Source organism: Chelmon rostratus, chromosome 11, assembly GCF_017976325.1.
Source record: "Chelmon rostratus isolate fCheRos1 chromosome 11, fCheRos1.pri, whole genome shotgun sequence".
NCBI classification, from domain to species: Eukaryota; Metazoa; Chordata; class Actinopteri; order Chaetodontiformes; family Chaetodontidae; genus Chelmon; species Chelmon rostratus.
The window spans coordinates 12,644,533-12,786,821 of record NC_055668.1 but is presented as its reverse complement, the minus strand read 5'-3'; the positions used below and the strand labels follow the sequence as shown (position 1 = coordinate 12,786,821).

At 43.3% G+C, this 142,289-nt stretch overlaps 6 protein-coding genes across 10 annotated transcripts; 2 read left to right on the top strand and 4 right to left on the bottom strand.

Moving 5' to 3' along the window:
• Positions 1–29,463: 29,463 nt before the first annotated feature.
• Positions 29,464–49,762, bottom strand: ptpn20 (protein tyrosine phosphatase non-receptor type 20). The gene is made up of 46 exons (XM_041947485.1): positions 49,639–49,762; positions 49,269–49,432; positions 48,553–48,618; positions 48,275–48,454; positions 47,979–48,054; positions 47,255–47,335; positions 47,015–47,090; positions 46,626–46,779; positions 46,304–46,375; positions 45,913–46,087; positions 45,632–45,767; positions 45,405–45,543; positions 45,149–45,301; positions 44,739–44,924; positions 44,465–44,627; positions 44,101–44,368; positions 43,925–44,004; positions 43,333–43,410; positions 43,107–43,214; positions 42,848–42,964; positions 42,530–42,738; positions 42,153–42,254; positions 41,358–41,451; positions 40,818–40,903; positions 40,331–40,502; positions 39,650–39,861; positions 38,998–39,096; positions 38,362–38,894; positions 37,000–37,642; positions 36,375–36,545; positions 36,103–36,277; positions 35,797–36,007; positions 35,670–35,707; positions 35,299–35,385; positions 34,430–34,491; positions 33,935–34,096; positions 33,608–33,857; positions 33,182–33,291; positions 32,922–33,004; positions 32,367–32,503; positions 32,111–32,259; positions 31,785–31,875; positions 30,187–30,521; positions 29,846–30,061; positions 29,672–29,734; positions 29,464–29,574 (listed from the first exon to the last, which is right to left on the bottom strand). Exons 1-46 carry the CDS (start codon positions 49,760–49,762, stop codon positions 29,464–29,466), a joined length of 7,197 nt encoding a protein of 2,398 aa, XP_041803419.1.
• A 4,595-nt stretch (positions 49,763–54,357) lies between these two features.
• Positions 54,358–64,716, top strand: mapk8a (mitogen-activated protein kinase 8a). Of its 3 annotated transcripts, none has more exons than XM_041947573.1 (12): positions 54,358–54,513; positions 56,703–56,869; positions 57,164–57,293; positions 57,398–57,456; positions 57,587–57,725; positions 58,809–58,974; positions 59,731–59,802; positions 60,226–60,408; positions 60,520–60,644; positions 60,779–60,842; positions 61,760–61,837; positions 62,660–64,716. In XM_041947573.1, exons 2-12 carry the CDS (start codon positions 56,748–56,750, stop codon positions 62,833–62,835), a joined length of 1,314 nt encoding a protein of 437 aa, XP_041803507.1. In that variant the 5' UTR covers positions 54,358–54,513; positions 56,703–56,747; the 3' UTR covers positions 62,836–64,716. The 3 variants fall into 3 exon arrangements, with proteins under 3 accessions (XP_041803507.1, XP_041803508.1, XP_041803509.1); XM_041947574.1 differs by having other exon boundaries at positions 62,655–62,803; XM_041947575.1 differs by lacking the exons at positions 59,731–59,802; positions 60,520–60,644; positions 60,779–60,842; positions 61,760–61,837; positions 62,660–64,716 and having other exon boundaries at positions 58,809–58,995; positions 60,226–60,318.
• arhgap22 (Rho GTPase activating protein 22) lies at positions 64,023–77,239 on the bottom strand. Its single transcript, XM_041947572.1, has 11 exons — positions 77,087–77,239; positions 76,712–76,811; positions 71,219–71,415; positions 70,348–70,435; positions 67,824–67,952; positions 67,458–67,668; positions 67,234–67,366; positions 67,072–67,145; positions 66,532–66,653; positions 65,410–66,427; positions 64,023–65,327 (listed from the first exon to the last, which is right to left on the bottom strand). Exons 1-11 carry the CDS (start codon positions 77,087–77,089, stop codon positions 65,108–65,110), a joined length of 2,295 nt encoding a protein of 764 aa, XP_041803506.1. The 5' UTR covers positions 77,090–77,239; the 3' UTR covers positions 64,023–65,107.
• Positions 77,240–78,837: 1,598 nt separating this feature from the next.
• si:ch211-223a10.1 (putative ZDHHC-type palmitoyltransferase 6) lies at positions 78,838–84,253 on the bottom strand. The gene is made up of 10 exons (XM_041947990.1): positions 83,998–84,253; positions 83,205–83,340; positions 82,947–83,057; positions 82,695–82,827; positions 81,915–82,093; positions 81,662–81,735; positions 81,370–81,532; positions 81,193–81,275; positions 80,424–80,614; positions 78,838–79,539 (listed from the first exon to the last, which is right to left on the bottom strand). The coding sequence occupies exons 1-10, from the start codon at positions 84,116–84,118 to the stop codon at positions 79,051–79,053; spliced, it is 1,680 nt and encodes a 559-aa protein (XP_041803924.1). The 5' UTR covers positions 84,119–84,253; the 3' UTR covers positions 78,838–79,050.
• A 1,620-nt stretch (positions 84,254–85,873) lies between these two features.
• On the top strand, positions 85,874–125,745 carry wdfy4 (WDFY family member 4). 3 transcript variants are annotated; one of them, XM_041947141.1, is made up of 64 exons: positions 85,874–86,096; positions 87,230–87,487; positions 88,422–88,533; positions 89,319–89,446; positions 89,757–89,885; positions 90,013–90,202; positions 90,845–91,034; positions 91,523–91,683; positions 92,826–93,058; positions 93,155–93,294; positions 93,563–93,681; positions 93,940–94,041; positions 94,191–94,381; positions 95,366–96,105; positions 96,272–96,362; positions 96,444–96,658; positions 96,778–96,881; positions 97,044–97,272; positions 97,981–98,057; positions 98,145–98,363; positions 98,573–98,751; positions 98,854–99,085; positions 99,598–99,749; positions 99,824–99,935; positions 100,044–100,234; positions 100,356–100,508; positions 100,666–100,739; positions 101,102–101,260; positions 101,389–101,474; positions 101,585–101,681; positions 101,814–102,016; positions 102,387–102,553; positions 102,629–102,748; positions 102,836–103,015; positions 103,096–103,254; positions 103,679–103,805; positions 103,910–104,061; positions 104,357–104,595; positions 104,676–104,797; positions 104,904–105,095; positions 105,193–105,302; positions 107,717–107,794; positions 107,915–108,106; positions 108,211–108,286; positions 108,387–108,601; positions 110,204–110,352; positions 110,478–110,592; positions 110,909–110,994; positions 111,079–111,141; positions 114,357–114,399; positions 115,137–115,256; positions 115,358–115,481; positions 115,566–115,675; positions 116,623–116,773; positions 117,879–117,970; positions 119,189–119,398; positions 119,505–119,625; positions 121,083–121,240; positions 121,894–122,052; positions 122,151–122,330; positions 122,592–122,774; positions 123,297–123,384; positions 124,048–124,174; positions 124,423–125,745. In XM_041947141.1, the coding sequence occupies exons 1-64, from the start codon at positions 86,076–86,078 to the stop codon at positions 124,484–124,486; spliced, it is 9,759 nt and encodes a 3,252-aa protein (XP_041803075.1). In that variant the 5' UTR covers positions 85,874–86,075; the 3' UTR covers positions 124,487–125,745. The 3 variants fall into 3 exon arrangements, with proteins under 3 accessions (XP_041803075.1, XP_041803076.1, XP_041803073.1); XM_041947142.1 differs by having other exon boundaries at positions 101,389–101,483; positions 104,931–105,095; XM_041947139.1 differs by having other exon boundaries at positions 101,389–101,483.
• A 1,688-nt stretch (positions 125,746–127,433) lies between these two features.
• vstm4a (V-set and transmembrane domain containing 4a) lies at positions 127,434–135,424 on the bottom strand. Its single transcript, XM_041947919.1, has 8 exons — positions 135,236–135,424; positions 133,519–133,971; positions 130,409–130,462; positions 130,195–130,302; positions 130,072–130,105; positions 129,683–129,831; positions 128,804–128,871; positions 127,434–128,032 (listed from the first exon to the last, which is right to left on the bottom strand). The coding sequence occupies exons 1-8, from the start codon at positions 135,282–135,284 to the stop codon at positions 127,880–127,882; spliced, it is 1,068 nt and encodes a 355-aa protein (XP_041803853.1). The 5' UTR covers positions 135,285–135,424; the 3' UTR covers positions 127,434–127,879.
• Positions 135,425–142,289: the final 6,865 nt, after the last annotated feature.

The window sequence follows — 142,289 nt, the reverse complement described above, 5'->3', positions numbered from 1 at the left end:
ATGAAATGGCTTTGACTTCTAACCCTGACTATGTAGGGCAGTGTGAGATTAATGTTGGGCATTATCCACAATAATGTTCCTCTCTCCATCGTGACTGTGAGGACAGCAGCATCGCTATGACTAGATCAAACAAGATTAAAAAAAACAGCAGGAAAGAGGCTGGTAAAGGCTCTCCTCAAGAGATCTCATCCAGGCTGATAATCATAAGCTATGGTTACACGTGTCACTTCAGTACGACTTTAATGTTTCAGTCTGAAGCACGGCCGTATTAAGTGACAGGCCCTAGCGAACAAAAAGCCGGATTTTTGCTTATGTTGCTATTGGATCTTCAAAGGCACATGTGGAAGCAGTCAGGCTCACACTGAGATCAGAATCCCACACATTTTGATTTTGATAAATACAGCCACATCAGATGCATAGCAGACACTTTCAAGCCAAGTGTGGACATGCAGCAATGTGATCTTTAGAATCAGAAATCAAACTAAAAGGACAGCTCAAACTGCAGCCACCGTGATACACAGCGTGCGTCAGTGCACCACAGAGCTGAAAGAGACACGAAACAGAAATGACCAGATGGATGCAATGTAGGCTGTTGCACAACTGATATATTAGTACATGCACTGACTCAAGGCTTGTAGGACAGAATGTGATTTGGCGTTGCACGGTTTGAATGACAGCGCTACAATCCAGGTCTTGTGAGTTGCTACTGCCCACTGATCTCTGCAGCAGCTCCGCACTGCGAAGCCGGTCGTGTCTGACCAGTCGGGCTGTGTTACAGGGACGCGGTGTGTTACAGTTTGTTCAACACGGAGGTCCCCTCGTAGGGCCATCCAAAGCAAACAGGAGCTGTGCTCTGCTCTCTGTGGGGGTAGGAAGGAGCGTGAGGAATTAACATGCCCGCTTGTGTGTGTGTGTCTGTGTGTGGTGCAAGGACTGATGGTTGGTTCTGGAAATGCTCCTAGTTTAACACCTTTGCATGGTATTGGGTAAGACTTTCTGTTTCCAGAGCTCAGCAGCGGGGGGTCTGATAGATGTTTGTGTGTGGGCACACAGGATTTGGTATGGATCGACTATTGGCCAGTCATCCTCCGGCGACTGATGTTGCCATGGTTTATCCAAAAAGAACAGCGCTGTGCACGTATGGGGGACGGACTAACTGGCAATGTCTTGTGCTCATAAAAATAAAGAGGGGGTTGTTTGAGCCAAATGTTCTCATGTTGTGTATCCTCCAGGATGTTTACAGCTGCTATAAGTGACTTTCCTGTGTACCCCAGGAATATTTTACGGGTGGACAAAATAACAGGTCACACTGTCACGTACCAGAGGTCACTCGGAAATGTAGGGACCTTAGCGGAAAACGCCAAAGTCAGTTTAAGGGCTGTTTTAAGACTTCTGGGATCCTGTTGAGCAGACACAAACATCCAGCTGAAAACTGCTGCCACATCTAAATCACTGCATTGTTTTAGGAATTATCTGTCTCGCTTTCTTGGCTGCACTTCATTAAAGGGTCATGTCACCGTAATTCTGAAAAAAAGGATTATGGGAAATATTCACTCACTTTCATGGTGAGAGTTAGATAAGAAGATTGATGCCACTCTCATGCTTAATATAAGGCTGAGGCCAGCATGGCAATTATCTTAGCTTAGCATAAAAACTGGAAGCAGGGGGGACAGCTGCCCAAACAAAGACATTTTTGCCTAAATTCTGTAAAAAGAAGTTGCAGTTTTAATTGTGTGCTGTAACTATTTCTGTTTGCAGTGGCTTCCTGGTGTCTTGTCGTCAACATGAGGTCTCACAACCTGAGGAGAATCCGAGAGTCGCTGATGAGGCCAAGAAGTAGTCCAGCACATGGCCCCCCGTTCAGTGTTCGAATTACACTGTGGCTTTCAGGGGAGCCCTATTTTTCTACGGATGGCCTTAGTGGGAATAGACAGCATTGTGTACATTAGTCACAAATGATTGGAAATTGTTATGCATTGTTATGAAGAAATATGCACATTGACAGGTGCGTTACTATTATCACCTCCCCTTAATTTTCTCAAATGAGGATTTCTCATGTCTCTTTCAGGGGAGCCAAGTTCCCTGTAGCTCATCTCACCTGTATTTCCAACCCTGCCCCCGTTAAAACCAAAATGTTGTTTTTACGCTTTATGCTAAGCTAAGCTAACCGTCTGCTGACATCTTTGTCATGCGCATGTGCATTTTTCTATTTGTTGGGGCTTTTAAGACAGAGATATCTCAAAATCTCATAACTTTGAGATTTGTGCTTCATGCTCGGTACAGCTGAGGTCAACGGCATCGTTCTTGTGGTGCTAAAATTAGATTTAAAAAAAAAAAATCAACATCTCCTTCCAGAAACAGTATTCAGATTTCTCTAGATAATGACCACAGCATGCCGTCCGTGAGTTTATTTCAGTGTTGAATCTTTGAAATGTAATGTTTGAATGCTATAATCACCACAAACACAATTCCATTGGACTGGTGGAAGAAATGTTAGAAACAGCGAATAAAACCAGAACTATTTGCATGGCTAAATACAACTAAGTGAGGAAATATGTTTTTGGGAGGAATTGGGTAAACTAATCCTTTAATGCTTAGTTGTGGTAAATAATGTCCTGCTTCAGCCAAAGTCTGATACCAGGACACATGATACAAGTGTCTAGTAAACACAGACTGCCCACAACTGGAGATTCATGGTTTTTGGCCAGATTCAGGCAGTGTGACTTAACAAGGAGACACAGGTTGGAGGGTTATGAAAGACCAGGAATCCCACCGTGTGAATGTCATCCACTCCTGGTAGGTAGGTGTGTGAGTGTGAGAAAGAGCAGGGGTGTGTTTTTGTGTGTGTGACTATGGAGACTATAGTTATGCTAGGGGGTGTAACTCTGTGACCCATTCACATGGTTAATAAAACATTCATAGAAGCAGAGGAATGTTATGGTTTTTGTGTGAGTGTGCATGCATGTGCAGGCAAACGTGTGTGTGTGTGTGTGTGTGTGTGTGTGTGTGTATATGTGCGTGCATGCATGCGTGTGAGAGAGGGAGAATGTGTGTGTGCTTGCGTCTGTGATGTTGGGCCTCCTGCAGTGACCCCACGGAGTGCACCATTCTGTCCGCAAACAAAGGGCCGGCTGTTCCCCCCCACTTCAACCATGGACTGCTCCAACACCGCCGACCGTTCGCCGCCGAGCTAACCAAATATTTCCCTTCCTGCTCTGAATTTGTCTCAATAAATAGTTTTGTGTTTTGGGGTTTTCTTTCTCCTCTGGCTCGTCGCCTTTGATAGAAGACTCCTGAACACACAGGTGGCCGTGCGATTTCAGAAGGCAGCGGTGGACGTCTTCTTGTAAACCAAGGTTCAAAATTTGAGGACAGAACCTGATTTCTCACATGCTCCTCACGCGACATCCTGACATTTGAATGGAAAACTCATCCCACAGTACAACGAGTGTATTATTTCATCTGGAATTGACATCTGACTGGTTCAGATTAATTTTCGGCTCATTTCTGTCTTCACAGCCCATGGCGAGGTATAGAGAGACACATTGTGCTTAAGATCTCAGTGACTGACTGAGTATTTTCTCTGAGCGGGGCTCAAACCACTTGACAGGCGGGCCGATCGGTGATTAAGGAAAATAAATGGAATATGTGTGTGTGCATGTGTGTGTGTGTGTGTGTGTGTGTGTGTCAAACACTTGCAGGATTGATGTCCTTTCCCGGGTCTGACATACAGCCTTTGTTTCATGTCTCTCCATCTCTCAATGACCGTGTTATTCACAGAAACATCAATGTCGTGCTATGTGCCTCCGCTAACGGCTAATAGCTTATTATTTATTGTGGTTCACGTTCATGTTGTTGTGTTTCTGTGCAAAAACCAACTGCGGCGCCAACTTTAACTGCCTCCACCGAAGCCTTATTTCCAATACCATAAAAACGCCGGTCAGTTATTGCTTATCCATTCATACAACATCGTCTCCATTGAGACTTATTTTACAGACAGTGGAAAGCAAGCGGCTCTGCGCTCAGACACTGAAGTAACTGAGTGCGCAGTGTTAACTGGGAATGCAGAATATTCTAGAGAGAGTGTGATTTGAGCTGTGACTGCTGGTGTTGTGTTTACTCTGACGCCCATGATATTCATTACAGGCTGCACTGTGTGCTGCTACTTCCTGAACACGTCCCATAGGCCCGTGACCTTCACCTCCACAGGCTGCCCTTAAACCCCATTGGGCTGGAGCCAGGATGGAGGAAATTGCACTGGGAGATTGATTGGCTAAATCCCTTAATTATTCGGATTTCACAATGGGGCCTGGCTGACTGTGCCTTTGGTAGATGACTGTGTCAAACAAAGATGGGAATGTTGGACTGTACTGTGTTTTTTTAATTTTATCCTAAAATTCAAGTGAAATTTGAGGTTTTATTTGTGGAGTGGGAATTGCAGCAGGTTTCATAATATTGACAGAAGACAGACGAAACACTTGGGAATGAGCAGGAGTATTTTAACTGTAAAACAAATCAAAGGGCACTTATTTGTCACTTCCTCCTCACTTCATGTTTTGTGTGTTTTTAACTCGAGTCCTGAGATGGGAAGAATAGCCGGAGTGTATTTCTTCAGTGAGATGTGTTAATTTCGTGCACGCATGCATGAGTGTTTAACCAGAATGTGATATGCCCACACACATTCAGTACAATATCCTGCTGAGATTTACATGGGGTTTGTTTCTGTTGGGCTGACTTTTGCCCAATGGCCTCAAGGTTCCTTAAAAGAAAAGCCTGTTATCCCAGCGCTCTGGCTCTCTAAAGAAAGCAGATATGTAATACGTGTTGGGAATATAATGGCAGGGTCTTTTCATAACTTGATGCATGTCAGATTGACCCTTGCTCTAATTTGCCTCTGTCTCCATCATTTAGTGAGGCGGTGTGTGATATTTCCCAATAAATTTACCCTCCTTGCAGAGTAATAACTGTGATATCTATTTCCCATTAGTGGGGGTTCAGGCCTCCTGTCGCTGTCCGGGCTCTAATTAGACGTGACCATTACCCCAGTGATGTCATGTTAGTGGGTTTCAGGAAGAGAAAAGCCCGGTAGTGGTAAGTGACTGATTAATGAAAGTCAAGGAAGCAGAGATTGAAAAGAAACATGCTGTTGTATTTTAAAGTCATGTTGAATCAGTTTGATATTTCATGATTCTGGCAATCGTTGACACAAGAGCAAACATTTCAACCATTGAGTCTAATAGGATCTATTGTCTCTGGTGGAGTTACAGGCAGGTCAGCCCGCAGTATAAATATACAGTATGAGAGAGTGAGACCCATGTATGTTGTCAGCCCTAGAAAGCCTGCTGTAAGGTCAAGGCCAGAGCAGCGGTGGCCAATCTCACAGGAACGCAGATTCAATTAATATGAAGGCCCTGTGTTGATGACTTCCTGGTTTTAAACAAAGTGAACCTTCAGGTTTCACCACGTTATTGCTTCCATTCTGGCATAAGACTAGAAGACAGGGGGGGACCTTGTGTTTTAATTAACACAAGGGAGCAGCAGCACAATGTAACCGGAAGAAGCCGTTTTAGAAAAAGTGTGCATGGTGAGTTATGCTGTTTAATAAAATGAATGATTATGAAAAAAATCAATATTGCACAATGTAATAACATGGGAAAGCACATATTAATTCTTTACTTTCAGTGTCATCAAGCAGGTAATTACATAAAATAAGAAAATAAAGAAATAAATCAAGAATCTGTGCTTTGTTTTAACCTTAATAAAATCTGTACTTTGCCAGGTGCTGGGTGCTTATTCTTCTCCTCTTTGACAGCCTAAGGTCCCTTTCTTTCACTGTTTCAGGATATAGGCATTGTGAACACTTTGCAGTTGTACAGTGTTATTAAGACTTATTTGAATAAGCTTACTTGCTGAATTAGTAATAGTCTAATGTTGTTTTCTTGTCCACCCTGCATGTTTGATTATTACTTACTTTGACTGTCAGCTTTTTGTCTTTCTTCCTTTACCTTTCATACCCACTTCTCTTTGCAGGTGGCTCCATTTGATATTTTCTCTGCAGCTTTCCCCCCATTTTGACTCTACTGTGTGTGTGCATGTGCATGTGAGTGTGTGTCTATACAAAAACATAAATGTCAATGATAGATTGCCTCTGGACGAAGCTCAACTTTTGGCGTGTGAACAGGAAATGCTAAAAGGGTTGTGATAACTGATATGTCTGCTAGTTGTGCGACTGCTACTGAGTGGTAGGGAGCCACCAGATGGAATGCAGCAGATTGTGCAGAATAAGTCATTAGCTGCTAAAGTTTCAGACGTCTGACGACTGTGTGGTTAAAGTGAACAATGTCGAATTTCATGTTACCTTACATTTACGGGTCAATGGAGCCTACATCGCTTCATGATCGATGGTCCCGGCCCACCTTATCATAGCCTTTTGCATGTAAAATAGAAATATTATTTATGAATGGTTTCGGATGTTGCGGACACAAGCTGTTAACGTTCAGTCTCCGTGTAAACTGAGACCTCGGTCTTTCTGATTCACAAGGCATTTTTCTGAAATGAATGGGCTTCCCCTCCTGACACGGTGGGAGCAGCGGGGAAGCGGTGTCAGATGTTACAGCGTGTGTGTGCGCGCGCCGAGTGTGTGCACATGCGGGTGTGTCTGTGCGTGCTTGTGTTGCACTCGTGACTGCTCCCAAGGCCGCGGCCATGGACCATGAGGTCTTCACATTATGTCCGTTGTTTAACCTCTCATACCACCACAGACTGACTTCACAATCCTCCCATTCAACGTAAAAGCATCCAAACCATGGGAGTCGAGGGAAAAGTTCCAGTGACCTTGAGGCTCTGCTAGGAAAACGTGTATGTCTGAACACTCACACAAATGCACACTCCTCCTTCAGTGCTCCCCTCTACGTGATCTACCTCAGACGTGAGGTAGAGGCAGATGATAGATTTGAACAGGAGACATCTGATGTCATGCTTGGCAGCTAAATAAGCCTGGAGCAAGAACAATATTCTGTCCAACAAGTCGTTAGCATGGTTATTCTAATGGAATGGGAAATAAGCTAATTTGTTGGAATAGAAACACTGAATCTGTATGTCTTCTGGATGCAATGAGTATAACTTGATGCCCTCACTATTTTTAGGAGTTCTTCCCTGGAAAACTCATTAAATATCAATTAAATCATCGTGAAATGAGCATGTGTAAGTGTCAGTAGTAGCTATGATCTCACCAACACATCCTTTTTAATAGAGTTGTGGGGCCTTATTAGGGAGATAAAGCTGTAAGGGGAGCACAGATTGGGTCATGACAGTGTCAGGGGTGAGACATGTGGCACACACCAGAGTATGTCTGCTAACACCCAGACGTCTGCTGTGCCACACAGAGCTGATTGTTCCACAGCCATGGGCCCTTCCATTCAGGATCCAGCCCTTCTCCGGTCCATCCCGGGCCCAGGGAGGACTCCCCGCTCCTGGGGTGACTAATGCTGAATGACAGGCAGACACTGATCAAAGCTGATCCTGGAAGCCCTCCTGTCACAGTTTGGAGGGGGCAGAGAGGAGACGATAAGTGGAGAGACAAGAGCAGTATGCCCGCTCTGGACCTGGGCCAAATATCAAGGATCAGACAGCATGGCTGTACTTTATTAGCTTCATCACAGACAATACACTCTCCGCAGTGGACCTCCACCATTGCCAGATTATCTCATCTCTCTTATAGCCCTGTGGCCCAGAGCCACACCACACTGGAGTTCTGGAGCCATGAGGTGAAGAGATGCCTGGTTAATAGATGCTGAATCTGGCATTTACACTTTTATCTGCCATCATCCTTGTACTTTTTGCTTGTACAGAAAAAAGGCCCATGCCTTGCGGTATTTGTTATAGCTGTCATGCCAAAAGGGTCTCATCCAGCCAACGATACTTTATGCTCTATAAAATATCAGTTTTATAGGGCATAAAACCACAGATTCAACTTGAAATGCAGTTCTCAGATTCACATGGACGTTGTTATGTCAGTTTGATGTGCCTTTAAGGCAGCAGGCATGAAAAAGCTTTCAGGAAACATGAAACGTGATTGAGTGAAAGTGTTCGGCAGTCAGAGAAAAAAAAACGTGTGTGTGTGTGTGCACATGTATGCATCTAAGTCATTTAAATATCCCCCCTGCACGCCTTTCAAGAGAAAGCCAGCCTTTGAGCAACAGATGAAGTAAACTCCAGTTTGATTTTGCCTTTAAAACATGTTTATGTTTGCAATATAAAGGAAAGTACAACATGTCATGGCATATCGTGGGATAGTGTACTTTCCCCCCAAGTTACCCATTCTGACTGGAGCCAAAGAAAACACTTTGCCTGGCCTGGACTGTGACTCAGAGCTACCCTCTACCTTTCCCTATCAGTGCAAAGCGGAACTTCACAGCAAGAAAAGTGCGTAACGTCTTCTTTACTACACAGGAGACGTACCGCTAACCTTCCACTGATCTGCTGGGCAACGATTTCTGGTCAAATACCTTTGTAAGATAGTCTGTTTGAAAAGATGAAGTGGGATTTTTCCATAAACTCTATAAATCTCTTGCTGAACTACTCCTCACCTCTGCTGAGGACACAGGAAATCTCTCCGCTGTATGAATGAAATCAAACCTTCTGTGCAATCAGTGGCTGCGTGGGCCACACTATGCGGAGAAAACTGCTCTTGTTGGTTTATTAAAGTTTTATCTTGATTTGACACCGCCTCAATGCCTGTCTGCTGCTTCTACTACCAGGGTGAGGTATAGGAAGTGCTTTGTGACCTCTGTGGTCTGCGCCTCAAGGCAGCCTTTACACTGAGCAGCACCCAGCGCTGGAGCTCAGTGGCATTAATTGCTTGTAGGAGCTCTGCGTTCAGAAAGCCCTTGATGTGATGGATGAATGAAGGCCACAGAGCTGCACTCTCGGCCCGATTGTGTTTCTCTTCAGTCACCACATTGCCAGTACAAACCTGGACAGGCAAATACAAACAGGAGAAAGGCCAATAAGTCACTCTCCCTGTAGTTATAGCATGATAACCTGTGGAGGGACTCGCTCCATTCAACAAACTAATAAATATTTTTTTCCTTATGGGCCCAACACATCAATATTGTTAATGTACTACTCAGTGACTAACACCATTAGTAAATGTCAGTGGCAGTCGTAAATGTGGCCATTTAGCTTTCCTCAAAGCAATCACATTTGCAGCAGTTAGGGTCATGGGCCAAAGTGGATCCATTTAGTGTATAAACAGGGAATAAAACCATCCTTCATGCACTTGCACGTGTGAAGTTGTGGCTGTAAATGCCCTTGACCTCCTGGCCCTCCTCCTGGTTGGCTTCATGCATCAAAAGTAAAAAATCCAGTGCCCTGCTTTGCGTCCCTCACCATATCTCCATATATCATTAGGATTGTTTATGTTTACATAATTATTTCCTTTTTTTTACGGAGCCGGGGAAATAGTTCAGCGTTCTAATATCGCATTTGATCTGGAGATCTTCAAACGTGTTCCCATAAATCCTGAAATGCAAATCATAGACCCGGAGGATTGCTGTGGTGCCTTGAGGTCTGAGTGCAGTTTTGATGGGGTGAAATTCAAAAGAATAATCATGGTTTTGGGGAATGAAAACTGAAACCGTAGCCAAGCAGGATCCTCTCTGAAGTGCTTCCGTATGCCTCCTGAGTCAAAAGGCCTATGATTTCATTGTTCATCCAGTACAGTATGTGTTCTGAATTCATATCGTTCCTATTATTATCCACCCAAATCCACCTCATTAAGTCAGCCTCTCCTTGTTTCACTGAAATTGTTTCAGCGAAGCTCAAAAGTGGCTTGTTTAATTTCAAGCTCCATCCACGACAATAAAACACTGTTATTGTGGCCCCCGGGCCTGCTCCTGAAATAGCACTGTAAGTGTCTGCTTTAATAGCTGAGATCAGCGCGAGCGTCTTTGAAGATAGATCTCGTCCATTTCTCTGCAGTTTGGGCAACCACAACAACCAGCTTTGACAGAATGTGGGGGCTGATCCATGTGGTACCAAAATGCGTTCAGGACATTCATGCTGCTTGACTCCAAATGTCTGTCTGGTTATGATATATTTGCAAAGACAAGGCAAAAAGAAAGAGGAATATTCCCAGCATACACTCTCAGGTAGTTTTGTTTTTTGATGATTTATCAGTCACTGCAGCCTTGTCTGCTAAACATTATACTACATAATGGATTTATTTTTCTTTTTGTAGGGCTCATAGCATGATAGCATGTTATTATCCAAACCAATGGGGACTCTGGATCTGAAATGGCATTTTGCTGTTGAATATTTTAAATTCACTCTCATGTATTCTGGATGGGAACATTTTGGATTGATGTTTGCGTAGTTTGAAAGTGACGATAGAGCTTTGAAATACTCAGAAGTTGTCTTGTAATTAACCTGTCAAATGAAAATTAGATATGCATATACCTGAAAATACAGAATACAAGGACTGATTTGAGAATGAATGAAAAGTTGGATGAGAATATTCTCTTTATTAAGAGAAGATCAGTCAGTTATGAATGTGTGTGAGTAAAAAACGACTAACAGAGAATGTGGAGGGGAAGAAAGCAACAAATGAGGAGGGTCACACTGTGTTGCAGCAGAGTTTGGTGATGGGCCAGCGGACTGGGATCCACTCCCTCTCATGTCCTTTACTGCATAAACCCTCATGGCACATGACCAGCCGTTTTGACAGCCCAGAAAGAAGTCCTCTGATCGTTTTTGGACACTGTCGCGTCAGTAAATGTGTCTTTTCCAGTCAATCTGGCCGCAGCCACGTCTCAAGCAGCTCTCAGCCTCAGCAGCATTCCAGCGCTATTGTAAATAATCATAGGAGTGTGTGATGAGCACCAGAATGTCTTTCTTCTGAAACCTGGCTGCTGCACGATGCCTGTGAGGAAGGAAGTAGACTCTTTTTTTTGCACTGTGAGACTTTAAGGAAGATGACAGCTGACAGATGCATCGCTCTTGGTGGCCACTAGTGCTGTTGGAGGACTTGGACTGGATCAGAGGATGACGCTCATCAACCACTTGTCATTTGTCTCCTTCACAGAGCACAGCTGAGCGAGGTCCGGAGGGTTTGCGGAGTGTTACATGGCCTCAAGAAAAGGAGAAACTGTGTCCTTCACTTTCACACTCCCACGTCTTTTATCTTGTTCTGCTCTTCTGCTTGAGAACTTTTGATAAAGGCCTCCACGGTGGGCGGGTCGTCAGGACCATGGGAATGGTTGATCTGCCCACTGCTCCCTAAAGGTGATGTAGTCCAGCCGTTTCATTTTCTTGCAAGGCTCTGGCATTACATGACCCACAGTTAATTTGGATTCCTGAAACCCCAAAGCCAGCACTTTCTTCTTTCTTTGTGTTTTATGTTCTTTTTTCTTCTCTGTAGCTGCTACTGAGTGGAGGAGCTTTATCAGCCTTGCTTGCCTGCTGTGGAGATAAAAAACCTGCAGCGCCGGGTCTAATGAGTCCAGCTTGTTGATTTATTCCACCTCGAGATCCAAGTCCTGCATGTCTCTCTCCAAGTCTGTTTCTTTCATTCTCTTGCTCTCTGGTTAGGTCAGCAGCGCAGGGAGGAGCAGATAAAGTCGTTTTTTAGCACAGACGTTTTCTGTTTCTCTCAAACACACATACACACTTACACTGGACACTCTCACCAGCTGGCAGCCTCGGACTGTGGAAGAAGAGGGCTTTGTGATTGAGGGCGGCCTGCTGGGCATGCTCTAAACACACCCACAGTGCTTCAGGGGAGAGGAGCTGGGAAAGGAGAGGCCTGAGAGAACACAGAGACCTCAAAACAGCAGCCAGTGACCCGGCCCGCTGCTAACACTTTACATTATCGCTCCGACACCATTACAATACACAAGGGAGGGAAAGATCCCACTCACAGGCTTGGGCACTCCTAAGTAGGACCTACTGTAAGAAATAAGTGTTATAAATGCTAAAGTCGGGGGCGCGGGGCCTGCTGCACAAAGTCAACCGAAGAAAGTTCTGTAAATTGTCATTATTGAGAAGGGAGGGAGAAAAAGAAAGAGAGCAGGGGCGCTGGTGCCAAATGTACCACTGCATTTCAAAAAAGGCTTCATGCATTATTCAAAGATAAAAGAGCACATAACATGTCAGAAGAGAAAGAATAACAAACTCCCTGCAGGAGGACGCCTGAGTGCAGCAGAGAAAGGCTTGTCAGCTGGCTTGAGTGTGTGTATGAGTCTGTGTGTGTGTGTGTGTTTGCTCAAAGGCAGCAGAAGATTGATGATGCTGTCGTCTTTGGTGGTATCGTGGTATCATGGTAACAGCGTAATAGTGTAATGGAGTGGAGATTTGAACTGGGAGGTAATGGCTGTCAGATGTGGAGCTGGCAACATCCAACAGGTGTGGTTTGCCTATCGACACCTTTCTTTTCAAATTCATTCTAAGTTTAGACCTTTTGTTTATGCAGAGCCAGTATGGACCATTTCAGAAAAACTGGGCATTGAGAAAGTGGTTTTACTCAACAGCTGCATGGATAGCAGTCAGCAAAACCTGGAGTGACACCTGCCTCACAGTGAACCTTGGTCGAACCTGAGGCTGTGTGGCTTCTTGGGCATGTTATCAGTCCAGTCAGTTGTCAGTTGTAGCTTCTCTGTGCTGTGTGACGTGGAAACTGGGAAAAGCATTTATCATTCCATTCACCTTCATGTCATGGTTAAACAGGCCTAAAAACCAAGCTTGAACAGTAACAAAGCCGCTGGTGCCGGTATATAAAAAACAAGCCCTGTGTCATGCTTCCTACCCAGGGAGCCCAGAAGCAACTTATAAAGACAACTGACAATATTGGAGCTTCTTTTAGTCTGCTTTAATTGATTTTGACCACTTGGGGGCAGCACAACAAGCTATAAACACAACACTGATATATTAAAATGTTAATATATAATTAGCAAACACTTGTCTTTTTACGCAAACATGCACCAACATCAACATTCATTTGAGGTTGTGCTTCTGGACAAAAGGACAATATAAGTCCAATATTTACTCTCTTTTTTCCTCTGGTTTGGTCACCACCAACTCCTGAGAAAAGTATTCAGTGATTTAGCTGCTAAATGCGCCCCAGCTACTAGCTAATGTTGTCTGGCTGCTGTGGGTGCTGAGCAGGTTGTGCATACCAGGTTTATTAGATCTTTTTTTTTTTTTTTTTTTTTTTTGCTGCAAACAGCTGCCTTCTGCAGCCAAAAACAAGACTGTGAACTAAAACAGCACAGCTGTGGGCTGTCGCGCTACAATCAACACCTTTCACATTACACACATTTTGTATGTGGTTTTATATAAAACTAGAGATGAGTGCAGCTTTAAGATTCAACTAAAGTTCAACGTTGCTATAAGCCGTCTGCAACTGCAGTGGCCAGTGGGAGGTTTTGTGTTCCATGGAAAGCAGCCCTTGTAATTTGGTGGAATTGCTGGCATAAAAATCTAATTTAAAGACAGTATATATGAGAGCAAAATACCAGTTACTGGCAGATTCAGTCCAAAAGTGTCAGTTGTGCCTCCTGAGGGCTGTAATCAGCCAGTCCTGGGTGATGAGACAGAACCTCTTTCTTACATGCATCCAAATCACAGGTGAGAAAAATGTTGCTTTTGTCTAGTTTCCCACGACCTCAACTGCCAAATGATCCATGATATTCCATGACACAGTTCATCCTGCCGGCCCAGATCAGCAGCATAGCTGTCTGGATGTGTGACTTTATGGAAACTCTTAGTGCTGAGATGTTGCACTTCAGCTTCAATATATTGCAGTCCAGATTTTGTCCGTTATGAGCGGTGGGTGCCAGTCTTTCTGTTGATCTAAAATCCCATGTTCGGAATGAAAATCGCCCTCATCGTTGTCTCCAAGGTCAGATGCAGTTGTGCTCCACTGCCTCTGGTGGTTTCCATACTCTCTTTAAGGCCAACTTTTTTTTTTTTGCCATGATGCGAAATCAAATTGCAAAGGCCTTTTCCTACTCTCTCGTTAAACAGGCTTCCTCATTTAAGTTTCCAGCCTGTGTTCTCTCTGGGGTCTTTACCTGGTAAACAGGAGAAACACCTAAATCAGTGGAAAATGTGCCTCACAGTGCTGCTCCCCTTTGCCCGGCAATTCTGCGAAGGTATAAAACATTACAACTGCATCAGCTGGAGACCACGGCACGACAGCAATGAAATGAGGAGCAAAATATGGATCTAATGAGAGGGAGGATTAATAGTGGTGAGCCAGGGAGACTTTTATGAAGTATTTAATGTACACACAGTGATTCACCGCTGCACTTGGACAAGCTTCAGTACAAGCAGACTGAATCACACTCAGGTGTCTGTTGTGCTCTGACGGATGAAACACAGTCGCAGTGAAGCTCTGTGCAGCCGCACTCCTGCGCTCCAGCTATTTCACGTCTTAATAACGCAGATGAATCAGAAGCAACCTGCCCACTTCCTGCACGGTTTTATCTTTGTCCAAGAGAAGCAGAAATTAGCACGCCTCACTCTCTCTGTATGTATGCACATCATCGTCCATTAGTGTGCGCGAGCACGGGCGCCCGTGCGGGTAGAGAAAAAGGGTGTTGAGGAAAGCCCTGGTGAGGTGTTTTCTCGTGGAATCCCCCTCCGAATGCTGCTCGCTAGTTAGAGTTTCCAGCCACTTAAGAGAAACTCTGTTATTTTAACACACGCACACACACACACATTCCTCCTCAGTCACATAACAGCCGACAGGAATCCAAATGTGCCAAACCATACACGACCTTTCTGATGAAAACAAGGTATTAATGTTGTCTAATGTTCTCAATTTTGTCTTGGCTTGCAGTCGTTTTCTGGCTCAACGTAGACCAGAAGAGTGTCTCCACAGACCAGACTGTTAAATTGTTTGCTCTCTGAAAGCAAAAGCAATGTGATAGGAGAATGCTGTAAAACTCAGAAAAAAGTGAATAAAAGCCTCCTTATGTGTTTTACAGCCCCTGTTATAAGGTCACACGCACAGAGTGGTCACAGCTCAGTAATAGTTGCATGGCCACGGTTGATTTCAGGTGCCTGATTGATGCTCTCCAATAATGATCTCTATGTCCCATGCTGTGAGGTTCACTAATTGTTAAATAGACTGAAATATGGGTTTGTACTTTAGCAGCAGCATGACGGGCTTTTGACCAGGACCATCTGTTAGTTTCAGCCAAAAAAATGCAAGACTTTCCTTGTTTTGCTGGCATCAAAGGATTTGTTCAATTTGTATGTCTGCACATACATGAATGCGTAAGAATTTGAAGTCTAATTTAAAGTTTCCCGCCAAAATGGGCCTTTCTGAAGGCCCCTGCTAGTCCTTTAACAATAAGAAACCCTCAAGTGGCTGTAAAAAGACATTTGATTGATCACATAGAAAGGGAAAGATGATGAATTCATCAAAGTGTTTTTGGCTGTCAGCTCACTGCTTCCTTGATATGTGTGGGAAAATGTCAGAAAGTTAAGGTAAGGTCAACCTCATGCACCCACTCACACACACACACACACACACACACACACATAAATGCACAAAAACATGCATAAAAATACACTCATTTTTGTACACAAGATTTTTACTCAACATACAGTGATTAATGACCTTTCATACAGTCTTTATATAACTCTGATAAATTATGCTTTAAATAGGAATTAATGATCTCTGCTGTTCTTGCACACATGCACCTAAATGGCAATTTGCATCCGTAATGCCTCATGTGAGAATGAAGATATTTAGCTGTCAACAAATCCCCTGGGGATCGGGGACGCTTTTGTCTTTCCCTGCTTGTGGTCTCACTTCACAGCAACAGAAATAAAAAGAAAAATGCCACTCTCCTGCACACGTTTGAATCCACACACAGCTACAACATAACATGTTTTTTGAGTTGTTTTTGAGTTGTGTTCGACTCCATTCACACATCCCGCTGGACTTTTACTCAACAGAATGGCTTGCATGTGCACGCAGTCATGAAGCAGACCGAGGAACAACACACACTCATTACAATAGCAACCTGTGCTTGCAGATATACACATCTCTATCTTCACCAGCCTCTGGCACGGTCCTGCTGCCCTCTCTTTGTGCTCTAAACAACATCTTCCCGTCCTTAAAGAATGCCTCTGAAGGGCCTCTTTGACATGCATTGTTTGTGCAGGAGAATTTAGACCCTCAGCCCCTGGCCTTGGCCCTCATCTGCAATCCAACCATAGGCAGGGCTGCCACTGTGACTAATGTCTTATAGGCCTAAGTGTGTGTGTGTGCGTGTGTGTGTGTGTGTGTGTGCATACGTGTGTGTGTGCCAGAGAATAAGAGAAAGTGTGACTAATGCTTACAGAATGGTATTTATACATTAGGGGGCCATTAGTAGTTTAGGCTCCTGGGTGGAACAGCAGGATAGGAGACAGGCATTGTCGTGGCCCCCGTCACCCCTATCGCAGCCAGCCACCGCCATTCCTACATCACACACAGCCATTATGAGGAGGGCAGAGAAACAAACAGCAGCTGCCTGTGCTCTGGAACATGCTAAAAGAGCACGCTACTATGCATTAAAATCAGTAGCTAGCTTTGGTGGGGGGGTGATTTTAGGTCAGGTTGTTTAATCGCTCATGCTGCCACAAGGATGACTGTGATGGTTCACCCTTAAAGTTTCATATTAATTTCATGTTTATATTTCCCAGAAACAGTCAAGATGAAACATCAAATTTGGGCAAATTTTGACATAATTTGCACCATGATCGTAGTCGTGGGTTGATATTAAACCTCTGCTCTGAGCTGATTGTACTGCCAATACACTTTGTTTACATTTACTATAATAGCAATCTTACATGATTGTATGAATATGTGTATATGAGTGAGAAAACGTATGCATGTTACACACTTAATACGATGTGATGTGTGTCAAACTGTAATTTACCAGGAAACAGATATGCACAAGTATATGGGTAGATATTTTTTGTTTGATTTTACTTTTGCGTATCTTTTTGTGTGTAGGTTTCTCTTGTTGCTGTATCTTGGTTTGCTACAACTACATTTTCAAATCAGTTGGGATGCTGTGTAAAACGTGAATAGAAACAGAATGTGATGATTTGTCAAACATCAAAACCACATATTTAATTGAAACTAGCACAAAGACAACAAATCAAATGCTGAAACTGAGAAATGTCTTTGTTTGTGAAAATTATATCCTTTTTCAGAATTTGATGCCAGCAACATGTTGGGCAACAACATGATGGAAGAGTTGTGAAATGCTAAAAGAAAACAGCTGGTGGAGCATCTCACTATGAATTAGTTTAACTGGCAACAGGTGAGTAACGTGATTGGGTATAAAAAAGCCTCCAGAGAGGCTGGGTCTTTCTGAAGTAAAGCTGGGGAGGGGTTTACCACTCTGTTACAGACTGCACTGGCAAATACCGCAACAATTTAAGAATAATGTTTCTCAATATGAAATTGCAAAGAATTTGGGGATTTCACCGTCTACAGTGCATAATGTCATTAAAAGATTCAGACAATCTGAAGAAATCTCTGTACGCGAGGGACAAGGCTGAAACCCAGTCCTGCCTGGCCGTGATCGTCAGACCCTCAGACGGCGCTGCAATGAAAGCAGACATGACTCTGTAGAGGATGTCACTGAATGGAAAGAAGAGGTGATGCAGCAGAGCCGTAAACATGACCCTGTCCCAACTTTTCTGAAACGTGTTGCTGGCATTAAATTCTAAAAACCAATGAAATTCCTCAGTTTCAACATTTGATATGTTGTCTTTGTGCTATTTTCAATTAAATATGGGGTTTCTGTTTTTCGCAAATCATCACATTCTGTTTCTATTTACATTTTACACAGTGTCCCAACTTTTTTGAAAATGCAGTTATATGTGTCATAAAGGTCTTAAGTTGATTGAATAACTCGTCCACAGTTTGCCACAAGAGTGATCCAATTATCTGTCCTCCAACAAAAATCACATTCCCTCTGCCATGCTGATTTAGGTCCGACATGCTTTTATACAGTCATCATCTTAATCCTTCAGTTAACACAGAATGCTGTTGCTTTGCTTGTAACAAGTTAACAGATAAATCACATAAAAATAAAGTATTGTGATCATTATTATTTTAACAGCACACAGTGTTTTGGACATCTGTCAGTCGGTGATCGACGCTGACTCTGAGATGCACATGTGGAATGACGACACCAGGCTTTGGGGAGGCCAGTGTTTCAGGGCTTCCAGTGCAGCCAGCAGATATAACAGATAACAGATACCCGGGCCGAGACTTCCTCTTCTGTGCGGCAATCATTGTTCACAGCCCAATCAGCAACTTGACTTTCAAACCTGACATTTCAGCTAATGTCTTTATACAGATATCTGCATATGAATGCAGATAAATTAAAAAAGGCAATAAAAATTAATTAGATGACAGTCAAATGCTGCCTCTCAGCCTGTGCCTTCCACCCTCTTTTTCTCTGTACGTGGACTGTTTATCTGCATGCAGCCACTGTTGCAGTCTGCCCTTTTCCTCGTGTCTCTGTTTCCTTTTTCCCTGTGCGTGTTGTCTGTCTCTACCTGTCTGTGTGTGCGTGTGTCACGCAGGCACCAACTGGATTGGCTGCACCTGTCCACACCTCCCTCTCCTCACCTGAGCACACCTGAGACTCACCTGCCAATCGCCCACCTGCTCTCCTGTATTTAGGGTATTTATTCAGTGTTGTGAGCAGTGGCAACAGTCGACTCCACTTTCTTGTAGCCTGCTTGTACAGTTGCCTGTTTGCCTTCCTGACTCTCTTGTTTCTCACCTGCCTCGGGTTGATTCCCAGTTTTGGGTGAATTCTTCAGCTGTGAACAGTGTCAGGAAACACAAACCTTTCCCTGCTCCAGTTAGCAGCACAGCTGAGACTGGGCAGCTGGACCTGTCTCCTGTCACACAGATGGCAATACCTGTGTGTTTATCAGTTTATCAGCCAGTGAGCCTGAAAGTGACTGAACAGGATGAAACAAATGTTTTATTTAACAAAGATGCACTGAATGTAGTTGGTGTCACTTATGTAAAATACTATGAACACAATCTTAAAGACCTGGATCAAGACTGGAATTTGCTTATGAAGACTTTAGACTTGGCAGAGACTCATCTTTCAGGATTCACCCTGATAGACTTAAAACCTGGCCCAGGCAGTACAAGCCTGAGTTCACCCCGGACTGGGGAGTTAATGATAACTAAATCCTCTAAATAATTTCTGATTCATTTTGAGCATGATTACACAACAGTAAAAACAGCTGTATTTCTCTTTGTCAACAGTGTGTCTGTCCCAGACGCTCCTGCTGCCAACAAGAAGGACGGAAGGAGGGATCCTTAAACTTGTTTGGTCTCAAGCTTTTGGGACACACACACGCAAACACATGCAAACACACACACACGAAAAGTGGTTCCTGTGAGCAGCTGCATTTCTCGAGGAATCTTTGAGGGAGTCAGCCAGCTATAGTCTTCACACACCTTGCAGACGACTAAAAGGATTTAAAAAATATATTTTTATCCTTATAATATCACCATGATTCTGTCCAGAAGGCAAGTACCATGAGCTGTCGTCTCTTTCATAATATTCTCCAATCTTGATTAGCCCAGGGAAGGAAAACATTTTACAGTGAAGGAAAGGCCATCTATTTACACAATATAAACTCTCTGCCAGCAGTGCATCCAGATAAGATGTTTATGTAACGCAGACGAAATCAGAAAGTCCCCAACTGAGCTCACTGATTGTACAAGCAGAGAAAAGCTACAAGCAACAGATGAGAAACACCAAATTTGGAACAAAAGCATGAAATAAGAAAACGAGTAGAAAACAAAAATCATGTAAGAAAACATAAATTCACAACAGTATGAAGTCAAGGACAATCCAAATAAAAAGAACCACAAAGGCTGAAAGTGTCATGACCTGAAACAGTTTCAGGTCGTGTCACCCGTCAGTTGCTACTGACTCTGATCTTGACATTTCTTTTGGTTAAACTTTGCAAAGACGTAAAAGGATGTCTCAGAGCGCAAATGTTCAAGTGCTTTGGTGTTTTTGTGTTATGTCCAGTGAGGTAGCGCACCAAGGCCAGGGTTTGCCCTTCACTGGATGGGCAGTGTTGGAAGACTGAGTGTGTGTGTGTGTGAGACAGAGAGAGAGAGAGAGAGAGAGAGAGAGAGAGTTAGAGAGAGAAGGAGCAGTAATGAAAGGTGTAAAAATACCGTAGTTCTCCAAGATAAACCCTCTCTCCCAAGGTCTGACATTTACAGAGGGCTGGAGCGTGGGAGTATGTAATGGGGTTGCCCTGTGAGTGTGTTACCGTACACACTGTGTGTATGTGTGTGTATGAGGTTTCCCTCCACCTAGGAGAAAAGCTCCATTGATGTAAGCTCGTGCTCCTGTCCCCATGTCAAGTGTGGACCAGGGTCAAAAGGAACTCTGGGATTTTCCACAGGTATAGACTTGTGTGTGTGTGTGTGCATGTGTGTGTGTTTGCATGTTTCCCATGTTTGCGTAGAAGTGTATGACGTTTTAAAGTGTGTGATTCATGCGTAATTGAGAGGGGAAATCTGTTTTCATGCCGCTGAGCTTTAGGAGGGGCCCCTTTCTCTGCCCCGTGTTGGAGGAGGATACCTCAGACTAATAATGAATCACAGTGAGTTGTTGCATGCATAGACTGACCTGAGACCTCTTAAAGGTCCAGCGTGTAGGATTTCAGGGATCTATTGGCAGAAATTGAATATAATATTCATAATTATGCTGCAAGGCCGTGTTTCTACAGTGGCCCAACCACTGGCTCTAGAGGCTTTTAGTGGCCACTGCAAGTGAGGGTGGGTTGAGGATTAATCCCTGCTGGATGCCACTAAATCCTGCACACTGGTCCTTTAACACACAGCTTTTTAAGGATTTATTGAAAAACTTAGAATATCATCACAGCCTCTTAAGGCTTCTCAAACCAGTGTGAAAAATCTGATTGAATACTGCTAACAGCTGGTGAAGCATTATTTTTTTCCTCAAACAAAGGTCTCAGGGGAGTCTGGAAAAAGATGAAGTGATGTAATGACTGTCATCTGCTACAAAATAATCATACAGCCAAGAATGGCTATAATTATATGAAGCATGTAAAGTAGCATTCTTGGTGCGAGAGAGAGATTTATCCAGGAATATGAAATATTGGCTTTGTTTGATAACCACTCAATTGTTTACTATATAGTGAGGAACTGAATGGCTCATCATTAGTGACAGGTGTTGCACAACTGCAATTCACATATATAAAAGGCAATGCATTTTGTGATTGTTAGCAGAAAATTGTTTGCATGTCATGGATTTTTTTTTTGCTACAATTTTACCAGATAGCTCCTACATTTTATACTCAAAACTAAAGTGGACAGTAAATATAGTGTGCTATATGGTAAGTAGGGAATGATTTTAACCATGCACAACGCAAAGTGTAATTCCCACAAGTTTAAATACCTGCACCATCGCTTCAGATGGGAACTCAACCTTTGCTCATGTAGGAACTTTGCACGTGACTTGAGTTCATAAAAAAAGCAAGAGAGAAAAAAAAGCTCTGAAAAATCAAAGCTGTTCTTTCCTCCAAACTGCCATGTTTGACATTTTCATGTCCAACACAAACAGCCCTTAACCATCAGCCTTTGCTCCAGCCTTGTCACCCTTTCCAGCAGGCCCCCGCCAGAGACCTGTCAGGTCAATAAAATATGACCTTTGGCAGTGTACATCTGATAAAGTTCCTCACTTTACGTGGTGACAGCCTGTATTGGAGTAATTTACCGGGCTTCAATAAAGGAGCACTCAGCTCCTTTACCTCCTCTGGCTCAGTGGTTTGTGACAGGCGGGCAAGTGGAGGAGCGGCCCAGTCAGTGACCCGCCATGGTTGATGTTCATCACAATGACACTGACCTACTTAGCTGCCACCTCCTCTTGGATGTCAAAGAAATCACTGCCTGACATTTGGAGAAAAGCTTGGTCAATATTAGTCAGGCATGACAAATAATAATCTGCACTCCCCTTGATAACAGCGACTACTGGCTAAATAAATGAGAAAAGAGAAGAATGAGTCTTTACTGGGTGACGCCCGTGTCTTATCCTGCATCTGATTGGTGTTGTCGTTCAGACGGTAGGTTCATTTGCTTACTAAGTGCGCTCCGAGCGCACACAAGCCTAAGTAGGAGGCCATCACAGCTAACGTCTCAACTTGAATCAGACACAGATTGATGGTGGTGAGGCAAAGAAGGCTTTTCCGCCGCGTATTTACTAAGAGGCAAATGTGGGAGGCAGTGACCCGGAGCAAAGGTCTCATCAGCGCCTGTCCCTGTCTGAGGCCCCTCTGCCTGTCAAAGTCACATTTTAATCGCAAACATAATTTGAATTTACACTAATGAATACAAATGACTCCCAGGACTCCACAAGCTGAGAGTAATAAATTATTATCGCCACTAACAATCACATTTCTGAAGCCCTTTTTCAATTAGCCGCCCCTGTGGAGATGATCATGGAGGGCCCGCTCAAATGAAGATAAACGACGCCCCGCGCAATGCCGTGCGTCTGCTCCTCTGATTTAATAGCTTTCTAATTCAGCAACATCTTCGACGTGACGAGGCGTGAGGCCTTTTTTTTCTGTCTCCAACCAGAGCTTGATGAGAAAGTCATTTAATTGAAAGCAGGTGTTAATCAACCTTGCTCTGATGTGGCGCGTGATTTAGGAGGGAGTTTGACAAAGAGAAGATCGTCCTTGCCACTCAGTGACACAGACCATTCAGTTCACAAAGTGGGTCTTCTGCTGCACTCTGCAATATTTGTAGTATTGTCCATTTTCCATTGTTTCAAATATCCCCATCACTGTCCTTATTTTGTCAAATTGCACCAACATCTGCAGGAGAAGAAGAATTAAAATAAGCACACATGAGCACACATTAATCCTACATTTAGCAGATTTTGGATGTATTTATTTGCCCTTGGTTACCACAGTAGTCTTCTTGTGTCAAATACTGTTGTCCTGTATGGACCATCAACAAAACCAGAGTTTATACCCATTGACAGGTGCTCATTTTCTCTGGCTGCTTGGAGAAGTCACACGATAATTAAAATGAATTGTGGTCATGGAAAAAGACTTTTCCTGAGCTCTGAGCTTGATGGCCCTGTTGCTCCAGAGTGCACAAGCCAAACAGCTAAAATACAATATTCTCCTCCAGCCGTTGAGAGGGATAGATGAATAACTCTGTTGCTATTTGCTTCTGCTGTAGCTGTGTGATCAAAATAATTTGATGGCTGACTGGTGTCTTATTTTAGACAAAATGCGCCACAATGTTCAGCAAACTAAAATTATCAGCGCATGGAGTTTACACCACAGTCGGCTCAAACTTTTACAAACAGATCACAGTTCACATAAAACGAGATCCTTATTTATACAGAAAGATAATAATGCATCTGACAATTAGGTCTTATTTTGTTTATAATGATGCAACCATTGCAGCTAAATTCTAACTGTAATTTTCTGAACATGCATCTTACCTTATGGATCAGTTCCCTGAAAGTAAGTCTTATACTTATTAAGTATCAGTGTTGGCAGTAAATAGGACCGTTTCCCAAAAATAATGCAAGACCGCATTCTGGGCATGTGAACACTCTTCTTCAAATAAATCTTTCTGTTATTACCATCATAACATGCATCTGATTAATGGATTTAACAGAGGATTTTAAAAATAGATGCTTAATATTTGGTGGTAATGCAAATATATTCAAAAGTAATCTAATAATAATGCATTTCACCTCATAAATCATAACACACCCTGACATTTTGGTAGCTGCTCTTGAAATAGTAAGTATTGGTATTAGTACCGTTATCATCGTATCATCAGCCCCACGTTTCTTTGAAACACTGTTTTTATGCTGCTTTCTTGATCACGTCTCTCTTAACAATGAGATTTTAATCTTAATACGACTCATCTGGTGAAGTAATCTACAGAAATCTGCAAATAAACTTGATTCTTTGAGTGATCAAATCTAGCAATGTGTCCGTGTAGCCTGTTAGAAATTTCCTGCTGGATTAAGTGGTTCGAGCCACGATGGATGTATGTATTTTTAAAACACTTACAGACCAAACTGTAAAGCATGTTGATGTGGTGCGTACTTTGTCTTGTGCTGTATGTTTTAGCGCTTTCAGATTTAACAGGCACAATAGAAGAGAATGGGAAATGACCCAAATTCACTGGACAACTAACACTCTCTGAATTAATTCCTTTTCACAAAGCACCGCTGGATGTAATTCTAGACCCCACTTGCAGCTCACCACAGAAAACCCAATGGCGAGCCCATCTCACCCTTTACATAACCAACTTAAGATAATTACAAGTGAACATACAAGAGGAGGCCATAATCATAATCGGCTTCATTTGACAAGTCTGTGGTTTTTTGAAAGTTTGGAAAGCCACAAAAGTGACATTCTGCTCAGAGAGGGGATGAATGGCTCTCTGTGTCTCTGTCAGCGGGCTGTCAACACAGAGGAGCCTATGGGGTCGACTTACAAAGGGCACGGTCAACAACAACTCAGAAAAACACATTAATGCTCATTCATTTCGCTGCTTGAAAATCAATCAAATACCACATTTTGGAACATAGAGACAGCTCAGTTCCTAGAACAGTAGTAGTATCCATAGTGTTAAACAACTGGTATCTGTAGCATGGGAAAAGTTTAAGAAGTGTTCAGGCTCTCTCACTGTGTTGATGACAGTGAGGTATTTGCTGACTTCCACTCCATGTAACTCACAGGTAGATCAACATCACTTTTCCTTCCATCGTCTGCTCAACATGTGGCTACTTCCACAGAGACAACCACACAGTTTTACTGAGGAAAAGTCAGCTTGACAGAGCTGCAAGAAAACACTGTACGCCACCTAACCAGCAGAGAGACAGCGACTCTGGTGAACGCAGTCCGTCGTTTAGCAGCGAAAGAGTCGTATATTTCCCTCAGGAGTTGGCGGAGACCAAAAATAGAGATAAAAGGAGAGTGAATCCTGGACTTGCATTCTTAAGGCAGGACTGGAAATGAATGATAATGCTGTCCTGTGTCTGCTGGATGTGTAAATAAGCAGCTGTTTGTTCCTCATGTCAAAGGTGATACTGTGTGTGGGGGGCATGTGTGTGTTCACAACTCGTTTCCACTGCCCCCAAATAGCCAAAAAAAGTGTTTTATTTTCCATTTAAACCCCACTCAAATGAAGTTCCGCAAAGCTGAAAACAAAGGTGGTTTTCTTTGCTTATGGAAAGTCCATGTTTTGGAGATACAGGGTTTTCACAGCACAGCACCAGTATTTCACATGAGAAATCCAAAGATCACACATGTTTATGTGAATTTACCACATGTGAAATACTGTTTCACATGCGCAGCTTTACCTATTACATTCAAAATTGCACACAAAAAAGTTTTACATGTGGCTTCTTACAAATGGGAACAATCTGAAAAACCCGTTTGCCTTGTATTTATGAAATTCTATGATTAACATGTGAAATTTGTTTCACATGAACATCTGCTTTTTAGTAAGGCTAGGTTAAGTTGGTATTTTCTTAACTGTGAGGCCCCAGTGCCAATCCCTGCTTTGGCAAACTTTATCTTGCAGCTTCCATGACCGCTCTCTGATCTCTGATAGCTCTGCCCTATCAGCTCGAGTTTAATCTTACCGGTTGATCAGAAAACACGAGCTGGAATTCATCCCTCTGTTTTTCTGAGAATCCCAATGGTCTATGACGGGACCTATTTTGCAAGCGGGGTAATAACTCTCAGCCATCTTGAGCTTAGCTGCAGTGAGAGGGCCGTTCTTAACCTCTTCAGACCTAAAATACCTTTTTTGGGAAATGGGACAAATGCATGGTGTGCCATGATCCCAAAGTGTCTTTCAGGAAATACAGGAAAATGTGCATTAAGCACTGCAAGCGGCTAGCTAGAATTCTCTATTTAATGTTTCTGCCATAAAATGTTTGGATTTGAAAAATTCACTCTGGGTAAACAGGCCGCAGCTTCAGTGAGACCTTGAAACAGCAGATGCTGAAATGTGTGTGTGTGTGTGTGTCTGTGTCTGCATGTGTGTGTGTGTGTGTGTGTGTGTGTGTGTGTGTGTGTGTGTGAGAGAGAGAGAGAGAGAGAGAGAGAGAGTTGTACTGTGAGAAAAATACATCGCATTTAACACTGAATCGAATGAATTTCAGGACTGAAATAAAACAAAACACTGAGGTTCAAGTGGTGACCTGGTCCAAACATTTGAAATATCCTGGGCGGAGCTGCGTCAGTCACATAAAAAGGTTGCACATATTTTTTTTTAACTCTTGCAGTTGCATGTTAGAAATTCAAGGTGAACTCTGACAGGAGGAGGCAGGGAAGCAGAGAAGGAGGATGAGACCAACATCAGCAGAGTGGTGGAGGTGTGTGTGTGTGTGTGTGTGTGGAGGCAGTTTGCAGCAGCACATAATTTGTGAGCTATTTTTAATCAGTACACAGAGAAAAAGAAAACAGGCGTATGTCTGTGTTAGACTGTTAGCAGCCCAGCAGAGAGCGTGAGGATTTACTGAGAGCTCATGAGCTCATTTCTACACGTTTCTCAGGCCTTTAAATCACACTCCCACTGAACGGCCTTCTGTTAATGACTTTACCACCGACTTTGTTCCCATCACTCTACACCCTTCTGACTGCTGTATAGTCAGAACCGGCCAACATGCTTTACAAAAGATGTAGCAGATTCTGACTTTGAGGCTCACCAGATTTTCACCCTCCCTTCTTTTCAATATCACCAATGAGTCACTGAGCCAGTCAGTAATTCTTCTCTTGTCTTGTGGTTTGAAATTCAAAGGACAACTGTTTAATAAAAAGATACAACCATAAATGTGAATGGGCCTTGAAAAGCCGAGTTGCTGTCATCCCTGCCATAACTTACAGCAATAACAAGGTCTGAGCTAGGGAGCAAGGAGAAAGAGGAGGGAGGAGGGTGGGTGACTGGAGGTTTGTGTATGTGTGTGTGTGTGAGTGGGGTGGTTGTGGAGATAGTGCCCAAGGGCAGAAAGAGAGGGAGCAGAGGGAAGGTGAGGGAGTAAATCTGCTCCGCGGCTTCCCCCAGCGTCAGGTTTATATGTGTGCGAAGCGTGCAGTGTGTTTCCAGGGGTTTCCATGCTGTCACAAAGACCCCTGTGAGACCAGCTTATTTACCCTGCAGTAAAACCCGAGAGGGAGTATACCCTGCAGTAAAAGTGGAGAGGGGGCTCAGTGGAATTAGATTTAGGGCCGCCTCCGGCTCTCTGTTCGGTGTGTGCCGTCAGGGAAAAGCCACTCCGCTGCTCTTGTTCCGTTGTTCAAATTGAGTTATGTCGTGTTCAGAGTCAAGGGGGTAAAATGTGTCGTATAACATGCAAACAAGTTTCAGAATAGTTTTTAATTAAAGAGAGAGGTATTACACTGTCTTCAGTTATTGGTTACATAGTGGCTTGTACAGTGACAGGATATTAATTTAGCATAAATAAGCAGTTGTGCAATTAAGGGTTATTACATTTCACAATGCTATTGCATAAGCACTTGCTTGACTGTACAGGATGCATTTTCACAGATGAATGCAAAATGTGCTTTTGCTCGTTCTTTCAAGAATGATCATTTTCCAAGATCCGAGGGAGAAAACATATCAACCGGATCTCGAACAGAACTCGAACTTGCACATAACAGAGGGTTACCTAACACTGGAAACCAGCCGACCAGCAGTGAATGAGAAGATGTTGCATACACAGTACAGAGGCTGATGGCTCTGCAAAGCCATCCACATGGCAAAGGTACAGTACCGCGTATGTCTCACCAACACGCTCCAAACAGTTTGGAGGATGCTATCGACAAGAGGTGGACATTCTGATCTCCTCTCCTCGTGGAGAGTATTGCTTCGTTACATTCCACATTTTGATCATGTTCAAGTCATTCAGTTAAACTCCAAGCTCAGACTTGTGTACTTTAAGAGTCTGCATGCAATAAGAGAGCTGGTGTGTGTGTGTGTGCGTGTGTGTGATAGCAGCTAAAAGAACAAATCTTACAAGCAGTTAGTACATCCAAAGGTTGAGGTTCAAACCAGCAGCTATAAATCATCTTTGATCTGGGGATGCAGCTCTGTTGCTTTGTACATCATATACACCTAAAGTGGCAAAATGGAAAGTTTGTAAACCTCATTATATTTTTTGCATTTTTGGCTGAGTTTGTATTAAAATAGCTATGGAATACAGATAAAGGATGTTGCCACATAACAAATTACACTGAAATTAAGCAAGCAATTAATTATTTAAATTATATTTAAGTCGGTTTTGTACATTTTACAAAAGAATCAAAATATTTAACGTTTGTGCCTCATCCAGATTTCAGTAAAAGAGTTAATTGAAAATTTATGAGTTCATCCAAACATTTGTTATGTTCAGTCATTCTTTATCTATACTAGGATGTGCAAGGTGTGATTAGGTGTAGTAAGACTTTCATTGTGAGAGGGTTTTGTATAAAATGGGCCCACAAACAAAAAAGATTGACAGGCGGTGTGCAAACTTCACATTGTTTCTATGACAGAATTTAACTAAAGGTGAGATGTAATCCTCCTCCGGTGTGGATCAACCAAACACCCACCTCAGACCGCAAACAGACAGAAAGCTGCACATTCAATCTAACCACCGCCGGCTGCTCTAAAATCAGTTTGTTGCTCTTCATCCCCGACCTCTTGTGAAAAGCGGCTCAGGGTCAATGTGGAGCAAGCGGTGTGAGTCATTCCAAGGCACTTGATTCTTTTCTTTTCCTTAGATGATGAACAGAAAAATCAATAGTGTTCTTTTGCTAATGCCCTTTTCTCCAGGGTACAAATGCACTTAATGAAATGATAATGCTTAGTCAAATGATACTGTACTCATCAAGGCTACATACAGATACTCCCTTTGGTTTGATGGTCTTACTGTACACTTGTGCACTTTGATGACATTAGTGACATTACTGCCAGATGAATATTACCAGATTTTAAATTCCATGCAAGGTGACTTAAAACGAATGCAATTTGAGAATTAAATGACATAGAGAAAAATAAGTGAGACACATTCAAATTGTGACACAAAATTAAAAAAAATATATATGCTAGAGACAGAAGGCAAATCACTAAGCCTGAAAAGGCAAAACAACCTCAGTGATCTAAATTAAATTGACATATAATCACAGCACCAAGAGCACATACAAGAACAAAAAAAAAAGTTGAAGTCATTGTAACTAAACAAGAGGCCTCAACACAAAGTATCAAAACAGGAAGAAGTAGAGGTTTCATAGCTAACTAAACTAACTTCAGCCAAAGAAAACGGTATCAGCAGTCAGTGCTGTGATCGACTCCACATGGTTACTCAAACACCGTCTGTGCTTTGCAGGTAGATGAACTGGAGGTGGAAACATTCAGACTACTTTGTGGTCTCGGGGACTTTCTGGTTGCCATTGGTTGCCGTGAAGCTGTAAAATGCCCTGTAAAACCTCCAACCAGACTTTGTAGCAGAAGAGATACTGTTCCTGAAACGAGAGAGAGACAAAGGGCACGTCTAGCTTTTGGGAACTGTCTTTTTTTAAAGCTTGGACTTTGACCTTTAACCCCTCTGTTGGCACTGACCTTGGTTTGAATCATCCCATGCCGCTGAAGTCTCATCTCTTTTACAGTGTTGCTCACATTAATCTGAAGGCAGAGACAGACGGATGTTAGGCACAACTACATCATGTGATCTAGTCTATGATAGAATTAAGACATTAAGACATTAGTAAAGCTAACAAAATGGCTTCCACTCACAGGCAAATCGCTCTCAATGAGGCTGAGGATAACGTCAGTGCAGATGAGAACTCCTGTGCGCCCGACGCCGGCGCTGCAGTGCACGGTGACTGGTCCCTTTTGGTGCAGCGCCCTCAGGTAGCGGATGAAGCGAACCAGCTGCTCGGAGCTGTGTGGCACGCCGTGGTCAGGCCAGTGGGTGAACTTCAGGTGGCGGACAAAATGGGTCTCGCCAGTCTGGAATAACAATTTGAGTTAAGAGTTTAAGAATTGCTCCCCTTCAAGCTGAATCTTCAAGTTGAGAGTAAACCATAATATTAACACTAACATTAGACAGGTGGGTATCCTCACAAACCACCCACCTCTGTCTCCACCATGCGGATGACCTTGATGTGGAAGTACTCCAGGTACTGCTGGTTGTCCAGGTGAAGCTGGTACCTGCCGGTGTCCAGAGGCACGCCCAGCCTCTCTGGCCAGTACTTGTGACATTTCACCCTTCCCCGTTCTACTTCCTGGGTCATCATGGCAATGACGTCAGATTTGCTCTCCCAGATCATCTGCCAGAAAGCCGGCACTGTGGAAGGCAGAGGGCCCTGGCAGGAGATGTAGAAGAACTCTTCATCGCCAACTTGCATGCGGATGTAGCTGGCGTTGATGTAGTCCTGGCTGTCTCCAATGGCAACACGGGTTTTGTCATCTATGCAGGGAAGGACAGTGGAAAAAAAACACCCTTAACTGCATGAATTCATAATTGAAATACACATATTACACGTCTGGCGTCATCCAGCCACAAACAGAACGACAGACATTCTTCAAGTTTTTTGATGTTTGATAAATCTATTCATCTCTTGATCCCAGACAACAAACACTGCTTACCTTGTTGTTTTGCCAAAAGCTCAAAATCTACACGTACAGTAAATAAAGCCAAGCAAACAGCTCTGAGGTCTGGAGTCGTGCTCGACAAACCAGTGCTGTGAAGATGTTTGTTGGTGATGAGAGGGGTGTTAGACTGAAGGCAATTAGGAATGTTTTCTGGGTTGGTCCCCCACCCTGTTTGTGAGGTCAAAAAAGCCACAGCCTGGAAATCGGGCTTTCTAAATAAAACAGTTAAAGGCAATGGATCGGATCGGTAAATAACATGCTCTGTTTTGCACAAACAGCAGCCGTAACAGGCTGCAGGCAACAAAGCATTTGGTGAGGTGCGGTGGTATTCCACTGGGGGTCACTGTCCTTTTCATCACACTCACATTCACCTCGGCTTTGACCCTTTTCACCCCAACACACTGTGGGCTGGAGAAGTGAACGCTTCTGTGTGAGTGTTTGCGTGTGTGTGTTTTTTTCCAGCTTAGGTTAAGGTTATCCGGCCAGGTTTACATTAAGAACATTCCCGGTACAAAAAAAAAAATGTTTGAGATATAAACTAACCACAACTCAAGCATTGCACACTGGGGTGCAGGCTCACACACACTGTCTCTGTTTACCCCCTGCTGTTCCTATTAATAATACAGCTTGCAATATTCTGTTCTCCTGATGTGGCTTCATTTATTAAAAATATAAATCCAAGATAATTACAAGGTTGGTAACAAATGACATCTTCTTCATCATTACATACTTGGCTGACTCCAAGAAAATTACAAGTGCAGCCCCAGTGAATTATTGATATTAATGCAGGAAATTATTTGTTGCGCAGACATTACTTAAGTGTTGTAAACAAATTTGTTTCCTCCTTTCAGCATAGAATTTAAGGTCAGCTTAAACTGAGCACCAAAGAAAGGAGCTAACAAACAGGCCCTCCTATAAATGCCAAGTGTGTGAGTATCCAGCCTTTACAAGCTTCAGCTCGCCAATAAAAAACTCCAATAGGGGAACATAAATGAAGCGAAGGGGCTTGTACGCATGAAGAGAGTGCATGTTCAGGTTCTGAAAGTAAAAGTAAACAGAAGCCCTCTGTCAGACTTACAAGGTAGGATGTCTCTGTAGCGGTTCTTATCTCTGTTCTCGGGGGCTTTTCCCACCAGACAGTTGTCGGAGGGCTTCAGATGCTCCAGAGCCTGAAATGAACAAGAACACGAAAACAAAAAGAACATTTAATCACTTAAAAAGTGCAGCTTGATCACATTGTTACACACAACTTTATGATTACCTCTTTTGCATAGTTCTAATGCCAGGATCAATGTGGCAAAAGCCACATTAACCAGCCAATGTACAGTTTTACCCTTTCTTATGGTAATTTTACAACTATGAATCACATGATTGGTAAATGTGTACATTATAACACCTACACACCATGAACTCTTTGACCAGTTCCTGCTGGTCCAGTTGATGCTGCAGAATCTGGATGAGAGCTTTGACCCTGGAGCCTGAATACTGGCTGGACTTCGCTGGGCTAATGAGAGCTAAACTGGCCAGTTCCTCCTCTGAAACTATGGGTGGGCCTGAGGTATCAAAAGAGGAAAAGAAAAGGACAAGGGTTGCTTGTATGGCTCGGCATTTATACAGTTTTCACTCTGACACATCAGCACAAGAGTAGAGGAAAAGACACCTGTTTGGGGTGAGGTCATTTCCAGAGCGGTGGTGTCAAATACATCATCATCTTCTTCTTCACTGCTCCAGCCATCTGACTGGGTTTTCCGGATGTCTTTGCAGGACTGGTCCAAAAGTTTGGTCACAATTTGTTTCCTGGGGGAGTCAGGGGGCAGGGGTGAGACCAGACCATTTTTACTCTTCGGTAGGAGGGGATGAAATCATGCAAGGCTGAGCTTCCTTTCCCTGCGACTTTTCCACCTAAAATACAGTATAGACAAGAGGCTAAAATATCTGTATGCTTCTGCCATACTTTTCTTTTGAGGATACAGAGAATAGTGCAATACACTTCCTAACTGTTACACCATAGTTTATTGGCCATAAGCAACAGCATTTATCCCTGGGTGGTGTTTTGAATTCATTGCTCTCTGATGCCTCCTTGTGGATTAAATTGGAACACTAGCAGGCCAAAACTAAAGAAGAAGCAGGAGTAGGAGGAGGTGGAAGTGGAGGAGGAGAGAAGAGAACACAAGTAGACAACAGACAAGAGGAGAGTAGTTTGGGAGGTTACTACCTGTCAGAAGCTCCATGCAACATGTCAGTGACATTGAGGGAAGGGCAGCAAGCTTGATGAGAAGGGGTGCTGTTACAGCTCTCCTGTTCCACAGACAAGCAGCCAGAGGAGGCAACAGACAGGAGGAACAAGATGTTAGTGGTAGATGTTAGTGAAGAGGTCAGGAGGGGAATTATTTGATTAAAACAAAAGTTTTACATCATAATTACTACACTGCAGTTCAATGTGCAATTGTGCATGCTTGTTTGTATGTATGTTACCTGCTTAATTGCAGTCTCATCTGTCACAACAGTCAGTCGTCGGGGTGGTGGAGGAGGTGGTGAGGTAAGGAAGACACCAGCTTCATTGACCACAGGGTCTGACATCGCCTCTGAAACAATGGTCAAGCCTTCAGAAGCGAATTTCTTTGATTGAGACACAACATTTGCGTTTATAGTATGCTTTAAATAGTTAAAAAATGTTTTCAGTGTACAGTTCTAGTAAAATATAGTATGAATATACAACCTAGCAGTTGATGCCTGGTGCTGTCTCATTTCTTAATTGTTTTGGGGTTTTACCAGATCAAAACGTCAAAGTCAAGTCTTCAGGCAATGAAGTCTCAGTTAAGATTAGTAGCACAAGTTTATTTCAGCACTTTTCTCCTCAAAGTTCATGATAAAAGGAAAAACAGTTGTCAGAGATCGTACCAGGGGGGCGCTCAACTGGCTTATTGTGCATGACGTCAGGTGAGGAACAGGCATCTGGGCTGGACGCAGGGGCCGGCTGCTCGGCTAAAATAGCTTCGGTCTGAGCGGACATGTTGGGCGGTGTGGGTGACTCGGAGTAGGTGAGGGGCAAGATGTCTCTGCAGATGGTGAGCTGTACAGTGCCCTCAGCTTTACGCAGGATATCCACCACCTTATTGTGGCTCAGCCCGGACACGATCACACCGTTCACCTGGGACAGACACAGTGAGGGTCAGGGTTTTCCTCACTGCGGCGGCACTAAAACAGACACCGTGTATGATGGGTTACCTCTAACAAAATATCTCCGACTCTCAGCCGACCGTCCTGCTCAGCTACTCCACCAGAGCAGATTTCCTTCACTCTGAGCATGCTGCCATTGGTCCCCCCAACCAAAGCAAAGCCAAGGCCTCCTCCCTCTGGTTTCGTGAACTCCACTTGCATGATACAACTCTGAAGGGATCAGAGGAGAAAAGGAGGAGAAAGAAAAAGAATCACCAGAGAGAAAAATATTCTGCAGAAAAATGCCATTGTGTTGCTAATACATGAATCAGGTGTACAGAAAGCCTGACAGACACACACATACATATACACACACACACACACACACACAGTGACCACCCCCAACAGAGAATGCATTCGCAGATTGACACACAGTAGACTCATGTTACAGTGTGCAGTTAAGGAAAAGAGCAGGTAGAGCTGGGAAGAGGTGCCAAAAACGAAGAGGTACACCATAAAGGATGAGCTTTCTGACAAATATAATGAATGCGTTGAGAGACTTACATCGTGTTCCTGGGTGAGAGAGAGGCATCTGAAATTTCCAGCAGTCCTACACACAGCTTCGACTGGAAAAACAAGACAAGCTATCAATGAATCAATCTGCAGACCATACACAGCAGCTACTGCATCCAAAATGATGTGTTAAACATGCACTGATCAAGCCAGTAAAAGTGATTTAAAAGCCACATAAGGGGGAAACGTCTGGAGTTTGAACTTCCCTTCTGTACCAGCATCCATCCATGCGACCATTTCCAGCCAATGAAATTCCCTCAACAGACACAGAGACAAAGAAACAACTCACACCAACCTCCCACCTCTTCGGCCATTTTGAAAGAGAAGTGTTGATGGGTGCGACTCTTCTATGACAGGTGACGAGGCTGGTCTTTTCAGACTGACCCTCTGCACTGTCCCTTGCCGCTTCATGCACCATCACCAGGCAACTGAGCTACCTGCCCTGTAGACCACTGGCTGTATGGCACTGTGTGTGTGTGTGTGTGTGTGTGTGTGTGTGTGTGTGTGTCTGTGTGTGTGTGTTTGTGTGTCATGTCTGCAGCCCTGCAGTCCAATACACCAGTGGAGGGCCTGAGGCTTGCTAATTATTAATCCTGCTGTGAGAGCCCAGGATCTGTCTGTCAGCATTCAGATCACACACACACACACACACACACACACACACACACACACACACACACACACACACACACACAGCTGCAAAGAGAACTATCTTTCAGCACCAAGCTCCGGCTTCACACAAACAAAGGAGCAACAAGCAAAAGGGTGAAAGGGAAAGAGCAATGGTGCTCATAGAACATGCGAAAGTTTGGAGGAGATAAGATGAAGGAATAAATGAGGGAGAGGAACTAAAAACTCACTCTCTTCGGTCGGAGAGTCTTTCTCTGGAGAGACAGGCTCTTCAAAACGAGCAAAGAACTTCCTGTCCTTTTTCCAGTCGAACAGGCCTTCAAAAGGAAAACTTGTTTAGAGATACACCACAAGTACCAGGGAGCTTTTGCATCACAGGTGCTAAATCTGAAAAAATGAACAATAATTTCCTGTCTTCTCAGAACTCAGATCACTTTCTGGTAATGATTGAACTTAAATTATCATTGTTCAGTTGAGCACAAACATATCTCGTTTCTAGGCAATCCATCAGTGCACATAACAACCAAACTATGCTGGTTAAATGTGCTCGGGTTAACTCAAGCAGAAGAAACCATCCCGTAAATCCTTCAGAGGCCCTTACCGTTCCACTTAGCCTTGGGGGTCACTGGCTGGTCTTCTCTGTGACAGACACAAACAGCAGAGTTATTCAAAGACACAAAAACAAACCCACTGCAGTGACTATCTCTCCGCTTTTTCGGGCCACATACCTGAGGATTTTAAGTTTAACTTTACGAGGTGCGATCTCACAGGCCTTAACCGCATCCTCCAGGGTCATTCCCAGTGTGCACCTGCCACAGATGTAGAGGATCTTGTCACTGGGTTGGACGCTGCCCTCCTCACTGGCTGGGGAGCCTGGCACCACCTCCAGACAGTAGATGCCCTGCCATTTGCTGCCGATGCCGCCTGTCAGCTTTATGCCTGTGGAGGAAACACACACATATTGAATGAAATCAGATAAGACTAGTGACATGTCTGTGTCTTTCAAGTGTGTGAAAATATCGACAGTGCCCCACCCAGCTGTCCTGAAGCTGTCTTGTACAGAACTATATCAGGCAGGCTGTCACAGGAAGGGGGGGCCACCAGGTTGGTAACTGCCCTCCCCAGGGTCATACTCAGCCTACGAGGAGATGACCTGAGAATCGTCATGGCGACATCATCTGCCACACTGGTAACATCGTGCCCATTCACCTGGAAACACATGCAAGAGAAGGAGTTCACCGGCAGCTCACAACAACATTGTTTGAAATGTGCAGAAATATATGGATGTGTGTGTGTTCGGGCGTACTGTGACGAGCCGGTCTCCTGCTCTGAGTCGTCCATCTGCCTTGGCTGGGTTGTCCAGTATTTCCTGTATGTAGTAGCAGTTGTCCAGCTTGCTTCGAGTGATGGTGAAGCCAAAGCTTCCGCTCCTGGACTTGGTCAGAACCACTGTCAGCTCAAACTCTTTAACCAATCCCTGAAAGGCAAGAAACAATGGCAATTCATTTCACAGCCACAGAAATTCTCCAAATAACAGCAAAGACATAATTTTCATGACTAAGATTTAAGTTAAACACACAAGAGTTCCTTTACCTCTAATCACAAATGTCTTATCACTTAACCACAACATTTGCTGTAAAAGAGTTATGCAGAGAAAGAGAGAGGTGTGGTAGCAGCAGATTACTAAATATGGTACAGCAAACATGTTATATTGTAGCATATATAGCTTTTTATCCAGCATTAAATATAGCATACAAGAGACACATGAAGCATATGAGTAAGAGTTTAGGGTTTGGTTAAATTAATCCTGAGAAGAATCAACATTATAAAGATTGAATTTTTGTGTTCTTGTTTGTTTACATTGGTCATATAGTGGCATCACATCAATTGGCCAAACTGTGAGCCAAGAACTCAAGACATCACAAACTTGCCTTTCTTCGACTCTCTTCCTCCTCATCATCCTCCTCCTCATCATCATCATCCTTATATTCCCTTTCTTTCTTCTCCGGTTCTTCCCTTAGCTGAATGTGGCTCTGGGGGGCAGGAGGCGGCAGGATTGTAGGGGGCAGCGTCGGGGCGGGTGGGCTGGCACAGTGAGGCACCGAGGACATGACCTGGGCTGTGATGGGGGTCAGCGGTGGAGCAGGAGGCTGGGGTGGAGGCAGCATAGGCCTACCGTTCTGGGAGATGACTTTGTAGTGGCTTGGAAGAAGCCCCTGCTGGATCGGGTGGTGCTTGGCTTTCGGCGGCTGGGTCGTGAGAGGCTGAGATGGGTGTGCCAGGGCGCAAGTGGTCGGGGTGTCGGATGAGAGGTTGAGGGGCGAGATGGCGGTAGTGGGGATGTGAGGGCCGAGGTTTGGATTCTGAGAGGCAAAACTGGAGGAGCCGTTGGAGGTTTGAGAGCGGAGGGCTGTGAGGTTGGCTGTCGGAGCGTGAGTGGGCAGACTGGAGGGAAGGCTGTGAGGAGGGTCCAGTGTGGAGCTAATGGTCAGGTACTCTTCATCTGCCATGATGGTCAGTCCATTACCCATCAGGCAGTAGGTCACACTTCCATCTGCCTCCTCTCTGACTCCACTGCAGATAAACAAGAAGTGCAAACTGTATACGGTGTACATACAATGATAATGATACTTCCAGAAAGATTTAATGATGTCCAAATGACATGTGCTCAGAGTGAGCCCACACATTAACTCAGATCAACACAAAGCAGATCCTGTTTTGTCGATTGGACTTACTATTGAACCAAGATACGAATATGGGAGATATATATATATATATATATATATATATATATACAGTGTATATAACATAAACAAGTAAAATAAAATAGCAAATATGAATTTTTAGAAATCATTTTTGCAGTTCCATTTTATGTTCAATTTATAATTCAATATTTGAAGACAAGCAATAAGGACATTGTTTGGCAAATTCAATGATGGTAGTTTTATTAAATACAGTATTTGAATACTAATTTTATTTTACCTAATCAATTCAGATATGCTTTTTGAAATGTCTAAATTCATCATTTGATTAAAATTATACACTATACACTCTAAAATTACTTTGATGGCACTCTACAAACTCTAACGACAGCTCATTCCAGCCAGTGCATGAGTTATGACAGGTGGGGCATGATTATTACTGTGGTAATAAGTGGTATGTATGTAGTTGCACATTTTGCTACTGTTTGCTCCTTGTTGTAAAAGCAGTTCTTAAGTCAAATCCATCGTTGCAGAGATGGCTACCATATTTGTTAGCTCTATTCTCTGTGAAACACGTAGGAGACACATTACCTGGCATACACACAGTTCGAAGCAGTCTTTGGACAGACATCCATAAGCATCACAGTTGAGCTTGTTGTCGTAGCGACCTCGTCTTCCCCGTCCTTGTTCTTCTCCTTTGCTTCCAGTTCCTGTTGTTCCTCCAGTTTCCCAGCAGTTGGTTGTGACTCCGATGGAGCCGGTGGAGAGCCAGAACCATGTGAGGCAGGTGAGGTAGGTGATGCTGGGGAAACAGGTGAGGCCGGCGAGACTGGTGATGGAGGTGATGTAGGTGAGGTGGGCGACGGTGGTGAGCGAGGAGGAGATGGGGGAGGCTGGTTGACCTGCACTTCACTGTCCAGACTATCCTCGGTCTCTGAGAGCGCTGGAGCTGCAGGAGCGTCCGGGCTTTTTTCTGCTGTGTTGGTCACATCATCCTCCTGGGTGGGGGCCTGCTTCTGGGCAGGTATTTTGACATCATATTGAAACTTAAGGAGCTGGCTGTAGTCCTCTCCTAGTCGGATGTCCAGGGAGCGTGATCGAACCTCACGGAAGAGTGCGGGACTCTACAGAGTAAGACGGGAGATAAGACGGTCCGTCAGGATTACTAGGTCTAACTGGTGTTTTTACTCCACATGTGTGCGCACTTGTGTGTGTGTGTCAGCTCACCAGCGTGTTGTCATCTACATCATACGGTACTCCAGGACCTGGTCGGCAGATCAGCAGATGAACTTCAGATGGAGCGCCACGCAGCAGGAACAGAACCCTCTGAAACGTCATAAAAAGCTGTGCGTTGGTGGAGGAAAGTATAAAGGGATTGTGTACAGCTTAAGAGAGATAGAATTAGGTTAAATCTATTTAATTGTTACATGTTTAAAAGCACCTGTGTTACTGCCCTCCTTGGCAGCACACAAAAGATTAAAATGACCTATCAGATGCTATGACACAACCAGCTTGCTATTTTGGGTAATATGAGATTAAAGGATTATTGAACCGATGACGTAGTCAAGATCTTAAGAAAGACCAGGGCCACCGGAGCCACTCACACACTCACCAGCTTATTCATAAAGTCCAAATCATCTACTGTGCTGCTTCAGTGAAGTCAAACATTTCTTAGGCTGTAGTCAGCACCTTGAAACCAGTCTACTCTTAAGGTTTTTGACCACATTGTGCATCCTTTTATGTCGCAGACGAAACTACAGCCACAACAAGACCACTTAAATGCAACAAACGAGCCCCGTCTATAATCTGAAAATTCCCTTATTTCACTGGTATGAATATGTAAGGATTAATAATCATATGAAATGGTCTCAAACTCCACCTGGTAAGAGAGATCCTTGAGAGGCTCTTTGTTGACAGACAGAATGATGTCTCCCTCTCGCAGGAGGCCACTCTCTAGCGCTGGCTGCCCCGGGAAGAGACGTTTGATGCGGACCACACTGCCACGGTCTGGCCCCGAGTGCAGCTGCGAGATGTTAAAGCTGAAGCCGAGGCCAGACAAACTCTTCCTCAGCACCACCTCATGTGTGTTTTCTAGGAAAGAGGAGACATGGATGAGGATCTTAGAGCATTAATGTGTGCCCTATCATCTTTAATTTGGGATGGGGTGCTGTGATCTGGATTCTGATGAAAAACAAATGTCTATCAAACCCCCGGACACACATATCTTCATATGAAAGAGATTAATTCTTGCGGAAATGTCTCCAATCACTTAAAAAGCAGAGCTTTTTTCTCATGTCTTTGAACCATTTCCAGTAAAGAAAGGAAGGCTTTGTACAGATGAGGAACTGTCCCTTAAACTAAGCTGAACAGGCAGCTTCAAGGTTTCAGTGCATGCAGTCTCGGGGGGGACTGAGGGAGCATCAGCTCTGGATGACTCTGACAGCAACCACAATGTAGCTGTCAGATGACTCACAGTCACCTCAGGGCCATGTGTGCAAGTGTGTGTGTGTGCCTTTTTTTTCTTTTGTGAGCGTGTGCGCCCCTTCCTCTCCGCTCTCACCATCAGTCACAAAGCTGTAGTCCTTGGCTCGACCACTCAAGGTCGTTTCCATGGAGACTTCAGTCCTGGGGGGCTGTGTATGTGATGAACTGTGGGCCAAAGGGGGGCAGGGTGAGTCAGGTCTGGGCTCCAGTATTACTGTGGGCTCCCTTTCCAACAGCAGGGTCACCACCTATGGGAAACAGATGCACATACACTCCCTTTATATGTTCAGTAGTTCATACTTCCATGTTCAGAATCAGCTTTCTGTCTTTACAACTGAAGGAAGCATTGTCTGAGGACAGGAAATAGGACCTGAACTCTTGACTCTGGTACCAATGACACTGAAAATAATCCTGCTGTTTAAAACTGTTTTTTTCTGGTGGAGAGTGGATAATCTCATCATCATTAATGTGATCACATCAGCAAAAGACAGAGTATGTTTGTGCGTAGTTGCGTTTTCTTGCAAAGTGCATGTTTGTGTGTGCCCATATGTGTGTGTGCATACCTCCCCGGTCCTCTTCAGGCACTCGACAGCTTGATGGTGAGTCACGCCCCTCAGGTTAGACCCATCAACCTCCAGCAGTCTGTCACCTGTCACATGCACAAACACAAATCTCATCATCATTAGCAACGTCAATACATAAATGGTTTGAGTGTGTCTGTGTGTGTGCGTGGTTGACGGGCATGTCAACAAATCTAAAAGTCGTTCCGGCTCACTGAAGCAAGAGCCGAGCGGACACCGACACAGCACAGCGACACAGCCGTATACACATAACTGACATGATAAAAGACAATGTCAGTATAATCAGAAAATACCTCAAGAGCAGCTTCTATAATACTCAAGATAGACCTTTCAACTCAGAGGGCCAGGTCACCGTTCTTCACCCCACATGTACGATCTCCCCCAAGCTAACCAAATGGGTGAGTTCTATGACAGATGTGGCACATATTTCACTATATCGTCATCAGATCCTTTGATGATGTCTATTTGGTGATTTGGCTTTTACAGAGCCCTACTTGGTTCACACACTGAAATGACGATTACCAATCTGAATGCGCCCATCCTGCTCTGCAGCACCTCCGGGCACCAGACTCTTGATGTAGATGCCTCCATATCGCACATTGGTGTTTTTTCCTCCCTTTTAGAAAATAAACAGAAACATAAAAAAGGGGCGATTAGTCAATATCACAGTCTCAAGTAACCCTGGAAACGTCCACTGACTCAACATGCAGGGATCCAAGTTACTGTGCATCGTAGCTTGATACCTCTTAGCCTTTCCCATTTAGTCCCGTAAATTGGTTTTCCTGAGCTGATCTGTCACTTGTTCTTGGCACATTTGTCACACTTGTCACAAGAATTTCTAACTAGTCTCAGTCATAGAGAAGAAGTCATAGAAGAAAATAATCAAAGCTAATCTGAACTCTTATCGAGGCTTAGTTGGAAAACACACTGTACTGCAAGTTTATTATGTACACTTGGCTAAAGCTCAGCTTCATGAAGGTTATAATGTTTGTGCTTAAACTGTTATCGATTCAAGTGCATGGTCATCTGGGAGGATGGAGTTTTTGGTGCTTTTAAATTGTACAACGCCAAACGCTGTAATACAACGTTTAAATCAGTGATGGTCGGCTAACATCTCTCTGTTTGGTGAAATACAGTTCAGATGCAGCCTCCAAGATTTTCATCAGTTGAACCGCTTGAACAGCTCTCTGAAACGGCTTCAACTGAGCATTGCAGGCAGGATTTATTACAGGTTTGTTCCATTTGTCTGCATAAGTAAACTGCCTGCTGAGTGTGAAAGGTAATTGCTCTATAATAAAAGGGAAACAATCCACTCACAGCAACACTGATGCCAAGGCTACCATTGCTTTTCTTCAGCTCCATTATAAAGCGCTCCTCAGTTTTCAAACTTAAGATAGACGGGGACCTGGAACACGCATCCTGAAAAACAGCAAGAGAAAGGTAAAGAGGAGAAAAGAGGAAAGAGGTTTTAGTTTGAGGAAGACATAAAAGAGAAAAAGATAGCCAGTGTTTTCACATGCAGGTCAATGAAAGCAACTGAAAGGTTTCATCACATTAATCATGGCGCTTAATCCATTTAACAATTAGCACTGGCTGAACTCTTTCAACAGCTTTGACTGCATGTTGACAACTTTGCGTCCATGGAAACAAAGTCACTTATCTCTAACCACCGTTAGCTGAGTGCTCGTTCTAACCTGGGCGTCATGTATTCGCACCACAGGAATGTGAAGCCTCTTGCCCTGTTTTGGGGTTGCCATGCTGGACAGAGTGATGGCCTCCTCCAGTTCCTCCATGGCAGGACGGTACTCAGTGCCACTCAGTGTGGTCTGTGACCCAAAGCCCCTCTCCAACGCCAGACCGAGAGTACTTTGACTCAAGGAACTCTTGCTGTCCTTCAGAGACTCTGATAGGAAAATGGTACACATGTGTATTGTATTAAGTGTCATACCTACACATAGCAATGGCTTGACAATGATTTACATGCAGAGGAAAAAGCACTGAGCAGATCTTACGTTTTGGCTGGGACACAATCAGCTCCACCTCCTCGGGGCTGTTTTGTAAGATGGCAGCAGCATCACTGAACGTCACTCCTTCCAAACTAGTCTTGTTCAGGGAGATAAGACGTCCACCTGGAAAAATCAGCAAATCACTGCAAAATCCTTGTCGTAGGTTGTCGTGTGGAGCCCAGTTTAGTCTCTAGCAATGTTAATTTGTATGTTAAGTTGCGATCTAGTGTCTGTGTTCCCGGTTCCCACTGTTGGTGCTACATACCGGGTTTGATTCGTCCATCTTTGTCTGCAGGCCCATCAGGCACAACGGAAGCAATGAAGATCCCAAGGTCAAGTTTACCTGTATTGTCCTCGCCCACTATCACAAAGCCTGAAATGGGACCAGAGAGCAAGTGAAGACAAAGGCCTCCTGTTAAAGAATCAGATACGTGGCAGTCTGCTCATTAATTTTACATCAAGTTCACAGCTTCACGCCTTAATAAACTCACCAAAGCCCAGTTTGTGATCTTTCTTCAGGTTCACACAGACTATCTCTCTCTCAGGTGGGGTTCTGGTTGGTGTATCAACTGCAAAGCATGTGTTGTACATATGGTAAATGGGTCATTTATATGGTTATCATGTTCCGGGTCACAAGGACAGGTCAAACGTCTAGTAAAGGGTTAGCTAACATAAACAGACAAACACATTCACACCTATTGGTAATCTAGATTTTCCAAATCACCTAAACTGCATGTTGATGGACTGTGGAGTAAGACCCAAACACACAGGGAAAGAAGTCTTGTTGTGACATGTGACAGTTGAGTGACAAATTAAATATTAAGCCTCAATGAATGGGGAGAGAAACAAATGTTTCCATACAGGGGGGCATGAGGGGTCACCAATCGGTTTGGTGAGTATGAAAACGTAAATTCTACAAATTTTTTGGCCTTCATGGTCTAAATCTCAACCCAATCAAACAGCTATGGGAGAGGAAAAATGAGGATCAACGCTGTTCAAGAGGCTCGTCGTGGTCCAACACCAACCTGAAAATACTTAATGATGATTTTTCCTTTAATTTGTCACCCCTTTGTAAATATTCACCTCGTATGGAGGAAGACGTGTCAGAGTCCTGCTTCTGTAGTGAGACACTGGACATCATTCTGGGAATCGGCTCTGGAGTGCTACAACACACGTGCACAGTTGCATTATTTCCTTCACGTTCACAGAGAATATGCTTCTGCGCAGAGAGTGTGAATGTGATTATGATCGAGGGCTACCTCCAACACTGTCGCTCTTTCATGTCCCTGAAGTCTCCTGTTTCGGGCAGCTCCTTGTTCAGCTCTCTGCTCATCTCCCTCCTCATCTCCCTCTGCTGGCGTAGCCGCGCCTCCAGCTTGGCAGTCAGGTCGTCACAGGACTTGGACAGGGCGTCTGGCTGACCGGGTGTCAGACCCACGTGGTTCAACATGCCCTCCGAGCAGGACATCCGCTTCAGGTTGAGGTGACGACCCCGGTAGACAGACATGTACTTATCCATGTTTTCATCTGGAGAAACAGAGATAATTACTTGTTATGTTTTAATATGTATCAGTATTGTCAAAGCTGAAAATAAAGCACTCTACAGAATCACTGTTTTCCCACCTGGTATCACGGTGTGGTTGAGTTGCCGTGATGTCATCTCGCTATGAAACTTGTGCTGTGCTGAGCAGAGGTTCAGCAGGTACTGTGCTATTTTTGAGCTTTCTGTTACAAAACTGTGCTTTTTCCCGCTGGGTCCACCACACTCTATAATCAGTTTACGCCGCTGAGAGACAGACACAAGACAGCACACATCTACTTTGAGCCTCAGAACAAAATGAGCTGTACCAAGCAATGCCTTATATAGAAAAATTTGACTGAAATGTCTCTTTTTTACCCCAGTGGATATGGAGTCCGTTTCCCTCCAGAGGAAGCGTCGGGTGACAGTTCGGAGGTGGTTTTTCATCTCATACACAATGATTCCTTTGGCACAGACTCCCAAAACCAACTCTCCCACCACCGGCCTTTTCTCTCGCCCCACACGGTGGAACATAACCCCATACTCCGGCAACTGCTGGGCAATCTGAGGGGTTCATATTTTGTACATAATATATGCATTACATTTTAAAATGTTTTGTTTTAACACTCACTCAAATTTAAAGGAAGTGCAACAGTTGAGGTATCATCAAATTAAAAGCAGCAATAACAAGTGCACACAGCCTTATCACTTTAGTAAACTGCAAGGTGGAAAAACAGCCAGAGAACAAAGCGAGTGTGTGTGAGTGGATGCATCAGTAGTCTGAACACCTTCAGGTACTCTGTTTCTGCCTCTTCAGGGAGCATCTGGGCATGACTTGCATGTAGTCTTGGCAGCTCTTCCTTGACAGTGGGCAAGGCCAGCTTCTCCAGCATCCTCTTGGACACATAATGCTCTGGCTGGTAATAATTCTTGCCATACAACTAAAAAAGACACACAAAACAACCAAATGTGCAGCTGTGACACGCGATGAAAGATGATGCTGGTATTTTTAGATGTAAGGTGAACATTTTTTGTCCTCGGTACCTCTGGCATGTAATCCCCAAACTCAGCCTGCAGAGCAAGGGCAACCAGAAACAAGCCCGTCTCCTCGTTACAGTAAAGCCTGTCCTCCAAGATATCCTTCCGCAGCTGTAAGTAGTACTGGTGACGAGTCAGTCTGTGCCTAGGAAACAATTAGGTAAAGGTAAGTATTTTTTTAACTATGTGTTTCTAGAAATAAATTTACAGTGAAACACCAGTGCTGTACTCACAAAATGAAGGCGATATCATCAACAAAATATTTGACTCGCAGAAACACCAAAAAGGACAATGTCTGCCCTTTTTTCCAACTGTCAGGCGCAACTTTGGAGATTTTTGTTTCATGTTCCAGAAAGAAATATTCATCATCTGCAGAATGACAAATAAAAGCCACTTTAACCTCAGACTTCTGAAGCGACTGAAACAACACAAGTTTTTCTATGAGTTAACAAAATGCACAATATCACAAGTTGATCAATTGATAGGCTAGGACCCATATCATATGTCCTCTTACCATCAAGGAAGGCAAGACCAAAGTAGAAGTGCTCCACCAGGTTTGCATGAGCCACCACCATGTCAAACACATCCCTAGCTTTGGACTTAATGTCACAGCGAACCACCACATACTGTCCGTTAGGCAGCACCACAGTCACTTCTCTCTGAGACGAGCAGGAGCGTCCCTTTCTGGACTGTGGTGGACACACACAAACAAGCAGAGACACACAAGGACATAAAGAAACCTACAGACACACTCACATACATACTCAATACTGTACACGCAATTATGCAAACAGACATTTAGGATGCAAGAAAGGGCACATTAAAAAAATAGAGTGAAAAAAAAGCAGCAGTTTATGTTAAAATTGATCACACACAGAGGTGATGAACAGAAGCGATAAATTTACCACAATAGATCCTGGAAGCTCGAGAACGATATGTGGTTCATCTGGCATTCTGACGAACTCAGGACCCAAAGCCTGACAAAACAAATATTTATGATATAAGCAAGCGGCAACACATCAGACAGGCATTGCCCTTCTCTAAATGCTCTGCTGTCTGCTCTTAGAATTAAATATGAGCCTCATCTGCACTTAATACTTGCCATTCAACAAAAATACTGTATACCAGCATGACACTGGCAGAAAAGCTGCTTATACTACAGATCCACAGCATACAAATAAACACATTTCCGTTGCATTTATGCCACTGAAAATTAAAAAATCTTACCTTAGCTTTCCTCTGGCTCAGGCTGAGCGAGGACTCGCTGAAGGTGATGGAAGGACTGTGAGATCTGCCTGATGTTTTTGGAGAGATGTCGTGATGGGGGCTCCTTCCAAGCCAACTGCAGTTGCTGTCCCTGTGACGAACCCCACGAGGGAGTCTGGGGAGAGAGAGCAGGGTGGGGGGGAAGGACGGATTGTGTAATAGTTGTGCAGACAAGTTGGAAAAGTCAAACTCCGAGACAATGTCATGTCCCCTCAAAGGCACTACAGACAAAGAGGAAGCACGAAAGGAGAAGCGGATGGATTTATTTATGTTGACGTGCACATAAAATGCTCTTCTAACTACAGCACTGGTGGTGATGGTGTGTAAGCATGCATGCATATAGTACAAACCTGTCTAAAGAGGACTGGTACAACGGTGTGGGAGAGCTCCTTGGTCTTTGCCTCCAAGGTCTCTGAGGTAAACTCCCTGGAAAACAGGCAAAGAATGAACACATTTTACTGCTGGAACACACATTAAAAAGAGGTTATTGTTGAAATTTCTGAGTTAGGGGTTTTGTCAAGTGGAAACAAAACAAATAAGTTTGACAGCAGTTAGGTTTTTCTTGTTTTGACTCAGTTTCACACATGTACCTGACTTTGAGTCAGAGTCCGTTGAGTATCTTCTCCCTTCGGCACTCCCGTCGCTGAAGTCTGAAAATGGCCCTCTCTTTCCTGTCAACCAGGTAAGAGATGAAAGATGACAGCAATGTTTGATTCCTGTCCGTTCCTGTGCCGCCCGCAGACGCTGAGATGTGTGGCCAGAACTGAGGCTAGCACAGGGTTTAGCCTGGAGTGTCCACACTCTGATTATTGGCTCGAGCAGAGACCTAATCCTGGACTTGCTTTAGGTTAAGATTTTAATCCTGTTTTCCTGTACATCATCTTGGGTCAAAAGGGCAATGACTACAACTGCTTTCTGTAAATATGCAGGCTCAAATGCCAGGAGCATCAGAGCAGGATAGGATTTTGCTCTGCAATACACCTATTTCAGGTCTATTTTCACATTGGAAAACATAAGGCTGCAAAAGTTATTCTCTAGGTGTTGTCCATAGCAGAACATAGTAATTCTGAGTTTTGTAAGATCACTTATTTGTATCATCTCTCAAATACTAGTCCTGAAGCACACATGACCTAAATTTGAAGCAGGTTGTGACATTTAAAATCAGTTGCATTCTTATTTCAGTTGCAACTTACTGATGTACAGTGAGGTAATCAAAGATCTGCTTGGCTGTCATTCGAGAAAATTCCCAGTGTTATGCAATCAACGATTTCGGCTCAGCTTTCTGCTCTCTTATGTGATGCCTTGCATGCTCACCATGAAGTCTCTCTCTGATCATCTGGCTCCTGCCGCTCAAAGGGACGTTACTGTCCGGCAGAGAGCCATGGTCCATCTGGAGGAAAAGAAATCACTACTGTTTACAGTCATTTTCACTTTTTCTCACTATGCGGATTATTGAGCAGTATCCCTTTAAATTCTGACACACACACACACACACACACACACACACAGACACACACACACACACACACACACACACACACACAATGGCCTGCAGAGAGGCTGAAATGCTTACAGACAGGAACATACTGTAGGTGGCTATCTAGACTCACTGATTCATGAAAAACCTCCTCCACCAGCTGTCTGATGACTTTGGCGGGGGGCGGCAGGATGGAGGCTTTATGCTGAGATTCGCAGGCTTCCAGGATGGAGTTGAGATTTACCCTGCGGTGGGCCAGGTCCTCACACATGCTGAGGAGGAGGCTGTTTAGATGGTCACTCAACTGGACTGGCTGAGAGGAATGAGAATGGAAAATCATTACATTAACAGAGGTGTGGGAGTGTGACGGTGCTGAATTAAAAATGGCCGCTTTGTATCAGGGGTTCCCACCTGATTTTGAGGTAGGTGAAAATCAACTGACCAGTAGAGAGTCATACCCAGTGAATACACCAGCATCTGTGCAACAATGAACCAACAACAAGACAGATCAGAAATACTGCTATAATGAGGAAATAAATCCATATACTTTTCCTTATGTGTATTAATCGTGTTTGTTGTAACTGTCTTTTCGATAATAATTTATATTTAACACTTGCACCACAGCTAAAACCCTAAGATGAGCATCAATAGTCATCATTATCATTTGATATGAACAGAAATTATATGAACAATGTCTGTGGTCATCATCTGGTTATATTAATGGCGCATATTATGATTATTAATACGTGTCATATATCAAGGCAGATTACATTAAGGTGTGTGTGAGACAAGCATACACACACTTAATTTATCTTCACAAACATTTTTACTAGTCTTTTCTACTCCAGTGCTAATAAATCTGGGTTCTGAAGTGCAGAATTCAGGGCAGAGATTCCCTCACTCAGCCACTAGATGGCGTGCTTACACCTCAGTTGTCCTTCAGCTCCTGACAGGTTGAGATTTTACACTCCAAGGAAAAAGACACATCAGGATGTGGGAGCGGGATGTGACAGCTGTTTAAATTTACTGATTAAAAAAAAGCAACCCCATACTTTTTAGTGTTTGACAAGCCTGCCATCAACTTTCACGTGAGCTATCAGGGCAGGAATAAAGGTGTGTGCACTTACCCTCTCTATGGCAGGTTTGGTTGAGCTGGCACGGCCCTGCAGCATCTCTGGAGCAGTGAAGGTGGATACCTCATCTGATAGGCCACAGTTCTTAAATGCTAAGGTACCAGTGGCTGACAGCAGCAAGGAGGTGGGGCTTATGATATTACACATATTGTTGTGACCTGAAAAAAAAGTAGGAAGTCCATTATATTTATGATTCTGCTGGTGCAGTTCTTACGCTAAAGTCTGAGTTAACCAGAAACACTGCAAAGATAAATTCAAATGTTTATGTTGCGTTTACGTTGCAGTAACACAATGGTATGGTCATAGCATCGAGGCATGATGTGTGTGAGCCTATTAGAAGAGGAGGTTATCTGAAATGCTTTACCCTTATAGGAGACATCCACTAAAGACTCTGCAGTGCCCAGCAGCAGGGACCAGACCTCCTCCTCCAGTAGAGGTCCCCCTCGAGCCTCCAGTACTTCAGCCAATGTAACAAATGTGCTGCTCATCCTGCACACATTCCAAGCACGCACCTGAGGACGAAACACACACACACACACACACACACACACACACACACACACACACACAGTGCAAACACGCATGCATACAAGACACACACATGTACACACCCAGAACATCACTCATAAGAGCGTCTGAAGATAGAAGATAGTTTTTTTTGTTCTGTACACAAATCAAATATCTCCAGGAGTTTAATGACTGTTTTGTACGTCTTTTCATTGAAGCTCTACATTAAGCTGCTATTCTCTGCTGGGTGTCAAGCTTGTCACCCCCTCATCACAGTCACTACACATTTGTACATCATCTTTACATCTCTCCAGGACTTCATTACCATTGTTGACACGGCCTGTCAACAGTATTTTGTCTTTGGAGACCGTTATGACAGATAATTCTGAGAAAAAGACAGTCCTGTGCACCGTGCTCTGATTAGATCATCTTAGTCCATTAGTCTCACTGCCTGTCGCTCTCTCTGCTCCTCCCACTTCTTAATAGGCTTTCTTCTGAGGGCAGATCTGAGGGAGCTGTGCTTCTGACACCAAAGCAACTGTGTCATGATCCCATGTCCGTTTGTTGTCACATACTGTTATTACTTCCACAGCTACACACAGCTGAGAATCTGTGTGGGGAGGTGAGAAACCTGACCTGACAGACAGAGGATGCTACAGGAATTCCAAAAACAAGTTTCTAACTTTGAAACATTCATATTTTTGCTATGCATCAGTTATATAACATACATAAGTCAGATTGACCTGAAATGGCAATTTAAGGTCAATCTGTCTGTAAAAACTATCATGAACATTTCCATTAGTAGCTGTCACAAAGGGCAGCAATACCTGCAACACATTGAAAAGTCTGAGAAACCTTTTACTGCATGTCCAAACCCAGACAGAAGTTTGGATGATATGAGAGTAACACCGTGACTGTGCTGTGAAACCCAACCATCATGTTTTTTAATTCCACTTGATCTGTTTTTTTTCCATTGTGACTGTTCCTCCAAATGTTCCCGAGCAGTAATACAATAGGCTGCTCACAGCCAACCACATAGTGTACTGAACGACGCAACATGCTCCCACTGACACACACCAACCCAATCACTTCAGGCCTGATTAAATCCCTCACTTAAACCTAACTTATCCTCGGCTTGCGACACCCGGACTGTTGACGAAGAAAGTCGTGTGGCAAACGGCAATGTAGCTGAGAGGTTAGGAGGCTTCCTTAAACCGCACAAAGCCATTCAATTCAGTGATTAAACCATTACACTGATGAGAAAAATAAAATCACCCAACTGTATCCCAGCACGCTGGTTTGCTGTTATGATACAAAAAGGATCGAAGAAGAAAGTAGGAACCCTGCCAGGTGCTCCCACCCATCCACTCTTGTGCAAAACTTTAGCAGCTGTTCTCCCTCAAAGAGGCCTGTCCACAGGTGTAAGGCTACTGGAGTAATGTTGTGAAGCCATATACTGCTGCAGGGGCGATACAGAAACCTTTGTATATCCATGCCAAACTGTCAGTGTTGCTGGATTTCTGGGCAAAATTAAAAAAAACAAAACAAAACATGACAACTGTGTTGTGCATATGCCAGCATGGCTTTTGCATCTTCATTTGGATGTGTGTGTGATTGACTGAATCAAGTCTGACCTCCTGTTGCAGCATCTGCATTCCCTATAACTGCAAGCTTTATAACTTCAGAGAAAGCCATTGAATCTCTCATGCTGTCTTGAACCAACTCTTTTTCGCATCCAATAATCTGAGGCATGTCCATTTTACACACCAGTTGCCATGGCACACCTATTCATTTTCTCCTTAGCTCACTGGGAGAAGCATCTTCATCCTCCCATTCATTATGCTTGGACTAAAATGCAGAGCCAGGATCTGAATGAACCAGTCAACAACTAGCCTTATTATCCTGTTAGAGACAAAACCACCTTCCTGATCCACGAAGCAGACAGCCACATGACACAGACAGAGGAGAAGCTGTGCTGGATCCTTGGAAATTTGGGACAACATGCCTCTTCAGGATCTAGGTCTCTTCTTTCTCACTACAGCACAAAGTGACAACACATTCCCATGTCCATGTACCACCAAGAAAAAACGATGATAGCATGGGCATTAAGATACTTGTGGTCAGAGTCTAATTTATGTAACAACAACAAAAGGAGCCTTTAACAGACAGCAAATCTCACCAAGCTGATTTTTATCGACACAGGCCTGAATATGAAGGCTTTACTATGCAGTTTATGACCCTTAAAGGTAAATCACAGCACAATCCTGTGGATGTTTAGCTGGGGTTAGTGCCTGGAGTGAAAGCATCACAAATCTCTAGTTAATGCACAGAATCTAAACACAATTCACCAAAACCGTCACACAGCAGTGTAGGAAGGAGGCAGATGATGAAGGACAGCTCAGAAACATTACCTGGTACCATATGTAACCTATGCCAGCCTGTCTGATCCTGTGTATTATCTTCACTGCTCCCACCACGGATCCAAAATAATCCTTGTGATCATCGCATTGCTGCTTTGACGTCCTCTGGGTGAAGGCTGCTCCGCTCCGGCAGGTAATTCATCAATGACATTAACTATACATGCATGGTGCCCCATCCGTTTGCTCCGTCGCCCCCGGCGCCACGCCGAAGATCTGAAACTTTTTGCTGTAATTGGCGCTATTCTTAGCTTCTCGCCTTTAAACACTTAATTGGATTAGCCTCGCGGTTTGACAGCGACGGGTCAGAGCCACCAATAGCGGGTTGCGTGAGATCAGATACACCGATTTAACTAATCCGTCTGACGCCCAAAGGTGCGGTGGATCCCCGGCGGTAGGTGCGCTACAAAGAAGCCTGGGAAGGACGAACGACCTCGGCCAAACGAGCGGACTGTAGCCTGCTGCTGTCGGGCTGCTCCCCCACCATGATCATAACACTGCGGGCTCTCTTCGAACAAGGGGTAAGAAACCGTAGCCTTGTCTGCTTGCTGCGGGAGTCGGTGCCGGGACGTTTATCCATGCCGGTCTATTGCGCGCAGCTTGTCTCTGCAGGGCCCGGGGTATCTGCGCAGGGACAAGGATAAATAACAACCATCCAGGGCTGTCAGGTGGGTGCAGGGAGAGTTGAAACTACTCAGCGCTAAGTTAACGTAATTTTACCTAATGTCCTTATTCAGTCACATGCCTTCGCAGAGCGTGGCTGCGGTTATCTCCGTTGTAGAACTGATGGATGAACTCCAGATGGTACTCTTACTATTATGCTGTGGGTTTCTGCAGAGCCTTGCATGTCACAGTCCACACATGATCCCACGGTTTAATATAGACAGGAGAGACGACCTTACAGAGGGTGCCAAGCTGTCCTGATGACACTCATCATGCCAATAATACTCCTAGGTTCATTCATAGGTGTATATGATGACTGCAGCATCACTGTTTACCGTATAGGCTTTAATACATCCATAGGACCCAGTATGCAAGCTTCCCACCTACCTCCCTGAATGATTGTAATGTTATTATTATTGAAAATCCAGTAAATGTCTTCTTAATCTTTAGAATATTGTAATTACAATTACACATACAACTCAGTTTAACCTGGGTGAAAAACTGCATTTTGGCTGTTTACCAAATGACCATTAGCCTAACTGGAGTAGACCTGTCCCCCCTGTGTTCAGCATCACTGATGTAAGAAACCCCCTCAAAACACTGATGACTTAGATCCAGTTGCCTGTCAGCCTGCATATAAAAAAATATTTACTATAACAATTATAACAGCAGGGTAACAATTCTAAGACTACTTTTTTTAGTTTGCATCAAAAAAGAAAGAAAATAAACCTAAAGTAGCCTAATTTTAATCAAACCTGACCAATTAAAACACATGTGAATGTCATATTTTGTCCAAACACACTAGACTAGGCTTGAAGCGGGGTGCCTGTGCCTCATCACATGCCCTTTATGTCCTTCCATTTACCTTTGTGAAGGATTTTGCAGCAAGGACAGTTTATGGGGGTGACATGGCCATCACTTTTCAATGCCTTTTGTTTTAGTCACACAAAAACGTCAATGCTTTTTGGACGTGTTTGTGCTGAGTGATCTATAAATGCAGCCTTGCACTCCGCTCACCAGAAAAATACATTTAAAAGAAATATATATATATACACCAGTAAAACAATATGCAGCCTTCATTGCGCATTGATTTAACTTGTGTGAAGCACTGTTGGCCAGAAATATGGCCAATATCTGTAACAGGGCTATGACTTATTATCATGCAGTATGTCGTCTATATTTCCAGTGAGGCCAGTGTCAGCCTTCAACAATAAATGTACTGCAAGCACAACGAGCATAAACTAACATGTAATTTATCATGTTTTAAAAGAAAGTGGGCCAAAATAAGTTTCTTGTCTTTTTTCGAGATAGATAGATAGATAGATAGATAGATAGATAGATAGATAGATAGATAGATAGATAGATAGATAGCGGAAGGAAGGCAGGATGGATGGAGGAGGTGGTGGGTGTGTCTGTGTGGATGAGTGACGTGCTGCTGGGACGCATGCCCCGTGCGCACTGCGCGTCCCGGCCTGTCAGTAGCAGCCAGATGGAAACGTAGGCAAGTGAATTTGGTGAGGTCATGTATTTTTAAGCCGCACAACGGAATAAATCATCCTTCACCGGCGGCACAAACAAATAGTCCGCTGCTCCGGAACGTTTCACCGCTGATCGGACCGCGGCGGGATCGATAGTTTGATTTAACGACAGAGGTAAGATGAGGATTCGCACCTCCGCTCCTCAGACGTGCTTATTGTTTGGCCGTGGGGGAGGGTCGTGTGTCGCTATATGTGCTTGCCGCTTCCCCGACGTGGCTGTTGTTTAAGGGTGTTGCATTGTAGCTTCCCTTACTCACCCCCAAATACTCCCTTTGTCATGTCGCTACAGCGTAGCGCGTCCGCACGCGGTGTTCGCGTACGGATCGAGGCAGCGGCGATCACCGCCGGCCGCGCGCCGCGTTTCGCGAGCAGGCCCCGTCATATCACTCTACGGGTGTCGTTATCGCCGCAATAATGTCTTCTTGTGCCGTGTGGCCGCTACGTTTCTGGCATGCACGGCTCCTTTCTGATGCAGCAGCCTACGCCGTCATTCACCAGCCGCGGGGTCGTGTGGCCAAGGTTAACCGAGGCTGACATCGAATGAACATAAATAACGGGTCGATAGCGGTCCTCTGCACAGGTCTCTGTTGTTAATCCGTGGCTGGAGGGGGTGTAGCAAGGTCTCCCACTGTTTCTCTGTCTTTCTCCGCCCTGCTGACAGCTTTGCATGTGTTGTGAAAAATTCAGCCTCGGTGGCGCAGGCTATGTGAGGATAATATGTGACAGAAGGTGTCTTATTCATAAGATGGAGTGTCATGAAAGTGTGCATGTGGCTGAGATATTTCTCGTTTGATGATGCATGCAGGTTGGGAGGCCATGAGATGGTATTAACCCGTGGGAATAATGTGCAATTTATTCGGCTCTATGTATCAGCTATGTATTGTTACAGACAAGAAAGCTGCATCTGTAAGAGCGAGGTTAAACAGTGCCACAGTTTTCCAAGCATGTGCGTTTACTCCTACACATGTAACCACCATTGCCAGGATCTGAACTGTCTGTTCGGTGTGTGCTCTGGAAACCATTCATTAAATCATTAAGCGGAAACAGCTTGGTCAGAGAAAACAGAGGTTAAGTCATTAGAGGGCTGTGCACTCTAGGAACGACCCTGCTGTATTTCTGCTTTTGCAGGATGCACAGGGCGCCTGGATGTGTAGCAGCTCCCTGCCTTCAGGTGCATCCATCCATGAGGTCCAGACCTCTTCTGTGCTGCATGAGACTACTGATGTGGCAGCTGCATTACTTATAAATACTGCAGCTGACACCTAACTGCAATCTAACTGTGTGTAATTGATTTCAGAGGAATTTGTTGGTGCGGTGTGTTGTTGGACGCATCAATACTAGTTATTGCACGGCAGGGACAGTTATAATAACGCGATTACACCAATCAGCCTGCGATTCAGCCATTATTACAAAAACAGTGGCCTTACAACAGGGGGACAGATAACTGTACATACCACCTACAGAACTATACGCCAACTGCAATGTCATTCAAGCCATCATAACTCAGACGAGCATAATTGTCTTCCTGTCTGATATATAAAAAGAAGCGACATGTCTATTTCCATGTTGTGAGGGAGGTGGATGTTATGTACGTCTTTGTGACGTTGGATGAGCAGAAGGAGGGCTGACTCATTTTATTCTCGCAATTATATCCCTCATATGGACTGTGTGTCGGGGAGAGTGGAAGAACGGGGAGGGCGATTACGTTGCTTATATAAGACCTGAAGAAACGGAAAGGAAGCCCATGTCAGAGTGTTCTCCGTTTTCAGATTTTTTAACGCAAAATGAAACATACTGGGAACGTCATGCGCACAAATTGGCATCTCTGTGTTGTGTGTTATCTGGGCTCACTGCCTCATGGTGCAACTTGACCCAGTTAACATGTGCCTGTGGAAGACCTGCTTGTAGAACTGGGCTGGAGTCCTGGGCCGGGGTCCAAAAACTCACAGGAATTATCACTGGGCTTGGTTTTCCAGTGTGACAGAGTCACTCTGAGAGTCATGTTTCATATGATGGAGTAGACCTCCCCGCGGCTTGCTGTTCTGCCACCATTGCTGATGATATCAAATCTTCCATCCCGGTGTGTTTGCTGAGTTGCTGAGATAAGGAACCGCAGTGCTCGCCTCAAGTGTGAAATTCAGCAGTGTCTTTTCTCCTTTATTTCTAATCTGCTTTCTCTGGAGCAAGGATTTTCATTTGACTTTCTAATTTTTGGCTGGCCTGCTCGGCAGCTATTGTGGTGTCTGTGGTGTAGTCCTGGCACTGCAGAATATTAAGACGTGTGTCCGTCTTTGTGTACACAGAGGACATTTTTGGATGCACAGAGGGCAGTAATCGAAGATATCGCCATGAACAAAAACAAGAGAGAAAGAGAGTTCTACAGCCTAGATGTTGGGGATTCGACGTTCACGGTACTGAAGCGATACCAGAATCTAAGACCCATCGGTTCAGGAGCACAGGGGATCGTCTGGTGAGTGTTTCAACCTCAACCATATTCAGCCAAGGGCTACTTAGTGAAATTTGGGTCACTGTTTCCAACATGTCACTAGAACGTTCATGAGAACCATTCATTTTAATGTCATTACAATACAGTGTAAATATATAGAAAGTGTAAATTTTATATACTGTCTTTTACTTGATGGCAAAAGCAGAGATGTGTCGACTATTGAAGTGAAGCATCCATAACCTGTGATGTTGAATTCAAATTATTCTGCATTTGTGACCATATTTTGATATTAAATTATTTGCTAACTTTGTTCCTCAGCTCTGCTTATGACCAAATCCTTGAACGAAATGTCGCCATCAAGAAGCTGAGTCGGCCGTTTCAAAATCAAACCCATGCCAAGAGGGCATACAGAGAGCTAGTCCTAATGAAATGTGTCAATCACAAAAATGTAAGTGTGCAGATACGTGCAGCCACATGGCTTCAGTGGTATTTTAGATTGCCATTGTAAACTGCATCATTCTGATTCTGATTCACGTCATTTTATACCCACAGATCATCGGCCTATTAAATGTATTCACGCCACAAAAATCATTAGAAGAATTCCAAGACGTGTAAGTAACTGGATGTGAAGTGTGTCGTTTCGTCTTCGAGCACTCAGTGTGCATCGTTCCTAAAATTGAATTACTCCCTCTTGTGCCTTTGCTTAAATGCCTCTTATGGAATCTGTTTCTGCCCGCTCAGATACTTGGTGATGGAGCTGATGGATGCCAACCTGTGCCAGGTCATTCAGATGGAGCTGGACCATGAGAGGCTGTCTTATCTGCTTTATCAGATGTTGTGTGGTATCAAACACCTCCATGCTGCTGGCATCATTCACAGGGTAAGCATCAGCTGGCCATGACTGCACAGACTCAGGCCAGGCCAGTGTCCCGAAGAGGAACTGTTAAACCTGCTGTGATACTTGACACTGAAGTGTAAGGGCAAATGGTCAAATGGTGCACTATTAGATGATGAATATAGTCCTTTAAAGTCCAGCAAACCCTCTTTAAAATATATTTTTATTTTAGTATATGTTTTGTATTACTTGAGGATTCCTTTTATTCTTGGCATTGATGAAAAATATTAGCATTTGTGTCATTTTCTGACTGTTAAACTTAAACTTAAAGCAAGAATTCTTAAAGAAATGTCCTTGAACAAAGCACTGGATTTCCAGCTGCTTGTGTGATGCAGATTTCTTCTGACCTCCATATTGAATAGGGCGGGCGAATGTATAATTTCTTCCATACAGATCAATAATAAGCAGGTGTAAAGTGTATGCATGTACAGTAATTTACAATGTGCACCTCATCACGAGGAGTCAGACTCGCAGCAAGTGAAAACTACATTAGCATCAGAAACATGCAGCCAGACGTGCGTCTCGCGAGAAATTAAACGCTGATAACAGCTCAATAATGACGTGTAACTTAACAAAATCTTCAACAAAACATTATTCATCATTAGAAGCTGCCAAAAAGAAGCAGCCAATCAATGAAAAAAAACAAAATCAATATCGTAAGATGCAGCTTGATTCATCTGTACACTTGAAACGCATTTGCTACTAACAAGCAAAACCCCTCAGTAGGCAAATTGTACTGCAGAGACACATGACACAGACAAAGGTAATCTTTAGAAAACAGCTGCAGCAGGAGCTGAAGCTGCAGGCGATCAGCTGGATTTTAACCATGATGAATAATGTCTATTATCATGTGACTTGTAGAGACAATACCGTGATCACAGAAAACAAACGAAAACCAATGAATGATCCTTGATTGAACAATGCAGCTGGTCAAGATGTTGTAATGTGCTAATAAGGTGTTTCTTCATGCCACTTCTCCCACTTTAAAACAGCCGTCACTGCATTTATAGCTTTTAATAAGAAAATGAAGGTCTGGAAGGTGACATTTTGCTGTGCGTTCCTCTGTAGGACCTCAAGCCCAGCAACATAGTTGTCAAGTCAGATTGCACACTGAAGATTTTGGACTTCGGCTTGGCTCGGACGGCTGCCACAGGCCTCCTGATGACGCCATACGTGGTTACACGCTACTACAGAGCACCGGAGGTTATCCTGGGCATGGGCTATCAAGCCAATGGTTAGTGATTCTCTATGTGCCGTATCCGTCAATCTGCAGTGTGAGGTTTTCACGGTATAAGAATGGATTGCAGTTGCACTATAGATGGAGCTCTAACAGCTGAGACCTGAAGATGAATCTTGCTGTTAACACTGTTTTAAGCCGCATGGTTCTTCTGCACAGAATGGGGATGTTTTTGTAAGAAAATGCTCACTAACTAGCCTCCTGCGTGCAACTAACCTGTTGTTGTGCCTTCTTCTCACCTCTGATTGGCTTTGTTTACCATGTTCCACTTCACTAGTGGACATATGGTCTGTGGGCTGCATACTGGCAGAAATGGTGCGCCATAAAATCCTCTTCCCAGGAAGGGACTGTATCCTTGGGTCTTTAAAATGCTTCTTCATGCTGTTAATCTTAACAGTCTTTACAAAGTGTGTGTGCGTCATGCTGTGCAGACTGTCAGATCTTTCCCTGCTCGGTTTTTGCCTTGAATGCAATATTTTGTGCCAGGCGGTGGGGCAGTGTAGTGCCGTAGTTGAAGCTTTCTGGCCGTCCTGGGCTGTAAATTTTGATCAGCATGTCAGTTTTCAGTTTTATCCGCTCAACACCGCCGTGCTCTCTCTCATATGTCCGGCTGCATGTTCTCCATTTTCATTTCCACACACCATCACACCGCTGCCACTCTGTTTGCATCCTGCTCACTTTTTATTGTGCTTTCTTTCTCTCACCATTTTGTTTGCATGTTCACCTCCCTGTCATCTAAACGTCCACCTCCAGTGGACGTATGGTCAGTGGGCTGCATTGTGGCCGAGATGATCAGGGGGAGTGTGTTGTTCCCCGGCACTGATCGTATCCTTCCCCATCACTGTGTTATCACTTCATTCTGTGCGAAGAGATCCAACACCATCCTGACAGTTTCCCTCTGTCACTTTGCTATCCATTGTCAATTTTTCCACCCGACAAACATGCAACCTCCATCATTGCTCTGCTGCCCCCACCTATTGTGAAAAACCATACAATAAAGGGCAGTAGCTGCTGAGAGAGCATGTGCAATAGTTATGTATTAGCGGCATAGGAAAGTGAGTGAGTGGCTGCATCTCTATCAATCATGTGATCTAAATAGGTATGTGTGTGTGTAGACTACATAAGTAGACCCGTTGGTGTGTGCACCTCAAAGAAAGTTAAATGTCACGCTGCCCTGATGGTGTGTGACAGTATGTGTGTGGGAGTGAGCAGTGTGTGTGGCATCTTCCCTTAACATTTACACTTCAGACATTGACCAGTGGAACAAGGTAATTGAGCAGCTAGGCACTCCATCTCAGGACTTTCTAATGAAGCTGAACCAGTCAGTCAGAACGTACGTGGAGAACAGGCCACGCTACGCTGGATACAGCTTTGAGAAACTCTTCCCAGACGTGCTCTTCCCTGCAGACTCTGACCACAACAAACTGAAAGGTCTGTTTTTTTTTTCTTTGAACCATAGATCATAAAAAACTCATCAAACCACATTTGTAGACTTGTGTTTAATAGCACAGCATCTTATCCATGTGTTGCTACTCCCCTCAGCGAGCCAAGCAAGAGATCTCTTATCCAAGATGTTGGTGATCGATGCCTCCAAGCGCATCTCTGTAGACGAGGCCCTGCAGCACCCCTACATTAATGTTTGGTACGACCCGGCTGAAGTGGAAGCGGTAAGTGGATCGCCGATCGGACCGCGTGATCCTTAAATGGGTCACATGAGATTTAAATTACATCACTCGAAGTGGAAAGTTGGCATCGCCCTTCTATCATCAATGTGCCATTCAAGCCATTTTCTCTTTCTCAGCCCCCGCCGAAGGTCCTAGACAAACAGCTGGATGAGCGGGAGCATACCGTGGAGGAGTGGAAAGGTGAGACAGTGTGCTAAGATTCTTAACACTACACTTATCCCTTCACTTTTCGTGTATCACTTACCATCTGGCTCCTCGTGCAGCTCATCATTCCAATGCAGTGCGAAGATATATTTCCTCAAAGGTTTCATCCAGTTATGTTAAAAGTGAATTCTGATAAAAACACATTTATTTAGGAACTTAGTAACACATGGTTTTATCACTGTGTTGCTGACATCCAGAATAAGCATATATTTACAAAATGTTGATGAAATGAAACATTAGATAATCTTTGTACAGTTTTCAGTTGAGTACATGTCAAAATTAAAGCTATCCACTATAAGTAATACATTAGGTTTTGTGTAAATCCGATGTGTTTACAATGAGTCAGCTGGTCAGAGTCTATGATTAGTCCACCAGTGGTGACATGATTATTTCCTATCCATGGGAAGCACAGAAATAAACCATGTGTAAGGAAATCCAGTGGGGCAGCCAGTGAATTTGTAGACATGCAGTCATTTCATCACAGACATTGTTTCCCAAGGAGGTCTGTATCTCCACTACAGTTGCCAGGGGGTGTGTTGCGTGACTTGAAATCCCCTTTTAAAGCCTGTCAGTTAGTGTTTTCCACTGCGGGGGAACCTGATTCTGTGGACCATGGGAGGGTCTAAGATTGTGTGTAAATATCACTTACAGTTGTGCAGCAGGATGAGCTCATCCGAACCCCCTGCCAGGTGATAATGACCCCGCACTCATTTTTTAGAAGGGTCACACGCACAGCCTGTCCAAATTAGAAACATGATGCTGTTTGGACTGTACAGTATGCAATACGCTCCGGCCGTAAAGAAAAGGTGCATCACACTCTGTGATACGTGCATGAATGATTTCCCTGTGCCCTTCCTGCCCAACTTCAGTTGCTGCTGTTCTTTCATTTGTAGGTCTTATTTATAAGGAAGTGAGTGAATGGGAGGAGTGGACAAAAAATGGAGTGATAAGAGGCCAGCCACCGCCTTTAGGTGAGTAATCATTAGAACTTTGGGAGACAAGAAGAGGTGGAAAGGAGGAATTACAGTGAATCAATGCTATTTTTGTTTGTTAGAGGCACATTATATTTATCAGAGGCTTGATGAAAGCATGAAAGTGTTGATTCGCCTTCACAATATTCTGACTCATATTCAATTTGTCTGTATATATAATGCTTGTATAATGCTAAGTTCACTGAACGCTGCATATATGCACACAACCCAACAAGGACTACTTTGAGGATTTATAAGTTAATACTTTTGTGAATAAAGATATTTCATGTCATACGGTTTCGCCAAGCAAGCAACAATGCAAGGGGGTTGGACACAGAGGTGACCTAGCCTGCAGACACAGACCAGCAGCTGTGTGACAACACGAATACACAAACTCAAGTGTTTTACAAGGAAAAATAGCAACTGTGCAGTGTGTACTGTATGTACTGCCAGCAAAAGTAGATGCACGTGTAATCCAGATTATTCAATTCCATCATACCGCATAACATTCTGCTCTCAAAGCAGCATTTTTTTTCATATTTCTATTAATTTATTCTCATAATTTTGTTGTAATATTTGGACTTTTTCCTCATAATATTGCAACTTCACTCTCAAAGTAAGCCTTTTTTTCTGGCTTCATTATTATTTTTTTCTAACTAGCCTCTAACTTGACAAAATAAGTAATTGAAATGGTTAAATAATGTATATTTAGTTTGAGTTTGAGGCACCGGTTACATGTGCGTTTGTGACCCGTCAGATCACAGCAGTATCCTGTGTATTTCAATGAAACCTATTCGTTGACGTGTGTTTTTCGCAGCACAGGTGCAGCAGTGATCGACAGCCCCCCACAGCCCACGTCCTCCTCCTCTTCGGCCAACGATGTCTCGTCCATGTCCACAGAGCCCACTGACCCAAGCAGTGACCCCACCATGACCTCTGAAACAGACAGCAGCTTGGACAGCCACACCTCTCTGGGTGCGCTGGCCTGCTGCAGATAACGCACACACAAACACACACACAAACACACACACAAACACACACACACACACACACACACACAAGCATCCCTTTCCTCATCAGTGTGTGTGATGGGAGAGGGTTCAGGCCAATTGAACTTCTCATGGTAGTTTGTAGAGCTGCGCTTTTAATGTACAGTTTGTTTTTATTTCCCCTCCCCCTACACTGCTGTACATGATTGTGGTTTGAAATTGTATCATTATTACTGTATTTTTGCTGCAAAGAATCAAAAGTATGTTTTGATGTGAATCTGTGATGTGTGTTATGAAAGAGAGGGATTCGAGTGTACTTTACACATTGCTGTTTGTTAGCTCTTGCTAAACAGTCGAATACCATACTGTTAGCACTGCAATATTAAGTTGAGTATATTTTTGAATTGTTCATTTGGCATTTTTATATTATTTTTGGGACATTTGAATGATTCTACACCAATTCCATGTAAACAGTAGACTAAGGCACATTTCATCTTAGATCCAATTGCAAATGGATGCTTTTATTTTGATATTGTTCCTCATCTTTCTTGTAGAAAGCGTCCCTTGGTTTATCCAAGCTTCTTAGTATTATGTCACCTCTGATTGTGTGCATCCTGACAAGCAGTCGAATGGTCTATTACCCTGACACTGAATTTCTTTTTTTACTATAGCATACTGTTAACTGACTGTATTTTAACTTGTTTATTTACTTAGATGTAATTTGTGGACGATGGTCTGTTGAGTGAGGAAGAACAGGGTGAATGTAAGTGAACAGAAGTTTGGCATAGTGAGGAGCCAATGAATAGCGCTGTAACAAGTTAATATAGGCCACTCCACTGGCTAGAATGAGTTCAGTACTTGGGGCCTGTCACCAGAGACTAAATCTAAATTAGTCACTTTACCCTTCTGGCAGGTTCTGTCAGATTATTCACAGCTGTCTGATATTTAAGATATTTCATTTAAGTGCCCTTACTCAGTTCAGTGATTTTCAGTCCTCTCCGTGGCAGATGCCCCTCTCTTCTGTGGTGCGTCTTTCTGAGTTCTACCTCACACATGCACACACACTCAAACACACATTTTTTGAAGATACAGTATGTACAGTATATCATGGCACACGTCGTTTGAAAGAAATGCGAAAAAAAGATCCAGTTTTTTTTTCTGTATTTGTGTTATTTATTTATTTATTTCAAGCTAGGAGGAGTCTATTGTATGTAATGTACATTTCATTCAGAAGTACTATTTATATGCATTTTGTTTATTTTTTTTGTTTTCTGTGCAATATAATTCATAGATTAGTATAGTCAGTGATTGATCTGTACATTTTACTGTAGATGTATGAATGTTTTCTGAGAGTCAGGAAATAGGCATTTGCTACCTGCCATGATAACCTTTGGATGTATTTGATGGCTCAAATTCCGAACCTGTCCCTTTGCCCTTTTCATGGTTGGGCACTCCAGGCAGTAACCCCTAGCATCAGCTCTCAGAATGCACTTTGGGGATTGTGACGCATGTACTGACCCTTTCTGGGCCACATTTCAACTGACTGTTGCGGCTTCCTCTTTTTTGTGGTTTTCCTCTCCTCCATCTCCTCAAAAATAGAAAAGATAGAATACGCATGAGTTTTCTCTGAGCAAATCTGGTTTTAGTGCAGGTACATTCAGAGGAAAGAATGGAAAGCCATTGAGCACTACTGGGATGATGCTGCACTCTTCTGATGGTTTGGCCAAACACTGCCAGCAAAGAGTGAACCTGCTGTGTTGTGTTTTGGTAAGGCCAGTTGTGTGAATTTTAGCCTTTGGATCTGAAATTGCCTCACTAACAGACTAATTATATACATCAGAAATGGAAACTGTCTACCTTCAACTCCAGCAAATAAAAGAGTTGAATTTTAATGTCTCACGTTGTTGTTTCTTTTACTGTCAAAGTCTCTTTCAAGAGTTCTGAGGGGAAATGAACAGGGTGTGTATGGGAAGACTGCACCTCACATAGGCTTTTTCTGCTGAGGAATTTAGTCAATAAATAATCAGCTACATGATCTATGGGGTGTAGTTGTACAGGGTTTTGTGGAATGGTTAAATCAGAGCTGCTTGGTCCAGAGGAGTTCTCGTTTGGCACCGGCACTGGTCAGTGTAGGCACAAGACGGCTGTACTTAAGAGGACACGATGGCAAGTAGTACTGCACTAGAGGTATTTGGTCTTCAAAGCTTTGGGGCTGGCTGATCTTCCCAGAAATGGAGCTCCTCCTCCTCTCATGGACCAGATGAAGGCAGGTTGGTTTGGTCTAGTTGGTCCGTGTTGCTCCTGTGGTCAGATCTCCAAGGGTTTTGAAGAACTCCTCCATCTCTTGCTGGAGGAGGATGTTTCGGTTCTCTGCGTCTTGGTGAGCCCGCTCCGAGTTCCTGAGTCGGATCTCTAGCATGTGAAACTTCTTCTTCTCCTGGTCCAGCTCCTCCTCAAGGCGGTTTACCTGGGACTGGTACTTAGAACAGGACTCCTCCAACCTCAAAGAAGAGAAAAAGGTTTATAAATAACACCTCATGCAGAGTTTAATTGGCTGTTTGACAGGAAATGTCTCATTCTTACTTGCGAATGCAGGTTTCATAGCTCGTCCTCTGTTTCTTCAGCTCCAGCTTGAGTTCAGTCAGCATGTTGGTGAGACCTTCATTTGTTCCTGCAAGATCATCCTCAGTGCCGCTTGCACTGTGGTCCAGAGCATTTGTACTGTCCCTCACCTCTACGGGTCTCTCTTGACCCTGTCCCGATTTTACTGCCTTGTCGCCTGCCTCTGGTTCAGCCAGCGAGATCTCAAAGGAGGTCCAGATGGAGGAGGTGTCGGTGGGCAGGCTTAGACTAGAGGGGGCAACATTGTCATAGGCAGACAGTCTGTGGGATTGGTGGAGGGCTCTGTGGGACAAGGACGTTTGAGGAGAGTCTTCATCAGAGTCTCTCTGTGAGTCCTTAAGTGAAAGCGCGGTCTCTTTAAGGGAGAGGGTTGAATCCTTCAGAGACAGAGTGGAGTCTTTGAGTCTTTCACCTGATGAGGTGGTGCGCCTATGAGCTCGGAGGGACGACAGGCCATTCATCAGCCAGTTGCTCCCACCAGCTGCTGACACATCCCCTGCTGACCCCCCTATTTTCCCCCTTGGTCCCCCAGATGCCACACTGCCCTTGAAGGAGCACCTCCAGGAGGGCAGAGCTTTAGACTGTTTACTGGGGCTGACAGCTACCTCACTTCCACCTTTCCCTTCAGTTTTGCTGTCAGACTTTCCATCCACTTTCTCCTCCGTCTTACTTTTGCCCTTCCCTTCAATATGACCATCGTCGCCCTTCTCCGAGGTTGTAATGGGACTTGGTGCAGTTGGCTTACTCTCTGTAGTTGGGGTGGAAGGTTGGCCTTTCTCTTTAGGGGTTTTGGAGCCTGTGTCTGAAGAGGGTGGGGGGTCAGTATCTTCTTGGGAGAGCCATTCCACTTTGCACCGTTGGATAGTACTCTGCTGTTGCTGTGTGGGGATCTTGGTCTCGGTTTCCAGCTCCTCCCGTTGGTAAAGTCTGATGTGTTCACTGATGAGCACAGTCATCAGGTGCTGCACCTGTGAAGTTCCTGTTTATAATGAGAAACACACATACACATAAGCAAACACCTGCTTGAAACGTTTCATGGCATTGTTCATATTGACTGGAAAGCAAGTTGACATGATCACCAACCCTCCATCATGGTGGCTGGGTCCTCCGCTCTGGCCCGAAGGATATTGGGTCCAAACACAGTGGCCAGATTCTGAACACTCATCTTGTTCTCATTGGAGTGAGATTGAACCTCGTCCAGAAACCTGCGCAGACCGAGCCAAAAGCAGAACTTTTTACCACACATGTGAATAACCAGTGTTGACAGCTCTGCTTGAAACTGGCAGAAACCCCTCATTCTTTTTTATTCAGTAAACTTCAAACTAATGAAAAGGAGGACTGAGTCATGATTCTGGCTGGTGTGTGGGCTCAGCTGAGGATCTTTATATAGACGCAGAAGGCAGAGAGTACATGCAATTATACACACTCAGAGTCAATCAATGTGATGTCACTTCCCCTGCTGACGAGGATGTGGGTGTAATGAATGTTATTTCTCTTCTATGACAGGGTGTCAAGTCTTCAATCATCAAACAGTTGATGGGAAACAGCAGAAACGATAAAACCCATCAGTGAGCTTAACAACTGCTGATGCATAAAGTCAATGACGAGGCAGCGTTTACTCACTTGCAGATGTATTTAAGGAGGTTGTAGTTGACCTGAGGAAGGGATTTCACCTGTTTTCCCAGCTCTAAAATACCCTTGATCAAAAGAAAAACAGGACATGTTTATTTCCAAGGCAAGAGTTTGAAAATATAGCAGTAAAGTGTTTAGCAGACATATAATTACCACTGATTTATCCTTGGTAAGAAGCTGAGCACATGAGAGAAACTGTGTGTATTTGGAGAAAGGGATTATGGGCTCCGGCAGCTCCCGTATGTACATCTTTAGCAGTGATGCCACTGTGTGGACATCTGTGGTACTGTAAGAGAGTGGACATAAAGAATACCATCCTGCAGAGATTATAGCTTGGCATACTGCTATAGATAAAATGTCCCCTCCCAGTGCGTCACCTGTCAAACACTGGCTTCTCGCCACGGTCAAACGCATGCTGCAGCTCTCGAACATGATTGGCCTGTCCGGGGGCCCTGAAGAGGCCCTCCTCCTCCAGCCCGTGTTCACGTATAAAACACACACACTGTTCGACCAGCACAGGGACCAGCCGCTGAGGGCCACACTGGGCCTCGTACAACATTGTCTCCTCTAAGTGCTGCCCAAAGACACCTGCAGCCACACGACACAGAAAGCAGATCAGATCATAATAGCTCAGAATGTTTTCTTATGCAAGAGGTTTAAGTCCCCCTCTTTAAAGCATTAATAGTTCATTTAAAGTGTTTTATGTGGACATTTATGTGTGTGCATATGTTTAAGAATCACACCTCCTCCGAGTGGAGCCCATATGACTCTGCGTATGGCTCTGACCCACTCCTCCATGTCACTCTGAGAGCTAGCCATCAGCAGGAATGATTCGTGGCTTATACCTGTTCGATCCTTTTCTCCACTCCCCCCTGAAAACACGACCATATTTCATTACTTTCTGGATCAATAGGACAAAATGACAAACATATCTTTAAGCCACTGTACTTTAATTTGCAAAGTCATACACAGAGCAGATACAGCTTTTGCAAATGACTGATCACATAAACTGTCTCATCTGTAAACAGGTGGGCTCTACCCACTAGAAATATCAGTATTTTCAATAACCTTATTAGCTCCAGCACCCCTGTAAAGTACAAAGTCACATCCATACAGCTCTGCCTCTCCTTCCTCTGGCTGATCGCAGCTTGATACCACCCGGTTTGACATTTCAGTTTGACATTTTAGTTTATTTCAGTTTAGCTTTAATTCTCCCCTTTTATGTCACTTTGTAGTCGCTTGTTTTTGAAGAGGTGGAAGCACTACTCAAGCAATTACAAATCGAGATAAAAGCATCAAAACTGCTGCTCATAAAATGTTCTTCCATTTGGACTGATGAAAGCCTTCTTTTAAACCCAATTCAAAAGAGAAATTTGTGGGAGTGGATGTGATAGGAGTTGCATTTGTCTTGCTGTGCAGTACCTGCATTCATTACTAAGTCCTGCACTGCATAGTGTGTTGTGTGCGAGAGAAATGACCCAGAAAGAGTAGTGTTCCCTGTGGACACCAGCAACTGCACCATGCCTCCACTCAGTCTCCCTCTGTTCAGGCTTTTCACCTCTGCGTCGTTTCACTGCTAGGTGTCACCTGACACATTTCACCTGACCATGCTGGTGTATTGGCATGTTTTACCCTGTTGACTACATACAGTTGTCTGCATGGCTGCCAAGAGTGTTTTTCTTAACTTATAGGCAGCCATTGAGCTCCATTCATTTGTATGGAAATGCAGAGAACTAAAACGTGAAGGTAATTCATCATAATGAACATCTGACTTTTTTGTTGCTGTGCAATGAAATGAAAGTAGTGAAGTGAAGAACATTTATGTAATAGAACATCATTGCATTTATCAATCAACAGTATCAAACTGCAGTATTGCATCATTTCAATACATTTAAAAGATAAGATAAGATAAAACTTAGTGATCCCCAGCCGTGGAAATTCTCGAATTTAGCAAATCAGGTAAAATTTGCTACCTGCAGAATCAATACAACACTAACTCAGGTACCTTATCAATGTCCTTCCATAGCAAATGTGTTAAAACTGGAATGGTCCTTTAAGTGAAACGCATGAACATAGAAAGGCCACATACATAATTAAAAACACTAACTGCAAGAGTCTAATACAGTGGATGAGACCACATCTGCTAATGACGCAGTGTGTTCCATTTATTACTGCAGCCCTGCAGTAGCTCCTAAATCTGCTGACATTCATCTAACTCTAAACACAGGTAGTGTGTGAATATGTGTATGCTGTATGTATGTAATGTCCAACAGATCACCAAAAGCTGCAATGGTGCAGCGGAGCAGAGACTGACATGGCAGCCAGAGAGAGAGATAAATGCTTTTCAACAGTTCAGTTTACTTTCAAAACTACTTCAATGCAGGAGAGACAGTATTTCTGTAATACATCTTCCTCCTTTATCATCAAAGCTAAAAAAAGTGTACTTACTAGCATCATTAACCGAAACCTCCTCCTCAGGATAAACTGTCAGGATGTTAGTCAACCTACTGCAGTAGTGGCCCATGTTGAACCTTTACGGCCAGCCGTAAAATGGGGGCATCAGCTGAGCATTGGTAGCCCTGGACTTTGGATGTCCAAGTACAACTTTCTTTCTCTCTTGCTTTCTACCAAGCAGGCCCTCTGAACTGTGTGCTGCACAGTCCACTGGTCTGACCATAATCATGCCAACCCCACGCTTTCAAGAGCAGAAATGAATGAAGTCCTTGTCTAACCCTCAGACACATGGCTGTGGCACTCACATCCCTTCTGTTGTTCTGCATATTTCATGCATGTGTTACAGCTTGTGACTCATGTGTAGCTATGTTTTACTTCTGTTTTCGTCCCATTCATCTCTTTAATTCTGGGTCAGTAAGGTTTACACAGAAGATACAACCTGCTGTATGTGCAGAAAGATCACAATTTCAGGAAACACAGAGATCTTTTCTGTAATTTACCTGGCATCAGGTTAATGTCCTTGTGGCTGTGGTGTATGCACTGATGCTGCTAAATTTCATCTCCTTCTGAACACCAAACACTGCAGGTATATCTTGATCATGATGCCCTTTTCTTAAAAACATTTTGGTTTTGGGATTGGAAATTATATTAGATGTGCATGATCATTCCTCCCAGTAAATCCTGTGAAACATAGGGCTCAACGTTTTTTCTGCTTGGCACACTGCACTAAAGAGATGGTTCAGCATCACTTGAACAACACGTACTTACTTGCTGACTTTCTTACACAGCAGAGTCGTCACCATGCCAACTCACCTGGAACAATTTCAAAAGGGTGGCGACCAGGCTCGTCCTGATTGGCAGGCAGCTCATTGACCTGACTGCCCTGAAGAGGAATGCAACCCTGCAGGAGAACGGAGAGGAAGGTGTGAGATAGACAGATAAAAAGGCAGACTGAGAGAGAGACGGGCAGGAGGAAAACACCTGTATCAATGGTATTCAAGGGCCAAACAAGAAATCAATTAGTGGCTCTGGAGGTGGTCATGTAGTGCATGTTAAACATTATGGAGTTCTGAGTACACTGGGCTCTGGGCATCCGTCCAACAGAGAGAGGTAATGATGATGGAGGGAGGGATGACTCAGGGAAACATCTCTTCATCTATTTATCCCTCTGGCGCTTCCTGATGTCCTTGCATTTCGGATCCTTCCAGCACAGAAAAGGTCAGAGGTCACCAACTAAGTGCTTACAGCAGAAGCACAGGGCAGCTAGTAACCACATTATCAGTGTGTGTTTAAGAGCAATAACAACACACTACTGCTGTAACGGAGAGCGTGGGGATGTCTTAATGATTTTTGTGGATATTTATTCAGCTATAGTTTGACACCAATAAAGATTAGAAAGAAAAGAGCATGTGGCTTTACAAATCATGGTCACATAATGCAGAAAAGGGCTTCATTTTAGTGGAGGGCTGCAAAATATATTTTGTATTCCTTTGTAAAGAATCAATAAGCTATTTTCAGAGATGGAGAACACACAACGGATTGACTGGCCCTGGGGGAATCAGATATATTCAGGAACATCAGGCTTGAATCCAAAGTAAATCCAAATGAGCAGCAGTGCGGCCTCCTGGGGCAACAGGTGACATTGAGCACCTGTTTTGTATATGTGTTATTATGTGAGCATCACCTGTGCCTTGGTTTCATCCTGGTCCTTGTAGAAATATAGAGCTTCAGTCCTCAGGACAAACCAACGCAGCTGCCAGTTTTTCATGATGCTCCGCTGTCTCTTCAGCCAGCCTGCCTTCAGCGCCTTCTCCTGATCCAGAGGAGAGCAGGGCCTGGACACCCGAGACAACTCTCCGAGCACCATGCTCTTGGACCGCGCTGCATGGACACACACATCGAGATGAAGTGATGGAAAGGGAGCTTGCAGGATTAATCAGAATGGGAGTGTGTCAGGGAAAGATAAAGAAGCAGCTTTACATAAAGACAGAGGATTCATGTTATTTTGGGATTTTCTTTCTTTTCTTTCTTTGTTGTTTGGCTGTTATTCTAAAAATTCACCAAGACACGTCCTGAATCATTATTCACAGAAGTCTCCCCTGGGCACAGCTGAGCCCACAGGCTTGACCATGCATCCAGATTTCCTCTTAAGTCAATCCACCAAGGCATGGCCTCCATTTTGCAGCAAAGACATTCTGCTTTAAGATGAAATCCATCTGTCTCTTCAATTACATTTTATTACGTGTGTCATATATTAACAAGGGCATCATTATTTAGAATTTCGCTGCTGCAGGGAGAGGAGTTTGCTTTGTACCAGGTTGCACTTTAACTGTTACAGATGGACTACAAGCATGGATTATATATTAGCATAGGTATGCCAAAGGTATACAGCAAAAACAGCGACAGTAGAGTGATCCCTGGGGAGTCAGAGAGAGAGAGATAAACAGGAGGCCGAGGGAGAGGAGAGAAGAGAGAGGAATCAATGGTGTCTTTTTTCCTGTTAATTGCATCTTGCTTTCTGCTGAGGACAGCAAGGCAAGGTATCTGCAAGTGCCTGGACTCAAATCTCTCTCCTGTTTCCTCTCTCTCTCTCTCTCTCTCTCCTGCTTATCAGCTCTCTGTCTGGACTCTTCATTTTATTTCTCCCCTTTCTGGACGTCCTTCATTTGCAGAGTCATGATTGCTGGGAAGGGATAAGGCCAGAGATGAGGCCACGTGAAGCAGCCATTAACAAAATTGTACGCTGACAGCAGAAGCAGAAAGGGCAAGATCTATAAATATGTCAGGCAGACATAGTAGCTGCTTCCTGTACATTTTTTAAAACATAGGCAGGAAATCACAATGTGGAACTATTTAAAATCTACTGGCAGCACAGATTTATTAGTTTACAAGGATCAAATTGTTGTCTTACCTTACTCAAAGTGCATTTCCTCAACTTAAACAATATACATATCCACTTGAAAGTACTTTTATGTTACTAACAATTAGTGATAATAATGCAGAAAAACGGCCCCTGCAAGTGTCAAACTCTAAACTGTATATTATATTTTATATATTTGTATATTTTCACTGATGCATGTATGTGTAAGCAGCATATTACTGTTATAGTTGGTGGAGGTGGAGGTGATTTGAACTATTTTATATAATTGTGAGTAGTTAAATCTTTAACAGTGCATAATATTTTATGAACTGATCTTATGTTTTGTGTTGATTAATCTGTCAAGAAACTAGTGACTATATCTATACAATAAATGTAGTCGAGTTAAAAGTGCGACTTTTATTCTTCATGGCACATCATCCAAAGCCCTACATAAACTTCAGGACATCCAGAACTCTGATGCTCGCCTGCTCACCCGCTCCCACTCCCGTGACCACATCACCCCTGTCCTCCAGGAACCTCCACTGGCTCGCTGTCCCACTCACTCAACCAGGCCCCCTCCAACCTAACTGACCTGCTCCACTACGACCCTCCTCACCTGCAGCCCCCGCTCCTCTAATGCTAACCTCCTGTCTCCACCGCTCAGGAGCGAGCTCCAGACCTGGGGTGCAGAGCCTTCTCCATAGCTAACCCCTCCCTCTGGAACTCCCCCAACACATCCAAGACTTCACCCATCTATCCACGTTCAAATCACTAATTGAAACTCCTTTTCAGAACTGCTCTAAATGTGTGATCAATTTGTATGTTATATTGTCTGTTTTCCATTTGAACTTATGTAAAGTGTCTTTGAGTGCCCTGAAAAATGCTTTATATATAAAAGTGCATTCTTATCATTATTTCACTTTAAATTGCAGTGAAGTAGAAATATGAAATAGAGCATAAAATTGAAAGTAAAGCACTAGTACAGCAGTACTTAAGTACAGTAGCCAAGTAAATGCAAAGTTACATTCCACTCTGCATTTATCAAAAGTAAAAGTACTCATTGTGTTTGAAAATGGCCCCAGTCAGTCATTATTTCATAATCATATTCATTATTAATGATGCATTACTGTAGCTGTCCAGCTAACTATGGCTGTCAAATGACATGAAGTAAAAAGTACAGATTTTCCCTCTGAAATGCAGAGACGCGGAATGTCTAAAGCAGCATAAAATGGAAATACTTAACTGCAGTAACAGCACTGCAAAATCTAAATACAGCACTTGGTACATTCCACCACCACTGGTAATGACTTCTGAATTCAGGAATTAAATTATTCAACTAACATCGTAATGATTCATTTATTAAATTGTTGTGATCTATTAGACATCAATGGATGTCATTTTCGCACACTAATGGTCTTTTTTACTGATTAGAACTTCTTCAGCTGGGACAGGGTCTCATTAATAACTATTTGATGAAATGCTAAAAATGTATGAAGTCTTCGTTTTAGTTTTGCACGAAGAGTGTAGGATCATTTCTTGTACTAAAGCCCTTCATTATTCATTCAAATGTCCGCATATTGACAACTGTTCAGCCACACAGATAATGGAGACCCCTTCCCGTAAGACACTAAACTACTTAACTGCTTGAGGACTCTGGTCTTATATCTCAGCTTCTGAGTGCAGATCCAGCTCCATGATGCTGTTTAAATTTGCCCTGAATGATGCTGCATTAAAGGGTCAGAGGAGAGCAGAGCTGGGAATCTAATCAAAGGAGAATACCATTACAGCAAATGAGAGATGGCAAGCGCACAAAACGTGGCGAGCAAACTGAAGTGGCTGCTGCACTCTCCAACTGTGCTTGTGAAGGAGAAAGGAGAGGCACTTCTCTTCCCCATCATCATCTTTTATGGTCTTACTTTTTTACGGCTGGTCTAGAATAAGACAATGACTGCCAGGGGAGAAATGAAGCATAAACCCATGCCTAACCACACACACACACACACACACACACACACAATAAGGGTTATTGAAGCCAATATTTTGCTTCATAATGTCAATTTTCATACAAAAATGTGATATCAATTCAAGAAGATTAGGAATCCTCACAGACTTTTCTGCCCTGCCAGAGTGTTAATGCTTCTGTTGATACTGTTTCAAAACCAATGCTAGTCCATTTCCTTGAGATCAGCTCGCAACTGTCACAACTCCCCAGACAACCTGCAACAGTGTGCGTCGGTTGTCTATAGCAACCACCTGCTATGAAGAGCACAGCAAGTATCTATGCTCTGCATCGTGATGATCTCGGTGTCAGGTGCTGTTCCTGTTACAGCTGCCTTATCCATCCTCACGCAGTCATGTGAGAGGCATGTATATGTGGCGTCCCGACTTCAGCGGTCACAAGTGGATTTTACCCTGCGTTAGAGGAACTATGTTTCACATTCAGCTGTTGTGATTTACAGGAGAAGAGAGCCCTGCATTCCTTTCAGCACCTCTGATCTATCTGTCGCCAGCTCAAAACCATGCCAACCAAAAAAATGAGCCCAGTAAGCCCTGAATAAATAGAGGTGTGGTCATGTGCTCAGGTGTGAACATGTCAGGATGCAGACCACTGCTGGAGGGAGGATTATCCTTCCAGCAGCCATGTTTACTACAGCCCACAGTATCTCCATCAGGATCAAATCTTCTAGGAATGAGAATGGTATAATCAAGAGAGACGAGGGATTACATCACCCTGTAGTAGAGCCTGTTAACTCTCCCTCAGCACCGGGCACAGAAGATAAAAGACTCAACACTTCAGATCATGGAAGAAAACTCTGGTCATTGCTGATAACAATGGTCACTGGGATGCAGAATGACACTGATGGTGCAAATTTGGTGCTAAAATGGCGCTGTTACACCTTTCTGATGTCATTATCAATGCAAGCACTGACAGCAATATTGATGTTAACATTACTACAAAGACAGCAGGACAGATGGAGCTCTGCGGAGGCAGCGAGGGAAGGAAAAAAAGAGACGGGCTGCGGAGAGGACAGAGAGAAGCATGGAAAAAGAGAAAAGGGATGGAGCGCAGAGCAGGGATGGAGAAAGGGGAGGAGGGACCGTGCTTACCCCGGCGTGCCTGTTTTATCTTGGGGCTCAGCATGGTTACCGTTGCTGTGCTGCTCCCTCTCACAGAGACATGACTGCATCCCTCTGTTCACACACACTATTCCTCAAACACAGACACACACACGCTCAGCGCCTCTCGCTGCTGCCTCGCCCTGTTACTCCTCATCCTCTCCGAGCATCTCTCCCTCTCCCTCTCTCTCTTTCTCTCTCTCCCCGGCTCACTGTCTTGCACTTGGACACTGTCTCTGTCTGATGACACACACACACACACACGCTTACGAGCACTTAACCACACACTCTCCTCTACCTCCCCTCCTTCCTTTCATCTCACTTCCCCTGTCTGTCCCACTAGCCCGGCGTGCTGTTGTTCTCACCTCGAGCCCAGCCCACTCTCTCTCTCTCTCTGTCTCTCTCTCTCTCTCTCTCTCTCTCTCTGTCTGTCTGTCTCTCTCTCTCTCTCTCTCTCTCTCTCTCTCTGCCTTCTGCTGCACACTCTCAGTATCAATTTCTCACCGTCTATAAATATGTCTGGCTGTGTGCCCTCTGTCTTGTCACCCATTTCTTTACATTGCCCCCCTCATCGCTGCAGAGTCTTCACACTCCCTCCAGTTGTTTGCTCATGGAGATTTGATTATGGTCTCCTCTGTACCTGACGTACAACTTCAGATCAATACATTTGATTTAACTGACACCAGTCTTACCATTTATTGCAGAGCAAGTGGCCAAGGCATTGTATTGTCTGACAGATTTGGGTGGACGAGCATTTAAAACTGACAAAACTCCCCAGTCCACTCATATTTAGCATCTTGAGTCATTCAGGCTAAGATTTATGGCCGGAGGGGAAATGCCACAGGACTCAGTCACTCAGCAATCTGTATAGTGAAAACCACAGCACTCAAGGGTGTGATGTTCTCGTTTCTATTCTGCCTGGTAGGGTTATAGTGGACGTGATAAAGCAGATAAATGCTGCAGTTCAAGAGGGTGCTCCAAGAAGAAGCTACTCAGCTCACATGTAACAGTCTGTGACAAATGGTCAACACTATATGTTACCTTCATGAAGGCTTCATGAAGGAGTCGCAGTCCATTAGTAGTAACATAATAATAAAACAGCAACAGAGAAGGGCTCATACTGACTTTATATCAGAACAGAAAGTTGAGTCACAAAAAATAATCACAGACATCATCAAAACAAACCAAAAACAGCTTTACCTGCCATTTCCTTTTGTTTGTCACTTGTCAGAGGAGTCCTTGACGGTTTCATGATAGCAAACCCGTCGACACAGTGTATCCTTCTCCACTGGGGCCATTTCTAAACCCACAACACAATGAGACACACACACACACACACACACACACACACACACGCACACACACACACACACACGTCTTAACAATGGCAACACTGACATCTCAGCCCTCCACTTAATTGATAACCACTAAAAAACAAATCAAATGACATTCACATACCCAAAGAGAGGGGGCTGCCGTCATTAGCTCACCCATGACGTGCGCCTGAAGAATGCTGATGTGAACAGACTCTGATAGAAAGGAGGAAATAAAGACAGTCATGCGAGCATTACTTGCCATGTCATCTCGGATGGGCAGACCGGGCGACTCTCAGTCTGCAGTCAGCCTCACCGTGCTGCACAAGAAAGCATCAAACAATCCCGAGCAGCTGCTGTGATAGGTACTGCTTTACAGAGAAATAAAACACAGCTGTGCGATGTTCTGCTGCTGTCCACCTCTTCTGTTTCAATCTGTCTCTCTCTGAGGGAAGTGAGCTGCCTTGGTGGAGAAGTGAAAACTGCTGACTTCTGTGTAAAAAATATTATGAGCTTCTCCTGCTGATATTCTTACTGTAAATAAAATTCAACGCTCTGGCCGCTCGTGATTTGCCTATGTAAATCCAGAGGGAAGGTCACAAGCTTTGAATCTAAAATTATCTATTTCTTTCTCCGCAGTGAGATATAAGAGAATGCTTTTTTCTTTTTTTTTTTATAAATTTCAGTGATTTATTGAACATATTTTTCTTACAGGAGAAAAACCATCATGATATCATCTTGGAAACCAAAAGAAACTGTGTCACCACAGATAAAACACATCAGTACAAATAAATTATGTTGGGATATTGACAAGTGGCAGCCAGTTCAATACAGTAACACTGATCCAGGGACAGAGAAATACAGTAAAAGCACTCAGTTTCATAGGCTTACATGCACTCATCTTAACCACTCCACTATGCATGACAGGCAATACAGTAGACACTAAATAACATGACGTAGCCACTCACACTGTCCAGACACACCAGCCTCTGAGGAGTGCGGGGAACATCATCTATAATCCAGAAATATGGTCCTGAGGGACACATCGGAAATGAGCATGTTTAATTGAAGGCATGAAAAGAGCATGTCTCATTAGTGGGAGCAGAGGAAGTGTCGTGGTGCAAATGACTGGGAGCAGGTCAGAGAGGTAATGACATTATGTTAGGAACAAAGCCTTTCAGTGTACTCGCTATTAACCATTATCACTGGCTAATCACTGAACTTGCTGATGTTACGGGCGCACAAATCCTTGAACAACCTTGAACTGTGCTTCAAACCGTGACACACTTTGAATTAACACAACAACAGGAATGATGTTAAAAAAGTAGGCTGATGTGGAATACAAAAATAGGTGTAAATGTGAGCATTCATTCAGAGGCGTTTCCCTGCTAAAACACAGTTTAGGAAATATCCAGTACTTTACACAGATGTAAACAAATAAGGTCATTACTAGTATTCAGTGAGGTCTCTAAAAACTAGGGGAACATCTAAAATCTTAGTGCTAGTTATCCTGCTAGCCACTTGGACAAATCTGCTGATGAATCTACTCTATAGGCTGCTGTATATTAAAATAGAATAATAAGATATAACCATTTTTTTACATTCAAGTACAACACGTTATATGGCATTAGAGAATTACTGAATCTAAAGAGGACATTCTCACAAAGTTGAGTGTACAGCAAAGACTCTGTAAACTGAGAACGCACATTTATAAAACCCTGATTCCAAAAACGTTGGGATGCTGTGTATTACACAGTGTTCCTGAGCCCATGTAGTAACATCGTTATACAATCATGTGTTCACAAAGTGGTGAACCTCGCTCCATCCTCGCTTGTGAACGACTGAGCCTTTCCAGGATGATCCTTTCATACCCAATCATGATACTATCACCTGTTACCAATCAACCTGTTTACCTGTGGAATGTTCCAAACAGGTGTTTTTGGAGCGTTCCACAACTTTCCCAGTCTTTTGTTGCTCCTGTCCCAACTTCTTTACATGTGTTGCTGCACCAAATTCAGAATAAGCAGATATTTACAAAAATCAATAAAGTTGATGAGGTCAGATGTTAAATATATTGTTTTTGTGCTGCTTTCAATTGAGTATATGTCAAAAAGGATTAGCAAGTTATCACATCATTGTATTCATGTTTTAGACAGCATCCTAACTTTTTTGGAAACAGCGTTTGAGTGATGACGAAACAGCTGGATACGAGACAGACTGACAGTTTTAAATGTCTATGGCAGTTTTGTCCTCTCTTGTTAGTCCGCTGCCCACCCGCCTCCGACCCTCCAGCAGAAACGACAGCACTATAACCCAGCGCTGTCCTAGCGACCTTTGTCGTGCGGAGCTTTCACACTGTCGGAAGTAGGTGGTCGTGCCCGTGGCAACGGCATCAAACTGCTCGGTCAGTAGCCACACCTCCCAAAGGAGTGTCAGTGCATTCATGCTCATCATAACCACGACCCAGAACTCCTCTCCCAACAACGTGAGCCACAGCGACAAGGTGTGATTGCCCGCAGGCATCTTGTCATACAGGTAACTTGTTGCCGTGGCAACAAAAAGAAGGTGGGCAATCACCATTGAAAGGATGAAGAGGAGGAAGAGGCGGTGGTTACCCCGGCCGATGCACCGGTTGAGGAAAAGGCAGTGGTGGTCGTAGTCTTTAATGCACACCTCACACAGCTTGCAGTGTTTTGTGTAGTCGGGCAGAAACAACTATGAGCAAAGCAGAGAAAGGGAGAGCAACAGATGAGTGACAACTAATCCAACTTTGTATGACGCAGCCACGGAGCTAGAAAACATGCAGCTTTAACTTCCCCAGCAACCTTTTTTCAAAAGTGTTTTGTGTTTTATGTCCTATCTTTCAGACACCCACTGCTTTTTATTACTGCTTTTTAATTATCTCTGCCAGGCGTAAGCCTAGAGGGGATCATCTTTTCGTGTATGTGTGTGTGTGTCTCACATAGGCCACTACTGGATCCATCAGCCTGATATGGTTTGTTCACATTTATAACTGTCTGCTCAAGGACCTCTTGTGGTTAGGGTGATTCACAATTTTTAAAAACCTCTTCTATTGACCACTCGTCACTGACTACTCCTTGATCCTCTTCACTGGCTGGTAAGTGATCAACACCTGCTTCGGTTTGGAATTTTGTTTACGCTCAGGACAGCATACGAGGCAGTCACGTTAGTGCAGGCAGATTCCTTTGTTAGCATTTTCACTTGGAAACTGACGTTTTACATCAGTCTTGTTTTGGAAGCAGCATACTGCCTCACCCACGTGCCCCCAGACACACCTGGCAGAGATCTGCACTCTACTGAGTGCACTCTTTTAGCTTCACTATGGAATGAAAATCAACTTGCTGAGACTCAATCACCATAAATATTTCATCACATTTATTGTCACATCGTGGACTCATTGTGACAGCTGAGATTTTAGCAGGGGTGTGTCAAGAACTTTTTGAAGGGGAGTAAAAATGTACGTACATTTTTACATCTAGACAGACTGATAACTAGACAGATAACTATATACATAGGTAGATATGGGGGTATGCAAAAGACCATGGCTTCCTGAACCACGAGCAGTGTGAATGTCTTACCTCACAGTATGGACAGAACCTGTGAGGGCTCTGGTTGTTCTCCACCAGGTCAGCGATACAGGAGAACCGAGGATCTGCATCTGCTCTGTCCAGTGTCCCCGGGTCCTGAGTCAGAATCTTACAGAACAAACCGAGGACCAGGGAGAAGTGGACCATTGACACCTGGACCAGAGCACTGGTTGGCCACACACATTCAAAAGGTTAAGGATGAACAATTGTCATTGTAATATGCACATTCCTGGATTATATGTGCCTCACTGTGTGTACGTGTGCAAGCAAAACAGCACTGGCCAGTTGATGATTTTCAGAAAGCTTGTGGAGAATGAATGTGCTCACCAAATGTCACCTTATGAATTAAATCATAAATTTTGATATTCATTGAGTAAAAGTGAAAAGTTTAGTTTGATTGTGGCACTTGAAGGTCAGAGTGAATGAAATGCAAAACACTAGGATTCATGCTCTGGGACTTACAGGTCATTTAATGTAAGTCCAATTATCACTTGTAGAAAGCCTTCTTATAACCAAAATGTTGGTCAGAGTGTTGGTTGACATGAGGGTGGCACCATAATATTCAGGAATCATCCTGGTAGGACCATGATTATATACATCAAATTTTAATGGAATCGGCCTTTGGTTGAGATAAAAGTGTTGAGCAGACCAACACACCAACCAACAATGAGATCTGTGTCATACTGCTAGCAAAAAAGCCAGATGATACAAAAATATCCAAGGCCATGACACTTAACGTGTGGACATTTGTTAAGGATATTAGGCATTATTTTTCCATAGAAGCAGAGCAGGGAATGGAACAAGCCAGCTGTGAGGGTTCCCAAGTAGATCGGGTTGGGTAGCCTGGAAGGAAGAGGGATGCAGTCTGAACAGAGATAAAACCAACAGTGAAATGCGTTGACTTTCTGATGAACACGCACAGCAGTGTTTGTCAAACCTCTGGTACGTGGTCATGCGGTGATACTGTGTGAAGATGGTTCTGGCCAGCCAGGGGAAGAGCAAACCGCAGATTAGGCTCCCATAGCCTCCCAACATTGCTGCTATCAGCAGGATGGCAGCTCCACTCAGGGTTGGAAAAAACAGGGTCCAGTAATACAAAACTGGTGAGAAAATACACGTTATAAAGAAACATACATGTGTGGAAAACCTAAACACACTCAGCACTTTAAATATTATCACGACAGTCATCATCCTTGCTTCACTGAATGAAACTTTAGAGTACTATTTACCATGAGACTCTCTGGGCTTGTGGTGTATTGGCTCATTAATGTACCGACTCAGTAGCTTGGTGAGTTGCTGATGTCTAGAGAAAAAGACACAGTATAGCAAAGTATTAATCAGCTCAGGATCCCAGGAGAAAAAAAAGCAATCTGGAAATGCGAACATATGGGATATTTAGAGGAAGTGAGGGGGTGTTACTATCCCAAGCACTGGCCTGCTGGTCAGTGTTTTTCCAGAGATTTCTAGAAACAGCAGATTCACCTAAATGCTTTCCCCTGTTTGCAGAGATCCAGCGGTGTGAGGCCGCTGTGGTTCTTCTCATAGAGCATCCTGCACCCTGTTCTCTGCAGCAGTGTCCAGCACACTTCCACTCCGCCCCTCTCTGCTGCGACATGTAGCGCTGTCGCTCCCTGCTGGTCAACTGCATCCACAGCACATCTCTGACACACAAACAGATGGTTGAGTGGGGCAGAGCTGCAGAGAGAACATCTGCATTGGGCCCTATTTCAGAAAGGCATCTCAACATTTAACCGATCTTTGTCACATTCCCGAGAGTATGGGCTAAGTTTATCCTTGTCCCTGGTTACATTTATGTGGACTGGGACCACTGGAGGGCAGAACAATCTTAGAGAAACACAGCACTCATATACCTTTGTTTTGTTTGTTATTTCAGCTTGCCATTTTGTGCAGAGTTGAGTAGAGGTATTAACTCATCTGATCTTATCTGCTGAAAATGGCCAGCAGCAGTTTTATATGAGCATGACACTTAACCATACTGTCAAAATGTGGGTTTGAGAACCAAAACAATGAGCTAAAAGTGACTAAAAGCAGCTAAAGGTTGAGTAAAATCACACTACATTCTGCATGTGAACTCTCAGTGGGCATAACAGCAATAGATACTCTTGTAAATAATCTACATTTAACTCATTTTTACTATCAAAAACATTTTAATGGAGCTTTGAAACTTTAAGATGCAGTTTTATGTTACTGTTGGTGAACCTGAGCATGTGAGAATGCAAGAGGGTGAAGACTATATCATACCTGATCTCTGAGCAAATACCGAACCACCTCTGTGTTGCCTGTGGATGCAGCCAGGTGAAGGGGCGTCACCTGGTACATGTCTGTGTCTGCGAACCGGAACATTCCTGTCTCCCACAGATAGTGCACTGCAACACTGGAAAAGATAACTAACAGTTAGTGCATGCATGACATCTTTGTGTGCGACTGTGCAGTCACACAAATGCAAGACAGAAACATCAAACTTAGTGGTGATGGGCTGTTTCCTGCACTCACATGTTGCCCCCTGTTACTGCATGATGCAGTGACGTTTTTCCCTGCAGGTCTATGAGACGTAAATCAGCTCCATGCTGCATCATTTGGTGCATGATATAGATGTTCCCTTGCCTTATGGGAGTCAAACGTGTAAACTGTTATTACACAGAATCAAATACTGGACAGAGACGCACAATGTTGATATAATGACAATGTCACTTTGAGAATCTAGACATGTTTGTTTAAAACTAGAGGCCTACCTAAGCAACTACTGCTCACCTGCAGCCAAAATGAAAGGCTGTCTGTCCGGCATCACATGCCAGGTTAGGGTCAGCTCCATTACTGAGGAAAAGGTCAACCAGGGCGCGGTTTCCATGGAGGGCAGCGTAGTGAAGCGGGGTGAAACCACCCCAGCCTGGATGAAGACAAACACACAAGGTTTGAAGATGGAGACCTTCAAGCTGATCTGCAGGCTCTGTGACTAACAATATAAGCCTGACGTTAATGCACGGCCTGTCAGCCTGTTGATCTCTAAAAGCCTCTGGAGTTGGTGTTAGGGTTTCTTTTGGCACAATGTGACTTTGTGCTGTGTTGTTACAGGATCTGTCCATCTAGATCTGTGCCAGACCATCTCACAGAGGAGCTGCAGCAGGGTTAGGTTCCCTGTTGGCATTGTGACAAAATCAGGACAGTCAGGACACAGCAGTGCAAGATAAAGTTTAAAGAGAAGAGTTTTAACATAACGTAAATCAGACATGTTCAATGCTATAATATTTGCTCATAACTTAACCTGGCTATATGATACAGATTCCAGAAGACAGAATGTTTATTACAGACATATGATGTAGGTGTAACAGGTTTTTCTTTCTGGGTAGACAATATTCATCAACAGTTTTTTTATTGCTTCATAATAAGAAAAGCGGAAAACACCATCATTGACTGTTGAAAGCTAAAAACTGTATATGCTGACAGGAACACAGGAAGTACTGGCCTGTAATCTCCAAATACATATGCTGTAAATAAAAGAGCAACAGTGACCAGATCAAGATGAGATTTTTTTTTTCTGCCTTACCTTTTTGCTTGAGGATTGATCGATCATTTTGAAGGAAGTGCATACACATTTCAATGTTTCCTCTCTGTATACAGTCAAATATGTCTCCGCCGCTAACGGAGCACACAGGCATTGGATGCATTGCGCTGGGTGCACAGAGGCGGTCTGCTTTGATTTCCACCGACAGCGAGAGCAACGGAAACAAATTCAGCTCCTCTGACGAAGCGTTACAACATCATAATGTAAAGTGAGAAGGAAGATCATCTGTCGCTGTAAAGTAACGGGGACCTTTCATTGTGCTAAACTGACTGAGGCAGACCACGCCCTAAAAACCTCGTTGGGTGCTGCACATCACATGACTGGTGATGTCACCGCGTAAACAAAACACGTGGTTCCTATAAATAAGATAACGCCTTAAACGTTAATTGGTTGAGTGTCATACGGACCATGAGTATGTCGGAGCCAAACACCCGTTGTTTTTTATGCGACAGTTTATACAACTTTCTAACTTTAATGCTAATGTAAGTTATAAAGAAATGTATTTACTTATTAGAGGAAAAAAAAACATCTTACTATGTGATAATTTGCCTGTTATCAATCTGGCCTGTTAGCAACGTTTAATTTCATATTGCAGCCTACGATACTTTATGTACCGGTAAAAGTACTGTGAGACTCTAACCTACGGTGTTTAGATAATACATGTGTTTGCGACACTGGCCGAAAATGAGTGCGTTTTTGGTTAAATGTCATTGTATTTATAGCACGTGCTGTTAGCTTACAAAAGTTTATAAGGCGGCAACAGTGCTACGATTTGAGTTTAGCTAAATTTGTCTAACCACAGGAGTATAACGTTAGACAGAGGGAATAAAACAGCTTGAAAATGTAGGATAAGGCGACATTGAGGTTCAGGTTGTCAAGGGACAGAGGCTTTGACTTGGACAGGTGATGGTGACTCCTGTGACGGGTGGAGGTACGATGTTCAAGAGCGAACAATGCAGGTCTATGGCGATTTTTGTTTGCTCTTTGTAACCAAAGTCTGCGGGGACCTTTCACTGTCGACATTTCTGCGTATCATATTAGGTAAAAAACACACGAATGATGACGCCATGTAGTGTAGTTATCATGCGCCATACTAGAAAACCACAGATAACATGATATTATGGCTGCGTCATTAATGTTAGTGGTTACACACCAGGGTTTTTCCTCTCAAAATGTCTTCAGCAAACAAAATGTATGTGTACATGATCGAGCAGGTTTTAAAGTTGTCTCTTTTTTTGGGGATAAGTGTCTTTCTCTATGTCTGGCTCCTTTCGTCATATTTACATGCGATTACGACCCATTAGATGGCGCTGTTTGGCTACATTATGTTCGCACTGCTTTTAATTTCTGTGTCACCAACACAAACACACCAGTTTCCCAATCTCAGTGCACTGACGCGCCACAAGCATTCAAACCACACTAACCTGCTTGTTATGACTAACGCCAAATACCTGTGCCAAATCTAAAACAAACAACATCTGTTAGGAAGTTTTCTGATGCTGTTAAACTTTTTAGACACAGGAAAATAGGCCTGTCTTTTCAGTTTGAGTTTCTGCAGACAAACACACAAAATGCAATTTGTTTTTAATTGTTTCACCTGTAAGTCAAAGCCTTCCATTTACCCACCCAAACCTGTAATCACAAGCTGTGTTTGTTGGCTCCCTTTGGTGAATCATGGGATCCTAACACTGTGTTTCATATCATGCCAGTCTCAATGACACATCTATTAAAAGCAATGGGACGCTTCTGTGAGCTGTAGTGGGAGGGCCCCATACAACCAGCTGAACAACAGCCTTTCACTTCTGCTTCTCTAAGGAAGTAAGGAGGCACATGACCTGGGCCAGCTGAGTTACGCTGCTTGTTCAAAGTTCAGTCTGCATGTTGCAGATTAGTAAGGGGCGGGCAGTTTTACAAAGGGGTCTGCACAGAAGGCGCTGGTCCTGTCTTAGCAGGTCTCTGCTTGTCTCTCCCCCTGACATGGAATCAGAGACAGGCCACTCATTCAGTTGGAATAACACAACACAGATGACAGCGTCCTCTTGGAGCTAGGAAATTCCCAGATGGCTCTCACGCAAGTGCAGGTAAGAATATGAGGTTTTAACTGTGTGTAGCATGAATGATTTTCCTTTTTAAGGCCATATTGAAGACGACAGAAGTGTCACTGTAACCATTTTTCACTTTGACATACTTGATCGTATGTGACATTGAAACTCTGCAAATGTATGTGTTGCTTTCGCATGTTACAAGTAAGGAGCGGCACAGAACATTCTCACATGAGAAAACATCAAAGTGTTATGAATTTCAGGAATGTGAGCCACCTTTTACTGTACTTACCACCATAACTGATTGTACTGGCTCTTACCAGTTTAGCAGCCTGGTCTCGACCAGTGGTCCTCATTGTTCATCATGAGTGTGTGTCTCTAAACAGGAAGTGCCCAAAATAAAATCACTGCAATGAGGAAACAATGCTCCAGTCAGGCCAGTAATAGTCAGTAATACATAACATGTCTGCTTGGCAGCTGGACTCCTCGTCCATGCTTGATGTGACAGAGGAGTGTAACATCTAATTAGCAGCCTCCTGTGTGAAAGACTTCTGTGGAGGAATAGTTTCACATGATCAATAAAATTGGCAATATTAGGGGCAACATTGAGAGGGGGAGGACAACCTGGGCTTTGAGGCTTTGATTTTGTCTGAAAAAGAGGCCCACATGTGTTCATCTATGTCATATATCAGCACATCAGATTTATTTCACTTGTAAGAGCCAGGACTGTTTATGTATTCCCAGACTGTTGCACATTTACTGTTGGTGACTGAATATTTCACTGGAGAAAAGTGAAAAAACACAACCACATGATCTAAGAAATCAGTGGTGGTGAGTTTGAAGCTTTAAATGCTTTTCACACTTACTGGCATTACATGCTTCCAATAAGTGAAAACTGGGTATCAGTCACACCATGTGGATCCCTCACAGAGGCTGATAACCACTTACTGAAAATGGCACATGACTGCCAGTGGCCTGCTCTTCTGTCTGGTGATTTCTCAGTGTGCTCAGGCGGGTAGGGGAAGAAGGTTTGGGATCAATTTAGCTGAGGAAGTGAGACGGACCAAGGAAGTATGATTAAAATATACTGCAGATATGATGTAAACTGATGGTAGCTAAAAAAAGAAAGATGGAACAGTCTGAGCATGTTGGCTCTGTTTTTTCCCCTCCAGGACCAGACTGCTAAAGGGGAAAGGATCAATAAAGAAACTGGAGAGCTGAGTGCTTCAGGGGAGTTATCTCTCTCTGTTGAGTTGAACGTGGACAAAGTGGAGGGCTCTTGTAAGAACCCTCAACTCCTTCAAGAGCTCAGAGAACAACTACAGGAGCTTGGATTTCCCACACGCTCAAGCCCGGACCACAGAACTGACCATGTTCCTTTAGAGCAGAGACAGGAGCATCTAGGCAAAGTCCTTCCTCTTTACATACAGGTATGGACTATTTCTTTTTCTATTCTGAATGAAGGCAAAGTTTTTCTGCTGCCAAACTCAAAACAAATAGAGACCATCAGCTGGGGAATCATTAATGGATCATGGCAGGATCATTTAAAGCGGATCCACAGCCCTAATTAATATCAAACCTTGAAAAGGTTCAAAAGATGCCTCAAGACACTGCGGTTTCCAAAACTGCTCCAGACCACTTGAATGAACAATTAAAACAACATGAGGCGGCAGTCAGATGTTTGGCCCTCAGCTGATCCCACCGCTGTCCTTGAACGAGTGTGCATGTTTTCTCTCAGAAAATCTATACAGTTCACCGAGCTGTCACATGAAATACAGTCGTGCCTCAGATCCATGGCATCAGGCCTTGTTTTGGAAATAAACCGTCCTAGGTTTCTTCATCACTGTGCCTGAATTGCGTCACAGTGATGAAGAAACCTCCTCGCTTTTTTTTTTTCTTTGTACCCTTGCACACATTCTGTGTAAATTCCATCACTGAGCTGTGTGTGTGTATAAAACCATTGATCGGGCTCACAGCTGCAGACGTAATCACTCTGCTGTGTGTGTGTATGGTTCTCTGTGTGTATAAGCCTCATGACCAGAGATTTAACCAGAATGTAGGGCCTCGCTTAAGAACAGCAAACTCAGTGAAATGCGATATCCTCTTACGGATCTGAAAAGAGCATATAGTACTCAATGGCTTCTGTTATTTTTAGTGTAGTGCATCAGACAAAGCAGTTGAGATCTAACTATAATATGATTGCATTGTTTTACTGCGTCTCACATAACCCTGCTCTCAAGTATGTCATACATGAGTACACACAGTCATTTTGTGCCATTTCACTCAGTATATTCATGCAGGCTTTACTGTGTTTTTTGCTCTCCAGTATCTTTGTATGATGGAGTCTCTCCTCTCTGATCCTAGGTCTGTGAGGATGGTGGCAGACTTGAAGGTTTGAACATAAAGGGGCTTGCAGCTCTCACTGCTGACACTGTCATTCATAACATCCACAACAGACTGACAGAAAGGCCTGCAGGTACTAACAACTGCTCATATCAGGAAATACAGTGCGTTTTTTCCCCAGGTAGAGGGACTTTCTACCTCTTCTGTCTGCTTCTGCTTTTTCAGATTGCTGTGTTTTTTTCCATTAGGTTTTTTTTCTCATATTGTAAATGTCAATCATGTCGAGTTATTGAAAATGCCAAAGCACATGTAATCTATTATTATGTTACTTGTCCTGTGCTTGAGGTTGGAATGCTTTTTCTGCCATCACATCGACCTACTGATGTTCTGTCAGTTTTCTCTTTCTCTATGTTTCCTGCATCTTACTCCCCGTCCCTCTGACGATGGTTTATGTGCATTTGTGTTTTTCTGGAGGAAGGAATTGAGAAGCTTTTTTGTTTTTCGAGAAGAAGACACTTCTTGGTTTTGTTTTGTCAGTTGAATAAAGCCTAACATGGTGCATGTACTAGCTTTGTAATACTTCTTAACTCTTTCACCTGACGGAAGTGTGACCTTTCTGTCTTGAGCCTCCGCTGCTCTTTTCAGTTGCACACCCATGTCACATTAAAATGATTTTCAGGAACTGTTTTGGAGCACAAAAACTGAAAATAGAAATGCGATGCAAATTTTCTGTGAAACATGTATGAAAACACTTATCCAGCCAAACCTTTTTTCATATATAGTGTGCATGTTACTTAATATTTGAACAGTGGTACACTTGAACATAGATGTGAAATATGATTTTAATTTTGACTTGTTCATGACCCCTTAGTCTTTGGAGTCATTGTTCAGCAAATGTTGACTTCTTTGTGTTTTCAGAGGGGGCTCGTAGTGAAGTGGTACGATTCTTTCAGAGGCAGGATACAAAGGAGACAAACTGTGAGCCGATAGACAATCAAGGATGGCTGTTGTTAAAGTCTCTGCTACTGCTGACAGCTGACAGCTCGGTGAGTGATAATTAGCTTTTAAAGTCAAGTGAAATTTCAAAGTCAGGCTTCTGTAGTTTCAGTTCATCAGTATGTGAATTGACATTGTTTTAACATTTGATTGGAGTCACTCGTTCATGGGCAAATTACCCTGATTTATGTGAAATCCTTGACTGGCAATGGACAACAATACGTCATATTCTCCACACGTATCTTCACAATGTATCAAGCTTCCCAAACCAGGATGATATGGGTTATTATAGTAGTGTTATTGTAAATACATTTTGGAAATGAAGAACTTTTGTGTGTGTGTGTGTGTGTGTGTGTGTAGGATATATTGTCCTGTCTAAACCCAGGGCTCCCCGCTGCTTTGGTGAGATGTCTGTACCTACTAGTGTGCCTTCCAGCTAAAAAGGAGGACATAGCTATAGAAGAGACCTTTCAGGAGCCACTAACGCAGGTCAGTTGAGGCAATAACCTTGTTGCCTCTTTCCTCCTCATCAAGAAAGCTCCAATCACCTATCCTCAGTGCTGCTTCTATTCTTGTTCATTGGATTTTGGTCTTACTCTAAACTTCTCTTTTCCAGGTTCTCCTTCAGCTCTGTAGGCAGCCGGTCAATGTGGAGAGACTGGTGGAAACTCAGGAACTGCAGTGTCTTATCATTGGCCTCACATCACTATGGGACCAGACCAGCGCCACCTGGAGGCATCAGGCCTTGTGTGTCCTCAAGGCAGTCTCTGCTGTAGCAACAAGCAACACTGTCCCAAGCTTGCTAGGTGATGTAATTCATAACTATTGGGATGAGTAAACATTTCTGTTTAGCTTATAGTCAGTTATTTGTTCTGCTTCCAAGGTATGATCGACTCTGTTCCACCAATTCCACTGAACACGTAATGAAATGTATTAAATAAATACTGAAATAGAACACAGAAAAAAGGCTGCACAGAAAGTGAATAATTAGATTTTAGCAGCAACGGTATTCATGCAGACAGATGTCTTTGTTCCATAGATGAGTTAATTATACAGAGACACAAGACCACACATCCTAGCAGAGAGACATACGTCATACGTAATCACGTAATATGTTTCACATGATGCCTCCATCAGCACAGTTAATTCACTCAAATGTTCTGGTGCACGCAAGTTAGTTTTGATTTGTTATGGAAATTGCCAGCATTTTCCACCATGATATTATGTTCACATGGCTCCATAGCTCTTTGCTATAAAATAATTCTGTAGCATTTTGCTATACCTGTGTGAAGACAGGCTAAGAGTGAAGGACATTATTCTATTATAAACTGTATCAGTGAAAAGCAGTCCTTAGAGAAGTGTTCTTGACTTTGATTGTGCAGACGCTGTTGCTCTGTATTGTACATCTTTTACTGCTTCACTGACCAAGACTGTCTTTTCCTCATTAGGCAAAAACTGTGTGCGTATCTGCACCCAGAACCTGTTGCACATCAGTGCTGATGTCTCAGGGCCGCTGCTAGCTGAGGTGGCTGTGGCTGTGTTTGGCTTTATTAGAGACACCTACGCCCTCAACCCAGCCCTCTTCATGGAGTTTGACACCAATGACGGTTACAAGGTCCTTGAGAACATCCTGAAACGGTGAGATAAAAGTACATGAACAGAAAAAGAGTGAAATGACTATGACACTTCAGGATTTAGAAGCAAGTGAGACTCATTTAGCGGGCATTTGTGTTGACAGAAATGAAAGGGCATCAAAATAATTTGATTTCTGTCTTTTTTAAGGCAAGAATGAATAGGCATTCTTAGAAATGAATTGGAATTTCATGGTTTAAATATACAGCCCCTTCAAAGGGTGCAATTATTCATATAAATGTAATTTGCCTGCTCTTAGAGTCAGTACAGAGAAATCTTTTTTTTGGTTCTTATTTAATTGTTTCTCTGTTTCTCTCAATATAACAGAAATTTTCCAACAATAAATAAATAATACAAATTTAAAACACATTTAAATGTGTTTAAACGACCTGATACCGTTCACTAGAAGGATTATTGGAGTGGCTGAGAGGGGTCCTGCTTGATCAGAGATTTGACTTTACCTCTTTTGTCTCTTTTCATTAAACCATCGTAAGCTGTGAGGAAGGTGTTTCTGTGGATCAGTTCCAGCCTGTGGAGGAGTTGCTGGCCCTCATCGCGTCTTTCACCCTGCTTGGAAAAGCTGAGCTGAAAGTGGCTCTTTGTGTCACTAACCCCCAGCCTCCAGCCTTTAAGTTCGACCCGCCACTCACCAAAGGTAGGTCAAGTCTCCATCACTGGTTCCTCGTTGGTATTCTCTGGCCACCCACTGCCTAATTATCTCCAATATCTAATTAACTCCGAACCGTCCCTTCCGAATTCAAACTCCAAATCATCTAATTATCATCACATGCATAGCTCAGCAAAGATAAGCTTAGATAGGGGAGTGGGCCCACCCAAATGACCACACAGTTCATCCCTCCTTTGCACTTTTGCCCTCATATAACCCATCGAAACTGCACCGCTTCCTTTCCTTGATTTCCCACACACCCTGACTCCCCATTTCCCCAACACTACCCCGCTGCAGTGCACAACACCCCTCAGGTTAACAGGAAGCTGAGGTGATTATGTCTGGAATGATGAAGTGGAGGCTTCCCCTCTAACTCTGTTAGGATGCCCCACATCCATTCACCACTGGCCTACAGCAACCAGCCATCTATCATAGATGCACACACACCTCCATCCAACACTCATAAATAGAGTGTCCATAATAAACACACGCACACCCATCCAGACATACACACAGACACACACACTCAGCACCCATCCATCACATCAAGGAGTATATCTCTTTCCAGCAGAGGGACCAGGGACTGTTCTGCGTGATCTTATTTGGTTCTGATGCAATTTTGACTAAGTGTGAAAATGAATCCTATTACTAACCAGGTATATATTTATTCACAACAAACAAAGTGTGTTTTAGCTCCCAAAACTAAGACGTCCTCTAAATATTTTGACAATGCAGCACACAAACTCTATCAAGGCAGATTATGCTACTTTTCTTTTGCCTTCATGTATGTTATGTTGTTTGTTTTCACTCTATCTATGTATGTGTAATTCAATTGGCTCGTGGAATTCAGCTTGTGCTCTGTGTTAAAGGTTGTTTGTACTTTATTGGTTTTCCTTTTTCTAAGAAATTGACTGTCTGACCTTGTGCAAAATCTGATAGATCGAGTTTTAAATTCAAAACATCTTTTAGCTAAATTGACAGGAATACAATACAAAATGTGAAAATAAACAAACAGGCAGACCATGTTTTATTCAATATGACCTGGTTTTAAAGGGCTAACACCTCCTTTGGCAACTTAAGTGTAGTGACACTTTTTGACTGTCCATCTCCTAATGTACCTTTGTCCTCAGGTTCAGCAGTAAAGAACCTGCCCGCCTTCCACCTGCTGCAGGCCGCGCTGCTGCGCTCTAAAGATTCTCTGCTGTGTTGCCAGCTTCTTCGAACCCTGCAGACAATATGGGAGAGAGACCCAGCCAATTTCTTCCTCTTGGAGTGGACTGTTCAGTCCATGGCCCAGCTGGCTGCCTGTGTGTGGCATAAACCAGCGTCCGTCCAAAAACTATTCTTTTCACTGCTGGAGATGGTATGATTTCTAACATTGAGAGCAAAGTCCCTGTGCATACTTTCTCTTTGATACAACAGGCAAAGGAGGTGTGATTAAATGCTGGGTTTCCTACAGGTGGTATTTAAGATGAACTACATCCCCCATGAGACCTTGCGGGCACTGCTGGGTGTGCTGAAGCAGAACTGGGCTGGGACACTGGCTGGAGGAGTGGCAGGAGTAGAGTTTGGGGTGGTGGCTCTCAAGAGTTTTCACAGGTGAGCAGGACTACTTGGTCACATATTATTCAGAATTGTTCAGGATACTCCATCTTAAAGTATTTTATCTTTCTCCCCTGAAATGCAACAGTTTGATTAGTCTGATCCTTAACTCAGATATACACAGGATAAGCTGCCAATTTTAGGTATGAATTCAGTGTATTTTGTTATAAATGAATGGTCTATGCCACAGGTGGCAGCTGCTGGCAAAGAGGTGCTATGTTTCCGTGATGTGGGCTGAATAAGATCGATCTCCTCTTCTCTGTAGGATGACAGTCCACAGTGGTATGCTAGCTGAGGTGCTGAGTGACTGGGGTCTGCTGGACCTGCTGCTCAAGGAACTTCGTAGGAGAGCTAAGATCCTCAGGAAGGCTGGAGTTCAAATAGGTATGAACCAACATATTTCTTTCCTCAACATCTGATGTAACAGTGATTGAACAGCTACTAAGAATAAAGAGAGATTGTTTGACATAACAATACGTCATTACTGTGAATGTGGGGACTGAGCAGCACAGCCAGTTATGATTTAGTACTTTTACTTCCAAAGTGATTTCTTTTTGAAATCCAATTGTAGACCTCGTCAGTCAAATATGAACATGTGAAACTCATCTTGTGTGTTTACGCTGAAGTTCTTGTTCTCTTCAGATCCCCAGCAGCTGCCAGGTATGGAGGAAAGCGAGAGACTGCTCACTACCTGTATGCTTCGAGTTGTGTCAACTCTTACTTTGCGTTCGATCAAAAACACAGGTATACACATTCATTTCTTTCCAAGTCCAATATTTTTACTGTTACATTCCTTACAATTTCACTCTCTGCAGTCATTTTGTGTATGCCTTTTATTTATGTCAGGGCTGGAAGCTGCTGTTGTTCACTTAATTTTTGCATGTGTATTCCAGTTTCAGTGCGAGACCTTGGTATGGTTCCCTACATAAAGATCTTCTTGGATGAGGATCAGCATCGAGGTCCCACTCTGAGCATTTTGGAGCAGCTTGCTGAGATTAACCCCGAGGAGTTCATGAGCACAGCCATCGGAGCCCTCTGCTCATCTACACAGCAGGAACTTGGTTTGAAGCGGGACCTTTTGCAGGTACTCGCATATTACATGCACCCATAGTCACAGACAACAGCACACACATATCAGAAACACTCAGATATGCAGTGATCTCAACTGAACTGTAAATGTAGTCTCCACTCTACATCAAATCATAACAAATTGTAATGCTCTTGAAACATTATAAACTAGTGAATTTATTTTCTTAGCATGTGGGACCCTGATTACATTAGAGACAAATGCAGATTGATTTGCTAAAACAGGTTTAGTTGTTAACTCTGGACCGATTTGATTAGGCAAGCAGCCTTGTGCTGTGGCACGCTGAAGATTACCACCTCTATCAGATCAGTGAATGGGACAGAGATCTGATTAAGCTTAACTAAGTTACACACCCACTGTATGTGTCCGTTTTTATAGATGGCAGCGAGAAGAGCACTTACTTGCAGATATTGTGGGTATTCAGTGTGTGCGTGCGTGAACGCTTGTGCTTGTTTGTCCATGCATGCAGGAGCGTGTGTGTGTGTGTGTGTGTGTGTGTGTGTGTGTGTGTGTGTGTGTGTGTGTGTGTGTGTGCGCATGTGCGTGCGTGTGCGTGTGTGTGTGTGGGTGTGTTCTTTGTGCTAACATGGTTTGCAGGTGGCAATCAGATTGGGTGCGACCTAGGTTGGCAAGTGTTAAGAGCCATTGTGATTACTCCAGTTTCAGTTAATCACATTTCCCTCTGCGTTCTGCCTCACACATTACCTACCTGATGGATTAGGTCTCCAAATTGAATAAAGCTAATGTGATTTTGTTCACCTCCAAAAACTAGTTACCAGAAATGATTTATGATATATCTATACGTTTCATCTATTTTTCATGACACTTTTTTAATTGATTAGGGAGATGCTTTTAAAAGCTGAGGCTTTGGCCAGAGGGTGTCTATCAAAATGTGTTCGCTCTAAAATGGGTGTTATGTTTGGTGATTCCACATGCTCACTGTCCAAATGGTCTCTCTGACTCTTTTCATCTGCTTTTCAGTCTGTGCTGAAGGTGCTGGATAGCCCCAACAGCTGGGACGCCTTCAGAAGAGCTGGAGGCTTCACCGGACTGCTGTCTCTGGTGATAGACATGGAAGGGGCTCTGTCTGACCCTCCCCAGGAGGAGGTGTGGAAGTCCTTGGGGCATCAACCGCTGCTGGACCTCCTCCTCCTCACTCTCCACATTCTGGCCTTGGCTGTGCATCTTCACACAGTAAATGCACACCATTTTGAGACTGGTGGATTTTATGAAAGGCTTGGTGAGGCTCTTCTTCACCTGGGCTGCTTCCACTACCCTGAAGGCCCTGAGAAAGAGATGTTTGATGGAGAAGAGGTCTCCTGTACCAAGACTGCAGAGGACAAGCAGTCCGGAAAGGCAGGAAAGAGCTTCCACCAGTTTGTAGAATTAGCAGAGGCCTGTGAAACACCCTCCACTCCCTCAACCACACCACAGCCCAATCTGCCTGTCACACTTCGGACATGTATAAGGCTGCTGTTCTATCTTGACCAGTTCGCCACAGGGACGTACTCTCCTCTGGAGTTAAACTTGGGACGAGAGCCTGTGGATGGGTGTGATGAAGTTAATGAGAAACAAAATGGACCAGCAGGCCATGAAGGAGTGTATTCGGGGTCGTCCCCTGTCCACTTGGAGTCGGGCCTTCAGTCCCTAGAAGACACACAGGGAAGATCCAGAAACACAGCACCCAGCATTTCTACTGTCTGCACAGAGTCTCAGTACAGGTGGATATTTATAACTGTTTGGAGGCAGTGGAAGACTCAGCCATATTCTTATGAGATGAATTTCCTCTACAGTCGTATCTAAATTGTAGTAATGAACGGGCTGTCTATGTGATCTCATAAGTATCAACCTGCATTTCCTTTGTGTTTTTTGCATGGCTTACGGTAGGTTCACCTGCAATCATACTATTCTTCATCCAGGAGCGATCCGAGTTATTATGACTCTTCTTCCGTCAGTATTTACTCCAGAGGACCCACAGGTACCTTTCTAGACTGGAACATGTTACACCCCGTAATGTTGCTTACTATGTGCGAGACAAATTTCTTCCCCTCTTTGCCAGCTCTCGATGGAGGTCCAGTTCTCACTGGCTAACCACATCCAGGCCATGGTCAAATCTGAGCGAAATCGCCAGGTAATGTGTGAGGGGGGCCTGGTCTCCACACTCCTGGCCAACTATCAATGCATGTTGCTGACTCCAAACCACCCGTTACATCTACCTGTGACACGGATCTTGGAAAAGCTCTCCTCCCAGGCCATCACACATGCAGACTTCAGGTAAAACATACTCAGTCTCTGAGGTTCAGATGCATGCATTTCTTTATTGAGAAAGCAGCTTTTGCCTTTTTTGTACTACTATATTAAGTGTCTAACATCTGTTACTTTTTCCTCTTCAGAAAGTTCTTGTGTTTAGGGGACCCTCTCATGTGCTTGGCAGACAAAACAGCCGTACAATTGCAACCTGAATGTCAGCCACTGGTCAAAGCTTCCGTTTCAAATGGTGCATACTTGTTTTGTTATAATAACTTAATCTTTCTGTTCTGCCTCCTGTTTACTGATGTGTGTTAGATTCAATCTTCCTGAGTTTTAATTTGGTCTTTCAAGCACAGGCAAAGCAGGTCACACATTGGATTTTGGTTGTGTCCTGTGTTTTCTAAAACAGGTCACAGTACAGAGGCAGATGCCTCATCTGGATCTCCAGTGAAGACACTGAAACGGACCTTCAGCTTGTTGCAGTCCGCAACTCACAGTGAATCCTCTGTTGGTTCTGCAGTCCCGCCCCACCAGATCATCAGTCTGGTGTCTATGACATCACCTCGCACCTTCAGACCACACCGAGTCTCCTCCTCACCTGCCTTTGTAGAGTTTGACATGAGTGAGAGTGGATATGGGTAAGTCCTTATTTTAATGGTTTTCTGTGCAGTATCAAATCAAGATGACGTAATTGAACTTATTGTGAAACATCTGTAGGAATGTGTTTTGTAAAACCTGACTTGCAAAGGTCCCATCCGGCACTTGAAATGTAGCTACTGCCATCTCGCCGTTCTGCACTTGTACATTACTGTAAAATAATGTTTGGCTGAGACATTAACACACATGCACCTGCAGTGACTGAAATCAGACAACAACACTTTAAATGAGTAATCCAGAACAACAAAGATGATTATATTGTTGAATTTACATTAAAATGATGTAAATGTACATTATGGTTAATTGCCACATGACAGCGACCAGGAGTTTATCCATCCTAGTTTGTTCCCCAGCCATTATTTTGGGGCTGGTCTTTATCTGTTCGTGTTTGTGTCATTTGAAACCCAGCTTTTATTTGTCTACAGGCTGTTATTTAAGGAAATACAGTAATATTTAAAAAGATGATTGTAGAGATGATGAAGTGTAATGAAGGCCAGAATTTAATATAGGATGTGTCACAACATGGCATTACCATCTCTGCTTGATAAAACATTGTACCTGCGCAATACATAGAATAATCATATAAGATGAATTGCCTCAAATTTCCCTCAGTGAGGTGTGGCTTGTGAGGAAGTCACTTTGTAGTGAATGTAAGAACATTGTTCAGTCACTAATTTGTTGCTTTGCAGCTGCCTTTTCCTGCCCTCTTTGGCTACAGTGAAAGGAGTGACTGCTGATTCAATCTCAACAGGTGGAATTGGAGGAGGTACGTGATGAGTCTAAAAGTTTAATACTCACACATTTGTAAATAAATCTGAATAATATGTCTAATCATCTCCCTCTCATGTTTTAGACTGCCGTGGCTTCCCCCCTGCAGCTGGTCTCTCATTTTCCTGCTGGTTCCAGATCAACAGGTTCAGTTCGGCCTGTGATTCCCACCCAATCCGTCTACTGTCAGTGGTTCGCCACATGTCCCGGACTGAACAACAGTACATCTGTCTATCTATCTCCTTCTCGGCCTATGACGGCTGTCTGGTCATCTCCACAGAGGAGGAAGCATTCACATATCTGGGTAGGAAGAGCAATAAAGGTCTGGTCAATACTTTGGTGAACTTTCCATAACACTGATTGATTTACAAGAAATTTGAAGAATTTGTTTAACTTTGTAGCTTTCACAAATGTCAGCTATTCCTTATCTGTTTTTTTTTAAATGGGATTGTATATTATGAGTTTTATGCTGCAGAGAGTGACTGAATGTCTTACTCCATGTGTGTGGGATAGATATGATGGAACCAGAAGTTTGCACTCCCACTTCTTTGCCTACATCACTGAGGTTTCGCTGCTCCAGCATGCTGGTCCCAGGTCAGTGGCACCATCTGGCTGTGGTCATGGCAAAAGACGTGAAGAAATGCTGTCTGGTCTCAGCCTACTTCAACGGCAAGGCAGTGGGGACAGGAAAGGTATGACAAGAGGAGAATGACTGAGGGGCTGATTTGTCCTGATTCTAGGTCTAATGTGGCATTTATGTGTTCATGCATCACAGCCTCTGCATTTTCTGTCAGATGAGGTATATACAGCCATTCCCTGGTCAGTATGTCTCCATGGACCCCACAGCTGTGATTGATGTGTACGGACTGATAGGGACACCAGCTCTCTGGAAGGAGCATGCTGCTCTAGTGTGGCGAGTGGGTCCTGCTTACCTGTTTGAGGAGGCTTTGAGCCCTGAGGCCGTGGGTGTCATATACACACAAGGAACCGCCTACGTGGGCAACTTCTTGGCTTTGCACAACACAGGTGAGTCACAAGATCTTGTGCAAGACAGTAGGTCTTTTGTTTACTTCCCCTAAGTCGTCCTGGATAAGAGCAGAGACCACATTTTGCTGTGGGCTATAAGGAAATTTTGATCTTAGAATAAGATGATGTTGTTTCTAGATATGTTAGGAATGTAGTTTTGATTAACCAATCTTTTAATTTTTTGGGTTAATTATGTCTTCCCACCCAGGCCATGGTATCCTGGAAATTATGTTGTCATGGTGCTCATTCTATGCATACATGATTTTCTCTGCTGAACAGATGATGTTTGATATAGGAGTCCTTTATATACTGAGACAGAACTATAACTATTGAATACATGAAAGTGTTACAATTTATGTGTTATGTGAGGACAAATATGTTGACATTGAAATATTTTCTTATTAGTCCAATAATTACACAGCATTTTTTTCTTTATAGTGATATACATGGTGACACGTTACATTTGACTTTTGTAACTTTACCTCACTGTGTTCCCCTCTGTTTGTGTCCAGGCAATGATCCAGATGCTGAGTCTCTCTCTCGCAGGCTGGTTCCTGAAGAGAGGATCTCATTTGGCATCAACCCAGCAATTTCTAAAATAACAACTGTTGTGCAGATCAGAGAGGATTACAATGAGGTGGACTGCAGGCTGATTGCTAAAGAGGTAAAGTGAGTCCATGCTGAACCTATGTGTTTGTTGTTTTGATACAGAGGAGCAATCATTGTTTGTAATTACAGATGGGGATAACATCTCGGGATCACTCCACACCTGTGCTCCTAGCTCGAAACATCAGCCAGCACCTGAGTGGTACAGCTCGCACCATAGGAGCAGCCCTAGTTGGACATTTTGGTAAATAAAGTATTGTTATAAAATACAATTATTTATATTTAAAAAATAAAGTTTATTTAAAGTTGACTTGCAGGAACATTTGGTAACCGCATTGCCTCTTTGTTCTAGGTGTGCGTACCTTCACCCCCAGAAGTGCATCCAGTGGTTTCCTGTATGTCGGTGGGCCTGCAGTTGTTCTCAGTCTAGTTGCAATGGCACCAGATGATAGCTCTCTGTATGCGGCTGTTAAAGTTCTAATTTCTGTGTTGGAGACCAACGCTGCCATGCAGCAGGAAATGAACCGCATCGGTGGATACAAGGTCTGTCAAATCTTGTAAAATTACTGGAGTAGCTTCACATTTCGTATAAACAGACATCAGAATCTGCTGCCTTACTGTGGTGATCTGTCCTCATGTAGTATATAATTTGCCCTCCTTGTAGCTGCTGGGTTTCCTGCTGAAGATGAAGGGCAGTCTGGTCAGCTACAGAACCTTTCAGCTGGCTCTGTATCTCTCAAGTTTAGTGGACCTGAGCTCTGGGTTTGATTGCCTACAGAACACACCTGCTTTCCAGGCCCTGCTTTGTGACCTGGAGGTCAGCTTCCAAATTATAACATAACATTTTTATTAATATTTATATATTTTTATGTCTAGCCAGTATTTATTTAGAAAGTTTTTTTTATTGCATCTGGAGGCTAATTGTTTAAACTTGCTAACAGTATTGTTGCTCTTGTATTATACCGTGTTTTCAGGTGTGGCAGAAAACATCAGATAATCTGGACCTTTCAGTTCTGAACCACTTTGCTGAAATCCTGAAATCGACAAGGTTAGTTCCACGTCTTATCAGCGTGTGACCAAACCGCACAGAATGTTTTCTTTTAATCTAATTTACTATTAACTCACATGGCCAATAAGTTACATCACCCTCTATAAGAGGAGAGTCTTGTTGAGGATCGACAACAGACTTTATTGACTCTTCTGTCAACATTTGCAGCAGCCTGTCATCAATATCACAGATATGTACAGTACAATTGAAATAGTCAAAGCAATGTTCAATGGAATCAGTCACAGAGGCTGAAGAGAGGAGCATGACTGAACCTGTGCATGAATTGCTGAATTAGATTTTCTGTCCGTGGGAACAGATTGTGATTGATGCTCTCTCTGTTTCTCTCTCTGTGTTCTCATCAGTGACAGCAGGAATGCAGCAGTCATGGACAGTGTGGGCCTGCTACCAAAGCTACTATTCAAGCTTTCTGATCCTGATGTGACCGTTCAGAAGGTTAAGATCATTTCTGGTGTCATCACATCCCTCCTAAAAGCTCACTTCAACCCTCTGGACATCAGCAGGTACAGTCTGGGAACACACCAGCTGCAGCAAAGTGCTCCTGTCATGCAGTTTTCACATAAAGATATCAGCTCAGTTAAGGTTTTAGCAATACATCTGTGTTTGAAATATGTCCTTTTTATTTGGTCAGACTTGGCCTCTTCCTGGTCTACACACTCCCTCCTCTTACTAATTCGGATGAAACCAACAAGATATCTGACAGTGATCTTTCACAGGGTACGCCAGGTACACCATATAACACACAACCGCATCTCATGCAGTACATTACATGTGTTGCAGATTACACGAGTTGTTACCTGTACTAACTAGTCTTATCTGTGCTGTAGCTCAGAGTTCTGGTCCAGCTAGCCTCATCTGGATCCGCAACCAGATGTTGCTTTCGCTTTACGAAATCCTCAACTCAAACAGCCTTCTAATCAAAGAGTGAGTTGCATCTGTTATGATTTAGCTAAACCAGAACTGAAAGGAAACACGTTTTTCCTGTATTTCATGTGTCATAATGTCATGGCAAAAACATTTACTGAATTAGTCCATCGTGTTCTCATTCCCTACTAGTCGGCAGAAGGCCTTATTTGATGCCCTGGGCAGTGATTGGTTCCTGCTCTTCCTCCTGCCCCACCTTCACCCCTCCACCTTGAAACTGGGTCTCACCCTGCTCACACACTTTCTGTGGAGTCCCAGCCAGCAGAGCAGCTTCAGAGAGGGGGTAGTCCCAGCAACACTCATAGATGACATGGGGGAACCTTTTGCTGTCATGGGTACATGAAGTTAAATATTTTCTCACTTAAGCAAGAAATAGTTCAACGTAGTCAGCTTGCCGTCATTTTGTGGTGCTATGAAGTTAACTTGACAAACAAGTCTGATGTGTAAATTTGAGGCTTTTGTTTTACACCTCAACATTAGTTACATGCAGTTTAGTGTAATGAGCAGCAGTTAGATTGTCAGTTGACATGATTTTGCACACATAAAACGCATGGCTTGAATATGAAAATGAATATGGAAATTATTGTTGTAGTGATTGAACAGATTAAATTCACAGTCATTTAAGATTTAAGTCAATTAGAATATTTTGATTGTCTTACATTTAATCCAAAATCAACTTCTATCATTGATTTCTTGCCTTGCCAGACAACCTCCGAGGCCATTCTTGGTCTTATGAGTGCTCCAGCGCCACATGTCCAGGCTTTGATGTTCTACAGGGGCTGCTGATCAGACACTATCGCCTGCCTCAGGTGTATGAAGCCCTGGCTGCTCTGTTGCTGGGGAAGAAGGCCAGTCACACTGCAGAGGAGGGGGTAAGTCATTTTTCATCTTGCAGATCATCCTCTTCATCATCTCTGTCATAATGTCCTATTATGTGTCATCTGCAGGTGCATTTGGATAATGTCCTACAGTCACTGATTGACAGCCAAGCAGACACTCCTGCTCAGCAGCTCTGTGTTGAAGCTGCTACAATACTGCTGGATTTAGTCAAAGCCATCATCACTCAGGTTAGAATGGAAAAACCTTGCACCTTCTTAATATTTGTCACTGCAAATTGATCACGTATAATACATTGTTCTTTTATGTTTCAACAGCCTGTTCCTCCAGCAAAGTACATGTCAGGCACTGATGCATCATGGGCGTTTGAGTTTCCAGCAAGTGTGATGCAGTTCCTTTGTCTACTCCATAACCTCAGGCCCAGAGACCCACTGTGGGCATCGCCAGAGTTCCTCCATGCTCTCGCTGGAGTTGTGTACCCTCTGGACTGTTCAGAGGTTTGAGTGTTCCTCTGAATTTGTGAAACTAACAGTTTTCTCTCCCTGGTCTTACTGAATGGTTTGTTCACTTCCTTTAGTGTGTGGTTGAGCCTTGCGTGAAGAGTGAAGGTGAGGACACATTGACTCTTCAATCAAACAGGAAGCCGGTTTGCGATTTCATCCGTATTCTGCTAATGGACAGTCTTCTTAATGTGTCTGCCAACACCAATGCACATCCGCTCATTCTGCTGCTGGAGGTGAATGCACACACACATTAATTAACAGTTATTTACTGTATTTCATCTGTATTTTGGATCACTCTCAAATATTGACATACATGCAACACATGCACATTAATCCCAAAATACATTCTCACTGAAAAAGGCTCTTCAATGTACTGCAAAAGTGTACTTTCTCCAGAAGGTGCCACTCTTTGCTCACTTATTAAATAAGGCAGAGCTGATTCGCTGCTAATACAATCATTCGCCACTAGGAGGAAGAGAACACCTATAGACCAAGAACTACAGATTTCTGTAGAAGTGCTGTCAGATAGATAAGCACTCACACACACCACCACCAACACATTAGACAAGGTGTTCTCCAGCATAATTGGCGTAAGAGCCGTCACACATCAAAATGTCAAATGTGTTTTCTAAGCAATAAACTGCTTAAACGTCACAGTTTTCCCCTGATGGTTCATCGCTGGGACAGAGGCAGTGTTTCCAGACTGAGCTGCTAGAGTTTATCATGGACATTATCCCCATGCTCAGCCATGAGGACGAAAACAACACCCATCTCAACACACAAGGTAGAGTAACAATGCATGCTTTCCTCACAGCTCAAACTGGTCTGACCATGTCCAAGAAAGAAAATCTCTCATCTGAATGTGCTGCTTTTTATTTTATCTCTCAGATGGGCAGAGTGAGAGGCCTGAAGGACAAATGGGCACATTGATGGAGAATGTAGTGCTCTTCAGTAAAACTCTGCTGCAGAGACTGTACAGTGGAACATTCTTGGGAGACTCTGAGAGTTTGCTCAACTTCCTTGCAGATCAGATTGTGGTGGTGAGATGACACACATTGAGACACATACATAGAAGTATACAGTAGTATACACACACCTCATACAGATACTTAATATGGAAAAAATGATTTCACAATAAATCTGACATTTGAAATTGAGAGACCTGCAAACTTTTAGTGATCTGTAAATGGTGGTTAAAAGCAATTTGTTAATTGTCAATTTGGAGACAGTTGCTTTTAGCCAGTTGGAGCTCTAAATTGTAAAAATCTGCCCACAGGTGCTAATATTTCATTTCAATTCAAATTAGCTAACAGATACACTGTGTTATACTTTCAGGCTCTGGAGAAGGGCCAGACTCAGAAAGAGAGGACAGTGTCAGCCCTCTATTCGTGCACCAATAAAGTCCTGCTTTATTTCTTCTCTCAACCGCGACATTCCCACGAAGAAAAGGAAGCGGTCGTCAGGGCATTACAGACCTTCATGGAACGCTGGGATGTTGTCATGGCAACTTACAATTCAAACTTGAACTTCATTATGTGCCTTCTTCATTGTTTGTTACTGATACGATCTGGCAGGTAATAGTAAAACCAAAACTCATCTGCAGTTGAAATAAGGATTCACTGGTAATTCACACAATCACACTTTTTTTTTGTAGCTACCCTGAAGGTTTTGGATATGCAACACAAAAAGTGCTCAACAGGAGAGCTTCGTCCCACCTGTTTGTTACCAAAACCAGACTTTCTGCACACCTCAGTAACAGAGAAGATGTTGCCACAGGTATGAGGGCCAGTATGTGAAAGATATTTTTGTAGATTTTCTACGTCTGTGAAGATTTAGTGGGTCACTGCAGAGTTCAGAACAAATGTGTGTGTTTGTGTTCCAGTTGACAGAAAACTAATGTCCTTAGCAGAGGCCTGTTGGTCAAGGGTCATGACGGAGAGGCAACACACACTTGAAGAGGGCTGTAAGATAGAGATCTCTGCGAGCCGCACAGCAGATATGGGGCCTGTCAGCATGACTGACATCAGCCCTCTGTGGGAGGAGATGGTAGAAAAGGCCTGGCTGCTACACAAAGGTTACCTCTCACTATACTCATAAATGAAGAAGGAGACAATGTCTTAATGTTTGCTCCATGTTCTTGACATTAAAATTTTGTTTTGATATGTTCTCAGAGTCTCAGAAGAAGGTAGCAGCCAGCAGCTCTCAGAAGAAGTTTGATATGATCAGCAGTGCTGTTCGCTCAGCTTTGGGCAGACTTGGCAAAGAGTCTGTAACAGTAGAGGTAAGTACACATTCAGATTTCCTCCATGTTTGATTCTTTTGCACAGGACATGACCAAAAGATGTGTATGTTTGTGACTTTGTCCCCTTGGAGGAGTGTGGGGTTGTTACCTTTTCCCAGGTGCCCCTGCATCCCAGAGTGCTGCGCCCAAACACACATCCCAAAGTCACTGCTGTGTTTGTGCTGTGGGCCGTCCAGCCCTGTGGGGGTGTTTGATTATTTCTTTAAATGGATTTGGATTATCACAGCTGATTGCCCCTGAGTGGGCATAGTAATTGATATCTGTTAGGCTTATCCATGGGAACACTCACTACAACACACTGTTTGCTGCTGAAGGTTAAAGACGCATTTATTGTTGTTTTTCCCCCCGAAACACGTGGCCCACATCATTAGTTCCCCCACAACGCTTAAGACGTCGAGCCATCTGGAGCAGGGAGCGGGGACATATTACTCAGGCACACAGGCATGAAATTACCGCGTCTGTGTGTCTGTCTCACCCCCACAAAGTGTGTGTGTGTTCTTGTTTGTGCGGGTCTCTCGCCGACAGAAATCGGGTTGGCAATTATAGTGGTACCAATCTGATGAAAACATTATTCATTTGATGTTATTCTTTATCATATCAGTCTTTGACAGGCTATCAGAGAGGGTGATGAATTGTTTTTCCATCTGAGAGGCAGAGAAGACGAGGGAGGGACGTTTGCTTTCTCCCTCTCTGCTGCGTGTTGCACCACTTTGCTCCGAGTCTTGCAGCATGCAGCGAGTGTTCATAAAACAGATATTCAAATGAGCAGTAGTGGTCAGCCAGTCTGCTCATTTTCCATTCATCCTCATGAAGAAACAAGTGAGTCATTAATTAATTTCTGGATCATCAACTTACGACCTTTGGTTGGCAAGTCATGGACTTGTGGGGAGTCTCTTTTCAGTCACTGGATCCATAGTAATGCATTTCTGCAGAGCACTGAGCATAGTTTCTGAGTCTCACATATCTATGTTTATTGAACAAAAAAAGAGTTTTAAAGCCCACTGTAGGTAATGAATGAGAATACTGAGACTGATAGGCAGACTGTGTCCTCAGTCAAGCTTCAGTGCAATCCTTCTAGAGATTTATTTCATCAGCGAATGCAGTTTCCATAATCATATCTGTGTCCTCATATTAGAAAGATAATTAACAGCACTAATGATCACGTTAAGTTCATTACACATTCACTGCCATCCCAGAATGAAGTTGACATTATGTTGCCTTATCATCAAAGGTGGCGTATTGTTGGGAAGTCATTAAAATGGAAATGAGTGTGATGTTCTGATGTTAATTGCAGAGGGAAGAGATGAGTTATGTATTTAATGCAGCATTTAAAAAGCCAATGAGGTTCCTATCTGCTAAATAGGGTAATTAATGCTATATATTACTTATGTTTGTCCAAATGAAGGAATGAAATTAGGAGATGATGACGCCGACTTGCTGTTTATCTGTCACAACACGGCTCTAGTTTGCAAACTTCATTATTACTCTCTTTTTTGTCTGTAATATTTCTATAATCTCCCCTCAAATTACTCCTTTATTTCTTTCTCTGCACAACTTCTCATTTGGATAGGCAGTCAGTCATTTTAGAGAAACAGTTTTCATTCTCCAGAGGGCTTGTCAAAGTTTGTTGTCAACTTTTACGCATGGATTTATTCTGAAATCATGTTCAGTGTTTGCATCTCTTGTATTTCAGAGGTAGCTGTTTTTTTATTGTACTTGGAATCAGTTATTGCATTCGTGGGGTTATACCACAAAACACAGAATTAGCATCTGTAAATAAGACTCGATATAAAGAGTTACTGCATGTTCATTCAGTCAATTAAATGGCTTTCCTGGGTCAGCTGTGAGGATGGACACATGTTGTTTCACTAGTCTCTCAGCGAGCACTGCTGTGATGATGGGCTTAATGAAGCAGTTAACAGTCAGAATATGATCCCAGTGTGTCTGCTGAACATGAGCATCCTGCAGTGTCAATACGGCTCTGTTTTGGGTTTTTCCATTTTTTATTTTCCTTTCTCTTTTAATTGGCACATACGCACTCACTCGCACACAATAAAGGTGCATACACACTTAGGTTGCCCTTGACTGTGGCGTGGCTCAGTGATATTAATGTTTATGTTAATTAGATCACACCAACAAATGATTACATTTCCAGACAGGGTTATTGTAAGACTGTAGCCACTAGCTTATTTTGCCCAGTGAATGCAATTTAGAACAGATATAATTGTATGAATGCATTGTAATTGCATGAGCAAACAACAATACCATTATGAATATACAATCTCTGTGAACATGATGTGTGATGTGTCTGTATAATATGAGCTAGAGGAAGAGCGATTGTGCTGCCCGCTCTTTTCATTTGCACCCATCAGGTTACTCTCGTTACTTTACAGGAGTTTCTGTCTTACATGGAGTCACATCGACAGAGAGGCCACAGCATGTTTGAGAACATGAGGACAAGCCACTTGCAGGTATGACACAAATGTTACCACGGTCATACTGAAAAAGATGTAATTAAAAATTGCACCTGTAGTAATCTTTATGTCTGTCTCATGTATTTCCTCTATCCCGGGTCTTTTTCTGTGCTCCAGTTACAAGCCACTGAATGGGAGCGAGTGAGCTCAAACTGGCTGCATGTGGAAGCTGAGCTGCTGAGAGAGAGAGCTGTGTTCGGCCCTGGCCCAGGGGTGCTGCTGAGCCGAGACTGGGTGCAAGATGCTGCCGAAGGACCCAACCGGACCAGATCACGAATCCGCAGAAGGACTCTGAAACGATCCAAACGGGTAATGCCTTTCAGTTTAGAGCTGAATCTGAGAAGCAGGGTGCTATTTAGTCTTCAGCTAGTATGCAGTCTAACCTTTAACAGCGCCATATGTTGCTACAACAGGTGCAAGGAACACTTTGTCTGGGTTTAAGGACGGACATGTCCGAGGAGAACAAAATTAGAACAGAAGGTGACACAGGTAAAAGAAATTGTTGCCTGTTGAATTTTTAAAATGGACTTTTCCCAGAATGTGATTGTAAGATATAAGCTCAGGGCAAAAATTGCCTCCTATGTAACAGAGCCCAAGATCCTGTGTGAAGTTGCAGCAGAGGCTAAAGAGGATGAAGAGGAGGGAGGACTGGATTGTGACCGTCTGACCTTCTTCCCTGTTCTGAATGAGACACCTGCCGTCACAGAGGGTCCACCCGACCCCTTAACCCACGAACCCTGCTCCCACGCACAAGATTGCCCCGACATACGCATCATCCTACAGGAGCTGCACCCTGGAGCGGAGGTACTGTAGCACAGGGGGTAGGGAGGATGTTGGTATGCTGGGCTAAAAACAACATGCCTAAACACAAGCGCAACTCCTTCACACTCTGCTAATATTCACAATCATAATTATCTGATGTAGACTAAGGGATTCCAATAGCCCAGTGCTGCTATCAGAATTTCATCTTTCCTCATTAGTGTAATGTTTTAATGTCGAGGCCCAGCTCAGCTCTTCTCATTCTTCCAGCGAGTTAGAAACCAAAGCACATGTTGACAGGGACTCTCATCGCTCCGGCAACCAGCCGCGGCTTTTAATGTTTCTGACAGAAGTATTAATAAAAACAGTAGGAGGTGATGCAAGCTGTCTTACATCCGCTTAGTAAGTGTGTGATGTGTGCAAGTGTGTCCTGTTGTCTTGCAGTGGTTCAGTGTGTGAGTCCTGCTGAGCTTCCTGTCAATTGAACACAGTCATTAGCTCTGAAAAATGCACACACAGAGAAGGACTAACACACACACACACACACACACACACACACAGTAACACACAAAGGGAGACCCACTCATAATTAGCTTGCCAGCGCCAATAGTGTGATTATGACAGTAATGTGTGTGGGGAGAAATCAATGGTCTGACATTAGGCTCTCAGTCAATAAAAGTCCTCCTTTTCTCTCCTTCTTCCCATCATCAGCTAAATCACCCACAGACTGATAACGCATATCTGTCCAGAGCACAGACAGGAGATAAGGAAACAAGTTTATTGTTATGTATTTAATCTTTGATAACAATAAATTTAACTCATTTTTTTTATTCTGAAATCTAGTCATTGTTACGCGCAGTAGGCCTGATGCCAGTTTGTGTTCGCTGATGGAAACAACCATTAAATCTGACCATGATATAGCTCAGCGTAACATTTCTGTGCAGTGTAGCTGAAACTCACTCACCTTGTCTCCTCTTCAGTACTTCCACATGACAAGTGATATTATCCATCATAGCGTATCTCTATGTGTGCATTTAGACAAGAGGTTTTGATCACTTAGCAGGTTTCCTATTGTGTGTGTGTGGCAGTGATTAATTCTCCTAATAATGGCCAGGCAGGGCCTCCTCCTCCACCAAGTGTGTGACTCTATGTCTGGGGGTAGGGAGTCTGATTTGATTAGTATAAATTGTGAGTGGCCTGCGGGTAAGTTGGGGCCCCATATGGTTTTTGGGTGCTGTGTCCCAGAGGGCCTGCAGAGGGGCCAACACAGAGAGACAGCCAGGTGCACACACTCACTGTGAAATGAGGGGAGACAATAGAATTAACCGCACATTATCACAATGCAGTTAGCGTTAGCTACAGCCAGCGCTGAAAGCAGCATGTGGGTCCACTTTGGCGCAGGATGAGTCGCACAGCTGAAAAAGGGGCTGGTCCTTCTCCTCCCCATCAATCAGCACTAATAATGAAGTGTTCAACTGTGCCTTTTTAATAATGATTAAAATATGTGATTAAAATGATCAATCAAGTAAAGCCTGAAGTGCCTTCGTTGCTGCCATGTCATGTCCCGGGAGAGAAATGTGCTTATGTGTATTGTGCCTGTCACATGGGGTGTAATGTACCTCCCTCCTCTGTCCTCTCTCTTTGTAGGTAAAGGCTAAGATGTGTGTAGTGATGGTGAGCGGCCTCAGAGTGACAGAGGGGGTGCTGCTGTTTGGGAAGGAGAGCCTGCTCTTATGTGAGGGATTCACTCTCAGTCCCGCAGGAGATGTTTGTTGCAGGAAACACCACCCCAGCAGGTACAGCTGTGTGTGCCGTTCAGTTGTCGGCGGTTACAGCAAAAACATGTAATAGCATGCATTAGCTTCTCAGTTGTGTCAGTCAGTCATCTATCATCCTCTTTTTCCCTTTCTCCCTGTGCCAGTGTGAGGGATTCCTTTATTTACACCATGCTGGGTAAAGAGCTGCCATCAGCCAGGTGCAGACGCTGGCTCTATGAGGACATCAAGGAGGCCCGCTTCATGCGTTTTCTTTTAGAGGTCAGACATGCAAATGCCAACCCTAACCCAGATTCCGTGAATTAATATGCATCTTATATGCATTTTGTCTACACAGGATTTAGTTGGAGTACATTCTCATGAGATATTTAAGTTTGTATTTCAATAAATTAGATTTGTTGTGCATTTTATTTGCTCTTGCAGTTGTTTTACATAAGATGTTTATACATGTTACAGAATCAATCAAGATGCATTTTAAGTCTAGGTTTAAAGATGATACAGATAAAAAAAAAGATATCTGCAAAAAAATCTACTTGACACTAACCAAAGAGCTACTGTACCTCTCTGTTATTATCAGGATAATGCTATCGAGGTCTTCATGAAAAATGGACATTCCGCCTTCCTGGTATTCCTGAATAAAGACCATGTCTCTGCATATAAAAGGTACCACATTTACATGTTAGGAAAGGTGTCATTTTCAGCATTGTGATGCTGATCCTTATTCTTGCCTCTTTATTTTTTCTGCAGGTTGTGCACGGTTGTGTCAGCATTAAAAGGCAGAGGGGTTTCTGAGGTCATTGCTAATGCCAGGTAAGTGGAACATACAAAAATGCAACTATTACATCAGCAGCGTTTGATTGGCTTGTGTTCCACGTTTCTTATTCTCCACACATCTTGATTGACTGCAGCGACTGAGTTTGCCACCATCAGTCCTGGATAAGTCCTTATCCTTCTGTCCTCAAACACATCACCTTCTCTTCCTCCTCCTCCTCTTGTAAGCCTTTCCCTCTGCTCTTTACATCTCTTAAGGCATGTCCTACACAGGTTACTCTCATGGACCAGGTACACATCTTTCTCTGGTTCTGTTTTTTCTTTCATCGCCCTCTCACCACTCCCCTGAGCATATGATAAAGGGTTTCGTTTCATGTTCAGCTTTGTGAGGTTGCGTTGGACTGTCACAAACTCTGGTAGCTTGATGAAGAGGTTATCAAACAGGCCTAACTCTTGGAGACTGTCTCGAGCCACAATTGTAGGAGGCAGGGTGTCCAGCAGGTTCATCCCTAGATTGAGACTCTTCAGGTTTCTGAGAGAACCCAATGTGGAGGGTAATCCTGCAGAGGTTAGACGGTTGTTAGAGAGGTTGAGGTGGGTCAGTCCCACCAGGGTGCCAATGGACTCAGGTACAGACTCCAGTTTGTTGCTATGTAGATCCAGCCATCTGAGTGACAAGAAGTTCCCGATGTTATCTGGGAGTTTCTGGATCAGATTACGGCTGAGGTCCAGCTCGTCCACGTTGGTCAGTTTGAGGAGACACCTTGGGAAGATGGTTATACCCATGTTGCTAAGGGTTAGTCTGCGCTGTCCATCTGGGGTCATCCGTATTGCCTTTTTTGCAGTCTTGAGGCTCACCTTTGTCCCTTTGGCTCCCTTCCCTTTGGGCATGGTACTGCAACACACAGAGAATTACTGAACACTCAGCTTCAAATTTCAGCTCAGCCTCACTTTTGTGATAGTTGCCCCCAAGAGGCTGATTTATAATAATTTATCTAATCTACAACACCACACACTACTATAGCAAATAAATGTGTTGTGTGTATGTTTACGTGTAAGTATGTGTGTGTAAGGCTGATGTGATTTATTCAGATACAAGGGCTTATGTATGGCCCGGGGCAGTCGGGAAAGCATGCTCTCTGAGGTATGAGAGCTTTAGTGTGTGTGTGTGTGTTCGTGCATGTGTGTGTGTGTGTGTGTGTGTGTGTGTGCGTGCGTGCGTGTGTGTGTGTGTGTGTGTGTGTCACAGTACTGTTATGTCTGCATAAGTGCATGCTCACCCAGTGTTGCCCATGGGGGTATTTAAGAGCACGACTCTCTAATTAAGGCTAATGCTGGGGAACAATAGGAGAGAGGCGACACTGGGTAATACAGCAAAAACAAATGAGTGCTGATGCTCCCTCACCATTCAACTGATTGAGCTGTTTGGCTCTTTTCAGGCAAGGAGTGTGTGCGTGCGTGTGTGTGTGTGTGTGTGTGTGTGTGTGTGTGTGTGTGTGTGTGTGTGTGTGTGTGTGTGTGTGTGTGTGTGTGTGGGACATCCACATGCAAGTGCATTGACAGACATGGATGTACTGTACTACAGTCCATGTGCACAAAGAGTCAAATCAAGACTTTGATAAATGATAGTTAGGGAGTGTTGGGAGTGTGATGAGGGCTTCGCTCTTCTCTCCTCCCTGTCTAAAAGAGCAAGGTGTGTGTCTGTTTTGTGTCTGTGTTACACCCCAAGGCCCTCTCTCGCCTCATTCATCATCCTCAGGATGAGAGAGGTTATCCACTGGTGCTTGTTCCTATTATAACCTCCTATAGAAAACTATTGCATGAAATTATTGCCTGCAATTAGATAACACATACTGGGCCAAATGCAATGATTGATTTAGTGTAGTTTTACAAAATAATTTGGTCAGGAGTTATTGGATGAGAGAAGTTATTTGTGTTAAAAATTGGATAGACTTCAAGTAGCCCCTCACTCTCTAAACCCATTTACTGTATGCTTCCTTATGCCTTCATACTTAGTACCGTACTGTACTTTTGTTTAAAATGTTTATCTGCATTTTCAGAAATGAGAATATGTACTCACCATTTTTTATCTTGTTTTTCTCTGAGTTGACGTTAATCAAGTGATGAGATTGCCTTCAGTTTTAGAAAAATACCAACAGCTTTAGCTGGCCAACCAGCCATCCAGCTCAAAGCCTATGCACCAAAAAAAAAAAAACAAAGCTCGTTAATTGTAGTCATAATGTCATAATGCTGTAGCACAGCAGCAAGCAGCAGCAACACCAGGTAGTCGTATCTCACAAAATGTAGCGGTGAGTCAAAAGGAAATCCACGGTTTGTGTATGTCAACATTTCTCTAGCCTCCCTCACCAAGCAGGGAAAGTCAAGGTTCCTCTTGTTTAATAGCGTTACTTAGCAACTGGGGTGCTTGGCGCCAGGACTTTATTGCCATGTTACTAGCCACAGAGGGAAAAGAGATTTCAGGAGCAGTTTAATGCTTTTCTAATTTAGATTAAACAAGTTTAGATAGGTGTTCCATGAGTGAAATACTGATGAAATGTTCAGCAACATTGTCGTTTAGTATGATGTTTTGTTTAGCCTAACACACATGCTGGTAGATTAACCGAAACAAGGTATTTTCACTGAACAGTTTGCTAAAGAGCAACTTTACAAGCGTGTGCCTCTATCTGAGGTAGGTCTTGTTACACGATCACCTTACAGCACTCTTTAAACACACACCTAATAAATGAAAAAAACAGCTGGAGAAGAAACTGTCTGAGCTGTGAAGCAGGAAATCTTTTTCATTTCTGTGACAGAAATGTGAAAAAAAGTTCCTGTTTGACCAGTAATCATTAACCTCTGCCTGTCAGTTAATAACTCACTGCACGAGGAAAAACATGACTTCCTCGTTTAAATAGCTCATTTTGCTGATGATAAATTGTCGGACAAGTAACAGTGTTACCTGAAGTATATTTTCCCACAACCTACAGATGGCACCATGTGCTTCATACTCCACATCTCTACTCAATCTATGCTACTGGCTCTAGCTCACCTCAGTCCCATAGCTGCTCATACAGCCGTCTGCACACAATTTCTGTTCCCCTCACTCACCGCCACACTGCTGCTTCTGCTGTGTTACATTTCAACACTGGTTGCCAAGCAACAGAGCAACCAAAAAAAACTTTGTGTTAGCTGACACTGCTCAGTGATCAGCCTGTGATGCTAATTCAAGGTATTTGTTTTTTATTGTGCTTTAGGAAGACTCCTGTGGTTGAAAAGGCAGCCCTTGTTAAATGGCAGGTAATGCAATAAACACGGCGCTGCATCATTTTGTTTTGTTGAGTTGTTTTTGACTTGCTTGTACGTACAGATTATAAGTACTTGTTTAGTGAAAGTAGTAATACCACAGTGTAGACACACTTACTTAAACAACGTTACAATAAAAGTCCTGCATTCAAAATTAAAGAATAAAAGTACAAAAGTATTAGGATCAAAATATACTTAAAGTGCCGAAAGTAAAAGTACTCATTATGCAGAATGACCCATTCTGAATAATTATTGTTATCTTTATTATATTATAATCAGTCATTAATGTACGTATCAGCTTAATGTTACAGCTGGAGCTAATTTTAACTACTTTATATACTGCTGGTGATTATATATTTTATTTGTTAATAATATTTTTTTTTAATTATCTTAATCTGTAAAATAAGTAGTAACAAAAGCTGTCAAATAAATGAGGTGTACTAAAAGCTATAATGTTTACCTCTGAAACTTGGTGGACTTGAAGTAAAAAACTGCATGAAATGGGATTACTCAAGTAATGTACAAGTACCTCAAAACTGTACATAAGTGCAGTACTTGAGTAAATGTGCTTAGTTACTTTCCACACTGATTACTTACTCTTTTTACATTAGTTGAGACTTCTAAAATGTTGAGTAGATATGACATTAATAGAAACCCAGTTCCACTTGTGCTTATAACTGTTTTCCTGTGTTTTGTAATGTGGCTTCATATTACCGTGGTCTGTCCTCCAGAGAGGGGAAATAAGCAACTTTGAGTACTTGATGCATCTGAACACCATTGCTGGGAGGACATACAATGACCTGATGCAGTATCCAGTCTTCCCCTGGGTCCTAGCTGACTACCAGTCAGAGGCAAGATCACACACAGAGACCTCTTTGTCTTGAAAATGAATATTGTAGGGGACTACCGTAATGAAAATATTATGGGTTTAATTTATTTATTTTCTTGATAGACCCTCAATCTGTCGAATCCTGCAACTTTCCGTGACCTGTCTAAGCCAATGGGTGCTCAGACAGAGAAAAGGAGACAGATGTTCGTGCAGAGATATGAAGAAGTAGAGAACATTGAGGAGGAAGGTATGTATTCAGCTCCTTACTTTTCATTCTCCTTTTTATTTGCTTTTCACTGTACTTTTTATTCAACGGATTTTGACTCTGTAGGACATTTGTCAGCACGGTGCCACTACTGTACCCACTACTCCTCAGCCATCATCGTAGCCTCCTTCCTTGTCAGGATGGAGCCATTTTCCCACACCTTCCAGGCACTGCAGGTGAGACCTTGGCCACCAGGAAGTGCCCTGCAATACAACTAGACTTCCAAAACATGGCTGGTCATTTTTATGTCCTTAAAATCGATGAACTGGTACTAAATAAAAAATCTGTGGCTCAGTGTCCACAGCCTAGGTCTTATAAAGGTATAATGTAGGTAAAATTCTGATTGTAATGACTGCTGATCACTGCATGTTTCTTTCTAAATGTTCTGGAGAAATGGAAGAAAGCTCAGTTTATTGTGTATCAGCCTGTTTCCACTAATCCACAGACCCTTCTGCAAACTCAGTGCTCCAGATGCCCATTTGTCATTTTTTATTTTCAAACATGTTTTTACTAAATAATTTGACTGTAATATGAGCTATTTTCAGCATTCCAGGCCCTGTATCAATGCTGTTTTTGGTATGGAAGCAGATTATAGGGAGTTTTCAATATATATGCAAATAATTATGGAGAGCATCTAAAAGAAGCCATTGCAAATAGTCACAGATGTTACCAAATTACAATCCAGCATCCAATTGATTATAATGAAAAGACATGCATATTTGATAGTCAGAATAAAGCAATAAAGATGTTAGTCTGGTGAATTACAGTGCCTTTTTGTAGTCTGAAGCACATAACGGGTGTGTAGTAATATCCATAACTGGATTTACATCTCTAACCGAGTTTACCAGTATATATGCTATTTTCATTCATTGAGGTAATTGTTTTACTCTAAATTACATTCTCCCTCATGAGATTTCCATCATAGATTATGGAATTTTGCTGAAAGATGAAAAGCTTCCTTCAAATAGTAGAAAATATTTCCTGCTTACATAATACAATGAAGAATATAAAATATGGTTCACTACACTGAATCAGGCAGACTGCTTTATTAATATGCCTGTTGCAAAGTTTGGTTCAGCAGTGCGCCGGGGGTCTGACAGTGTTGTGCCTCGTCTCCCCACAGGGAGGGCTTGATATCCCGGAGAGGATGTTTTACAGTGTAAAGAAGGAGTGGGAGTCATCCTCCAGAGACAACATGGGGGACGTCAGAGAGCTGATCCCAGAATTCTTCTACCTGCCTGACTTCCTGCTCAACTCCAACCACATCCAGCTGGGTCAGGAACAAAAATGATTGTCTTTGTTTCTAAATGAATGATTAAGATATTTGTCTTGTACAAGCACCTTTCTTAGTTATGCACTCCAAGAACTGGGCTTGCATTAGTCATTTTTGTTATGATCAACAAATCTCATATAAAGACCCAAACCAAAATTGCATTACTCTGATTCTCAATACTTTCCGTCTTTGTCTCCGTCTGTGGCTCTCAGCCCCAAGCCCATTTGTTTTTGTAGAAGACGTAAATCTTTGAAGCCTCACAAATATATATATATTTTTAAAAAGAGTTATTTCTTGACACAAATGGGCACTATAGTTTTTAGACACATTAGGAGGTCTAGTGAGTAAGTACAAATGCAGGATGGTGTATTTGGGAAATAGTAACAATAAATCATAAAAACTACAGTGCCCATGTCCATAGTAATGAAGGAACATGTCACACAGTGTGGCTCACTGATGTTTGATTGTTTTTTTTTTCTGTTTTGGACAACAGTAGAGGTGTGTGGCGCAGAGAAATAAGCAGTATTAGTCTCTGGCTACACAGCTAATACTTGTTAGCACAATCAGTTTATTTTGGTTTTGATCTTCAGCTTTTAAAGGTACCCCATTGAGTCTTCTTGAAACAGACATAAATATTTTTACATTCAGTGCTTTTCCAAATTACCAAAACACATTATGTTTATCGCTGAACCTTACAAGTGTGAAATTCATTTCCTTCCTCCCTAAAAAATTTAAGTTCGATTGTGGAAAAAAAAAAAAAAAATTGTGTACCTGCAATGTTTACTTCAGCTAGCAGTCTTCCCTGCTTGTTGCTTTCGCCATGTTACCACTGGCAACTGTCGAACAGTGGCATCGTGTGTATCTGTCGGCACGATCGCATTATGCAGGTGCTACGTACATGCGCGTCCTCGTGTGTGTGCTAGTTGAGCACACAAACGACACGCAATCAAAACGTGGAAGTGCTCATCAAAACATTGCACCATAGTGCCGCCAGTGACAAAAACTCCACAAGGTATCTTTAAACTCCTTTAGAGGTTGACACAGTGATGTGATGTGACCCAGTATGTTGGATGTATTGTATGTATTGTATATCTATATCTCTATAGGCTGTATGGAGGATGGTACCACTCTGGGAGATGTGGAGCTGCCTCCATGGGCGAAAGATGACCCCCAGGAGTTCATTAGAATCCATCGAGAGGTCAGTGACCCACCACCCGCCTGCCTCACCAGGCCTGTCCGTTTCGATTGGCCAGTCTAGCCTGTTACATAGACTTTTCCCATAAGACTTAATAATGTTTGCCAATACTAGCTGATGTATGTACACAGAGGATGCACTCTTTTACTGTCTAAAACAAACATCTACAATAATAGTCGCACTGTAATAGTGTTGGTTGCAGTCAGTCTGTTTGTCTGCTTTCTTTCTACCAGAGTATAAGAGACAGACCTTATTCACAGCAGCCACTGTCTTATTCGTTAGACTCTCTAAAAGCCATTTTGTCTCATTGAGTTTGGTTCTTTCTTTTAGTGCTGACTGTTTTCAATGGCCAGTTGTTTTTCTTATCGAGAAAATGCATGAAAAGGCATGTATCTGAAGTTTAGATGACAGACATTGCAGGACAACAAGCCTATTTAACACTATTCAGGGCATGCACAAGACTCTGTTTTTCATCATGTCATTATTTCTGCCAGCTGTTTATGGGATGAATATTCTCTCTCTTTTCTCAACTCTTTCTTCTCTCTCCCTGTGTGGGGTTATTGTATATCTCTGTTCTTCTTCTGTCTGTTTGTCTGATTTCCTCAGTGTGACCCTCCCTTTTTCTATTCCTGGGGCATCTAAGATGGTTATCACTCTGTAATCTACTGAACTACTCATATTGCCTACCATTCTCATAAAATTAGTGACTTTAGAAAATTGTTTTTTTCTACCATAGACAAATTAACTCAGGACAATATATCCTTGTTATGATGGTGTTTTTTTTCTTCAGTTTTCTGATATTCCAGGATAGGTTTATTAAGATTGCGTGCAAGGATACACATGCTGGTCATAATGTCCACTTTTCCTTATTAACTCTTCAAAACCAATCTCTGGCTAATTCTACCCAAATCATTCTTTAATTCAAACATGAAGATATGCTCATACTACAGCTGCATAGCTTCCTGCTGCTCGAGACCTCTAAATTGGCTTTGGGAAGAAATCATACAGTACCTGAATAAGTTGATTGGTTGTGCATCCTTATAGAAGTTTCTTCTGTTTCTGAACTGTCATATTAACAGTTTGACTGATGGTATTGGTCTCACTGTAATAACAATGAGCACTGCACACCGCTCTATTTTAAGGCTGTTTTACTAGTTTTGTAATATTACTTTACTTGGCGGTCTCAGTTTGTGCAGCAATCTCCTGCACTGTTTCCCTTAGGCTTTGGAAAGTGACTACGTGAGCTCCCACCTCCACCTGTGGATCGACCTGATTTTCGGGTACCGGCAACAAGGCCCTGCTGCTGTTGAAAGTGTGAACACATTTCACCCTTACTTCTATGCTCAGAGAGGCCGGCAGTATGCTAAGGACCCTGTCATCAAGAGCACAATCTTGGGATATGTCAACAACTTCGGCCAGGTTCCCAAACAGGTAAAAAAGAGTAAGCTGAGTGGGGAACGTGGTCTACATTACCTGCATGAAGATGCCTGTTTTAAAAGTAATCCTTCTTTGTTACTCATCCATCTCTTTCAAATAGCTCTTCACCAAGCCACATCCACCTCGCAGTGGCTCAAAGAAAGAGGGATCATCACCACCCCATCCAACTCCATTTTTCTTCAAACTGGACAAACTGAAGACCACCGCACAGCCATTCAGAGGTACAGCTAGATAATTAAAGGGGAGCTCAGGCTGCAAATAAGTTTTCTCAATCTTAAAGGAATTGTTCAACCTTTGGGGGAATAGGCTTTTTTGCCAAACATGAATTAGCTGATCTTAGTGCAAAGACTTGAAGCAAGGAAACACACAGTTAGCCTAGCTCAACCCAAAGCTAAAAAAAAAGGCTATGACCACTATTAAAGCTGTTTCTTACACTTAGATATCTGCACAAAACGGACAAATGAGATATAACATGTTAATTAGTGAGCTTGAGAGGTACTGGCCGGGACATTGTATAAGCTTTGGACAGACTCAGGCTAGGTGTTTTCTCCTGCTTCCAATCTTTATGCTAAGCTAAGCTAATCGGCTACAGACTAGTAGCTTCATACTGTACTTGGCATACTCTGAGCCAAAATGTCTATTCCTTAACATGAAAGTATACAATTAAATCATAATAAGACCTTATCAACAACATATTTCCAGACAACTGAATCATCATTGCAATCAATCATATTTTCTGCTGAGTAAACTAAATTCAGTCAGTTGGAGTCATCTGCATTTGTATTGTTCCTCCTTTATTTTATCTCACACCTTTTGATGTCAATTATTATATACAAGATGTGCTGAGATCTCAAGGGAATCATTGAAACGGAGCGAGAGTGTCCATAGATTAATTTACACTATGGAAGGGGAGAAGGAGCTATCTGTTAGAGCTACAATATGGAGATGGCTCTTCCGCTGAGCCCTACTTAATAATCTGAATATCCCTACTGGCCCACTGAGGGAGAGGAGATGAATCTGCGAATGCTCAGGGAGAGATTCCTGCAAATTACATTTCATATTAAATCTTAGAGTGTCTGATCTGATCAATAAGCAGATAGAGATGAATAGGAGGAGGAATGCTAAGACTAATGCAGACGCAACTTCTTTCCGGGGATTTTAGAAGCAGAACTGACAATAGGATATAATGATTTCTGCCTGTTCCTGCATGAATAGGTCAATTATAGGCACAATTACAGCCTCTCTCAGTCCCTCACACTCATACACACACACACACACACACACACACACACACACACACACACACACACACACACACACACACAGCTAGTGCTGTCCAGGATGCAGGTGTCCCCCTAGGACAGAGCCTCAGCTTGTTGTAACCTGGGAATAGCTGTTTTAATTGCTCAGCCTACTGTGGTCAATTTAATGAAATTCTTTACAAGTTTACAGAGCTACCAAACTCTTTAATGTGATGTTTCTGAAGAGCTATTACCTTTATTTGGCCAGGCGAGTGTATTCAGGTACACAAAAGGCAGAATGAGGTCACTTTTTCTATTTTTGACTAATAATAACTTTTTTTAATGGTGCATATGGTTTTACTGACACCTCTTACTTTGTTCCACAACTTCTTGCTGCTGTAGCCCCAGTCACAATGACACTGTAAACCTTTCTGCAGAGCTGCCAAGAGGCCCAGTAGGTCAGATACTGTGTCTGGAAAAAGAGGTTCTTGTCCTGGAGAGAAACCGTCTCCTTCTGTCACCTCTGTTGGGCTGCTTCTTCAGCTGGGGCTTCCCTGACAACAGCTGTGCCTTTGGAAACAATGCCACAGAAAAGGTATGCATGCATGTCTGGTTATACAGTAGATCTGCTTTACATTGTTTGTATCAAGTTTGTTTAGTTAAGTTAAGCTTTAATGATATACAACTTTAACTCACTTTCATTAATTAGATGGTGCTCAGTATCAGTCGTGTGCACATCATTGAAAATTAATTTGACCAACTTCAGTCTCCCTGGGTCTGGATCAAGCTGCATGCACTGTCAGCCAATCAGTGTGAGCTGACTCTTACAATCACTAGTCAAACTAAACAGTGAGGCGATCTATATGACCTGCCAAGCTTTCACTCTCCTCATAGCACTACACACTCTGCGTATCTGATATCTTAGCAATATCTCTGGTTTCTGTTTTTTACAGCCTTTAAGGGGTTTACAACACTATAATTATATGTGATGCTGCAAGATACTTTGGGGAGCAATGAGATAAAAGATAAAAGTGTAAAATTAATATCAAGATGATATAACACATTCAAAAATAGTGTTTTTTAACTACCATCAAGTTCCTTGACAATTTTAAGTCTTCATCAGATGATCTTATTGAAGTATTAAAAATACTCCTAAAACATATCCATAAACTCATGCCATCATATATATTGAATACATGCATACATAATCACTCTCATAATGATCTACCCATGTATGTCCATCTCTAGATCTTTGCTGTGCGTGAGAGTTTGTGTGACTGGGGGGAGACGTTATGTGCCGCCTGCCCCAACCCAACGACCATCGTCACTGCAGGAACCAGCACTGTGGTGTGTGTGTGGGACGTAGCGGTCAACAAGGACAAAGTCACTCACATGAAACTCAGACAGGTCAGTTTGTCGGCACATGTGTTTGCATCAGAGATTTAACAGCAACAGCCAGAATGTATTTGCATCCTCAAAAACACTGACCCAGTTTTCCTTCACAGCCGTTATATGGTCACACAGATTCAGTGACATGCCTGGCTGTGTCTGAGGTCTACAGTGTGATTGTAAGTGGCTCCCGTGACCTCACCTGCATCCTATGGGATATGGAGGAGCTAAGCTACATTACCCAGTTAGCAGGACACACAACCAGCATCTCTGCACTGGCTATCAATGAGCTCACTGTAAGTCTTCTTGATCTCCGTCTTTGAAATTCTCTACTTACTGTCCTCTCAGATTCTCACTCTGTCCTCTTTTTCTCTTGCTCTTTGCCATTTTTGGCTCACTGTTGCCATGTTGTTCCCCTTCAATCAGCTCACACCATGCGGAAGAAAGGATTCTCACTGTTGACAATGTGCATATCCTCTTTGCATGTGTTTTTTTTTTTTTTTTGTGCTTTGTCTCTTTGCACACATGGGCGTCAATACCGTATCACTCTGTCCAAGGGCGAGATTGCATCATGTGCGGGACCTGTGCTCTACCTGTGGACCATGAAGGGTCAGCTGCTGGCCTGCACTGACACTTCCTGCGGGCCTCGGCCAGACGTCCTGTGTGTCAGCTTCACACAGAGACACGAGTGGGACGCCAGGAACGTCGTCGTCACTGGCTGTGCAGATGGCATCATACGAGTGAGTTCGTTGTTGTATACGTGTAATAATGTGATAGTTATTGTGTGTGTGTGAGAGAGAACGTCTGCCTTTAAAGTCACTGTCTGGCAGCTCTTTGTAGGACTAATAGATCAGCGGGAGAGGTTGCTTTGTTTTTATACAGTATTCCAATGAAGCAGTCATTACTTTGGTATTAGCCTCGCAGGTAACAGCTTGGATGTCCATCAAGGTATTAATAACAGCATATGGTGTGTGTGTGTGTGTGTGTGTGTGTGTGTGTGTGTGTGTGTGTGTGTCTGTGTGAGACCGCACATAAGCATATGCTACCTCTCTGCAATCAACCCTGCAAACTCTAAATTGGGCTTCACTTGGGAGTGGGTGCCCATACACAACACACACACACACACACACATAAATGGCATTATTACTTTATTATTACCTTGAGTTATGGGATGTTCCTGCGCGCTGGTGCATATGTGAGTGTGTTTGTTATTATGTTGAATTACGTCTGATTTTGCTACTCGTTATGTGTCTCTCATACAGATATGGAAGACAGAGTACACCAGAACACAATTACCTGGCCCTCCAGAAGAGCCTCTGTCCCCAGGGCAAGACCGACCAGAGAGAGACGGTAATGTTACAGGCAGAAGGAGAGGATATGCATATAGGTACTGCGTTTGTAACAACACAGACGATAGGAGTGGCTGACAGCAGTAAAAGTGTGAGAGTAAGATGTGACTGCACCATAAGAAACGGTGTTTTGTGTTTCAAAAAGAACCCCCTCGCTATCTAATTAGATAAATCCTTAAGTGTGAGATGATTATTTTTAACCGCTCATCTCAGAGCTAGACAGCGTAGTTTTCAGATGAGAGCTTGTAATGCTCACCCCATCCCTCACTAGCATTAGGGCTAGCAGGAATTATGTTGTTATAAAGTTATTAAACATAGAGGCAGTAAACACTGATGAGTAATTCTGCTGACGTGTGTGTGCTTGTATAATTTAGAAAGCAATAATACCCAGATCCAATTTGGCATACGTTGGTTACAGCCTCGCGTCACCTCATAGGAGTATTATGCTTGGTAAATTACATTGAGACAAGTCTTTACGTAACACTGAAGCTTTATATTCGAGGGATTTTTCTCCCTTTAACAGCCTGCTGACCACAGATAAACTGTTAACACTCGTTTTGATGTTTTGTGGCGACCACTGGGTCAGGGTTACAGACAGCGTGGACACCAACCCTGGGATTCAGTAATAAATAAGGGTTGATGTATTTTCATGTTGTCTCCACAGTGAGCAACTCATGCCAGGTTAAAGGCTGGGAGAGACATCTGGTGTTATGTCAAGAGCTGAACAGTCAGGCTGTGTCACAACGCCGCCACAAGAATAATCCAGCCATCACAGCGCTGGCCATGTCCAGGTACAGTAAACACTGCCCACAGCAAAGAGAGGCGTGGCTTACTTTACACTTAACTACATTTAACTCTTTGTTTTTAAGTGTTTTTTAATTTTATTTCAAATCTAACGCTTTTGAACATATATCTTATTGGAAACTGAATTCTCACCAACTCTGACTCACATTGTATTATTGCGTGCTTTACTGCAGAAAATATTTGCATAACGTCACTGATTTAAAACGATTATTTAAGCATCCTCTCTTCTGTGTAGGACTCATGCTACTCTGTTGGCGGGCGATGCCTGGGGCAGAGTTTTTACCTGGACCTGTGAGTGAGCGGTGGTGGGGTTTGAGCACAGCCATGCCTCCAGCCACATTTTCTACACACCCTTTATCCTCTCAGAGAGACTCTGACACAGGAAATCCATCAACGTCTCAGGTCTGACACCACCTGAGCACTGAGATCGGCTGTATTTCAGTTCAGGTCTGCGTGTGCATTCAGGGAGAAAAATGATACAATATTTGATGCATTCAAGTCTCAGACAATACAGAATATTTGATCTCTTGTGCAGATCTTTAATTCTGTATGTTTCTTTGTAAATACTGAATTTCAACAGATTTGAATAAAATATTCGCCAGTTTTTTCTCTAAATCTTCTCTCTTGGGTCTCTGTGATTCATCACTGAAATCTGGGTTGACCAAGGTTTTATTTTCTTTCACTACCTCTGGGATTCATAACGGTGAAACCGACAGAACGCTGGCTAAAATTCTCCAGAACTGATGGTTGAATTTGCAAGAGGCATGTGTTGGAATACAATACTTTCAGTTAACCCTTGCTGCTCCAGCACAGCTAACTGGGAGCCACATAGAAGCCTGTGGTCAAACTGGGCAGCTGCAAGCTGAAAACAAGTGGAATTGTGTGAGTGAGGAATAAGAGCGTGCACGCCCAGCCAACGTTCCCTGAGAAACACAGCTTTTTAATCGTGTTGCAGAGCCGGAGCAGTACATTTCTCACGAACACCACAACAAGCATCCATCATCATAAAAAGAATGGCATGCACACATCGGCATTTTGTGCTGTGAGGGTTGTAGTGTTTGCTTTGGTAAATGTTTGTGGTACGAACAATTCAGGATGTTTAGTTAGTTGTAAATAGTTTACTGAACTTGCTTTGTTGTTTTGGACAATGTGTTTTCAATCTGCTTTGTAATGTGGCATTCACGAGAATTTGAGCGTTTGACTGCTTTTTCATTTATTGTCCCATTATCCCCCTCGAGTTTGCTGTGATCATGTCAAGTGTGCGTGTTTTGGATGATGTCAAATGTGTTTGGGTCTTGTTGAGGTATCCTTTTTTCTTGCCACAGGTTTGTGTGTGTGTGTGTGATTATGGTTAACCAAGGACAAATCCGCCTTTTTATCCACATCAGACTGTTCAATCTCTGTAATCACTGTAGGGCCTGGACAATGCACTGCTAGGTAAATATGACTCACTTGCAGAGGGACGTATGAAACCCTTTCAGCAGTCATCCTGATCTTTCAATGGAAAGTGAAAAGTACAATCCTGACACTCCTACATCAATGTGCTGATATTCCAATAAATAAGATACCATTTTAAATGGCAGTAGATTGTGGAGGCTTGTTCTCTCCCTGTGTCTGCTTTTCCTGCTTGCTCTCTCATGCACATGCACCACTCCTCTCTATCATAAAGGAAGAGGTCTCTCTCTTTAACCTTTGTGTGTGTGGCTAATTGTGCTAAGTGGAGTAGCTTAATAGAGTGGAAAATAGTCCTCATAATTTTCCCAGAGAGCGAGCAATGACCTTCTCTAAAGACAACGGCCATCTCCATTCTCTCTACATCGCTGGTTTTATGATATGAAATGTCAAACCATTGGGTTCCTCAGAATAATTAAATCAAATAAATTATTGCACCTAGGCAGAACCATCTTGTAGCCTAACCCAATTATAATGCACTGTAAAGCTAATTATTAACCATGATTACAATTAGTTTAATTTGAATAAATGTAGTCATTAGCGGGTTCATCCTAGTCAGTGAGTCTGAACTGTGGGGGATGATGGTCTCTCTCTCTCGATCTCTCCCACTCACAGAGAGAAGGGTGTGGATGAGCATCATCCTCTTTCTCCACTCGCCTCGATCTTCATCCCATTTTTCACACACTGACCTTCACAAAATGGCCTTCACCTTTCACCTGTCTTGGTTACTTGAGCATAATGTGCGCTGCCTTCAGGATTCAGGTTTGCTGTTTATGCCGGTGTTGATCTGACTTGGAAATGATACGCAGAAGACTCCCTGCTCTGTCTTCCCCACTTTTTATGTCCTTGCTCGAAAATCTAAATCCAGACTAAATATTGGCTCCAGCTGGTGGACATTACGTCAGTCCTCTCTCATGTTTTATTTGGCAAATATCCGCTTTTGCCATCCAACAGAAGAAGTCCCACTGGCTAGATTTAAAGTAATAGTGATGATGAGTGATATTTTGTTGAATGGTTTATTAGCTATCTTGCTGACAGATGAGACAATCAATGCCAGTCTCAAACCTGTCTGGAAAACATGAAGCTTCAACTAGCGGCCGGTTAGCTTTACTTAGAATAAAGATGGGAAACAGGTGTGACAGCCTTGCTCTGTCCGAAGGTAACAAAATGCATCTAAACGACCACCATTAATTAAAGTTAATTTTTTACAGCAGGCTATGTGCTGGACTGGTTCTTGCAAAAGAAATAGTTTTTATTCTTACTCTTTTTTTGTACAAATTAAACAACAACTAATGTATTAATTAGTGAGCTTTACATGTTCTGATAAGTGGATTTTGTTACCTTCAGACAGAACCAGGCTAGCTCGTTCCGGTCTTTATGCTAAGCTAAGGTAACCAGCTGCTGGTTGCATCTTTACCTGACTGGCACGAGAGTGGTAGCAATCTTCCCTCGGCCAGCGAATAAACATTTCCCTGAACAGAACTATAGCTTTAACATGTTACAGAACTCATTCATCTCTAATTTCTCAATCTGTCAAATTGTTCAGTCAGTAGACGGCTTCTCAGCAGACCAGAGATGATGTGGTGTTTGTGTTCTACGGCCTGTGCTGCTGTATTGTATGTCAGAGCCTGAATGCAGCTGTTTGTAATATTGCTTTGGTTTTGTCTCTCGTCACGTAAAGCAGATTTTCCTTGTGACCCCGGACAGATTGTAGACAAATCTGACAGTTCAGTGCAATCCGCTTTAAATGATTTCAAACAATGTTTTTGTAAATCAAAGACTCTGTTCTTAAATGTCAGACCCAGGCATATATTTATTAATTTGGTGTATTAGTACTGTAATTATAAATGCAGTTGAAAAGTGTTCCAACGCCTTATGACGCTGCAGTACGAGAGCCTGGACAACAGCTTCTTTCCACACAGTCTCCTGAGTTTATAAAGAATAGTTAATAGTGAGAGCATTCTCATAAACATCTGGCTCACAGGCCAGCGATGCCAGCAAACAAAACAACGGAATTATAAGACCCAAAAACTGCTGTGCTGGAATGGAACTGCGCCGACGAAACACAAAACCCTCATTTACCAACAGTTGTAGCATACTTACAGCCAAAAAAACAAATGCTAAATGCCATACTGATCATAAATATAGTCCTTTGGGTGCCACTCAGTACAGTTTGGGCAGCTGAATCTCTGCCCTCACCAGGAGGTACCATGACATCCATGTGTCCAGAGCTGCTGCGTTTACAGCTGTTTTTCCTGGAAGAGGATCTGAGCGTACACAGTGTCCGGGCTGGAGGGTGTGGGTTCAGGGCTGGAGGAGGCTGGGGGCTCTGGTCTTGGTCTGACCAGCTCCAGTTCTGCATATGTCAGACTATCCTCCTGTGATACTCGAGGCTGGAGGAGGGAGGGAAGAAGTGAGATAAACTTGAAGGAATTTAGCCCAGAGATAAGACAAAACAGGGAACTATATACTATTTGTGTTGAAATATATAAAGTAAACATCTCAGAAAACAGAAATATATCAGGAGTGTCTTGTCTACATTTAATCTTTTTCCACAAACAGTAGTACTCTTCCACTCTCCATGGTAAACATCCCCTTACTGCTTTTCAGCTGCAGAAAGTATGTGTTTACTGGATTTGCAGGACCTCTTGGAACATTCAGTTTACTTGAAAAACATTTGGTACAACTGGAGTCCTATCCAACATCGTCAGATCCTCCTCGTTGCACTAATCCAATCAGTATGTTCGAGCAAAAAAATACACAAAAAAAAACAAAATCACAAGAATGCCGTCAGTAGAAATACTGATGATCCTTAGTTTGAGCAGTTTTCTTCTTTATGTACTTGTTTGACATTTTTATTGTAGATATAAAACCAATGAAGCACTCTAAATAAATAATTGTGTTTGAGAAGCAATAAAACTAAATAGAATTATCAAGCTCATAACTGAATGAAGAGACGGCAATAAACTCCTGTAGACAATCATGCAGTCGTGGGACAAATTCCCTCTTGCATGTATCTCAATAACAACTCTGTGCACACAAAAAAGCCATCTTTTCAAAATGTTAATAAATACATTTTAGCAGATGCATTAAGTGCAAATGTTTAACAAATGATTTTATGGTTGGCATGTTGCTGTGTGATGGATGAGAACGAGGACACTCACAGTGGCAGAACTCCTGAGATGAGTCTTTAACCTTCTGGGCTTCTGAGGTCTCTTTGCAGCAACAGGCACTGAAGAACAGAGACAGCCTTTAATTGACACAAAACAACAGCCGGGGAGGATGAACTCACAAAAATTGACTGTGAGAACAAAATCATCCTTCACAAGCACTTTATATAAAACCTAGTCAAGGTGTAGTTTATAGCAGCTATAAGAGCTCTATTCTGTTATGTTCAGGATGCTTTTCAGTGTTTATTTTACCTCAGACAATACACTCAGCAGGCGTTTGCCCAAATACTTTATGACATTTCATCCTGAGACTTTTTTCTGGTTGCCTCCCAGTGTCTCTCAACTATCCTGTTTTTGTCACGGAAATTGAATTATGCCAGAGATATCGTATTCACATTTGTACCTGCTGGATACCTTCATTTACTTTTGTTTTCTTTACCCACTAATTCCATTGCTTGGGGTTGGAGCCTCTGAGCCCCCTGACACTCTAATGCCTCTAGTGTGTTTGAAATTTGAGAGGAAACTCCACACAGAAAGACGAGGACTGGGACCTGAACAGTGGTCATTCGTGCTGTGAGGTGCCCCTGTTAGTCACTGAAACACTGTGCACCCCCAAGATTAGAATGGATTAGATCAGAAAAGTTCACTGCATCAGAATAAAGTAAGGTTTTGTTACTTTATTCAAATTAAACATTCAGAAAATAATACTCTTTGGTTAAACTGCTCATAATTCATGTCCATACTGAGGCCACAACCTGTTATGAGAGGTAACAAGTAGACTTTAAAACTAAAGCCACTGACTGGCCTAATGGACCTTTTTAAGAGTTAAACCTCTCCAAGAGGTGACATGCTGACCTGTAAATATCCCTTTACCTTTGGCTGGTATGTGTGGTGGTGGTTCCTCGGGTAGTTTGGGTGGTGTTACAGTTACTCTTCTGTCAGTTTTCTGTCTCGTGTCTTTCCTTTGGGCTCTTGGGGAGGAACTGGATGAGCTGCTGGAACTGGTTACAGTCTCTCCTGAGCTGCATGAAACAGAGGAGGTTGTTTAAAGCTTAACAGCTGCAACTAATGATTGCTTAGAATATTAATTATTATTCTTTCAATTCAATAATTTGGAATATTAAAATGCCTCAAAGCTGTAAATGAAGACAGTCGAATATTTTTTTTTTTTCAAACAATCCGAAACCAGTTGACAATGATATACAACAGAAAAACATCAATTTGGATAATCAATTTCAATTTACTTTAATAAACTACCGTACCTGCTTTCTGGACATTTGACCAGAAGGTAACTGGCTGTGGAGAAAGTAGCAGAGAATCATGTTGAGTAGATAGCAACATGGTCCAGGTTACTATAGTTACTATAGGAAAAGACATGGTTTTACCTTTGAGCCTGTGTCGTCTGTAAAAGTACTGGCATGTGAGAACAAGAGTGAACAGGAAGATGGACAACAGGCCCAGCGAGCAAATCAGCACAGCACACAGATACACATCTACAGAATGAGCAGAGAGAGGCATCAGAACAGTGAAGGTGTAATCAAAGGAAGACTCTTATATGATGAGGTGAAGCGGAGGGAGGACTGCAGACTAAAACACTACCTGCAAATAAACGCCACAGTCCTTCACTGGTACCATCCTCGAGCGTTAAGTGTACTGGAAAAAAAAAGGTTTTACAAAAGTCAGCAAAGGCGGTACGTTGAGGGGAGGAAGCTGTGCCCAGACTGAGTATCTTTGCAAATTGCTGTTGTCCGAGGGCACTGACCCAGTGCAGCAGACAGCCTCAGTGGTTTCCAGAAATATCAAAACTGCTGTCGTGAGGGGAGGTTCTGCTGCTGCTGCATCAGCCAAACCCACCACAGACACACACACACAAGCACACACACACACACAGGGCTAGCTGTATTGGCTTTCTTGGACGGTGTTTGGGGGTTCCCCACTACTTTGCATCTCCACTTCCTTAAGTTGGTCAGTCACAATTGTTTAATGTCCTTGGTGTACTTATTAGCATGAAAAGAGATTGAATAAGGAAGTTGTTGTCAGTGTGTGGCAATGAGTGATGGGTTGTATATAGGTCAGGGGTATTTAGCAAGAGGCTGAGGAGAGTGAACAGAGACCATGTACATAAATTACTTTATCTCGGGTCCCCATAATGAGTTTTTAATATGTCTTTTAAACACAGGTTGATAAACATATTAATAAGAAATGATAAGATATTAACTCTAATTGGCTTTTAGCCTGTTTCCAGACCGCTGAACTGCCTGCAAACTTGTAAAATGCGGTCTTGGCCGTTGAGTCTGTATATCATGTTAATTAATGTCAGGGAGCAACACAGTGGCTTCTGCTTTGTGGCCAGACATAAAAAAAACTCTATCAGATGTATTTGACAGTAAATGCTGAGGAGAAGAAAACATAGCACAAGTGATGTGTTTTTTAAGGTACTGCTGCCTGATCTTTTTAGATTTTTCCACAATTTTTGAGTCCAAGAAACACGACATACAAAAACAAAACAAGTTTCATAACAGAAATAAAGGAGACGCAATGCAAGAGCCTGAACTATGCAAGTTTTCCAAATCTTAAGCAGTATTTGTTGAAGCTCTTATAAACGTGTCAATTCAATGCTACAGAAATCACTGATGGCCATTCTATGATGTTTGGACTGCATTAAATTGTAAGGATGCGGCAAGACAAATTGCAGCAGAATCAAACTCATCTGACGAGGTGACCGGCTACATCTAGCAGGCCTCCCTTGATGATGTGAGCAGTTAACCATTAATGTGAGTAAACCACATATCTGACCTTTTACACTGTGGTTAACCACATGCTAAACCTCACTTCTGATCAGTGCACACAGCCCCAGGCTAACTGGTTAGGGAGCTATTATAGGAGACACTCTACAGCTGTATCTACACAAACTGCTGCATACACAGCAGAGCCAAATTTATGCAAAAATTACAAATATACAGCACAAAGCTGAAAAACATCAGGTACAGATTTAGGCTCATCTGCTTTCCTTCAGACGAGCTGTGATGGCAGGATGCAGGAAAATGAACCAGGGTAAGGATAAGAAACCTGAAGCCAGAGTGTCTAATAAGATTTCATTAACTGTGCAGACTGTCTGCTCATTTTACCAGTTTAGAAAAGCAGCAGAAATCACTCAACCTGAAGCTGTGATGGCCTGAATTTGAGATTTTAGAGATGTGAGAGAGGACAAACCATGTGTGCAAAATCTTTTGAATAAGAGTAGTCCAATTATCTCAGTGGGGTGTAGCCTCTGCTCTGAGATGTGCAGACTGAAATCTGCAGACTGAGGGCTTCCCTGCATCACAGTTACAACTTAGTTTTCTCTTTGTTTACCATTATAATGTCAGCTCTTCTGTTTCTGGTCCTGTGGTCAATGCATGTCGGAGATGCCTGAGGTTGTGTGGCTTCCTTAGTGGGATATTGCCCTGAATATAGGGCAGGGCGTTGTCTGATGGCTCGGTCTGACTCAGGCCTCTACGCTTTTCTGCCATAAAACTACTGAAAGGTAAATTGTGCAGCTGTGTCAGGTGTAGCCACACCAAAAGCACAGCATAGCAACATCTTAAATGCCTACTGAACCCATTTATCCAATGTACGGTGCATCCCACAGTGATGACTTCCCTGCCAATCAGTCAAATAAAGGATCGTACTGTATAAAGAAGTATTTATCACTGCAAGTGATTCAAATGAGTTCTTAACCTGATTTGTTCAGGTTGTTTATTGTAGGCACATACTGGCACAGACTAAACAAGTTCCACTGCAACTAAATTCTCCAGTAAATTTTCTCCTGAGGCTTGCATAAAAGTAAACCCAGAGTGCTGACGTCATGTATTTCAGAGTTTTTGAACGTAGCCAGCTCACAAGCCTCTACCTTTCGCTCCTCATGCACAGAGAGTGATATTGTTGAGTGTGGTTTGGCTGTGTGAGCTCATTGTTTTGAGATGGAAATGCCAGAGGATTGGGGTCACATTCAAACACATATATAGGCACAACTTAAACCAAAGTGCAGCTAGACTCAGAATATGCATGCTACACGTTTCTATCTGCCCTTTGTCCTTTAATGAGAACCACTGCACCTCCTTTGGTTATTTCCATTGCCAGATAACACGGACAGCATGTCTCGGCTGAGTGTGTGCGGCTGTAAGGGAATTCCTCGGAAAAGAATACTCCATGGAAAACATGTTCAGAGTAATAACACCATAAATCCCCTTTGTGTATGATCCTCTCTTGTCTGTGACCAGGGTTGTGCAAAAGTATCTAAAAAAAGTAGAAATGTAAAATAATGTGCGAGGTGGTGATGAGAGATTGCTTTTTCTTGACTTTCCCAGCTGAGCCATGGGAAGGTTTAGGTTAATAAATTCCCTTGCATTTGATTTGACAAAAGACAAAAAGTTCATGCAACCTGACTCCTAAATCTGCAAGAAATAGTGCAATATTTGAAATTTGATGCACTTTTGGCATGTCCTCCACCAGGGGACACCATCCAAATGTTGTAGGGCTTTAACATCGTGCTCAAGAACACCAAGACAAGGAGGACGCTTAGTCAGAAAGGGTCTCAAACCCCTAACCCTAGCCCTCACTTGCTCAGCTTTCACTCTACTATCAGCCACGATGGGGCCTTGAGTCTTTCTACAAACAGCTGTGACATGGAGAGCAGCAGGAGAGTGTTGAAGTACAGCTTTAGTTACCTGTCAGCTGTGTGGTGCTGGTACCATTGGACGATGCTCTCCATGTGTTTCTGTGTTTCCGAATCTCCTGAACTCTACAGGTGTAGAAACCCTGGTCCATCCCTGTCACACTGAGGATCCACAGCCGGTAAACCTCCCCCTCCGCCTCCTCGTGCAGACGAAACTTTGGCTCGGCGAAGCGACGGGTGTAGTTCCCATACAGCTTCATTTTCTTTATGCCCATCTTCACGATGAGGAACTGGGTGGGCTCGAGTGCAGGGGGAGAGGGGGACGGAGAGGAGGGAGGAGGTGCGAGAGCCGGCGCAGCAAGAGGAGAGAAGAACCAGCGAAGGATGAGGACACTGCCGATCCTCTTCCTCTGAGATACCAGGCAGGAGAGTGTCAAGTTGTCTCTCTCTGTTACCATGACAACAGGCCCAGGGGTCACTGTCACATTCAGGGCGTGACATACTTCTGATGACAAAAGACACAAACAGTACAGATGGTATGTACAACTGTCTTTTTTTAACCTCATACACTATTGAATAAATTCCATCTTTGGAATCCAATCTACATTTTAAGTACTTATACATAAGTCTGTTATGAATAAAGTCAAACCAAACCATAAAACACATTCATTTCAGAACATGAGGACACTCACAGGGGACTGTGATCTGGTCGCTCGTGTGACTCCTCCCTGCTTTTTAAATTAGTAATTAAGCAGAGCTGGTAATGTGCCACATATGGAAAAAGTCTTCAGTTCATTTTCGCACGATGTCTGATTTCCTGCCAATTAAACATAATTGTAGCATTTAGACAAAGTAAGTTTATATGCACGCCCACAGAGGCTGCTTAGATTTATGGTGGCAGAGCTCACACTGGTTCTAGTTACATGTGTCATTCCATCACTTGAAGGGAATTCAGTCAGTAACAGAGGACTCAGACTGAGAAATCTAAGACATACTTTCTGTGCCCCTGTTTTACTTCCCTGGAGGTAGCTGTGTTTTAATGTGGTGCCAGCTGGGTCACGTCTGTTGAGAGGAGACATGGAGTCTGGACACAATATGTGTGATCAGACAGACAAAGAGAATCTACAGGTGGGAAGCGTTCCTCTTCAGTACGGTACACCCCGAACCAGCCGACGAGAACACGACAAGATAACAGGGACCATCTGGGCTGCGTTGCTTTTTTTTTGTTGTTGTTTTTGTTGCTGTGTTAGTTGGGGAATCTCCCTCAGGCTCTGTCCTCCACTCTTTAATGTCACAACAAAAGCAGCAACGGGGACTCAAACCAAACACAAAACTGAACATAATCAAAAGATTATAGAACTGGAAATATGAGCTGTAAGTCCACTTTATTCAGTTTATAGAATGCAAATTACACTGAGGTTTTCTCTGATGACAGAGAATGAACTTGCTTGACTCTGCAACTGGTTTGCTTTTAAATAATTTTCCCGCTTTGCAAGACATCTTTTGCTTCTTCAGTTTTGACAGTAATGTAATAACGGCTTGCAACTTTTGGTTGTTGTCGAAAAAATGACTTTTAAGCTGTGTTTTTCTTGCAAGCTTTCCATAATTGTCATGCCAAAGTTCCATAATAAACTCAAAATGCATGGTTTCACAGTGATATATGTTAGATGACAGATCAAGTTACTGTTTTAGACACATTTTCTTTCTTTCTTTGCCTGCTTGCTCGCTCTCTTTACTGGTTTATATTGCTGTAAACAAGGAAAACTTACCTGTGACCAGAGCCTTAGTCAGGACAAGGACCACTATAGAAAAGTACATTTTCCACAGTCAGCGAATCCATAAACCCAGACAACTGCACAGCACTTACACAAGCAGCTACATTGAAAACAGAGCCTGACTGCACAACCCACCAGAGCCCTTACCCACCATTAACTCTTCTCCTCTTTCTCCTCTTTTCTGTGTAATATGAAACAGTAAATGCTCTGTTCCCACTTAGAAACTCCCACTCACTCTCCCAGCACTCTCTCTCTCACTCTCTCTCTCTCTCTCTCTCTGGCTGCCCCCCCCCTCCCCTGTCTTTCTCTGTGTGTCCTGCAAAACGTAGGAAATGTCATTTCCTGTGTTCCTGCGAGGAGTCCTGGACCGTGGCCCGAAACCCCAGACCTCTGAAGCGATGGTCAAGTCTCGTGGTTTGTGTGTGTGCATGCGCCTGTCACACTGCGTGTCATTTTGAGAAGCCTGTGGGCCTACAATAAGCGCTGAGCATGCATTTCCATCCACTGCTGCTCTCAGAATCCGAGGGTAATCCTCAACTTGCGTCTCCTGAAAAAGTTAACAAAGAGCAAATACTCATGTTCATGTATGTGAGCCTTGCGCTTCTGTGTCTGCATGCATGTGTTAATGCATTTATGTGGATTTGCATGTGTGTGTGTGTGCTGGGACCTCTCCCTGTCTGGCTGCTGGACAGAGTGGCATGGGCTTGTCTCTGGCTGTGGTTGTCAGACTGTCCCAGCGGTATGAAGCCTGCTGCTTTATTGGGCAGCCTAAACTGCTGAGGCAGGCCTTCTGCTGCCGCTTCGAGCTCTGCCAAAGCCAAATGGAATTACACAACAGATTTAACCCTTCAGGTTGTATATAGATTCTCTTGAAAAGCGTGGATTCAGTGGAAAATGTACTTGCTGGGTTGATAGGCCGGCTTAATCTTTTTTAACCTTGACATAATCTTTTGTTTTGAAAAGAAAGCACTTGTAGCACAGGTTTGAGCTGCTGACAAGTTGTACCAATTGTGAGTCATGTGTATAAGTGCCAAAATGATAGTTTTGGTGACAGTATATTATGTCTTCTTTTAAACTTGGGGGTTTCCCTCAAGTTTTCCTTTACATAAGCTTACGTTCAAGTCTTTGCTCCAGTGGAGGAATCGCTCTCCTCTGCCCTACAGTGGCCAAAGCAGGTTACTGCTTCTCAGGGGATCAACAGCACCGAGTTTGCTATGTAACTGGGCAGTACATGCACGCACTCTTAGCACATCCATGTACATTTAATCTGAGTTTGTGAATCAAGGCAAGCCAAACAAAGAAATATCACACTGTATTATTTCTATCATATGATCCCGTAGGTATAGTAGGCAAAGATTTCAGCATTTGCATTGATTCATAGGGCAAAAAAGGACACATACACACAAATGGCATCCAAAAAAATGTCATTTTCTCTATTTGTGTTTACAAACTCTCTCAGGACATATTATTGTGCTCTCTCAATAACATGTAATTGTCTTATGCAGTCAGTGAAAAGACTCTTCATTTTGAGTCATTAAGACCCAGGGTACATATCAAGAGTCAGAACAGGATGCCATGACAGTAACATTATGTTGTTATTACAGTCTTTTGAGTAGTAAAATGAAATCAACCTGCAGCAGCAATCTTTTACATTTCTTTTTTGTTTATTTATATTCTTTACAAAGTGATTTTGAAAGAGTCACTGTGGTGAGAAATGGCTGAATGAATTGTGTTTTTATTGTCCATGTCACACTACTTTGTTTCACAGCAACACAGAAACAGTCTCACAAGTGTCCAACTTTTAAAAATGGACTACAGTATTATATTAAACCGTTAAAACAGCAATAGTCTCATCTCAAATGTTTTCGCTTTGATACAGTGGTTGAATATACAAACTGTGCTTTTCACCATCTGCAGATCTTCGATTGACGCTGTGGGTTTAACAATATTTCATGCATCACAAAATGCCAAAAGTAGGATTTCTCCAACAGGAAAAATAATAATAATGAAAACTTAAGCAGGCGTGTCAGTGTTCATGGCACATTTCTGTAAACTACTAATCACTGCTGACATACTATTACTGTTTGATGTATGATAACACACCTCTAGTGTAGAAGGCAATGGGACACTGATCATACTGTATACACAAGACACACGTCTTAGCTTCTCACATTCAAAAATCAAATGGAATGGTGAACTTCTCTGTAACACAATAAATATCTCAACAGTGAAGCTTCAAAATCAACAGCAGCGATTTAACAGCACGTCAGAGGGACTTTTTGAAACTACAAACCAAAAACATTCTGAGACTGTTTTCACTTGAAACAGTCATTTAAAAACACTTAATATACTGCATATAATGATCCATTCATACTGTGCTTTGGGATAACTTTAGTTTATCAAATACTTCATTTAGCTTTATGTCATTAATTCCTTTTGAGTCAAAGCTTCCAGTCTTTGTTCTCACCAGTCGGACAGCTCCATGAAGTCCTCCAGCTCACTCATGGTTATTATATCTCTGGGCTGATATCGCGAGTGGACTGCGTTATCATTACCACGGATCGTGCTTCCTACAAGCTGGCTGTTTGTGTCACACTCCGGGAACGACTCATATGGACCATGTGTGTTGCAAACTGTGTTATATGTTTTGTCTGTATCGTTAACTGTGTCCATGTATGGAGTCTTCTCTGGGCTGTAGCGATGCCCTTCAGAGTTCTGCTCCATTTCAGGGGCTGGATAGCCGTACCTGTGGCTCTCCCTGACAGCCTGCTGGTCCTGGTGGAGAGCCACAGGGGCTGATGACAGAGGCACAGAGTTGATAGCCGCAGGTTGGTAGCCTTGGGGATAACCATGATAGCCTTGATAAAGCACAAGGGGTTTGCCGGCTGGGGCATCCTTGGAGAGGGGCTGTTGTTGTGGTTTCACATGGGTCGGGGGTTGGAGCTGAGGAGGTCGGGAGGTGCCCTTGGCAGACTCACGCACATTCAGCTGAACATACTTTCCCGTCTCCGGGTCGAAGAAAGTCTTTGTTTTTACTTGAATGGGTACATCCACTACGAAATACTGACCAGAGCCAAGGTCTTGAAGCACCTTACGCTGGGTCAAGGGGTAGGACTGGGGGTAGCTTGACTCTACATGGTACTGGGTCACTGGAGCTGGGTGGTTGGCATGATGGAGAGTGGGAGAAGAGGGAACGTCAGCAACTGTCTTAGGAGCAGCATGGTAGGAAGCAGGGCCAGCAGCATGAGGTGAGGCAACAGGAGGGGAAACAGGGATAGCAGCATGAGGTGAGGCAACTGGGAGGGAGATAGGACCAGTGGCATGAGGGGAAGCATAGCTGTGGGACTGGTGCTCTGTGTGGGAGGAAGGCAAGCTAGACCCCAATGTTGGAGCATGAGCGAGGGAGACAGGTGAGGAAAAATGAGGGGAAGCTACAGCATGGTGGTTGGAGGAGCGTACCTCAGTGGAGGAGGCGGAAGGAACACTGGAGACCTCTTGAAGAGCAGAGCTGTCTGCTACAGCTTTGCACAACTCCTTCTTGATTCTCCGAGTAGTCAGTCTTTTCGCCCTGCGCAAGGCTTTCTCACTCTTTGGGGGGACAGTTGGAGGCTTGCCCAAAGAACGGGACACATCACTACTGAAGCTACAGGCTGATTCAGGCCTCTCGTAGTCATACAGGCCTCGTATATCTGCCAGGTCTGCTGCACTGGTGGCGAAACTCTCCACATCCTCTGACATGTTGCTGATGATGGAGCGGGAGTCATCTTCCTCCAGAGCGATGCTCCTCCTGGAGTAAGGCCTGTGATGTGGGAGAGGGCCTGAGTAATCCAGTGGTGAAGATGCTGGTTGAAAAGCCGAGTATTCCTTGATAGCAGCAAGATGGACAGGAGTTACAGCACTGCGTCTCATTGCCTCTTGCTCCTCCTCTCCTCTCTCTGACACCATGGGTGAACCCACCCGGAAATCCTCCCCAAAGTTCTTATGGAAGCGTGGCTTAACTGACTTGGTGAAAGAGGAACCTCTGATGGTGTTATCCTTCACCCTGAACATTGAGGGTTTGACTCCCAGAGCAGGAGAGGAGGTGTTGGAGCGGGGCAGAGATGGAGCTGGAGAAGCAGGGGCATGTGGCCTATAAGGCCTAGTGTGGGAGTCCTCAGTTGAGACAGGCCCTGATGGATTGTATCTTTGTTGGGAGGGTAAAGGGGAGCATTGTTGTCTTTCTCTGTGTTTCCTCTCTGATTCTGTTGAGGTGATGGCATAGTACTGCAGAGCATCCATCCTCTGTGCTGCTCTTCTCTGCTCCTCCATCTGAGCAGCTCTCTCCTTCTCTCTGTAAGCAACTAACTTTTCTTCTTCTCTCGTTTTAGCCCTGATCTCATCCTCTCTTTGAGCTAGCATCAGCTCCTGTGCTGCTCTCTGCTCCTCCTCCTCTTTCAGTGCTGCTTCTTCAAGGAGTCTGGTCCTCTCCTCTTGCTTTTGTTCTCTTTGTTTAAGTGTTTTCTCTTTTTGAACAGCTCTCCTCTCATCCTTCTCCTCTCTTTGTGTTCTCAACCATTCCTCTCTTGCCTGTCTTTCGCTCCTCTGCTTTTCAATCTGGTGTCTGATTTGTTTGTTTGTCTCCTCCTCTGAAGTCTGAGCAGCTTTCTCCTCCTCTCTCTGTTTTCTTTTCTTTTCCTCCTCAATATTGGGTATCTTGTCCTCAGTCTGTTTAGCTCGCCTTTGCTCCTCAATCAGAGCAGCTCTTCTCTGCTGCTCCTCTTGTGCTGCTCTCCTCTGCTGCTCCTCAATTAGAGTAGCTCTCCTCTTCTGCTCCTCTTGTGCTGCTCTCCTCTGCTGCTCCTCAATCAGAGCAGCTCTTTTTTGCTCTTCAATCAGTGCAGCTCTCCTCTGCTCCTCCTCTTGTGCAGCTCTTCTTTGCTGCTCCTCAATCAGAGCAGCTCTCCTCTGCTGCTCCTCTTGTGTAGCTCTTCTTTGCTGCTCCTCAATCAGAGCAGCTCTCCCCTGCTGCTCCTCAATCAGAGCAGCTCTTTTTTGCTCTTCAATCAGAGCAGCTCTCCTCTGCTCCTCCTCTTGTGCAGCTTTTCTTTGCTGCTCCTCTTGAGCAGCTCTCCTCTGTTGCTCCTCTTGTGCAGCTTTTCTTTGCTGCTCCTCTTGAGCAGCTCTCCTCTGTTGCTCCTCTTGTGCAGCTCTTCTTTGCTTCTCCTCTTGCACAGCTCTTCTTTGGCGCTCTTCTTGTGCAGCTCTCCTCTTCTGCTCCTCTTGTGCAGCTTTTCTTTGCTGCTCCTCTTGTGCAGCTCTCCTCTTCTGCTCCTCTTGTGCAGCTTGTCTTTGCTGCTTCTCTTGAGCAGCTCTCCTCTGCTGCTCCTCTTCTTGAGCAGCTCTCCTCCCTCGCTCCTCTTGAGCAGCTCTCTTCTGCTGCTCCTCTTGTGTAACTCTTCTTTGCTGCTGCTCCTGTGCAGCTTGTCTTTGCTGCTCCTCTTGTGCAGCTCTCCTCTTCTGCTCCTCCTGAGCAGCTCTCTCTTCCTCTGCCTGTTTCCTCCTCTTCTCCTCTTTCTCTTTTATCTGCTCTTCCTTCTCTCTCAGTTTTAATCTCCCCTCCTCCTCAATCATTATTCTCCTTTTCTCCTCAGTTTCTTTCATTCTCATTGCTTCCGCTCTTTGCTTTGCTCTCATCTCCTCTTCTTTCTGAGCGGCTCTCTCTTCCTTCACCTGTTTTGCTTTTCTTTCTTCCTCTGCTTTTCTCTCTGCTTCTCTCTGTTTTTCCCGCCGCTCCTTGATCTTAATACCTATGGCCTCCCGCTCTCTTGCCCTCCTTTCCTCTTCTCTCTGAGCGGCTCTCCTCTGTTCTTCAGCCAGAGAAGCTCTACTCTCCTCTATCATGTGTTTTATTTTCATGTCTTGTGCTCTTTTCTCCATCTCTATCCGAGATGCTTGTTCTTCCTCCAAATGCTTCGCTCGGCTCTGCTTTGCTGTTGTTTCTTCGTGGCGGGCTGCATGCCCTTCTTGTCGCAGTTTTTCCATTCTATCAGTCTTAGCCAGTGCATTTTCAATCTTCTCATCTTCTCTTAGAGTTGTTTGTTTACTTTCCATTATATTGTGCACCAAAGGGGGTTGTGGATGAGAGTTTCTATCCATGTATGGTATTATTTCAGCTTTTGAGGAAGCCTCTTCAAGCTTTTCATGTGGGTTGGAGTTCAGGTGTTGTGACACAGAGGTGCCTCCTGGCCTGTTGACTGCAGAGGATGTAGCTGATGCTTGCAGGGGAGGATTGCTTGGCTGATGAGCACTTTGATCTACTTGACAAACTCTTTGGGCATCAGTTCCAGACATGTGTTCTTCCATTCCCTGGTTCTTGGGATTAGTTGTTGGCAACTTGTTTCTTTCTTTGACAAGTTGTGCATGTTTTGCACCAGAGTCTAATACGGTTTCATTGGCTTTGGCATCTACAAGCATTTTCTCTTGTCTTTCTTTGTCTCCCAGTTTGAACATCCCGGTCCTTTGGTGTTCCTTCTCCGTAATGGGAAATACTAAGGGTTTGGGCTCTTTGTTGACTTTGGAACTGACCTCTGTCTTATTTGGCAAACTTTTCTCTTTCACAGAGAGGTCTTGAGGGTCAGCAGAGAACACTGGACGTCTGCTGTGACGAGTCTGTATTAGTGGAAAGAATCCTTCCTTTTTGTTAGGTGGGAACTCTTGAATTGTGTTTGCCCGGTCTTCTGAAACAATTACTTTTAACCTGGCATAGTCTGCAATTGCTGATATCTCTGGTATCGTGGATGCCCTTTCTTTCAGTTTTGGTTTAACTTCAGGTTTTTCTTTAACAGTGTTTTCTCTTGTTGGGTGTGAGCTTCTTGAGCTCTGTCTTTCCCTTGCTGATAAACTGGACTGGTTCTCTGTGAGCTGTTTTCTGATATTTTGACCCGCCTCTGTCTTCTCCTTTTTATTACTCAGTCTCTCTGTGGGACCGTCACACAGTTTTGAAGCCAGATTATCTTCTGTTTCCCTGTTTTTCTTTTTCATGTTCTCATCTTGAATGCATACTGAACTT

Excerpts from the sequence above, each read along its gene's own strand:
- mapk8a (XM_041947573.1), top strand. The coding sequence starts at position 56,748 with ATGAACAAAAACAAGAGAGAAAGAGAGTTCTACAGCCTAGATGTTGGG. Across the intron at positions 59,803-60,225 it reads GTTGTTCCCCGGCACTGATC|ACATTGACCAGTGGAACAAG; the intron begins GTATCCTTCCCC and ends TTTACACTTCAG. Across the intron at positions 60,645-60,778 it reads ACCCGGCTGAAGTGGAAGCG|CCCCCGCCGAAGGTCCTAGA; the intron begins GTAAGTGGATCG and ends TCTCTTTCTCAG.
- vstm4a (XM_041947919.1), bottom strand. The coding sequence starts at position 135,284 with ATGTACTTTTCTATAGTGGTCCTTGTCCTGACTAAGGCTCTGGTCACA. Across the intron at positions 130,463-133,518 it reads CAGCACCACACAGCTGACAG|TACACTTAACGCTCGAGGAT; the intron begins GTAACTAAAGCT and ends TTTTTTTTCCAG. Across the intron at positions 128,033-128,803 it reads ATCTCAGGAGTTCTGCCACT|CCTCGAGTATCACAGGAGGA; the intron begins GTGAGTGTCCTC and ends TCCCTCCTCCAG.
- arhgap22 (XM_041947572.1), bottom strand. Across the intron at positions 67,669-67,823 it reads ATGGGCTCCACTCGGAGGAG|GTGTCTTTGGGCAGCACTTA; the intron begins GTGTGATTCTTA and ends GTGTGGCTGCAG. Across the intron at positions 67,146-67,233 it reads TTACCAAGGATAAATCAGTG|GGTATTTTAGAGCTGGGAAA; the intron begins GTAATTATATGT and ends CTTTTGATCAAG.
- si:ch211-223a10.1 (XM_041947990.1), bottom strand. The coding sequence starts at position 84,118 with ATGCATCCAATGCCTGTGTGCTCCGTTAGCGGCGGAGACATATTTGAC. Across the intron at positions 83,341-83,997 it reads ATCAATCCTCAAGCAAAAAG|GCTGGGGTGGTTTCACCCCG; the intron begins GTAAGGCAGAAA and ends GTCTTCATCCAG. Across the intron at positions 81,276-81,369 it reads CGCATGACCACGTACCAGAG|GCTACCCAACCCGATCTACT; the intron begins GTTTGACAAACA and ends TCTTCCTTCCAG.
- wdfy4 (XM_041947139.1), top strand. The coding sequence starts at position 86,076 with ATGGCTCTCACGCAAGTGCAG. Across the intron at positions 89,886-90,012 it reads TTCAGGAGCCACTAACGCAG|GTTCTCCTTCAGCTCTGTAG; the intron begins GTCAGTTGAGGC and ends TCTCTTTTCCAG. Across the intron at positions 115,676-116,622 it reads ACACCTTCCAGGCACTGCAG|GGAGGGCTTGATATCCCGGA; the intron begins GTGAGACCTTGG and ends GTCTCCCCACAG.
- ptpn20 (XM_041947485.1), bottom strand. The coding sequence starts at position 49,762 with ATGAGCAGCACATTTGTTACATTGGCTGAAGTACTGGAGGCTCGAGGG. Across the intron at positions 48,619-49,268 it reads CCAAACCTGCCATAGAGAGG|ATGCTGGTGTATTCACTGGG; the intron begins GTAAGTGCACAC and ends ATTGTTGCACAG. Across the intron at positions 47,091-47,254 it reads GGACTCTGACTCAAAGTCAG|GGAGTTTACCTCAGAGACCT; the intron begins GTACATGTGTGA and ends CCTGTTTTCCAG.